Here is a 115,208-nt window from a genome sequence, read left to right as displayed (position 1 = left end):
CATAAGTTTCTCTATATGTCCAGCACCAAGGGCTTTTTTTTTTAATTTTCGGTGATCTGATTTTTTTTTCTTTTTTGTTGTCAATTTGAGTTTTCTAATAGTTGCATTCTGATGTGCTAATTTCTTAGGAATGGGATTGTGATCTTAAAGTGTCACAATAGTTTAAAGAGTCTTTCTTCCCTTTTTTTTAACCCAAAATTACTCCACAGCCCCGGAGTGGATCCTTTTTTTAAAGGAATTTTATTAATTCAGAAAAAATGGCATTTTTAAGAGATACAACCACTAGCACCCAATGAACCGGTCATTGTAGATAAATCTTAGTTAGATGTTTAGCTAGCTTTAGAGTCACCAACATAGAGTCACCTTCGACCTCCAGTTGCCTTAAATTAGGATGTTTAGCTAGCTTTATACCAGAATAACAGAAATTTCAGCTGTAAGGGAGTCTTCTCACCCTATTGGGCCTGCATAGAGAACTAATGAGAGAGAACTGCAATCTTAGTTAGATACTCAGATTCTAGGTGTGACAAAAATTAAAAACATATACACAAATAAATCTACCCATCCAGTTCCCTCTTATAACCCCAGAAAAATCTACCCATTCGGTTCTCTCTTCTAACCCCAGATAAATCTACACTAAATCAAGGAATGAAGTCAACACTTTTAGAAGAACTAATCAGTTCCCTCTTTTTTTTTTATAATAGCTCCATCGTTTTCTTTGATCATGGTTGATGGAGCGCGATCAAGATACTCCTAGCTGGAAGATGATTCGAACTTCAGTTGCACGGCGAGCTGGACCATGCTGCAAAATAATAAATCAGAGAACTTAGGGTGGCTAACCCGGCGAGGTCGCCCCGATGCTTAAGTCAATTCTATATTGTGAATGCGAGCTGAATACTTGAATGCTTGAATGCTAGTGAGTAAATAATCACGCGTACCCTGTGTCATTGCAGTTGGTGCCTTTATATAGTCATTGTTCGGTGTAGGCTTTGCGCACCGCATCCGAGATTTCCGGGAGGTCGTGCCTTACTGGTCCAAAATCCTCGGAGGTAACCGCTATGCACGTTGACCATCCTCCGGAACATTCGGTACGCGGGCCAACTTCAGGGAAGCCTGGGAGTGTCGGTGTATGCATGCCGAATTTGTCGGTGAGCACATCTCGCAGGTCACCGCCTTGTCCTCAGTTAGGTCGGCAAGCCCTCAAGAGAGGTCGCGCCTCGCGTCAAGGTCACTTCAGCCGGTGATGAGGTGCTACAGATCGTCCCTAGACGAGGTGCTGCAAACCAACCTAAGTTGTGGTCGAGGTCGCCAGGTCAGCGATAAAGGCAGGTTGCCAGGTTGGGGCGAAGACGAACTACGATCTGCGACTCCAAATCATCACTTAGGTGGCATCTGGGTGTCATTTAACTGTTTCGGGATGCCATGTGTCATGAGGTTATTGGAGGGCCAAATCCGCCCTCATCAATTTCCCCCCACTCCCGAGCTAAGGGCAACTCGGCGAAGGGAGTAGATTGTTCCTTTGGACCGGAATGACTGTTTGATGAGCTCATAGTCGTTGGCGTCAATCCAATTTGCTCCTCATGTCGGAAGAGTCCAAGTGTTTGCAGACTTACGCAGGACCTCGCAGTCTTGATTATCGAGGTACAAGAGCAAATTCATCCGCTCGAGGAGAGGTGGAACAGGTACCTCGAGGACATCTACCTTATTAGGGATGCGACCATCAAGGGGTTCTGCAATCCGACTAAGTACCTCAAGAGCAAAACTCATCATGCCGTCATCAAGAAGGGGTTCTGTGTGACTGCTTTATCAGGTTGCTCCACCTAGGTAGACTTCGACACAGTGTCCCTCAAGCCGATTTTCGAAAGAGTAGCTAGCGAATTCGATGCAGAGCTTGAAACCGAGGTGGAGGTCTATTGTGAAGAGATCAGCCAAGTTTGCATCTATCATGGTCTAGTCTTTCCTTTGTTTCTCTTTCTTGTACTAAATTAGTCTTCCTTCCTTCGCTTCTTTTTTCTGTCTTTCTTTTTCTCTTTCTTCTTCTGCACACCGATGAGGCTGAGGCGGAACGGTATGTACCGGACCTGTCTGCACACCGATGGGGCTGAACGCAAACAGTTTTTTTATTCCGCCCGTTCTGAAGAGGCAACTGGGTCTTATGTTGCCCATGTCGAAGAGGCGACTAGGTTTTATTCATGTTTAGCGCCGAGGTCACTATTTGTTCGATGTCGTGACCCTTGGGCTCTGGGAGCGACTCATAGTCCACTCCCCATAATATTATTTAGCCGACGTGCGGCCTGACTTCTCCGCCTAAGCAGGTGGTCATTCTGTAGTAACTTCCTGGGTGAGTGCTTGCGAGACCACAATGTACATGTTCTGCCCCCCCCCCCCCCCCCCTTGTGAGGGTTGTTGATACATAAAGTTGTCGGCATGGGTCGACAATTCAGGGCCACGGCTGCACTGCATTAGCCTCATAGTGACGTCGGTCATCTACTCCTACAAGAAGCCACTGGGAGCTCGACCTACGGGGGCAACACTACTGACTTTAGGTCGCCAGCTCGCACAGGAGCTTTGGAAGGCTCGACCTACAAGGGCATCCATGCAGTTCGTTGGTCGTCGGCTCCTACGGGAGCCACAAAGAGCTTGACTTGTAAAGGAGACCTCGCAAAACGGGGCTGATGAGGCCTCATCTTGGCTGATTGCTATTGAGGATGAGTTGAGGTCATTTTGTTGCTATTTACATCGGGCTTCTCCCATGCTCAGATCTAGAAATTCATGCTTCATCTCATAGAATTTTCACGCTTCAATCCCGGCAGGAACTGCTGATAGCTCTACCACGGGGAGAGGGGCGTTCACATGCGGTAGCAGTATATTTATCTGGGGCACTGGGAATGTTGGGTTTGGCCTGAATTTGTCTGATTGTCACAAGGGAGTTCTCAAGGTTCATCACAGATGTTCTTGCCCCCCAATAATTGATATTCATTCTAGATGTTGGTGTTGGTCAAAAATGGTTTTTAGTTCATAAAAAATGAAAATTAGAGAGCGAAAACTTAAATTTTTAAAAGGTGAGATCTTAGCTTTCTGGAAGATGAGGACTTAGCTTTTTAGAAGGTGAGAACTTAGCTTCTTGTAGCGTTTCCCACAGACGGCGCCAATTGATGGAGTGTGATCTAGATACTCCTAACTGGAAGATGATCCAAACTCTAGTTGCACGGCGAGCTGGACCAAGTTGCAAAATAATAGATCAGAGAACCTAGGGTGGCTAACCCAGCGAGGTCACTTCAATGCTTAAGTCAGTTCTATACTATGGATGTGAGCTGAATACTCGAATGCTTGAATGCTAGTGAGTAAATAATCACGCGTACCTTGTGTCATTGTGGTTGGTGCCTTTATATAGGCATTGTTTGGTATAGGCTTCACGCACCGCATCCGAGATTTCCGGGAGGTCGTGCCTTACCAGTTCGAAATCATCGGAGATAACCGCTATGCACGTTAACCATCCTTCGGAACATTCGATACATGGGCCAACTTCAGAGAAACCTGGGAGTGTTGGGGTATGCATGCCGAATTTGTCGGCGAGCACATCTCGTAGGTCACCACCAAGGTGGTGTTCTTTTTATTGGATTTTGAGAGGGGGGAAAGTTGGTCAATGGGATTTTGGTTCCCATAAACCAAGAATCCTATGTTCTTTTTTCAGATTTATGTGGGGACAGTTATTTTCCTGGTTACTTGGGTAAGTGATACCCATCTCCTAGGTGGATAAATAACTTTCTCACCTCAGAGGAAAGTTGTCAACACTTGAATGCGACAAAAATGCCCTTTTTAATAATGGAATTTTATGGTTAAAATGAGCATTAGCTTATTTACATGAAAAATAAAAAAATATGAATAAATGCACTTACCTAGATAAGTGTTTATTAAAAAAATCTTACCCAGATAAATAACTTACCGAAAAGAACAGAACCCAAATATCATTTCAAACTCTATTAAAAAAATGCCTATATAAACCAACTGGTATCATTTCACCATACAAACTCTCCATTTCAAACGGTAAAGGAGACAAACACCATCATAGTGGGTTTCCCTTAACTCTTTATTTCTCTCTTATCTTATGTCGATCAAAAACAACCATACGAAGTCATCTTTCACCCAATAGTTATTTGGTCCCACAACATTTTGTTTTTCTTGGGGGGTATGCACGAGGCAGGTTCGACCTCCGGTCCAAGTATTTGAGCTTGAATAATACGATCTTCAGCATTTCACCTAGCCAATCAGTCTTCTCGTTAGGTCATCAAAGTTAATTGGAGAATAAGGTAGCGTACATATCCCCTTTACTAGGTTCGACATTCTATCCACTTAAAAGCTTGAGATTCTCCATCAGTAAGCATCATTGCTAGTACTTGAAAGGGGCCGTAGGGCATGACAACAACTTAGTGGAACAAGGCTCCTAGACACACATTGTTTTGTTGTTTCTTGTACAAGGGGAAATTCAAATCTGGCATCCGGTTCTACACCTTTCATGCATCTATGAATGAAAAGATCTCTCTGTCTCTCAAATAAAATGAATCATTATATTTACTATCAGATCTAATGTATGCAATGCTAATCTCTTATATTCTTCCTCCACAAAGTGAAGTTGGGTATCTAATACTAAGATCAATTTCCAAAGCAGAGCCTTAAAAGACAGGATTAATGCATTAGTAGAGCTGTCAATGAACTGGATATTTGTCCAATCCAATCTGATCTAGTATGAATCCATTACAGATGGACCAGGTCCAATCAGATCCGATGAATACTTTGGATCATTATAGACTGGTCCAATTCAATGTTCAGATTGCCCAAACTGTTTAAATTGGTTTTAATTTAGATTGGGTCCAACTCTAAATTATGTACTCTTATGTTAATGAACTGGATATTGGTTCAATTTGATCCGGTTCAATATAAATCCATTGCAAATGCACCAGATTCAATACAATCCAATAAGACAATTAAATCAGAATTGGTCCATTTCAGTATGTTTTATTGGTCCGTTCAATCCGTTTAAATTGAGTTTGATAAGGACCGAGTCCACCCCAAACCCCATTGACACCCTACCTACATCAGTTTGGCCAACATCTAGGACAGACTTTATTTTCAAAATCAAACTACAAGACTTAACCAACTGAGTGGTGGCTTAGAATGATAGTCCCAGCGGATATGCTGTGATTCGAGTCCCACTATTTCCACCTGCCTTTGTTAATGTGTTGGGTTAAATACCAAAAAAAATACAAGACTTTGATTTCAATGTGATTCCCATGTCTCAGATGCAAGGGTATTTTTATTTATTCAATTTATTAGTAATAACAAACCCATTAGTATGACAAAAAGCTTTTATTGTTCAATTTAGTACTATTGGAGTAGGATTTCTCTTGAAGAAAATCTAGATCTATAAATATAAAGTAGGGGTTTTTACTGTTCAATCTACCTCAGAAATCTTAGTTTTATTGTACAATTGGGGTAGTGCCAGGCTAGGCGGGTATGGGTGTGTGGAGGTGTTTATAATTTTGAATTGTTGTAGGTTTGCAATTAAATTCAGAGTTCTGGGGTGGAGTGCAGTTAACTTATCCCTATAAAGTATTAGGCTGAACTTGGATTGGGATTCTAAGATCTGTTTGGCATTAATTTTGGATAAAAGAATCTTTTATATATATATTCTTCATTGAAAATTCTAAATGAAGAATTTAATATATATTATATATATGCTATCGGTTTTAGGTTGATGGTTCGACCATCCAATTCGAACGAATGACCCATTCTGACAACAAAAAATACAAGCAAAAAATTATGGAATCATTATGGCCACCGATTTTTGGGTCGATGGTTCAACTATCTAGTTAGAACGGACAGCCCGTTCTGACAACAAAAATTATAGGAAAAAAATTGAGTGTGTGAAGTCCATTAAGCAGTATCATACATGATATATCATTCAAGTACATGACTCATATGGACGGCCCGTTCTAACAACAAAATTTAAAAAAAAAATAAAAAAATGGCCAAAAACCATTGAATGGGTCAATGGGTCGATGATTCGACCACTACGCTCAATGGGTCATTGACCGATTCAATGGTTTTTGGCCAGGGACCAAGATTGGGGTAAAATGGAACCAGTTGCCTAGATGGTTCGCAATTAAAAAAAAAAACGGCGATTCAACCGTCTGGTTCGAATGGACGACCCATTCTGACAACAAAAATTATAGGCAAAAAATTGAGTGTGTGAGGTCCATTAAGCAGTATCGTATGTGTTATATCATTCAAGCGTATGACTCATATGGCTCGAAAATGGAACCGTTCTAGCCACCGGTTTTTGGGTTGATGGTTCAACCGTCTGATTCGAACAAACAACCCGTTCTGACAACAAAAATATTAAAAAAATGACCAAAAACCATTAGGTCAACGGTTTGACCACTTGGGTCAATGGGTCATTAACCGATTCAACGATTTTTGTCAAGGACCGGGATTGGGATAAAACAAAACCGGTTGCATGGACGGTTCCCAATTAAAAAAAATGGTCAAAACTATTGAACGGGTCAATGGGTCAATAGTTCAACCACCCGGGTCAATGGGTCGTTGGTTGATTCAATAGTTTTTAGCTAGGGACCGGGATTAGGGTAAAATAGAACCGGTAGCCTAGACGATTCCTAGGCCAAAATGCCCATCTGTCCGGGTCAACAACAGTTCGAAAACCATGGTTTTTTTATGCTTTTGGATTTTCACTATTCAAATGTTTCTTCTACTATTGGCTTTATTCGAGCATGTGCGATATGTTCCTATTTTTCATTTTCTGCTTTTTTTTTTTGTGTGTGTGTGTTTGGTCTTCTTCTTCAACAAAAATTACACGCAAAAATTTGAGTGTGTGTGGTCCATTAAGCAGTATCATATGTGTTATGTCATTCAAGTGTGTGACTTGTACGACTCAAAAATAGAATCGTTTTGGCCACTGATTTTCGGGTTGATGGTTCGACTGTCCGGTTTGAATGGACGACCCATTCTAACAACAAAAATTAAAAAAAAAAAAAAAGAACGGCCAATAACAATTGAACAGGTCAACAAGTCGACGACTCTACCGCCTGGGTCAATGGGTCATTGACCGATTCAATGGTTTTTTGCCAGGGACAGGGATTGGGATAAAATGGAATCGGTTGCCTAGACGGTTCACAATTAAAAAAAATAAAAAAATTTGATAAAAAACCATTGAACGAGTCAACGGGTTGACAGTTTGACCGTCTGGATCAATGGGTCATTGATCGATTTAGTGGCTTTTAGCCAAGGACCGGGATTGGATAAAACGGAACCAGTTGCCTAGAGGGTTCTTGGGCCGAAATGTCTGTCCATCCGGATCAATGGCAGTTCAAAAACTATGGTTTTTTATGATTTTGGATTTTTACTATTCAAAGGTTTCTTCTACTGTTGGCTTTATTTGAGCGTGTACGGTCTAGGGTTTACCACCATTTTATTTCTGACCTTTTGTTTTTTCTTTGTGTTTTCATGTGCAATTTTTTTTTTTTAACTTTCTTACAAGACAATCTGCTTTTGTCTCTTTCTTTGATTGCATGTATGTTTAGCTCCGTCTCAAAGCAAAACTTTGGACTCAATTTTCTGATTTTTTTCCTTGGCTTTTTCAGTTTAGTGTTAGGGCTATTCACGGGTCGGGTTGGGTTGGTTTACTGTTGTTTTTCCAACTGACCCGACCTGGTCGGGTTGCTTGAAAATGAAACCGAAACCGACCCTGTGTTAGGCAAAACCGACCTAGTCGGTTTGAGTGCTTGAGTTGAGGGGCTAAGGGAGTAAGGGCGGACCAAGTTAGAAGTTACCAAGAAAAGAAAAAGTCAAATTGTGTTAGATAAAGAATACTGGAATTTGGAATTTTTAAGAAGGCTTCTAATCTAAGTAAAAAAGACACCTAATTGTAATTACCTATTTGGTGTAAAGGACCTTAGAGGATAGGGTACTTTCTTTAAATCTTCCAAAAGAATGCAAGAAGCTATTAATAGGATTAATGGCATTTCTTGTCTTGCAATGCTTGCCATTAATGGCATTCCTAAAGAGAATACTAGAAAATAGAAACTATAAGTAACTATAAGTAATTATAAAGTAGAAACTAAGTTAGGTACTAACTACTAAGTACTAACTAGGAACTAAGTCGGTTCGGTTTTGGTTTTCATGTGTGAAAACCGAAACTGAACCGGGTTTATGCTTTTTAGTAACCCGAAACCGACCGACGCTAAAGAAAACTTGGCTGACTCGGGTTGGTAAGTTTGGTCGGGTTGGGTCTTCTTATGAACAACCCTATTTGGTGGATTCACCGCCAATTTTTTTCTGTGTTTAAGGTCACTTTGAATTTATCTTTCAAGGTTCTGGAATCCCTTGCAATGTCCACCCTTCCCATGACTATGACTACAAAGTTATTTTGTCTAATTATTGACATCTAGAAAAAAATGACCTGGAAACGAAACCGTTTTGGCCACCGGTTTCTAGGTTGATGGTTCGACCGTCCAATTCAAACGAATGGCCTATTATGACAATGAAAATTAAAAAATAATTTTAAAAAATGGACAAAAACCATTGAACGGGTCAACGGGTCGATTGTTCGAACACTCGGGTCAATGGGTCATTGACTGATTCAACAATTTTTGGCCAGGGACTGGGTTTGGAGTAAAATGGAACCGGTTGCCTGGACGGTTCTCAAGCCGAACGGTCCTACTGTCCAAGTCAACTAGGAGTTCTCGATGTGAAACAAAAGACAACTATGAAGTAAAACTCAGAACTATCACTGTATGATCGAATTCTTTTATATTAAATGCTTTGCTGAAGCAATATTTAAAAAACGAGCACATGATGATCTCTTTTAAGTCTTTATATGAGTTTCAAGACTTGATTACTTATAATTGCAAATTTATTATTAAGAAACTATTGTATTTTTTTAATATAGTAAATAGCAATGTTGCAATTTCATTTCTGCGAAATAAGGGACCCCTCCCTGGTGAATTCCTTAAATAATTTTTAGGCTGAATTTCGATTGGGTTTTTAAGATTTGTTTGACATTAATTTTGAATAAAAATGAATTTTTTATTATAAAAACCATAAGAATACCTTAAATAATTTTTCAAAGAATATGTTAGTTTTTGCCCATTTGATAAATCATAGGGTACTCCATACGTCAAGTATTGAACCAAAATCGTTGAGCAGGTGCCAGGCTGCACACAAGAAAAGCAGTAACTGAAAAACAGTAAACGGGCCGGCCACCAAGCAAAGAATTCGAACTCAACCGAAGCCAGAGGTTACGAATCAAAAAGAAGTCAGACAGAAACGAAACGCGCCAGAGAGAGCTTTCTTGCTCCTCGCCTTTGTTTTTAGGGTTTCTGCTTCTAGGGTTTTATGATTTATCAATGAAGCTTGCAGGGTTGAAATCGATCGAAAATGCTCATGAAGAATCAGTATGGGCTGTCACCTGGGTTCCTGCAACTGATGCCCGGCCTGCTCTTCTGCTCACTGGCTCCCTCGACGAGACTGTGAAGTTATGGCGACCAGACGAGCTCGTCCTGGAGGGTACTAATACAGGGCACTGCCTCGGCGTGGTCTCGGTTGCTGCCCATCCTTCCGGTGTTATCGCAGCTTCTGCTTCTCTCGATAGCTTTGTTCGGGTTTTCGATGTCGATACGAACGCCACAATTGCCACTCTCGAAGCTCCACCATCAGAAGTCTGGCAAATGAAGTTTGATCCTAAGGTTAATAACCTTCACCTTTCCTATGCTTACTTCGTAATCCCAGCTTCTCACGGGTTTCTGATAGTGTTACGTGAAAAATTAGTATTTAGACATTGTTTTTTTTTTTTATCATTTTTCCCTGTTCTTTGATGCATAGTCGATAGAAGGGTTGACCAATTATTTGCTTGCCTGACTCTGTTTTTCTTAATGTCAACGCCAAATGGTGTTTGTATTGGTGCATGACAACTCCAGTGGGTTAAAATATTCAAAACCCAATTAACTTCTGAGCTCCAACCTAGTTCGGAGTGCTCAATTTGAGATTAGGCTTCTAAGTTTTACGTGGAAACACCTACCTCCTCTAGGTACCACAGAGCTAAATTCTGATGGATGTTCTACAGGTACTGCAATTCTGGTTTCCACTTATCTGCATTGATTAAGTCGTTAGCCCAAACTAGATTGTTCATCATTGTGGTTGGGGCCTTGGAGGATAATTCCAAAGTCATGATTAAATGGATGAAAGAGGGAGGAGAGGGATTTTTGCCTCAAGAGCGAATCTGGAAGGATTTTATGGGAACAGTAACTGTGGGGTAGTCTTGGAGCGTCTATTTTGAGAACTGACCTATGGTTTTTCTTAACTCATTTATGGGACTTCCCTACTTTGACACTTTAATTTTCTTAACCATTAAAAAAGAGTACCTTGGAGAAACAATCCCTATTGCACAAATATTACCATTTTATACTTTCTCTAGCTGAGGGCTGTGCAATGACGATTCTATGTTCAAGGAATACAGAAAAACCTTTATTTCATAATTGATTGCCAGAATCAGACTGCTCATTAGCTGTCTGTAGACAACCGAAATTAGAAATCACAGTCATATGCAAACACAAATATATACACAATTTGAAGGTATTGGCAGGATTTTTGTTCTTTGCCATTGGGTATGAACTCTTTATTCATAAATATTGATCATCAACGCACTTACATGCTAAAAGGGTCACACTGCAGATTTAACAAATGTTTATAGCCATTCCACTTTTCACTTGAAAACTCTTCTGATACATCATGGTAATAGCAGTAGTATTGTTTTGGGTAGTTAAATTCATCAGCCTCCAAAATACACATGAAAGCTAATCTTACATGTTCATGTGTAGAAGATTGTCTCCTGGTTACCCACACTCTAATTTTTGGCAATACTTTGTTGATTGGTGACATGGTTGCTGCTAAAACCAAAGTGATTGCCCTCCTTACAGGTTCCACGATTGTCAAGAAAATGAGACCAAAGATTTTTTGATCAGCAGACCAAGGTTATTTTTAGTCCTTCTTAGAGACTTGGTAAATGCCATCAAGTGCGCAAGGAGAGCCAAGGTGGGTCCATGGAGGTTGATGCATTTCCTAAATGAGATAAGAACCAACCTTTGTTCCGTCCCGTTTACACCATGGCAGGTGGAAATTGAACTTTGATGGCTGCCATGTTGGCAATCTGGGGATGTTGTGTATTAGGGTAAAAATTAGAGGTGACAGGGGACACACAGTGCCAAGTTTTTCATGACCAGCTGGGGTTGGAAATTCTTCAAGAGCAGAAATTTTAGCAATTCTACAGGGGCTGAAGTTGGCAGCAGCTGGTTGGAAGTTCTAGCGCCATAGCTTCATTGGAAATTCTGGAAATTCTTTGCTGTCTTTGCACTTATGGATGCTTTCTCAGGATACAACTGAAGACAGCTGACAAAGACCAAAATCAGACTTTCATCGTTACGGAGTGGGGAACCTTCTGTTAATTGGTCATGCCATTTGGCCTAAAGAATGCTGGAACAACCACGGACACTGCATTTTCTGGTCAGATGTCCTAGAGCTTTGGGGTCTAGTCTGTTGTGGTCATTCAATTGGGTCCCTAGATCAGCAAATAGTGTGGCTCACTCATTAGCTAGGGCTGGTGAGTCTTAGGAGAATTTATGTTGGAGACAGTCAAGACCAAGGGGATCACTATAGAAAACAACTTTATGCTGTTTCTGTGTTTTCTTTCCCTACCAATATTATTAGGTTTTGGCATAGGTCATGTCTTACGTCAAGCTTATCTTAACACAACTTCGTATTTGTTTTTTGCCCATACATCTGCCTAGTGCTTGGTGTAATGGTAAAATCTTTGGATTGACAAGTATGAGAACGTTGGCTCAAGTTTGAGAGAGGTCACTTTACCAAAAATAAAAGCCAAAGGTTAAGTCCATATCCTGTCCACCCCTCCCAAGACCCCAAATAACTAGTCAGATGGGGCCAACATTGGGTAATGGCTTTTCTACACCTGTATAGTACTTTGCTAGAATTTACTTGTTTGAGAAAAAAACCAAGGTTGAAGGCAAGGTTACTGAGCCAAGTCATCCACAATACGATGTCCAAGACTTCTCATTCAATATCATATGCATGTATGAGCCATCCTTTATGTGAATGATCCCCATTTGGCAAACCATATGACCCACACTTTAGCAAAACAAGGGGTTATGAGCGCAAATATGTTTTGAGCTAAGTTGCAATTACATGAATGGGGGAGAGGTTTATGCCTCTCACCACATGCACACTATAATTTGTTTTTTTTTTTTTTTCTGGTCTTTTTGATTTCTAGTTACAACTGTACTTTTATTTTTGCTGAGATTTTCTGCATTGCTTACATGGATTACAGAACTAAGTTCAGTGAACTACCAAACTTTAACCCAGTCCTTATTTTTATGACTAAACTACACAAGCTTTTTTTAATTATATATTTATTTAATTATTCTAATCACAAAGATAACAAATTGATTATGCTCTTTACAGGGCACCATTCTAGCAGTTGCTGGCGGAGGCAGCGCATCAGTTAAGTTATGGGACACTGCAACATGGCAACTAATAGCAACTCTGTCTGTTCCACGTCCAGAAGGATCTAAGCCTTCTGATAAGAGTGGCAGTGGCAAGTTCGTCCTTTCAGTTGCATGGAGTCCAGATGGGAGACGACTGGCTTGTGGTTCCATGGATGGCACAATCTCCGTCTTTGATGTAACACGAGCCAAGTTCCTGCATCACCTGGAGGGTCACTCCATGCCCGTGAGATCACTTGTGTACTCCCCTGTTGACACTCGGGTCCTATTTTCAGCCTCAGATGATGCTCATGTGCACATGTACGATGCAGATGGCAAGAGCCTGGTTGGAGCCATGTCAGGTCATTCAAGCTGGGTTTTGAGCTTGGATGCAAGCCCAGATGGTGCGGCACTTGCAACAGGCTCAAGTGATCGGACTGTGCGGATTTGGGATTTGAACATGAGGGCCTCAGTGCAGACAATGAGTAATCACACGGACCAGGTTTGGGGGGTGGCATTCCGCCCGCCAGGGGGGACTGGTGTCCGGGCAGGTCGGCTTGTGAGTGTGTCCGACGATAAGAGCATATCATTGTACGATTACTCATGAAAGTAGAAACTCATCGGTGGGTGGACATAGAGAATTTGCTCTTAGGCCCAAATCCAAATGCATCTGCTCTAAATTGCTATTATCATTCATCGTGGAGAGCTTTGACGTTGAAACTGCAAAAAATTCTCTTTTGTCCTTCAGTCGTCAAGAAGCTCTCTTTGTATTGTATTAGAAAACACGACTGGTGGCAAAAGGGATTAGAGCTTTCTTTTAATTGATTTGGAACTTGTTGCAGTCAATACTGAAATATAGGATTTGTTAAGGTGATGGTTCCAATGATTTTAGATTGACTTTGTTCTTGTTTCTTAGGATTAACATAGCTTTTGCCATGGCTGCGTGTGTGTGTGTCAACAAGGTATCCGCATTGGTTATGTTTGGTTTCATGGGCGATTATGAGAAAATGCCGAAACTGAAACGCTTTTATTTATTAAAACAGCGTTTTTCAGATAAATGTTTATATAAACACTCTCTTAATAAACGCCCACAGAACAAGACACATACATTATTTTTACCAAAATCCATTCGTTTTTTTTTTCGGTAAAATTACCAAACACCATTCTGGCAGATGCAGAAATGTTGCATTGTTGCCTTGTTGGGGGAGGATTGGGCCCCGGGCCCTCAGGCCTCGGCTCTTCAAATTTCAATGGTTGCTCAACCCAATTACCCATGCCCGTCTAAATTGCACTCATAAGACCTGGCAAATAACTGAGTGACTCTCATTTTAATAAATCCTGGTTTCCCATATCTGGACAACCAAATACTTGCTGCATTTTCTCCCATTTGGCCCTTTACTTGGTCATTTGGTGTATTGGTGGGTTCAAAAACTGATCTGTACCGTATGATACATGTGGATATCTTGCGGTATTTTGAACCTTTGATAGTCAATGCCACGCCATAGCCACCACCTTCCAGCTCCGAAGCATGTAAATGCCAAATTACAATATCTATCTATCGCTTTCCATGTTCATTGTCAATATGGTGAATCCTACAAAACTGCGAACTGAAACCAAATGAAGAAACCAAGAATTAAGAGATGGTGGGCAAGTGGACCTTGCAATGTTAATCTCCAAAAATATCCTTTAGAGATTGAGTAGGTCTTAGCGTTTAAGGCTAGAACTCATTTTTGTTCATTATTTTTAGCATAACAAACAAATAAATGCAGAACTATGAATATATCCTTCAATAGTTTCAGTTCTGATGATACCTCAGCAATGATTTCTCATTGTCTTAATCTGTCTTAAATGACAACAAGCGCTTTCATTCAATTGAATTGGTTTCTGCTGTTAACTTTATTAGTTGATCCATCTTACTTAAACTTGGATCAGATGCTACTGACAATGTGTAACACCATCTCTAGTGGAGAAAGCTAAAGATTTATGAAAGCAATAACTTGAAGCTTAAGAAGTCAAATATAAAAAATGACCATTATCAAATGTGAACTGTACCAAAATGAATACAATAATAAAGGCTTCACATCTGCTACAAACAAGGCACGTACAATGGGACCTTAACTAATCAAGTGTACACGCCAGTTGTATGGATCACTGCCATGTTCACTCTTGATTGGGTTACCTAGCCGGTAGCCCATTATACATGTTTTTAACAGTCTAACAGATCCTACCCCCACAATAAGCCTTTCTCTGTCTTACAGAAGTCAATGGGTGTTGAGTCTTGTTTTGCACCTTTTTTCCTTTTAGTATACTATGAATTTTGATCAATAGCTGCAAATTTTGCACAAAAGCCATGCAATCTACTAGGAATGAAACATTAGCAATGCAATCCTTAGTTTCTCACAGATGGGAATTTGCCACTCTACCAGAAGTGTAACATAACAGAAAAAGGGTAAGGTTTTAGGAAATAAATAATAATATGTTGTAATATTAACATTTGGTGGGGGAGAAAAAAGGAATGATATATTAGGAAACAAATTAAAAATATGAAAGGGGCTAGAAGGGGTAGGGGTAGACCTAAAAGGAGTAATAAAAAATGATTTAAGCACCAACAATTTAACAGTGGATATGACATTAAACAGAAAGGAATGACAAAGCAAGATTATGTAGCCGATCCCATATAATTAGGATGAGGCTTAGATGATGATGGTATGTTGTTATTTTGTATAGATAATGATATTCATGTGGCAAGGGGACCACTCAAAACCCAAATCAGATTACCATCCAATTTCAAGATAACACCCCCTCCCCCACAAATATTCATGTCAGAATGATATTCATGATTATTGCCTCGTCTTCAATTAAACCTTTAATATAAATAATGGTAATCTAATGTTTCTTTCATCACCTAGGGGCCCCATAATCGCCCAGCTTTACCCTGTTGCCCTTCCTGACAACTATGACAGGGAATATTGCAATCTCTGCTTGAATCTTAGCCTCCTCCATGTAATCCTTCTCTACCTTTCCATATAATACTTGTATCACAGTTACATAGTAACTGCTCGTCATTTTGCAGAAGAATGTATAGTAAGTAATAGATGATATTGCCAAACAAAACATTTCCAGCACTAGGATGCAGAAATGGCATTATATAAGGATTTCTATGTGCCAAGTTGCTGGAAATCATTTAAGTTTTACTAGCTGGATCTCTGGTATTTCTCATTATGGCCAAGCAAAAGCAAACTTCATAGCACTGATATATCCTAAGAAACAATAAGCATTACAATGCATGTTTATAAGTAATGCTCAATTTTCCTTTCAGAATTTAAAAGCTGTGTTTGGATTGAGTGTGGATTTGAGGATTACAATTCAGGTGTGGAGACTCATTTTCCCTTTATGATATCTAAGTCAAACTTGAACATCAAGTTATGCAAAGTAGTCCAAGGCAGCAGCAAAAAGAATAAAGGATACCAATAAAAAGAAATCAGCGACCAAACTTGCTTTATCAGTAATTTTCAGATAATATTGTTACTTCGGAAACTTGGCATCCAATGCTACAGATATTGAGGCAAACAAGAAAGAATGCATAAAACTACAACGGCAATAACTAAGAGAAACGAGGAGAATCAAACATTCAAACATTCCAAACTTATAATGAGCACAAGAGGACTAATGTTTTGGAGTCTTGCTCAATAAATACTTCTTTAGAACATCCATAACTGACCCAAAATCTGCTTTTACATGCACTGGTGGGTTAGCATACCTGCAAGCCATGTCTGCAATCTCCTTTGAGTGGTAGTCAATCTTGGACTGTATGAACTTCAGCCCAGCCCATGAGCAGTGCTAACCACTACAGTCCGATCAGTAGGGCCAATAACCCCACTTTTCCTAAGTTTAATCAATGCTGTCAAAGCAACACCAACACCGGTATGAGGACATATAAACATGCCAGTCGAATCTGCTTGGGCCATAGCATCCATCAGTTCTTCTTCAGTTGCTTCTTCCACAATCCCATCCGAATTCTGGAGGGCAAACACAGCTCTATCTATAGAAACTGGATCTCCAATCTGTATGGCAGATGCAAAAGTTGTATTAGCTTTCACCGGCTTGAATTCGGTCCATCCCGACTTGTAATGAAGGTACAGCGGATTGGCATTGGCAGCCTGAGCACAGACAAGTCGTGGGATCCGATCGACAAGCCCCAGTTCTTTGCACATGCTGAACCCTTTATAGAAAGCATAGATATTGCCCAGGTTTCTGCCGGGAACAATAACCCAGTCTGGCACCTCCCAATCAAACTGCTGCAATATTTCAATGGCAGCCGTCTTCTGCCCTTCAAGCCTCAGACTGTTCAAAGAGTTGGCAAGATAGATTGGCAGCTCTGATGTAACCTCACGAATCAACTGCATGCACCCATCAAAATCTGTGTCAAGACTCAAAACAAAAGCCCCATTTGCAATTGGTTGGACCAACTGGGCAATCGAAATTCGATTTGCAGGGAGAAAAATGATGGACGGAATCCCCGCCGAAGCGCAATAAGCAGAGAGGGCAGCAGAAGTATCCCCCAGTGGAAGCACACCCCACACCAACTACCGGCCGGTTCATCTTTCTCAACCGGTTCACCTGACTCACCAATACAGTCATCCCCAAATCTTTAAAACTACCCGTATGACTGATCCCACAATGCTTCACCCATAAATCATTCATACCCAAAAACTCTTTGCCGAAACGCTCGGCCCAGAAAAGGTTGGAATTGCCTCCAAAGGCGCTAAGGATATCGTCACTGTCGATCTCTGGGAGGACCCACTCCTTCTTACTCCAAACGCCGGAGCCGTAAGGCCACGTCGTCTTGCCGACTCGGGAGTCAAAGAGTGATTTCCAGTATTGACCATCGAACTTCTTGAGAGCGTCCATGTCGTGTTGGACGTCGAGGAGGCCTCCGGAGCGGCTGCGGTAGACGATCTCGTCGAGGGAGTAAGATTCAGTCGATGTGGGATCAGCGTTGAATGGAACGTATTTGGCGGAAAAGCCATGTTTGTGGGTGGAGAAGCTGTGACGGCGAGCTTCGTCGCGGATGTTCTCTTGGGCGGGCCGGCGGTGCTTCACGACGACCTTCGATGGAGGAGATGTTAACGAATGGTTGGTGCTTGAGTGATCAGAGGAAGAGGACGCGCAGGTTATGATGGAATGGACGTGGCCTCTAGCATTTCGACGGATGGATTTCGGTTTGTCTGTAACTGTGAGAGAGCATGGAGGAGCCTGAAGCAATGAACGCACGGCCATTCTATTCTGTCTTTTTCCTCCTTACTTTCTCTCAGAATAGGCGAACTGGCAATTGGCGAAGGGACGAGGATGGACATGGCGACTTATGTACTTGTACAGATATCGGCTTCTATCAGTGCATATATGTGCCCACACCGTTCTAACAAAGATATTCTCAATACACGGTGAGACGTACTTGTAAAATCGACGTGAGGCGCCCTTATGTGAGGAGCAGAAGTGTCTTATATGCACATCCCACTGTGTATTGAAAATATCTCCTCGTAAATAATAACATATAAGAATGATGTTTTCAAGAGATGTACCTATAAAGTCGGCGTGAGGCGTTCTTTGTGAGAAATAGAGATAACGGGATCTGCTCCTCACAATTAAACGCCTCACAATCACATCCACCAGGATAGGATGTGCGTGTCAGGCGCCAGATGTGAAGAGCAGATCCGGTCTCCCTTTCGAACGGACTTTAACCTGACTGAAGCCGAAACAGTCGTTTGGTACTTTAAGTGGAGGCTGGACGACGCTGCAGTGCAAGTGCTGCACCCTCACAAAATCCTCCTAACACCCACTTCAGAAATTAACCCACTCTTGTCGTATTTGTTACAAACAACACACTAGGCACAGTGATCAGTGTATTAAAAAATATATTGTTCGTAGCAGATCCGAATTCCAAAGTGTCTTGTCATAACTTATTTGAATTTAAATTCCCTGACCAGTTACGTGATGGAGATCTGTTCAAAACAAGGAGTATGCAACATGAGAGCCCATTCACGTAGCAAAAAAACAAAATACCCCCTATATTATACTTGCATTTGTTCTCTTTAATTTTTTCAATCTTTAAACTATTATTTTCCTATTTATTTGAAGGACTTGTGGTTCTATTAGTTTTCTAAATACAACATTGAATTCTCTCAGTTGTTTTAAGTGATTCTTATGATAGAGGTTGTTGGAAAATAGGGTCACTGAAATTTGAAGGAGGAGCTTTAAGATGCGTAAGGAGATAAAGGGAATTTTGAAATTGTTGTGTGTGAAATGTCTTATTTATCCTTAAATAGCTTCTAAAGATGTATGAAGAAAAGGTAAGTGTTGGTCTAGATAATGCACCTTGAACATTATTTAAAAGGTAGTTAATAGTTAATGACTATTAACTTTGAATTATGCCTTTTGATGATCATACTCGATCTAATGTTCAAGGTGATCAAAGTGCACCTCTACTAAATATAAGTGCGAGCAAAGTGCGCCTCTAAAGCATCTCATTGCGCCGAATACATGCGTGCACATGCGTTGCATAGTATCAAGTCTCCATACTCTCTTCTTCTATTTTTAAGGAGTGTAAATCAGCTTCTATTAAAAAATCCAAAACAAAACTTGTAAATATCCAATGTGGGACAAGTTCAAACTGGTTTAGTAAGAGAAAAGTTGTTTTCTAAAACAAGTGTGCAGGTGCAATTTCTCATATAATTGACCAATCAAACCCATTGGATTTGATCTCTAATGAGATTTCTTTATGATAAATATAAATTTATGATTTCATTTTATTCTTCTTGATTTATTAGAGAAAGGATTGAGTGGTTTTTATATTCTAAGATAAGATGAAGAGAAACATTCATGTCAATGAAATGAATGGGGAATTTAAAAAAAAAAAAAAAAACTTTTTCTATGCCATTGAAAAAAGAAGAAATAAATTTAGGTGCACATTTTAGTAATTTAACCCATTTCATGCAACTAAAATATTAATAATAAAATAATTATTTTAATACTTAAATTTAATATACATATATATATAATTATAAATTAATTAATATTTTAATTTACATTACATTAAATAACAACATATTAAAGATTTACAAGATTAAAAAACGTTCAGAAAAATATTTAAGAGTATAATATCTACTAATCAACATTTATACCAAAAATGATTTTTAGTTTTAGAAACAAAACTATCAATAATGTAATAATTATATTAGTAATTAAAAATTTGCATATATGTATGTATGTATGCATGTATGTATGTATGTATGTATCTTAGAAAATTTAACAAATTTGATATATGTTAAATTGAAAATATATTTTTTATAAATTATTAATTGATATTTTAGTTTACATTTGAGAATTTAATATTTAGTTGGATTTTTTGTTAAAATAAACAAAATATCAATAACTAAATATCTTAAATTCAAATAATGAGTATTTCTAAATATATTATATATTATTTAAATATTTAAATAACTAAGTATTTTAAATAAAGGAATATTTAAAATAACTATATTTTAAATAGTTAAAAGAACGAAATTATGCAATAAAATAAAAAATTATAACATAACATTCAAATTAATAATGATTTAATATTTTTACAAAATTAATAATGAAATTATGTAATAGTAGTATAGACTTTAGAATAATTATTAAAAATACAAAAAATAATTATAATAGATTTAATAATATTCATATTATTAATAGTTTTATATTTTTACAAAATTTATCACGAAATTATGTACTAACAATATAAGTTATGATTTTCTAGATTATTCAAATAAAATGTTATTAAAATAATAGAAATTAAACATTGAAAAAATAAATTATTATTTCAACATTTCAATAACTAAATATCTCAAATAATAAAATAATAAAAGTAGCTAAATAATTACATAGAAAAATGTTTAATTATTTAAATATTTTAATAACTAAATATCTTAAATTCAAATAATGAATATTTTTAAATATTTAAATAACTAAGTATTTTAAATAACAAATATTTAAAATAACAAATTATGCAATAAAATAAAATTAATCACAACATAATATTCAAATTAATAATAATTTAATATTTTTACAAAATTAATAATGAAATTATGTAATAATAGTATAAACTTTAAAATATTTATTAAAAACACAAAAAATAATTAAAATAGATTTTGATGGTGCGCAATCCGGCTGGTCCTAGCTGTCAACGACCTTGCCTCTGAACGGAGCTACAGGGAGCCTGAAACAAAGAAGATGAGGAATCTCCGGGGGGAACCCGGTATGAATGCTCCGAAGCTCAAGTTAGAATTCTTTCTTAGGCAAGATAAACCAGATGGCGCAAAGTTCACATACCTTGTTCTTGGGGGCTAGCGGGCCTTTTATAACCACCTCGTGCACTCACTCCTAAGCTTCTGTCAGGTCGGGTATGATTACCTCTGGGCTCCTGCCAGTTCGGGTGTCATCCCCTCTGTTGGACAGAACCGCCACTGTTCCCTTTTGTCGGAGCCGTCTCTGCGACTGGCGATGACGGTGGCAGGTGGCGGTGGCAGGTGACTGTTGAAGCGTGGCTGTCAAGCGTCAGATCCCAAGTCAGTCAGGTGTGCCGCCCTTGGATACGGACCTCCTCGGTGTCAAGTATGGTACATTTGTTCAATTCGGCATCCTGGAGGCGAAGTGCTGGAGTGCCGAGCGAGGTGAAGTCTTGAGTTCGGATAAAGGAGTGTCCCGAACTGCCATGAGGCAGGCCAGTTTGGGTCATTGTCTTGTGTGGCTCGGGGCCTAAGGGAGAGTTCGGGCTCTTTAGTAGGGAGATCGGGCTCCTCGTAGGGAGTCCAGGCTCCTAGTAGGGAGTTCGGGCTCCTTGTAGGGAGTTTCGGACTGCTGGTTTTCCTCCCTTTGGTGCTCACGCCATGGGCGCGCTGTTGTGCTGAGTTGTTTGCCTTTGCCACGTGTTGAGTGATTACGAGGTCGGGCCAAATCTTCCTTCATCAATTGCCCCCCACTCCTCGTGCTAAGGGTCTTGCCTTGGCGTGGTGAGTTCGCAAGGTGGCAGGTGGATTTGTCCCGTACTTCGAATATCGGTTGACTGATAGCGCGAGGTGTGTTGTCAGGGTTAGTTTCTTTGAGCGCCCAAAAGACGGAAAACGCGCCGACCTGCCTACAAATGCAGCCAGACGTGACAGCGCGCGCTTTATTTCAAAATCAAAAAAGCACGCCGTTGGGAGACGTGACAGCAGGCGTCCTTTCAAATTTTGAAAACGTGCCGCTGCCGCCTTTAATGTGAGGAGACGTGTGCTGGCGTTCTGTCAGTTTCAAAAAGACGTGCGCCGGCGCTCTGTCAGTTTCAAAAAGACGTGCGCCAATCACGTCTCGGTCTCAGAGGACGTGCGGTCGGCACGACTATGGGCCATCGGATTGGTTTTGATCTGTGCTGTTGCTTCTCGGTCACTGTGGGTATAAATAGTGGGGGACCCCAGTCGCTTTGTCACTTCCGTGCTTTGCCTCTTGAGCTCGCGTCCAAGTTTCAGCTCGCGTCCAGGCTTTCAGTTCGCGTTCAAGGTTTTTGCTCGTTCAAGTTCCCGTAGTCTTGTTCAAGCTTTTTTCTGGGTGAGTACCTTCCTGGAATCCACCTTCTCTCCTCGATGTCTAGCTCGGATAGCTCAGACGATTCTTCAAGTGGGTCAGATGCGGGTTCTACGAACCGAGTCACATCCCCTGATAGTCCTAGCAAGCCGGAGGTAGAGCTCGAGGAAGAATTCGAACCTGTAGGTCGAGTCGCCTCGGGTAGCTTGGCGTCCACCTCTCGTCGAGGTCGGACGTTAGACAAGTTTGGCCCCTCGACCATGACGCCTGAGGGGCTCCAATCCCTTATTACCTATTACAATTTGCTTGGGGAGTATGCTTATTTCATACCTTTGGGTAGCTTTCCTTGGGAACACGGTCCTGATGAGATCATGATATTCCGGGAGCAGCTTGCTGCGGGGCTGCGATTGCCTTTCCATCCCCTCCTTGTCGAGGTCTTGAATCACTTCGGCGTTACGGTCCGCCAGCTTCACCCGAACTCCATTCGTAATTTGGTGGGGACAATCTCCCTATTTAGCGAACAGGGCTTTCCTTTAGACTTGAAGATCTTCTCTTCCATCTTAATGCTTAAGAAGCAATCAAGTCTCCTCCCTGGGCGTAGGCGGGCGTATTACCTGTCTCCTCGCTCGGGTTTTAAGCTTTTACATGATCTTCCTAACAAGGTCCCCGCGTGGAAGCGGGACTATTTCGGGGTGCGAAGTGTGCTGGGGTGGCTATTTCAGACCGGGTGGGGGTGGCCGCCCCTGACTCCGGTGTTACGCTTGACAAAGAGACGGTGAAGGACCTCTGGCAATGGGCGCGGCTTGGGCTAAAGTGCCAACAGTATCTAATGGAGGCCAATCTCATTGCGGCCGGCCTGAGTTCGGGTAGGTTCCTTACTTGGAGGTTCTATTTTGCTCTGTCTGGCTTTTTTCTGATGCCAAACTCTTTTTTGCAGGTGTGATGGACTCAGGAAAGACTCGTGGTGGGCACTTGTTTCAAGGCATGAAGAGGAGAAAGCGAGTCGCCAAGCGAACTCGCGTCGAGCTGCCCCGGGATGCGGAGCCCGAGGTACCGGACTACCCATCAGGGGATCCGCCCAAGGAGCTCGAGATGGCTCCTCCAATGCAAGAAGCGGCAGGGGGCCCGTATACTGAGACTACTTACACGGGGGCTCCCACCTACTCTGGTGCTTCTGCTTACTCTGGATCTGCTCATACACGCAAGCTAGGCCCTCGGGTTCGGGGGCCCTAGGGGAATTCAGGAGTGTGTTGTCGCCGACCTACGCTCTTCAGAAGAGTAAGGAGGCCATTTTCCCCGAGGAGGTCGCGGCGTGGACTGATCTTCCTCTGCACCAGGTGGCCTGCCGTGCTGTTACTCATGCCATGGTGGTAAGTCAGACTTTTTGTCGAGCTCTTTTGCTTTTATCCTTCTTGCTGTCGTTCTTTTGATCACTCGGTTCTTTCTTTTTGGTAGGTGAACTCTTCTATCCACACCTTGGCGGCCCAGGTGGAAAGGAGCTCGAGGTAGGCGTAAGCTACTGAAGAGGCTCTTCGTGCTGCCGAGACGACTTCCCGAGCTACTGAGGCGGCTTCCCGAGCTGCTGAGGCGGTTGCTTGTGCTGCAGAGGCCAGGCAGGCGAGGTCTTAGAGAGATGCCAAGGCCATGGGAGTCGTAGTGAAGCACATGGTGGACCTGAGGCTGGATTTGCAGCATCAGGTCGAATACCTTCAGGAGGACATTAGGGTGAGGACGCAGAGATGCCAAGAAAAAGGCTGTCAATGAGTACATCGCCTCGCCGAGCTTTGACGACCTAATGGTGGATTCATACCGAAAGGGTTTCAAGCTAAGCCGGTGGATGATCCGGAATACGTACCCCGAGTTCGATATTAGTGCCATATCCACTTCGCGCATAACTCAGGAGATGGCCAATGCTGATGATGGTGAGCTAAACACCGAGGGCGAGGCAAGGCCTTCGAGTATTGTTGAATTGCCTTCTAATAATGAAGAAGTAGCTCCAGGCCTGTAATTTTTTTTTTTCGAAATGTACTCCCTTACTTTGAAATGGAATGACTTTTCTTTTGGTTAAGTGTTGGTTGTTCTTTCTCCCGAACTGAACGTATTTGCCGAACTAACCATACGTCCAGTCTGTTTCTTGCTCGGGTTACCGCACTCATGTGGCTTGTTTTGGTGGTCTCTGAGATGCCGATGTCCCTATTAGTTCGTTGTCTCCGTTTTACCTTTGACTGACTTTTCTTTGCTTGCCTGTGTCGAGGTTCCACTTCGCTTGGTGGTCTATAGGTAGTATCGTCTTAAGTTGACGATGTTCCATGCTCGGGGAACTTGCTTACCCTCTAAGGTTTCGAGCTCGTATGCCCCCCCCCCCCGAGTGCTTTCTTTACTCTATAGGGTCCTTCCCAAATTGGTTCGAGTTTGCCCACGCCGGGTTCGGGTACCATGATCTTACGAAGAACCAGGTCATCGACGCAAAAGCTCCTCTTCTTTACTCTGGCGTTGTAGTACCGAGCTACTTTTTGCGGGTAGGCCATTGTTCGGTTGTGCGCGAGGTCTCTTACCTCATCCAGTAGGTCGAGGTTGGTACGTAACTCGTCTTCGTTTGCCTGATCATCATATGCTTCTAGTCACAGTGTAGGTATTTCAATTTCCGCCGGGATTACCGCTTCGGTGCCGTAGGTGAGATTAAAGGGGGTCTCTCCCGTGGCGGTTTTTTCCGTAGTTCAGTGAGCCCACAGAACACTTGGTAGCTCGTCCGACCACAACCCTTTAGCTCGGTCTAGTCGTGCTTTCAGTCCGTGGAGGATGGCTCTGTTCATTACTTCTGTCTGACCGTTTGTCTACGGGTGTGCGACCGATGTGAAGTTCTGACGAATTCCCATATCTTGGCACCATTCTTGGAACTTGATTTCCTCAAACTGTTTGCCATTATCGGAGATCAGTACCCGAGGTAGCCCGAAGCGACATATTATGTTCTTCCAAAAGAAGTTCTGTATGTTTCGGGCTGTGACTGTTGCCAGAGGTTCAGCTTCTATCCACTTTGTGAAATAATCTACTGCCACCACTAGGAACTTTCTCCCACCTGTTGCTAGCGGGAATGGCCCCAGGAGGTCGATGCCCCATTGTGCAAAGGGCCATGGACTGGTGAGGTACTTGAGGTCGGCAGCAGGCTGATGGTGGATATTGGCATGCTTTTGACACTTGTCGCATTTTCTGACGAGCTTGACGGCTTCTGCCTTCATCGTTGGCCAGTAGTATCCTTGTCTAAGTGCCTTTTGGGTGAGGGCTCTGCCCCCCTGGTGTTCGCTGCACAGACCTTCATGAGTGTCGCGGAGTACGAGCTTGGCTTCGGCAGGTCGCAAGCAACACAGGTAGGGAAGTGTGTAGGATCGTCGGTACAACTGTTCGTCTATTATGACGTATTTGGCTGCCTGGCGCTGCACCCTCTTGGCTGCATTGCGGTCCATAGGGACGGTTCCATCTAGCAAGAAGCTCGCAAGTGGGTCGATCCAGCTCGGCTCTGCTTCAAGGACGGGAGCGACCTCTTCTGCCCCATCGAGAATGTTGGGCCGAGGTAAGTCCTCCATGTACACGGTTCTCATGGTGTTGTGACTCGTGCTGGCTAACCGGGACAGGGCGTCGGCCTCAGTGTTCTCTAACCTCGGGATTTGCCTGATGAAATGTGACTGGAAGTTGAGCAGAGCCTCCTTTACTTTTGCTAAGTATGCGATCATAGTGAGCTCACGTGCTTCGTATTCGCCCGTAACCTAGTTGACCACGAGCTGGGAATCACTACAGATAACTATGTGCTTTGCTCCTACCTTGCGCGCTAGGTTCAGCACGGCTATCAGTGCCTCGTACTCCGCCTCGTTGTTGGATGCCGCGAATGCGAAGCGTAATGCATATTCCAATTTTGTTCCACTCGGGCCGCGCAACACTATTCCAGCCCCGCTGCCCTGCTGGTTCGAGGAGTCATCTACGTGAAGGATCCAGGGCTCCTCATCCCAGTTCACATTTGGCCTAACCAGGAGAGATGCTACACTGGCTGCTACTTCACGGGGTTCAGACTCTATTGGCTTGGGAGCTTCAGGCTCGCCCGAAGTGGGGATCTCGGGCTCGAACGGCTCAGGGGCTTCGAGGCTAAACGTGCACTCAGCGATAAAATCTGCCAAGTCTTAGGCCTTAATAGCAGTTCTTGGCTTGTATTGGAGGTTGTACTCGCAGAGTTCGATGGCCCATTTCGTCAGTCGACCGGAAACCTCAAGCTTGAGTAAAACTTGCCTCAGAGGTTTGTCAGTCAGGACGATGACGGTGTGAGCTTGGAAGTATGGGCGGAATTTCCGAGCTACTATCACCAGTGCGTATGCTAGCTTTTCTATCTACAGGTACCTTGTCTCTACTCCCTGCAAAATTTTACTAACATAATAGATGGGTCATTGGACCTGATCTACTTCTTTTATTAGTACCAAACTGACCACCTTGTCGCTTGCCGAGAGGTACAATTGTAAGACCTCGCCCTCCTCGGGCCGGGCTAAGGTTGGCACACTAGCGAGGTAGCTTTTTAGCTCGTTGAACGCGAGCTGGCAGTCTTGGGTCCACTCGAACCCTTTGCCTTTGATTGCTTTGAAGAGGGGCAGGCAGCGGTCTGCTGATTTGGACATGAAGCGGCTCAGAGCGGCTTTGCGGCCGTTTAGCCTCTGAACTTCTTTTACTTTCCGGGGAGGTCTCATATCTAGGATGGAATTTATCTTGTCCGGGTTGGCCTCAATGCCGCGCCAGTTGACAATGTATCCTAGGAATTTGCCCGAGGTGACACCGAAGACACATTTGTTAGGGTTCAGTTTCATGCTAAATTGACGCAGGATTTGGAAGACTGAATCTAAGTCTTGTATTAATTCCTGTGAAAACTGCATCTTGACAACCATGTCGTCTACATAACATTCTATTTTCGTGCCAATCAAGGGCCGAAACAGCCTATTTACAAGTCTTTGGAAGGTTGCCCCGGCATTTTTTAATCCGAAGGGCATGACCTTGTATCTGTACAGGCCGAACTCGGTTATGAAGCTGGTTTTTTCCTCATCGGACTGGTCCATCCTGATTTGGTTGTAGCCCGAGTAGGCGTCCAGGAAGCTTAGCAACTCATGTCCTGAGGTCGCGTCCACTTGGGAGTCAATTCTAGGGAGGGGGAAACAATCTTTTGGCTTGCTCGGTTCAAGTCGGTGTAGTCGACGCACATGCGCCACTTGCCATTTGCTTTTTTCACCAGCACTGTGTTGGCTACCCAGCTCGGGTAATGAACTTCCCTTATGAAATCTGTTGTGAGGAGCTTTTTGACCTCCTCGTTGACCGCCCTCCAGCGCTCTAGGCAAAGTTGCGTTTCTTCTGTCTAACGGGTCAGACTACATGGTCAGTATTAAGTTTGTGAGTTATTAGGCTGGGGTTAATACCGGGCATGTCGGTCGTGGACCAGGCAAAAATATCTAAATTGTGAAGAAACTCACCAGTTTGGTTCGTAGTGGTTCATTGACGGAAGCACCGATCTGTAGTGTGCGAGCTGGGTCTGTAGCCGAAGTCGGGACTGCGACCGTTTCCTCTGTGGGCGAAGCTCATTCCTCGCCTTGCTCCATAGGCCGCTCTAGTTCAAGGTCGTCGGCCACCTTGGTTTTTCCCTTCAGGGCGGCAACATAACACTTGCGGGACTCGAGCTGGTCGCCCCGCGCTACCTCCACACCGAAGTTTGTAGGGAACTTCATTGCCAAATAGTATGTGAAGACCACTGCCCACAGGATATGCGTAATTGGCCGCCCTATTATGTTATTGTATGGGGAAGGGGTCGCGACCACTAGGAAATCATGGTTGAGTCTGACCGCACAAGGCCATGTGCCGACTTCCACAGGTACTGTTATTTTTCCGAGGGGCCTGACTTCCTCTCCGCTGAAACCCACCAGGGGAGTGTTCGCGGGCTTCAGCTCGCTCTTCTGTAACTGTAGCTGGTCAAATGCTGACTTGAAGAGGATGTTCGCCGAGCTGCCCGAATCCACGAGTACGCGCCTGACCTCGAAGTCGTAGATCCTTAGTTTTATGACAAGCGCGTCATCGTGGGGGTAGTGGTGCATCGTCTTCCGTGAAGAAGATCGGCTCTTCAGTATTTGGTCTCTTTGGGGGGTTTTGTTCCACTTGGGCTGCTTCGCGAACTGACGTCCAGGCCGCTGCCGAAGTACACCCTGCTACCACCGAACCTCTCACTATTACATGGATGGTTCCCCGAACTGGCCTCTCTTCCGGAGGCTGTCGCTGCAACGGTTCGGCTGGTCTGCTGCTAGATTCGGGGGCATCCTTTCCGTGCTCCCCTTGCCGACCTGCCTTATTATTATTATTATTATTATCATGTTGTACAAAATTCCTTAAGTATCCGCGATGGATGAGTCCCTCTATCTCGTCCCGGAGATTATTACACTGTTCGGTACTATGACCGTGGTCTCTATGGAAACTACAGTACAAATTTTTATTTCTCTCGTTCGGATTTCCCTTTAGGTGAGGTGGCCACTTTACGTATGGGGCATCCTTGATTGTCATTAAGATCTCGGTCTGCCTCGTGTTTAACGGCGTGTAATCCGTCCGAACTGCTAAGGGAGCTCGGAACGACTGGTTCGGCTTCAGCTCCCGGGCCGGGTTTTTTCTATCGACTGAGTTGGAGGGCTCGCCTTCCCTCTTTCTTTTCTCATTCCTGCTTTCGGTCCGTTGGTTGATTTCTTCCCCTGTTCTCATGAAGTTATCCGCGAGCTTGAGGAATTCGGCCACGGTTGCGGGCTGGTTAGCTACCATGTGCCATTTGAACTCTTTGTGCGTTACTCCTCTCTTGGCCGCCACGAGCTGCACCGCGGGGTCTAACCGCGGTATCTGCAAGCACGCTTCATTGAACCGCTTGATGTAGCCCTGGATTGATTCTCCTTCTCTCTGGACTACTCCGAAGATGTTTTCCTCTGTTCTGGGGCACCGCTTGCTGGTGACAAAGTGTGCGGTGAAGACCTGCACGAACTAGGCCCAGCATCTTATCGACCCGGGGGCCAGGTTCCTGTACCAAGTGCGGGCTACCCCCTAAAGGTGGTGGTGAAGGCCATGCACTTGCACGATTCACTGGCCCTGGCGAGGTGCATTTGGTACTGGAAAGCATCAACGTGGTCGTTGGGGTCGAATGACCCATCATATTTGTCCAAAGGTGGGAGCTTGAAATCTCTGGGCATGGGGACCGGCAGGAGTTCTGATGCGAGGGGGGAAGGAACTGAGAGAATCGGGGCAGCTTTTACCTCGTCCGAGCTCGTCTCTTCCTTTCCTCTGAGCTCGGGCAGGACACAGGTGGCAGTTCGGCGACTTCGCCGGCGCCTTCGTTGTTGAGTGGGCCTGGTACTGGCGTTGCTGGCCTCCGTGTTGCCAAGCTCGATGGGCTCAGAATGCTGGTAGTCTGCTGCCAGGGCGCTGAATCGGTTCTCCGTGAGCGGGAACTCAGGCCTGGAGCGCCGAGGTGCTGACCTTGCGGGTGAGGTTCCTGACCCGCCTGCAAGCTGCGAGGCGGGGGTGATTTTTCTCTCTCTTCGGCCTGGGGACGAGGCCTGGCTGTTTGGGGTGTTCTGGGGCCATGAGGCTTTACCCTGGTGGGGGCGTCCATCCTGTGGGGAGGCCTTAACCGGCTTCGGAGCAGGGTGCCGAGGTGGAAGTAGTGGTTGGTTCAGAGGCAGTTGGGGGAACTGCTGCTGATAGTGATACTGGGAGATGTTGTGCAGTACTTGGTGCTGCTGGGCTTGCATTGCATTAGGTCGTCAAACTGGTTCTGGCTGGTTGCCAGGGTGACGGCAGTTGGTTCAGTAAAGGTTGTCTCGATAGGGAGAGGAAAGGGGATGCTCATGGCAGGAAGGTTTATGGGCGCCACTGCTTGTGGCGCATTCAAGCTGGGGATCCCACCCACCGAAAGGGGGATGGTGAATTGTCCGACGCACACCACGGGGACTTGAAGTTGTTCCCTGGTGGTGTTTGTCTCCGTGCCACGTCCGGCGTTGCTGAAGAAGCCATGAGTGTTGGGGTTTTTGGAGAAAATAGGTTATGAGAGTTTAGAGGGAGGCTTTTAGAAGCGAGTTCCCACAGACGACGCCAATTGATGGTGTGCAATCTGGCTGGTCCTAGTTGTCAACGACCTTGCCTCTGAACGGAGCTACAGGGTGCCTGAAACAGAGAAGATGAGGAAGCTCCGGGGGGAACCCGGTATGAATGCTCCGAAGCTCAAGTTAGAATTCTTTCTTAGGCAAGATAAAACCAGATGGCGCAAAGTTCACATACCTTGTTCTTGGGGGGTAGGGGGCCTTTTATAACCACCTCGTGCACTCACTCCTAAGCTTCTGTCAGGTCGGGTATGATTACCTTTGGGATCCTGCCAGTTCGGGTGTCATCCCCTCTGCTGGACAGAACCGCCACTGTTCCCTTTTGTCGGAGCCGTCTCTGCGACTGGCGATGACGGTGGCAAGTGGCGGTGGTAGGTGACCGTTGAAGTGTGGCTGTCAAGCGTCAGATCCCAAGTCAGTCAGGTGCGCCGCGTTTGGATACGGACCTCCTCGGTGTCAGGTATGGTACGTTTGTTCAATTTGGCGTCCCGGAGGCGAAGTGCTGGAGTGGCAAGCGAGGTGAAGTCTTGAGTTCGGATAGAGGAGTGTCCCGAAGTGCCATGAGGTAGGCCAGTTTGGGTCATTGTCTTGTGTGGCTCGGGGCCTAAGGGAGAGTTCGGGCTCTTTAGTAGGGAGATCGGGCTCCTCGTAAGGATTGCTGGTGGGGAGTTCGGACTACTAGTTTTCCTCCCTTTGGTGCTCGCGCCCTGGGCGCGCTATTGTGCCGAGTTGTTTGCCTTTGCCACGTGTTGAGTGATTACGAGGTCGGGCCAAATCTTCCTTCATCAGATTTAATAATATTGATATTATTAATGGTTTTATATTTATACATAATTCGTCATGAGATTATGTACTAACTATATAAATTATGATTTTTCATATTATTCAAATTAAATATTATTAAAATAACAGAAATTTAACATTAAAAATTAAAATATTATTTAAATATTTCAATAACTTAATATCTTAAACTCAAATAATGAGGATTTTTATTTATTTTATATATCACTTAAGTATTAATAACTAAATATTTAACATAACTATATTTTAAATAGTTAGAGTGACGAAATTATGCAATAAATTAAAACTTTAAAAATAAATAAATCATAACATAATATTAAAATTAATAATAATTTAAAATTTTACAAATTTAATAATGAAATTATGTAATAATGGATTAAATTATAATTTTATAGATTATTAAATTCAATTAATAATTAAAATTATAAAATTTAAATAACTAAATAATATTTTAATAACCAATTTCACTTATATCAACTAATAATTCTAGAAAAATAAATTTTAAAAAAATAATATTCATTAATAAGGATTTTAAAATCCTAATCTATATTTATTATATATTTAAAAAGAAATTTTTTTAATAATTATTGGATATTAAACTACTGTTATTTAACATTTTAAATTGAATTTATTATACTTATTGTATTTACTGTATTTTTGTTGTACTTTATTCATTGATATTTATTAGAGATTAAACTATCATTTGAGATTACAATATTTATTAACTGATTGAATATATTTTTTTAGTATTTTTGTGATTATTGTAATTATTTTATTTTTATTATCAATATATTTTCAATTATTGTGCATTTTCGCTATAAATTTTTAATAATTATTGGATATTAAACTACTTTTATTTATTAGATATTAAAATATTAATTTAGATGAAATTAGTAGTGTTGATCACAACCTGATTTAGTTTGGTTGTAAGCTATTTGGCCAACCAAATTGACATGGTCAGGTTAGGCAGTTGGTTACCCTAAATCTACTAATCATTAGTGAAAACCAACTAAATCGGGTTGTATTGGTTTGGGTTGATTTTCGTTTGTTCAATTGGTTTAAAATATTATTTTGAAAACTTAATTTTAAATTTTAAAAATTACATTAATATTATTAAAAATTAAATTTATAATATAAAATATTTGAGACTAAGAAATATGGGAATTTCCCCACTTTCCTGTATTAAAAAATTATATTTAAAATATAAAAATATTAATATATATCTATGATTGGGTCATTCAATTTTGGTCAATTTACAAATGGCGACAATGAAACTAATCCCAATTTCAACCGGAAATATTAGAAACTAAGCAATTCGGGTCGATTTGGTCGGGTTGGTTGGTTTCATCAGTTCGATGAATAAGCTTAAGTGAAATAGATTATTGTTATTTTTGTATTGTAAAAAGTTATTAAAAGTATTATAAAATATAAATAATTAATCATTTTTAAAAAAGTTACAAATATAAAACATTTGTATACTCTTATGTGTTTTATTGTTTATCTTTCTTTAACAAACCACGTGCATTGCACGGGTCCCCGCTAGTATACATTAAAACAAAGTGGTCAAGAAATTTTCTCATTTTTTTGAATTTTTTGTTTTTTTATTCCATTTAATTTTTGAAACATCCAATGACATGCACTTTTCCAATAATCTAAATAATCTCTTATCCTAATATTTATCCTAAACAACTTCCCCCACTTTCTCCAGAATTATCTCTAATTCCTATTTATCTTCTAAATTATCTCTAATTCCTATTTATCTCCACAATTATCTCTAATTTATTAGATACTTTATCTCCTAAATTATCTCTAATTCCTATTTATCCTCTCCCCTACTTTTTATCTATATCTATCTAAAGAAAGTTTGGATTAAAAAATTTAAGAATTATTTAAATATTATAACAAAATTATATAGTAACTGTAAAATATTTATTAAAAACAAAAAAAAATAATTTTATATTTTTACAAAATATATCAGAAAATTATGTAATAACAATTTAAATTATGTTTTTTTCCAGATTATCAGTTTAAATGCTTTTCAAATATTTAATAATATGTAATAGCTTTAAATAAATAAAATTCAAATAACAACAAAAATTTAAATATTTTATAGATTATTTAAATATTTAAATAACTAAATATTTATCATAACTATATTTTAAATAGTTAATATAAATAAATTATCTAATAACTAATTTTATATTTTTACAAAATATATCACAAAATTATGTACTAACAATTTAAATTATGTTTTTCCGGATCATCGATTTAAATGTTTTTCAAACATTTTATAATATGTAATAGCATTAAATAAATAAAATTCAAATAACAAAAAATTTTGAATATTTTATAGATTATATAAATATTTAAATAACTAGATATTTATCAGAACTGGTTTTTAAATAGTTAAAATAACGAAATTATGTAATAAATTTAAAAAAGTTATTTAATGCAGAAAAATAATTATAACACAATATTGAAATTAATAATAATTTAATATATTACAAAATTAATAATTAAATTATGTAATAATAGTATAAATTATGATTTTATGTATAATTAAATTCCATAAATAACTATATTTTAAAATTTAAATATTTTACATATTGATTAAGTATTTAAATAATTGGGTATTTTGAATAACATAATATTTAACATAACTAGATTTTAAGTAGTTAAAATAAAAAAATTATGTAGTAAACTTAAAAAAAATTTGAAAACTATAAAAATAATTATAACATAATATTGAAATTAATAATAATTTAATATTTTAACATGATATTATAAATAACTAATTTTACTTATATCAAGTAATAATTCGAGAAAATAACTTTTAAAAAATTAATATATATTAATAATGATTTCAAACTCTTAATCTGTATTTATTATATAATTATATATACTAAAATCAATATTTATTATATTTCAGTAATTATTTATTGTTTTTGTTATAAACTTATTTTCAATGATTATGTATAAATTTATTTTGTTTCGTTATTTAATAGAAGACTTTCTATAATTATTAGAGATTAAACTACTATTAATGAAATTTTTAAATTTAATTTATTGTACTTATTATATTTTTGTTATAACTTTATTGATTAATATTTATTAGAGATTAAACTATTATTTGAGATTATACTATTTATTGACTAAGTTAATATATTTTTAGTATTTGTTGTATTTTTTATTATCAATATATTTTCCATAATTGTGTATTTTTGCTATACATTTTTAATAATTATTGGAGATTAAACTATTCAAAGATGAGCCTATTAATTTAGCTGAAATTATGAGTGTTCATGAGTTGGTTCGGTTTGGTCGTAGGCTATTTGGCCAACCAAAGTGACCTGGTTAGATTGGGGAGTTGGTCAACTGAAACCAATTAACCTTTTGTGAAAACCGACCCACTCAAGTTGTATCGGTTTGGGTCGATTTTTTTGTTTGGTCAGTCAGTTCAAAAGATTTAAACTTAAAATTTTAATTTAATTTTAAAAATTATAGTGCAATTATTAAAATAAATTTAAAAATTAGATTTATGATATAAAACATTTTAGACTATAAAATATGAGAAATTTCCCACTTTTTCATATTAAATTTTATAATTAAAATATAAAATATTAATATATATCCATGGTTAGGTCATTCGATTTTGGTTGGTTTATAAATTTCCAAAGTGAAATTGATCCAACTTGGTCGAATTAAGAAATTTTTTAACCAAAGCCGACCTAAAATACTAGAAAACCAACCAACTCGGGTCGGGTCGATTGGGTTGGTCGATTTCATTAGTTTGATGAATAAAACTAACTAAATTAATTATTTTTATTTTTGTATTATAAAAATTTATTAAAAGTAGTATATAAAATATGAATAATTATTATTATTTTTTAAGTTGAAAATATAAACAATTGTGTACTCTCATGTGATTCTATTAGGGTCATTTACTAGAACACGTCTTATACTTTTACATATTTACTTAAGCTACCTTATAGTTTTCATTTGATTAAAACATCTCATATATTTTACAACTTATTTACTTAATCAACATTTCACTAAGGAGTGTGTGTTTTGCCATTAGGCCCATGATTTTTTATTCAAAAAACACCCTTAACACTTTTTTTGTATATAAAACAAAATTAACCAAATATAGCCAATAGAGTGGTTACCTATGTCTTATAAAGGGCAAAATTGGTATTTTTATTTTTATTTTCTTTTGATTAAATTTATTTAAATGAACATTAGGGTCAACACTGTTATTTTCCACTGTCATCTAATGGAAGATTGATTAAATCCATTGCAAACTATAAGTGGTGATTTAGTAAAATTTTAACTATAAGGGAAATTTTAGTAAATCCATGAAACTATAAGGGGTATTTTAGTAAATTATCATTTATATTATTTAGCTTTTCGCTTAATAAATCACGTGCATCTCACGGGTCCCCACTAGTTTATATATTATTTGTAACTATTTGATTTTAAATTTAGTGTTATTAATATATTTACGGAATTCATATGTGTTTCCCCAGCGTATCTAAGTGTTTCCATTTTCTTCATCTGTATCCATGCATTTCTGAAATGTATACATATCTGTATTTAAGATACAATACTCGATGCTAATACTTTAATCCTTGGTTTTATAATTTGAGGTTCATGTTCCTTTTTCAAATTGAATATAATAATAAGATTTGATTCCTGCTACCTTTCTTGCATGATTATGGAAGTTTTTAAGGTTTAACCTTATGTGGTTTATCTCTACATTTTTTGAGGGTCTGTTTGGTTGGTAGCCAGAATTGGAATTGGAATTGGAATTGAAATTGGAATCGGAATCGAAACCTAAGTGGTCTATTTCCATAGCCTGTTAGGTTCAAACAGGAATGATAATGAAATTTGGAATCACTAGTAATGGGGTTTCAGTCCCAAGGGAGAGGCAAGGATTGGCCATTCCCTCAAATGGGGGAATGCCATTCCAGCAAGAATGAGAATGAGATTCTGATTCCACTCAACCAAGTAGTTGGAATCGGAATATTCAATTATAGACCCTTATTCCAATGAACCAAATGGGGTCTAAATATTTTACGGGATGTGTTTATTAAATTTGAGCCTGACTTAGCTAAACTTAATTGTTGTATTAAGGGTTGTTTAACCAATAATAACGCCTCACATTAGACATCAAGTATATATGCCCCACATCCACTCCACTCCAATCTCTCACATCATAGTTAGGAATGGCAACGGGGTGGGGCAAGGACAGGGAGCCTCTCCCCATCCCCGTCCCTGCTAACGGGGACAAGGTTATCCCCATCCTCGTCCCCATGGGGATTCCCATTCCCTGTAATTTTTTATAATGTTAATCATTTTGTTTTGTTTTTTATTTTACAATTTATTAAAAAAGTTTCAAACATATTAAACCATATTTTTAAAATATTAATATATAGATGCATGTGTACATATATAACGTATGCATACATATATATTAGTGGGGATCCCACGGGAGCGGGGATCAGGGTCCCCGCGGGGCGGGGAGTGCTCTCCCTGTTAGGGCTGTTCATAAGAATGCCCAACCCGACCAAACCGACCAACCCGGACCGACCCAACCCGAGTCGGCCGGGTTTTCATCAGTACCAGTCGGTTTCGGGTTGGGCAAATATATAAACCGGTATATCGGGTCGGTTTCGGTTCGGGTCGGTTTTCTTGTGTGAAAACCGAAACCAACTCGACCTGAACAGGATTAGTCTTCTACTAGTTCGGTAGTTCGTAGTTTGAGTAGTTTCCTACTTAACTATAACTAGAAGGCCCATTAGGCAATTGCAATTAGAATAAGCAATTTATCATAGTTTCTAACTTTCTATAATCTTTTACACCAAATAGGCAACCCATTAGGCAATTACAATTAGAATTCAATTAGGTGCCCTTTTGTATAGGAGCAAAACCGAAACCGAAACCGACCCAAACCAACCCAACCTGACTCAAACTGACTAGGTCGGTTTCGCCTATCAGTGGGTCGGTTTTGGTTTCCACCTCAAGTAACCCGACTAGGTCGGGTTGGTTGGGAAAACCCCAATAAATCGACCCAGCCCGACCCGTGAACACCCCTACTCCCCATCCCCGCTAACGGGGATGAAAATTTCCCCAACCCCATCACCACGGGGGAAATGGGGAAAATTGCCATTCCTAATCGCATTATCGCTGACATGGGGCATTATTATTAATTAAACAATCCCTAACATGGCTATTAATGCATCTGTCAAGTGCAACTAATCCAGCCATATTATATAGAGTGCACTAATATGAGCCTCGATCTCTTGAAAGCAAAATCTTTGCAAGTAGCATCCAACTGTACAATGGGAATATCATTGGGAGATATTCTTAATGTGCAGCTAGATGCCCTTACTTTTAGAATATGAGCTCAGATATCTTGAAATAAAAAACTTTGTGCAAATAACATCTACCATCACATTGTGAACATCTCCCATACATTGTATATGTATATTAAATATTGGGATATTTTCTTAATGTGTGGCCAGACACCTCTGCTTTTAGAATGTGTGCAGAGTTTTTCCTTGCAAGGGATCCCATGGCCTTGATATGGTTCCCACTAGAGTTCGGCTTCAGTTAGTGCAAGCCCGTGCTCATACCATTCGAACAACCTCTTGCAACCTTGCATTGGGAATATCTCCACATGAAATAAATCACATATATATGTACGGAGATATTCCTAATGCAAGGCTGTAAAGGCTGTTCGAACTAGCGTTGCACTGATTGAACCCGAGCTCTTCCCACTAACCTTTTATGGACCAGCTATTATTTTCCACCTTCTCACTTATAGCAATTAAGGCTGTGTTTGGTTGCACTGCAAATTTATTTGCACTAGCACAAATTCACGGGAGTGCAAATGTAAAAAATGCAAATTCTTGTTTAATTTTGTTTTGGATTTTACTTTATTCTACTTCATGTTTTAATTTACTTCATTTGTACTGCAATCATACAAAGTAAGCTAAAATTTGAAACAAAAAGATGTCAGAAATTACACTGTCATGCTTTTGCATCAGCGCAAATTTATTTGCATTGCAACCAAACATAGCCTAAAGATCAGTTTGGAAGGAGTACAAATACAAATATGTAGAACGGAATACATATTTGTATTTGTATTCCTTCCAAACAGAGCCTAAGGACCGTTGTCTTTAGTTGCATTACTGTTTAGAACCATTTACTGATTTTAACATCTCCAATAGAATCGTTTTTACAGGATAAATAGTATGGGGATTTCTCTACTACAGTTAATTCACAAAGGCTGTGTTCGGTTTGAAACAAAAGATAGGGAAACCTATACAACTACTTTTCCCTTCCCTTCTCTATCTTTTCTTTCAAACCAAAGACAGCCTAAGGCTATGTTTAGTTTCGTAGAAAATAAGAGAGAAATATAAAGTTGAGGGAAAATTCCTAATGTTTGCGGTGGAAAATCGATCTGGATATAAATTTTGGACCTAATTGGATTTTGCGTTTGTTTATTTATCGCCATGATTTGCATTTTTGATGCAAAACTTGCATTCATTGATAATGCAAATTACATCACATAAACTGGTATAAAATTTGCACCACCTTCCTTCTATCTTAACTCTCTGTTATATAAAATAGGGAGCATGCCATGTTTACTTCCTATCTTACTCTCAAAAAATAATTTCATTTTGCCTGCATTCTCTTTCAGGGAAAAAAAAGTGGGGATCACACCACTTCCTATTTTACTTATCACAAATAAATAAGACAAAGTCAAGATTAAAACAAAAAGTAAACCAGAATTTATACTCAACCCATTTACACTATCATGCATTTACACTAATACAAATGATATTTGCACTCAAACATTACCAGCCTAATAGTATCGCATGCTATCCTTTTCTCTCACATTTTATTATGGCTCAGTGGTCAATATCTCACACTGAGAAATAATTGAGTAATATTTGATAGTGACTCAAAAGTCTAAACCATAAGACAACATAACTTTTCTGGTTGATTGAGATGCATTTTCAAAGTTCTTTTATCAGTCAATTGAAGTTCCTTTCTTCCACATATCCAACCTAATATCTTTACCAAATATAAAAAGTACCAAATTATATCCAAGTGATGGAGTATACATTGATGTGATCCCGTGCCAACTAAGAGAAGAATTGATATACTTTTCAATGAAGATAGAAAGCAGCTCCAATTCAAAATCCATGGGAAGCTGGATCAAATAAATGATCAACATCATGAATCAGCAAAAGCTCAACACATGTGTTGTCATTGAAGATTGCTAATTTGTTATATTACAATGATTACACACATATAACATAACAAATCATGAAGACCTTTTGACTGTGATGATTATGTATTTTATCCTATACAAATATGTTGTACTCCTTATAAACTGAGCCTAAATAGAATTTTCATTCAAATGCTACAGAGTACAGGGGTGTAATTGGGGTTGGAATTTTGTCAAAATTTGAATGAACCCAACCCAAAAACCTGGGCCAAAGTTTTAAAATCGGCTACCCAATTTGCACTCCTGGTAGATTAAAATGCCACCAATTAAAACATGGTTTTAAATTTTGGTTTCAGATATTGTAGCTGAAAATGAAATATGAACAAGTTTATCTCTGTTTACTTTGACCAAATTTTTTGGGTTTCATTCACTCATTTCAGCCAAAATTCTGGATATAATATCAAACATTCATATTTGGGTTTGTGAAATGCATGGTTATGTTGATTTCTTGTTATATTTATGATGTTTTTTCCCATATACGGGTCTTCTCAAAATGAGGAAGTTCACAAATTATAATCAAAATAGTTTTATATGTTTTAAATGGCTTTGATAATAGTAACGAATTACAATATAGATCTATGGATCCATCCACAATTTATGTAAAAACATCTTTTATATTTTTTTGGTAATTTATAAAAATAAAAATAAAATAAAATACTTATTTTATTAATTAAAATTTATGGATTGTGTGTGATATGCATCTCAGAACTATGCTTCTTATAACATTCTCATGAATTATATATATATATATATATATATATATATATATATATATATATTAAATTATGATCTTATGTTTTTATAAATCATTAATTAATAATTTGATTTAGGATGCATTTTTTTGAAGCCTTGATTTATGTATTGGACTCTTGGACTTATGGAACTTCTGCATTCTGATAGATCCAATATGATTTTAGATTAATTGTATACTTTTAATATTACTAATTAATAATTTAATTAAAAATAAAATAACATATTAATGGTTAATACATATAATATGTACTAACTACATATGTATCCGCAACATTGTATAATTCCTAAATGGGTCCCTAACGGTCAAGACAGCTGGGTCCCATAAAATATTCTAGATATGTGATGTAAGATGATATGGGTTTTGTTGGTCTGATCACATTATCTAGTACCGGAACATTTCTGGCTGGCAAGAAGGAGATAATTTGGTGGGAACACGTGTAACTTGTGTCAATGACAGTCTGCCCATAGATGTTCATCGCCTGTCAATTAATGGTCACGATACTCGCCTGTTCCTTAACACACATTTAGAATTTGAACTGACGAAAACGCACTCCGCTTGGGAGTTTCTGTTTGGAACCCCAGAGGCGATTTTAGTCTATATCCATGTCCGAAGTCAGATTGTTTTCCTAGTTTAGACAGCCTGCCCGCATGTGCGGAGGGTCTCATACGCCGTAGTCTTGTCCAATTTAAAGTATTTCTCCGGTAGCAAAGGGGGCGGAGGATTATATCCGGTTGTCTTGTCGTGCGAATTAATAGTAATATCCATTTAAAAAAAACTAAAATGCAGTTACTATTCTACCCCTAATCAATTTAATCAAATAATTTATGCATAACAATTTTTTCTTTTCAACAAAAATTGAAGGTGAATTTTGCAACTCTTGGAACTTCGCCCTACATGCAGCCTTCCATGATGTATGTAGGGCGGAGAAAGTCCAAAAGCTTGTGTGAGCTCGTTGTTTAATAGCATTACTCTGATTTATTGGTTGAAAAAGTAAACCGTTAAAATTACTGAGAATAGGGGTGGTGATTTCGTAATTAATGAGAAATGAATGCCCAGAATTCAAACGGAAAGTAAATTTGCTTAATTAGTCAATAATTATTAATTAATTAATTAACTCGTTCCGTCGCTGGCTCGTTCATACTGTCGTTTAGAGCATAGAGGAGAGGCGCTTCGAAGGTGGTGTGGGTACCACGCATGTCCCACTCCCACCAGCCGAACCAGCTGACCTGACCAGAGGAGTTTATAATATAGAGAGAGAAAGTTACAGACGCTTAGAGAGGGAAATTTTGAAGGCTATATTTGATTTCGTATATAAACTCCAATACTCATTCTGCGGGGAGAGAGAGAGAGACAGACAGACGGCTCTGAAGAAAGGGGAAATACCTGCTTCGTTTTTTCATAAATTACCTCCGATCTTCTCGAAATAGCCGCAGAGATTCCGAAGCTCTCTTTCTCTTCTTGCGGATCCGAGTCACTGAATTTGAGTCTACGTCGTCTGTTCCTCAGTTTTCCTTTTGGATGAGTTAGAGGAGATCCAGTCTACAAAATCGTCAATGGTAGTTTAGCAAAAGAGATATCATACTTAATTTGTTTGTTTTCAGTTATTTTTTTGGATGTTTAAGTATTCATTGATTTGCTTTCTGAGAGATATGCTTTAATTTTTTTTTTTTTTTTTTTTTTTTTTTTGTTTCTCTTATTGGATGGTCTATGAATTATTGGTTGAAGAAAGGCAACTAGTTGTTTTGAAGTGCTTCTTGTAATTTGAATTCTGTTATGGAACTGGAGCTCCCTTCTCTGTTATGGCGCTTTATTCCAATATAACAAAAAATGTACAGTTTATTGTATGAAGTACTGGTCAACTGTTGTTTTTGCTTGAACCATGGTGCGAGACTGGGAAGGCCTAGATGCTTCTTCCCCAGCATTGTTGAGTTATGGTTTTGGATTGACAAATGCTTTAAGGTTTAGAGCTGGGCCAAATTGATAGGGAAAAAAAGAAGAATAAGAAGAATGTGGAAGTGTAGCCATGGTAGTTTATGTGGTATATTAAAGATTTTTTTAATGTTTTTATGTTGATTTTATGATTGTATCCAGGTTTCTGTTGTACTTATTTGTAGCCCTTGGCTAATTTAAGCGGAGACTGCAAGTTTTAACTGGAAGAACTACAAGTAATATGGAGCTTGTCCTTGGCAGGAAATATAGAAATGTTGTTTCTTTTGGGGTCTGATTATGATACCAGAAAGGCATGATATCTAAAAAACTTATAACCAATCAACCCATATCATAAAAGTGGTAACCAATCAGTTGGTTTTCATCAAAATTTATGGGGGTATTTTAGTTGGTCAAAGCTCTTCCAATGTCATACCTCTTTGGCGTCATAGATTAACTCCTTTTGTTTTCAATGGTAGTTCGTATATGAGAAGGAAAATGGAATGTTATGAAGGTCGAAGTTGTGTTTTGCTTTGCAAGTCAATGTTCTTACCATGTTTGAGTTCCATAGTTGTGATAAGAATGATTGATGTGAAAGTGAAACTTCACAAGTGCTTTATTAGACACTTTATGCAGGAAATTAAAAGCTAGGTTGATGGGTATAAACATGATGGGATAACAGTCATGGATACTATATTAGTATCAAGTTTCACGGTTCTAATATGCTGCTGGTTTTCAGAGCAACCTATAGTTCACCACAAACATGGTTTTTCTAGTTGCAGCTTTTTTATCACTAGTGGATAATACATGAACATGGTGTTTTACAAGTGAAAAGCACAACTAAAGTGTCAAATGTTCCTAGAACATTGGGTGCAAGGTACAAGGTGGGGTGCATGCTTGGATGATGTGAGATGCCACATAGGTTAAGCTGTTTAAACTCTAAAAATCATAGCCATAACCTACAATATGGGTAAAGTACTCATTCAAACTTCAAATTCAGGTTAATTCATCAAAAATAGCAACTTGGATTGGGTTAGGTTGGACATTGTCAAATTTTGATGGGCCCAAGATCAAACTTGAGCTTGGCATGGTTGAAATTCTTCAAATCGGTCAATCCAACTTAGACCCCTAATAGCAATAAGCCAGGTGAGGTATGCCTTTTACAAGGTATGCCTTTTACAACATTGGGTCATAAAGTGAAGATTTAGAGGTCATTGGCTTGTTCTAAGTAGTCTTGCTGGTATTTGGGGCAAAGTCTAGCTGGTATGAACTATAGAAGAAAAAGACAAAGTACATAGACTTTCCTATGTATATAAGCATGCTTGTCATGTATATGTTTATGGATTCTTATTAGATTTTCTTGTTAAGTTTCTTGGTAGTAAAATCTTTGTTCAAAATTTTTGAAATAGGATATGGAGAGGAAATAGTTGTTTAGTGCTGTTAGTAAACCCTAGCAGATTCTAGGTTGAAGTAGAGAAGAAGAAAGAAAAGAGAAAGAAGAAGAAGAAGAAGAAAGAAAGATTCGGCCAGACTAGAAGAGAGTCAAAATCACTCTCCCCTAGCTGACCCACTTGTATTTATTCAAAAACATAGAGTTACAGGAAAGACCATTTTGCCCCTCATAGAAGATGGGACACATAACTTAAACTCAGATACAATAGACCCTTTCACTCTCAAGCAGATAATCCAGAATGACCAAAATACCCCTGACTCGAGCATTCTAACACTCCCCCTCAAGCTGGAGAGTATATATCATATAGTCCCAGCTTGTTACAAATGTAATCTATTCTTCCCCGAGACAATCCCTTTGTGAGGAGATTTGCCCACTGATTTCCTAAGCTCACATGAGATGTGGTTATCACCCCACTTATCACTTTCTCTCTTACAAAGTGACAATCAACCTCAATATGCTTAGTTCTCTCATGAAAGACGGGATTGGAAGAGATGTGAACAGCAGCTTGGTTATCACAGTATAGTTTCATGGGTTTGTCAATTGAGAATTCCATCTCTTGAAGCAAGTTCTTCAGCCATACTAGCTCACATGTGGTATGGGCCATAGCCTTGTACTCTGCTTCTACACTACTTCTTGCCACCACTGTTTGTTTCTTGCTCTTCCAAGTTACAAGATTGCCACCGAGGAAGGTACAATACCCTGTAGTTGATCTCCTGTCTGATATAGAACCAGCCAAGTCAGCATCTGTGTACCCTACTATCTCAAGAGTTCCTCCACTTTGGTATAACAAACCACGACCTGGAGCACCTTTTAGGTACCTAACAATTCTCAGAACAGCTTCCCAGTGAGGAACCCGAGGATGTTGCATAAACTGGCTCACCACACTCACAGCAAATGATATATCTGGTCGGGTAATGGTCAGGTAGTTCAATTTGCCCACCAACCTTCTGTATCTTCTAGGATCATCAAACTCTTCACCCGCATCAACACTCAGCTTGGCATTGAGTTCCATAGGAGTCTCTGCTGGTTTAGCACCTAACAACCCTGCTTCTTCAAGTAGATCAAGAACATATTTTCTCTGACATAGGTTGATCCCATGTTTTGACCTCGCAACCTCTAATCCCAGGAAATATTTCAGCTTCCCCAGATCTTTCGTATTGAAGTGATCCTGTAAGAATTTCTTCAACCTGTTGATTCCATTGCTATCACTCCCAGTTATGACAATATCATCGACGTACACGACTAGCAAGATTTTCCCATCCTTTGAGTTATAACTGAACACATAATGATCAACCTGACATTGTTTCATCCCAAAGGATTTCATCACTTCACTGAACCTGCCAAATCAAGCACGTGGAGATTGTTTCAGTCCATAAATTGCCTTTTTGAGCCTACACACTTTGCCAGACTCCCCCTGAGCAACAAACCCTGGTGGTTGCTCCATATACACCTCCTCAACTAGATCACCATGCAGGAAGGCATTTTTGATGTCAAGTTGTACAAGAGGCCAATCATACATAGCAGCTAATGAAATCAACACCCGAACTGAACCAATCTTAGCCACAGGAGAAAATGTCTCCATATAGTCTACACCATACATCTGAGAATAACCCTTGGCCACCAATCTCGCTTTCAATCGCTCCACACTACCATCAGGAAGATACTTCACTGTGTAGACCCATTTACACCCAACTGTGTGCTTACCGGAAGGAAGAGCGGTGAGTTCCCATGTGTGATTATGTTGTAGAGCAGAGAGTTCTTCTTCTATGGCTTGCCGCCACCCTGGGGAGGCAAGAGCTTCTTGGACAGTCTTGGGAATGGGAACAGATGAGAGTAATGATATAAATTTGCAATGAGAAGCAGAAAGGTGAGCAGTAGAAACATAGTGTGAAATGGCGTGAGAAGTACAAGTACGTTTACCTTTTCGCAGAGCAATAGGAAGATCAGGATCTGAAGGAGAAGGAGCAGTAGCAGGATCTGTCGACAGGGGCTGAAGTGGAAGAGGGCCCGATGCACTTCTGCGGGTATACACTTGAGTGATTGGCGGCTTCTCAGTAGTAACAGGCATAGGATGTGCATCTGCAGTAGAAACAGGAGCTACTGGAGGGATGTCCACAACAGGTACAGGAAGGGGAACCACAGAGGGAGAGAAAGAGACCCCAGCATCTGAGAAGAACGGAACTGACTCAAAGAAGGTGACATCAGAGCACACAAATGATTTATGGGATTTTGGGTTATAACACTTATACCCTTTCTGAGTCCTTGAGTAGCCAAGAAAGATACACTTAGTAGCTCGAGCATCTAGCTTGTCTAACCCAGGCCCCAAGTGTTGAACAAAACAAACACATCCAAAGATTCTTGGGGTAAGAGGAAATGGAGATAAAGTGGGAAACAACACGGAGAAAGGGGATTGACTTCTGTTATAATTCAGGTTTGCCTTAGAGTTCGGCCTGACTGAGTTCGTTATGTAGAAGAAGAAAAAGTGATAAAGAAAGAGAGAATTCTGGTTCGAACTGAAAGAGTCAACTTGACTTCTCCCAGTCGGCCAGTAAGTATTTATATTATTATTAAAACATAACTAAAAAGACCTATGTGCCCTTACTTAAGTTAAGAGCACATGTTTCAACACAACATTACAGATCAACAACATCAATCAAGGTATAAAGACAGAAATACCCCTACGCTAACACTCCTCCTCAAGCTGGTGAGTATATATCATATACTCCCAGCTTGTTACATATGTAGTCCACTCTTCCCCGACTCAAGCCTTTTGTAAATAAGTCAGCCCACTGATTTCCTGTATTAACATGTGTAGTGTCTAGTTCTCCATTCAGCACCTTCTCCCTCACAAAGTGACAGTCAACCTCAATGTGCTTGGTTCTTTCATGAAACACTGGATTAGAGGAGATATGAACTGCAGCCTGATTATCACAATAGAGCTTCATTGGAGTGTTAATGTTGTACCCTACTTCCTGTAGAAGGTTCCTTAGCCACACTAATTCACAAGCGGTATGCGCCATAGCCCTATATTCTGCTTCTGCACTGCTTCTTGCCACAACCGTTTGTTTCTTACTTTTCCATGTCACCAGGTTACCTCCCAGAAACGTGCAATAGCCTGTAGTAGACCGCCTATCAGACATAGAACCGGCCCAATCAGCATCAGAATACCCTTCTATTTCAGGTTTTCCCCCACTCTTGTATATCAAACCGCGACCCGGGGCCCCTTTTAGATACTTCACAATTCTCAGAACCGCATTCCAATGAGGGATCAGAGGTTTTTACATGAACTGGCTTACCACACTAACTGCAAATGAGATGTCTGGTCTGGTAATGGTTAGGTAGTTCAGTTTGCCCACAAGTCGTCGGTATCTGCCAGGGTCTTCAAACATTTCACCCATATCACTGCTTAGCTTGGTATTTGTGTCTATGGGTGTTTCAGCTGGTTTGGCACCCAACAAGCCTGTTTCTTCCAGCAAATCAAGCACATACTTCCTCTGGTACAGGTTAATCCATACTTGGATCTCGCTACCTCTATCCCCAAGAAGTATTTCAGTTTACCCAGATCCTTTGTCTGAAAGTGATCCTGTAGATAAGTCTTCAGCCTGTCAATACCAATGTTATCATTCCCAGTAATAACAATATCATCTACATACACCACCAACAGTATTTTTCCTCCCGGAGAGTCATGACTAAATACAGAATGGTCAACTTTGCACTGTTTCATGCCAAACTTCTTTACCACCTCACTGAACCTACCAAACCATGCTCGAGGAGACTGTTTAAGCCCATATATAGCCTTCCTTAGTTTGCACACCTTACCATCCTCCCCCTGAGCAACAAACCCTGGAGGTTGCTCCATGTAGACCTCATCGAGTAAGTCACCATGCAAAAAGGCATTCTTGATATCAAGCTGATATAGTGGCCACTCATACATGGCTGCAAGAGAGATCACAACACGAACTGACCCTATCTTAGCAACCGATGAGAAGGTCTCTGTGTAGTCAATGCCATAGGTTTGGGAGTACCCTTTTGCAACTAATCGTGCTTTCAGACGTTCAACACTACCATCAGGCAGATACTTAATCGTATAAACCCACTTACAACCAACAGCTTGCTTCCCAGGAGGAAGAGCAGTGAGGTCCCAAGTATGATTATGATGAAGGGCTGAGAGTTCTTCTTCCATGGCACGGCGCCACCCGGGTCGTGGCATGATTGGCCCAGGTTGAGGGAGGACCATGTAAATCATAACAATAGTTGATGGTATGTCCATCCATACCACAATGAGTGCACTTCCTCGGGCCTGAGCTACGTCCTCTACCACGGGCTCCCCCTGAATCTCTGCTCCCAGTACGACCACCACCACGATTATAAGTAGACCCACCATTGCCACTTCGGCCATATGCAGAACCACTACCAACACCACGGCCAGACTGAGCTCCCCGAGCTCCACCTCTACCACCACGGCCTCTTGATGCAGCAAAGGCAGATCTATCTGAGATATTAGAGTTCTCAGTAGATCCGATAGAAATCCTCCGAAGTCGAGCAAATACCTCTTCTAGGGATGGAAGAGCTAATCCCCCTAATATTTGAGCCCGTACTGGTTCATATTCAGACTTTAGTCCCACCAAAAATCTAGTCACATCAAGCTGCTCTCTCTGTTGTTGCTGAATCTTGACATCAGAAGTGAGAGGATGATAGACATTCAACTCATTACGTATGTTCCTCATGTTGGCATAGTACTCCACAAGACTCTGATTGCCCTGTTGCAGATTAAAGTACTCTTGATAAAGCTGATAAACTCTGGTTGTATTGACCTGCCCCGAATACAATTTCTTCGCATGGTCCCACACATCTTTGGCAGTATCAAGGAACATGAAGTTCACACTAATCCTGGGTTCCATACTGTTCCACAACCATGTGATGATCTGAGCATCCTCTTGCTCCCAGTCTTCATACTCGTGAAGTTCACACTAATCTTTGGTTCCATGTTGTTCCAGAGCCATGTTATTATCTGTGCATCTACTTGTTCCCAGTCACTGAACCCAGGGGAATCAGAGGGAGGTTTCTCCTCTCTTACATGTTTTACCTTCCTCTTGGCCTTCAAGAACACCTCCATAGATTTTGCCCATGGTATATAATTCTCACCATTCAACTTGATGGAAGTAATTTGAACACTTAGATAGTCTGGAGAAAGCATGACACTTGTTTTGTTATCATTCCCATTTTCAAATGAAGCCATCTTAATTATTTCACCTTCAAATATACAACACAACCTCACACTCTTTCACAAGACATATCTCACTTATAACACCACCAATTCCAGCTTCTTTAAATACACATTACACACCACACACTAAGGCTGAAATCACTCAGTCTTCACATCAAACACCTGGGCTGCACACTGCAGAACCATTCACCATCAACACACTAAGACTGAAATCACTCAGTCCTCACATCAAACACTTGGGCTGCACACTGCAGACTGATTACACACAAGGTATAGGAGATCAATTTTAAATATTTTGAAACATAGATACACCAATCACCGCGACACAACCACCACCAATCTACTGCTGTTGTGAACTTCAGCAGTCGACAACTCTTCTTTCAACATACATACGAAGAGAATGTAGAGGAACACGACTGAGATGCATATCAGTCACATTGAGCACCACCACAACCAACTTTTGAAACAAAAAGAAACATTCACAGTCCCTTATTTGGACAAACAACAGTAGTGTTCATACCTGTCCACATTCAGCCCTCTTCGATATTGAATAGAGGGTTTAGTATACCACTCCAACGACCACCATAGTTACGACCAGAGGCATCCTCACCTCCAGGCCCACAAAACGACAGCTCCTTTTCAGCACCTTATCGAACCTCCACTCAGGTCAGTCGAAAAGAAAGAAGATGACTGTGAAAGTTGGCGGCGAACCCAGAAAGAGAACAGCAGCAAGAAAGAAATGAGGATACGACCTTACAGCTCTGATACCATGTTAGTAAACCCTAGCAAATTCTAGGTTGAAGTAGAGAAGAAGAAAGAAAAGAGAAAGAAGAAGAAGAAGAAGAAGAAGAAAGAAAGATTCGGCCAGACTAGAAGAGAGTCAAAATCACTCTCCCCTAGCTGACCCACTTGTATTTATTCAAAAACATAGAGTTATAGGAAAGACCATTTTGTCCCTCATAGAAGATGGGACACATAACTTAAACTCAGAGACAATAGACCTTTCACTCTCAAGCAGATAATCCAGAATGACCAAAATACCCCTGACTCGAGCATTCTAACAAGTGCGTTGTATCTTGAATTTGGAAATCAATGAACTTGACACATTCTTGAATGCTACCTTATAGGAAAGATGATTTACATATACTTGCCGAGGTCCTTATTCCTTTAGTTTGAAAAATATTATTATAGAAAATTTTAGTTCTTTTATGCCTTGAATGTGACTACATGTAATAATTGTCAATGTCCAATTGATGTTGTTAGATGATGAGGTTAGCTAATGGATCATGTGACTGAGGGGAGAGGGTAGGAAGATGAACAGATGGGTGGGGGCTAGGGAAGATAGGGGGAGTAAAAGAAAATTAAGTGAAAATGGGCCTCTAAGTTTGAGGGCTATGAATCAAGGTGGGGCAGGTTTTAGTTGGGTAGGGTGGTTTGGAAAACCTATTTGAGCCGACCAAGGTGGTGTTTGGCACTGAAAATGGGAAAATGGCACCACATCGGTGCCACATCAAAAAAAGTGATGCTTCAGAAAACGGTCTCTTATTTGGCATTGTTTTTCCAGAAAAAACGTTGCTCTAGACCATGCCTTGGAAATTGGGAAAGTGTGGTCTGAAGAAACGCCAAATTCAATGTTTTCTCAGAAAACACCTTGTTGCTGCTAGCGGTGCAATGACGTGGCATCATCTTGGGCGCTGGATAATGTAGACCAATGTTGAAAACGGTTATACAACACTGATACCAAACAAAACCAGTGCTGTTTCCCCAGAAAACAACCTATGTAACGACATCGATGCCAAACACCTACCAAATGAAATCCACATGTAGGTTCAACCCAAAAGAGGCTTTGAGAGGAAGGAATCGAGGCAAAACCTTTTTGTTGAAGATTAATTAGTTTTATGATGTTTTTTTGAGTAGATGTTTTATGTTAGTTGTTAGATTGGAGGTGGGGACCACAGTAGTTATGTGAGTCCAAATTTTATTATGTGTTTTGAGTGTTATATATGCTGTTTTATGTTTTGCTGCCCTATAAGGGCATAGTTGTCTTTGTACTGTTCTATTATTTTAGTATAAATAATAAGTGAAGGGGGCGGCCACTTTTCTTTTCAACTTCTCTTCTCTTTTTCTCCTTCTCTCTTCCTTCTCTCTTCAAGAAACTACTTTCTTTCATATTTTTTTAATTCAGCAGATTCCTATTTGGTATCAAAGCATCGGCTAGGGTTTCTTGAAGCATTCTCATGCAGCCCTAGATCAACCGACTGCATGAAGTAGTAAAGGGCTGATCGATCAGCTATAGATTGCTCAGTTCTTGGAGTTTTTGGTGGGATCTAGACATCAGGAAGGTGATCTACTGTTCGGCATCAAAATCAGGAAGAACTGGAGTACGGGGAAGAGTCCCAGAAAAATTGGACTCTTTGTTTTTGATTTGATCTTGGGCGCTCAGGTATTGTTAGTTTTCTTTTGATTTTCTGAAGAGAGCGGTTTGGTTTCTGAAATTTTCTAGGCCTCCCGGAGTGATCGATTCACTTTTCTCTTTGTTGGAAGGCGTGGGGAGGAGAGAGATTTCCCTCCAGCTAGGGTTTTCTTCTTCCGGAAGGGTTGGTTTCTATCTGTGTGATATTAAATTATTTTTTGAAGGTCTCCAATCTATTTTTTCTTACTGTTGAACTGTTTGAAGTAAAATGGAGAGTTGGAATACCGAGACGAAATCTACCGGTATTGTGGGACTGGTTGTTGGAGGTAGTAGTGATATTTTTGGGTTTGGGATCATTACTACAGTAAAACTTGATGGTACAAATTATTTGGAGTGGGCATAATTAGCTAAGATGGCTATTGGTGCCCGTAGAAAATTAGGGTATCTCACTGGGGAGGAAAAGAAACCTGATATAGACTCTTCCCGATGGGTGCAAGAGAATTACATGGTAATGTCCTGGTTGTGTAATTTTATGTTTCATATTGCAAAAAATTTCCTATAGGCTAATACTGCTAAGGAGATTTGGGATGGAGTGACTGAAACCTACTCTCAGAAGCAAAATGAAGCCAAAGCCTATCAGTTAAGAAATCAGGTGATAAGTATGAAACAGGGAGAAAAACCTCTTGCTGTGTATTTCTCCATGCTGAAAACCCTATGGCAGGAAATAGATAACTTAGAAACTGTGGTATGGGAAAGTGTAAATGATGCAACAACTTATCACAGACTGGTAGAGAGGAATAGGGTTTTTGAGTTCTTGGCAGGGCTGAACCCTGAATTTGACATTGCTAGGCAGCATATTGTTTCTAGGGAGGGTGTGATACTCTCTCAGGCCTATGCTTTTGTCTCTGGAGAGGAGAGTAGGAGGAATGTAATGCTGAGACAGCCTAGGATTGACCAATTGGCTATGGTTGGTACAACAAAACCTAAGCCGAATGGTGATAGGGGGAGTAGTAAGACTAGAAGGGAAGATAAGAAGGACTTGGTGTGTGATTATTGCAAGAAGCCTAAGCATACCAGGGACACTTGTTGGAAGCTTCATCCAAATCTTATGCCTGCTCAGATAAGAAACAAGAAGGGAAATGCAAATGTAGCCACTACAGGAGACTCTTCAGCCCCTCTCTCCCAAACTGATTGGGAATCCATTGCAGTAGTAGCAGTGAGAACAAAATTGGAGAGGTTTGGACAACTTGTGAGTAAGAAAGATTCACCCAGCTTTAGCCTTCTAGATGGACAGCAGAATGCAAGAGCCAACTACACCACTTCCTTTGCACATACAGGTAGTTCATATGCAACTACAAATCTTGCATCCACTTTAGGTAAGGAGGGACCTCCCTGGATTATAGACTCAGGAGCATCTGAGCATACGACTAATGCCCTTACCATTTTCAGTTCCTATTAGTTGTGCTCTGGTAGAGATAGAGTCTTTACAGCAGATGGTTCACATATGCCCATTGCTGGGAAGGGGACAGTTGGAGTGACCAATGATATAACTCTGTTTTCTGTTTTACATGTCCCTAGACTTCATACCAACCTATTGTCTATTAGTTCTTTGACAAAAAATTTAAATTGTTCTATGACCTTTCTTCTTGGTAATTGTGCTTTCTAGGATCTGGAGTCAAAGAAGATGATTGGGAGTGGTCGTAAGGTGAATGGAATCTACCTTCTAAATGAGATTCCGAGACATCAGGGCTATCATGTTAGCAACAGCAGTAGTAGTGGGTCAGAGTCAGTGAACCAAATTATGCTTTGACACAATCGCTTGGGAAATCTTTCTTTTAGTTCTTTGAAATGTCTTTTCCCAAAGTTGTTTGAGTCTGTTCAATTATCTACTTTGGAGTGTGAGAGTTGTCAGTTAGGAAAGCATTGTAGACAGTCTTTTAAACCAAGTAATAAAAGAAGTACTGCTTTTAATATTGTTCACACTGATGTATGGGGGCCATATCAAATCCCTTCCATGGGAGGATTCCGTTACTTTCTCTTGTTTATGGATGATTATACACGATATTCTTGGATATATTTGATGGGATCACGTGATGAGGTTCCTAACTTAGTACAACAATTCCACCAGATGGTTCTCACACAATTTGGAGTGAGAACTAAGACTTTTAGATTAGATAATGCCAGAGAGTACTTTGAGAAGGACCTAACCACGTATCTCTTAGAACATGGTATAGTTCATCAGAGCAGTTGTGCATATACACCGCAACAGAATGGAGTTGCTGAGAGGAAAAAAGACACATTGTGGAGGTGGCAAGGAGTCTTATGGTGTGTGCTTCAGTTCCTATGCAGTTCTTATAGCTGTACATGTGATTAATCGTTTTCCTTCACGGACTTTGGGGTTTAAGGTGCCATTTAGCCTTCTTTTTCCAGATGGAGAGATATTTCATATACCTCTGAGGGTTTTTGGTTGTGTTTCTTTTGTTCACATTCTTGGCCCTCATCGCAATAAATTGGATCATAAGGCCAAGAAATGTGTTTTTTTTGGGTATGCTCAGAACCAAAAGGGGTATTGTTGTTATGACCTAGTGTCGAGGAGCAGATTTGTCACTATGGATGTTACCTTTTTTGAATCCACATTCTTCTCGAGTGGTTCTCCTCAGGGGGAGAGTTTGGGGAGAAGAACTCACAATCTGTTCATCTTCCTGTTTCTGTGGTGCCTTCATCAGTTCAGCCACCACCTGCACCATCAGTTCAACCAACACCTGCACATCCAGTTTCATTACCTGAGCCACTACGAGCAGCCTCACAGTAATATCAGCGCTGACAGATGATGGTTGACTCCACACATCCTCAACCCACACCACTCTCTGTCAGTCCTTTTGAAACTCCAGATTCAGTAGATACAGTTCCAGGTATTCCTCTTGAGCCTGAGCCTGTTATGTTTTCTGATGATAATGTTTTTGTCCCTAACACCATTGTTGTAGCTGATCCCACTGACCTTGATCTTCCCATTGCACTTCGTAAGGGGAAGAGAAAGTGTACAACCCACTGTACTTCACACCATCTTTCCTACAGTGCCTTGTCACCCTCCTATCGTGCTTTTCTTCTTCCCTGGATTCTGTGTCTATACCCAGGAATGTTATTGAGGCTCTCTCCAAACCTGAGTGGAAAACAATCATGCAAGATGAGATGGATGCTTTGGTAAAAAACCAAACTTGGGAAATAGTTGATCTCCCCCCAGACAAGGAGATAGTCAGATGTTGATGGGTATTCACAGTGAAGTATAAGGCTTATGGCAAGATAAAGAGGTACAAGGCAAGGTTGGTAGTAAAAGGGTATACTTAGACCTATGGTGTTGATTATCTAGAAACCTTTGCACCAGTAGCTAAGATGAGTTCAGTTCGTATCCTTTTATCTCTAACAGCCACTTATTCATGACCCTTGTTCCAGCTTGATGTCAAAAATGCTTTCTTCAATGGTGACTTACAGGAGGAGGTATATATAGACATTCCTATAGGCTTTTATGAAAATGTTGGTAAAGGAAAGGTGTGTAGACTCAGAAAATCTCTGTATGGACTGAAACAGTCACGTAGGGCTTGGTTTGACAGGTTCAGAGGGGCACTCATCCGTTTTGGATACACACAGACACAGTCTGATCACACCCTCTTTGTGAAGAGGAGAGATGCTTTGGTGTCAATTCTGATTGTGTATGTGGATGATATTGGTGACAGGAAATGATCTGGAGGAGATTGATGATCTCAAAAAATCATTGCAGCAAGAATTTGAGATCAAAGATCTTGGTGAGCTCAAATACTTCTTAGGGATTGAAGTTGCAAGATCTAAGCATGGGATGTTCATTTCACAGAGAAAGTATGTACTTGACCTACTGTGAGAGATTGGGAAGCTGGGGACCAAACCAACAGACACTCCGATTGATCCAAATCACAGAATTAATGGTGTGGATGGTGAATTGGTAAAGGATGTGGGGAGATATCAAAGAATGGTGGGCCGACTGCTGTACTTGTGTATGACACGACCAAATATTTCTTATGTTGTCAGTGTTGTGAGTCAGTACATGCATGCACCTCGGGTTCAACACTGGGAAACTATTGAGAGAATACTTGCATATTTGAAAAAGCACTCTGGTAGAGGCATTCTTTTCTCAAATCATGAGAATCTGAAGCTAGAATCCTATACAGATGCAGACTGGGCAGGATGCTTAGATGGCAGGAGGTCTACATCAGGAGTGTGTACTTTTGTAGGTGGAAACTTTTTCTCCTGGAAGAGTAAGAAGCAAGCGGTTGTGGCAAGGTCAAGTGTAGAGGCTGAGTATAGATCCATGGCTCATGGTGTCTCAAAACTTCTTTGGGTTAGATCTCTTTTGAGTGAGATTGGGGTGAAAGTAGAGGAACCTATGATGTTATACTGTGACAATCAGGCTGCAATCAATATTGCCCACAATCCAATTCAGCATGATAGGACAAAACACATTGAAGTTGATAGACACTTTATAAGAGAAAGGGTAACTAGAGAAGTTTGTTTGCCTTATGTCTCTTCAGAGTTGCAACTGGCTGATGTTCTCACTAAAGGGTGGCAAGGAACAAGCTTGAACTTGATCCACGCAAGTTGGGAATGTGTGACATTTACTTCCAACTTGAGGGGGAGTGTTGAAGATTAATCAGTTTTATGATGTTTTTCTGAGTAGATGCTTTATGTTAGTTGTTAGATAGGAGGTGGGGACCACGGTAGTTATGTGAGTCCAAATTTTCTTATCTTTTTTGAGTGTTATATATGCTGTTTTATGTTTTGCCGCCCTATAAGGGCATAGTTGTCTTTGTACTGTTCTATTATTTTAGTATAAATAATAAGTGAAGGGGGTGACCGGATTATTGCTCTCTTTTCTTTTCAACTTCTCTTCTTCTCTTCTTCTCTTCTTCTCTTCTTATCCTTCTCTCTTCCTTCTCTCTTCAAGAAACTACTTTCTATCATATATATATATATATATATTTTATTTTGCAGATTCCTACTCTTTTAAATCAATTGAAAGGTCTCATAGGGACAAAGGCTTCATATGGTTTGTTACCAAATACATTTACAGAGATAGGGTTGAAGCAAATGAGAAGAAGGGGAATGATGGCAATGGTGGTGGCACAAAGGGTGCAAACATTGAAGGAGAGAAGGTGGTGAGGAAAAATATTCAAGCTGCGAATCAAGTGGTCTAGCCCTAGAATGAGGAGGTGATGGAGACCTTGGTTAGTTGGAGGCTGTTGTCTCGTTTATGCTCAAGCAAGTCACATTAGACAAAGGAAACATCTTCAGTAGAGATAGTGGAGTTGGGGAGTCAAGAAGAGAAGGTTCTAGAAGATATTGTAGTTGCAACAAAGGTGGAGAAGGATATAACGGAGGTAGGAGGGTAGTTGTGGAGCTATATTGGGGCACCGGAGGTGGGGGAGAAATATGGTATTTGTGGAATGCTAGGGTTGGAAAGTGGCTTGCTAATCATTCAGGATTCTAGAGTTTTTTTTTTTTAGATTTGGATTTTTAAGGGGAAGTTGTCACAATCAATGATTATGGGGTTTATTACTTCCAAGAAGAGGTTGGTGCTATCAAATGTATATGGTGCAAATGAAAATGAAAGTAGGGAGAAATTGTAGGTTGAGTTGGAGTCTTGGAGGGATGTCATGAAGTTGGGGTGAGTCCATGGCTATTGGGGGGAGACTTCAATTTACTAGAAGGTTAAGTTAAAAGAATGGGGTTGGGGACAGAAGGATGTCAGGTGCAATGAGGAGTTTTTGGGAATTTTATAAGAATAAATGATTTATTGGACCCTAGTCTTATGGGTTCAAAATTCACATGGTCAAATGGTCAAGACTCCCCAATTCTCGGAAGACTAGACATATTATTGTTCAACGGGGAGTGGGTGGAATTGTGTCTGGATATGATACAAGAAGCTCTAGCTTCCACAATTTTTGACAAACTTTTTCATTGCTAAGGACCCTAAACCTTTCAAATTTGAAAATATATGGTTAGGCTATCCAGATTTTCTACAGGTTGTTGAAAGCAAATGGAAGAGTTATCAAATTCAGGGAAGAGCAGGGTTTAGGTTGATGAAAAATTACAACTGTTAAGAGATGACTTCAAGGTATGGAACAAAACAATTTTTGGGGATATAAGACATTTAAAGAAGAAATTGTTGGAGAAGAAGGCGAAGTTGGATAGGTTGGAAGAGGAGAATAATTTATCTTAGGAGGCAAGAAGGGAAAGAGAAGATCTTAGAACAAACTTAGCAAGGATAGTTCATTGTGGATAGGTGTCATGGAGACAAAAATCAAGAACTCTTTGGTTAAAAGCAGGGGATAAGAGCACATCTTTTTTTCATACTACTACTAGGGCAAGAAGTAGAGATTGTATTTCTAGATTGGAGGTGGGAGATAGAGTGGTGGATGATCAAAAGGAGATTGAGGAGGAGGTTTGCGGTTTTTGCAAGAAGTTGTTTAAAGCAGCACAAAGGAGAATTTGCTTCCTAGGGGAGATGGAACTTTATAGGATCGACGATTCAATGAAGAGGTGGTTGGAAAGAGATTTTGAGGAAAAGGTGTGGGAGGTGGTTAAGTCTATGAGTGGAGATAAAGTGCATGTCTGAATGGATTTAATTTAGCATTACTCAAATCATGTTACTTTATTTTTAAGGATGATGTATTGGGGATGTTTAGGGAGCTGAATGTAGTCAAAATGATTGAAAAAAGTGCAAATGCTACTTCCATTACTCTTATTCCCAAGATGGGAAGGGGCTTGTAGTGTGGAAGATTTTAGACCAATCCGTTTGGTCTCTAGTCCTTGCAAAATAATAACTAAGGTGTTGTCTTTAAGGCTAAGAATGGTGCTCAAAGTTATTAGAGTTTGACCTGCCTGTTAGACTGATAACAGTTAAGGAAAAGAGAGAAGAGAGAGAGAAAGAGAGAAAGGAGAAGAGTAGAAGAGAAGACAAGGAGGAAAAAGGTCTGGTTCGAATGAGAGAAAAGTCAACCCTCCCATTTGGCCAGATTTGTTTTATATTACTAAAATATTGTGGAAAAGTCACATGTGCCCCTACTTAAGTTAGGGACATAGATCTAACATAAACTTACACATCAACACCTAAACATAAGCACAAAACAGAAATACCCCTACATACTCGACACTAACACTCCCCCTCAAGCTGGAGAGTATATATCATATAATCCCAGCTTATTACATATGTAGTCCACTCTACCCTAACTCAATCCTTTAGTAAACAAATCTGTCCACTGGTTCCCTGTGTTGACATATGCAGTGTCTATCACTCCACTCAACACCTTCTCTCCAACAAAGTGACAGTCAACCTCTATGTGCTTGGTTCTCTCATGAAACACCGGATTAGGGGAAATATGAACTGCAGCCTGATTGTCACAGTAGAGCTTCATCGGAGTATCAACAGTGTATCCCATCTCCTGTAGAAGGTTCCTTAGCCACACTAATTCACAAGTAGTATGTGTCATAGCTCTATATTCTGCCTCTGCACTGCTTCTTGCCACAACTGTTTGCTTCTTGCTTTTCCATGTCACCAGATTACTCCCAAGAAAAGTGCAATAGCTTGTGGTAGATCTCCTATCAGATGCAAAACTTGCCCAATCAGCATCAGTATATCCTTCTATTTCAAGTTTTCCACCACTTTTGTATATCAAACCACGACCAGGAGCCCCCTTTAAATACCTCACAATCCTTAGAACCGCATACCAATGTGGAATCAGAGGTTTCTGTATGAACTGACTTACCACACTAACTGCAAATGAAATGTCTAGCCGAGTGATGGTTAGGTAGTTCAGTTTACCTACTAGCCGCCGGTATCTACCAGGGTCTTCAAACACTTCACCCATATCACTGCTCAGCTTTGTGTTTGTTTTCATGGGTGTTTCAGCTGGTTTAGCACCTAACAAACCTGTTTCTTCAAGCAAATGAAGAACAAATTTCCTCTGACACAAGTTAATACCATGCTTAGACCTTGCTACTTCTATCCCCAAGAAATACTTCAATTTACCAAGGTCCTTTGTCTGAAAATGTTCTTGCAGAAAAGTCTTCAACTTGTCAATGCCCATTTTATCATTTCCGGTAATGACAATATCATCTACATACACCATCAATAGGATCTTCCCTGCTTGAGAGTCATGACTAAAGACTAAATGGTCAACTTGGCACTGTTTCATACCAAATTTCTTTACCACCTCACTAAATCTGCCAAACCATGCTCGAGGAGACTGTTTAAGCCCATAAATGGCCTTTAGTAGTCGGCACACCTTACCATCCTCCCCCTGAGCAACAAACCCCGGTGGTTGCTCCATATAGACCTCATCGAGCATACCACCATGCAAGAAGGCATTCTTGATGGTAAGGTGTGCGTTCAACAGGTGGTGGCATTGGAGGCAAGGACTTGGTCACAGTTGGAACAAGAGGAATAAAATCCACAACTGGAAGAGGAAGGGGAGGAGGTGATGAAGAGGAAGAAACATCACCGGACCCCAAAAAAATGGAGTAGACTCAAAGAATATAACATCAACACAAACAATGGAACGTCGAGAGCTAGGATGATTACACTTATACCCTTTCTGAGTTCGGGAATAGCCAAGGAAGATGCACTTAATAGATCGTGCATCTAACTTGTCTTTTTCCTAGCCCTAGATTATGAACGAAGCAAATACACCCAAAAACTCGAGGAGAAAGAGGAAACAAAGACAATGTGGTGAATGGAGAATGACCATCAAGGATAGACGTGGGCATCTGGTTAATCAAGAAGCAAGAAGTAAGCATTGCATCACTCCAAAAAGATTTGGGAACATTCATGTGATGCATGAGGGATTGAGTTTTTTCCAAAAGATGATGATTCTTTCTCTCAACCACCCCGTTTTGTTGTGGGGTGTAGGTACATGAAGCCTGATGGATAATGCCATGTTGGTCTAGGTATTCTTGAAATGAAGAAGAGAAATATTCACGGCCATTATCGGAACGAAAAATTTTAATGTGAACACCAAATTGGTTGTGAATCTCAGCATAAAATTTTTGGAAAATGGTAAACAATTCACTCATTTCTTTCATTAAATAGAGCCACATCATCCTTGAATAATCATCAATAAAAATGACAAAATATTTATATCTATTGTATGAAATTACTTTATAAGGACCCCAAACATTTGAATGAACCAAAGAAAAAGGACTCGACATACAGCTATCAACTCTAGGACTAAAGGGAACACGATGATGTTTCCCCAACTGACACGACTCACAATCCAAAACAAACAGATGACTCAATGAAGGAACCAAAGACTTCAAAACTTTCAGTGAAGGATGACCAAATTGATAGTGCCACTGGAGAGGAGAAAGAGACGATTGGGGAGATGTTGACGTACTTCCACCACCATCAAGATAATACAATCCACCAGCTTCATGCCCTCTACCAATCTTCATCCCCGTCTTGAGATCCTGAAAAACACACGAAGAGGGGTAAAAGGTAATGGAGCAATTAAGAGATTTGGCCAACTTACTAACTGACATAAGATTAAAAGGAAATTTAGGGACATACAAAACTGAGGATAAGGATACAGGGTCCATGTTAACATTACCAACACCACAAATGGAAGATTGTGGAACCATTAGCAAGGGTAACAGATTGTGATGTTGGGCAATGAGAGAGGGAAGAAAACACACTTGGAGTTTCAGTCATGTGATCGGAGGCTCCAGAATCAATAATCCAGGGATTGGGTGTGGATGCCAGACAAGCCATACCTGAGTGTGCGAGAGTGGCTGTGTTTTGCTGAGATGTGGCCTGAACAAACCTCTCATACTCAACACGGGGAATAATCATCATCTCCTTCCTAGTAACATCTGTGGATGTAGAAGGTATCTGATCAGCTGAATGACTCTCCTGTCTGAAGCTACTGTCACTAGTCACGGCATGATTGGCCCAAGTTGAGGGTGGACCATGCAAGTCATAGCAATAATTAATGGTATGTCCATCCATACCACAGTGTGTACACCTCCTCGGACCCAAACTATGTCCTCTGCCACGGGCTCCCCTTGAATCTCGATCTCTAGTACGACCACCGCCACGGTTATATGTAGGTCCACTACCACCACTCCGGCAATTTGCCGGTCCACTGCCGCCACTATGGCCAGACTGAGCTCCCCGAGCTCCACCTCTAACACCACGGCCTCTGGATACTGCAAAGGCTGATCTATTGGAAACATTAGGGTTCTTGGTAGATCCAATGGAAGTCCTCCTAAGTCGAGCAAACACCTCTTCTATGGAAGGGAGAGCTAACCCTCCTAGTATCTGAGCCCGCACCATTTCATACTCAGATTTCAGCCCCACCAAAAATCGAGTCACATCAAGTTGTTCCCTTTGTTGTTGCTGAATTTTGACATCAGAAGTGAGGGGGTGATAAACATTCAATTCATTACGAATGTTTCTCATACTAGCATAGTACTCCTCAAGACTCTGATTACCCTGTTGTAGATTAAAGTATTCTTGATACAACTGGTATACTCTGGTTGTATTGTCTTGGCCCGATTACAACTTCTTAGCATGGTCCCACACTTCTTTGGCAGTATCAAGAAACATGAAATTTACACTAATCTTGGGTTCCATACTATTCCATAACCATGTGATAATCTGTGCATCTACTTGCTCCCAATCAATCATACTCATGAGAATTGGTGGAGGGTTTTTCGTCCCTTATGTGTTTCACCTTCTTCTTTGCCTTAAAAAAGACTTCTACAGATTTAGCCCAAGGTACATAATTTTCTCCGTTCAGCTTAATGGAGGTCATTTAAACATTCATGTAGTCAGTAGGAACCATCACACTAGTCTTGCTATCACTGTTGTCTCCCATTGCTGAATTCTGGTATTGCTGAATTCGGCACACTAGACCACACTACACACTGATTTCAACACTTGCTATTGCTGTAAACTGCACTCTTTACACCACAAACCCTACTTCACGACTACCTGAAACTTCATCACACTGTTTGAGGAACACTTCCCCTTCGAATCACACCGAAAACTGCACAAACCCTAGCACACTACAATCTGAAATCCCATCATACCGTCTGAAACAGACTTATCATTTAATTCACACCAAGAAAATGCATAGAACCTCTTACCTGATCACCTGAAAATCAGACCACACAAGGCACCCACTGCACCACACGAATCAGCCCTCTTCTCTTCATCGATTAGGGGAGGGATTCTTAGAAACTGCAGCAACCGACCACAAATACCACAATTGGAGGCATAGAAACCTCCAAGGGAAGAGGGCGATCACTCCTTTTCAGCCCTTTCCCTTATCTCCAACTGATGGCGAAGAAACAAGAGAAAACCCTAGACTGGGTGTGCAGAGAACAGAATTCTGGGCAGATCCGATTTGCTTAGTTTAGCTCTGATACCATATTAGAGTTCGGCCTGCCTGTTAGACTGATAACAGTTAAGGAAAAGAGAGGAGAGAAAGGAGAAGAGTAGAAGAGAAGACAAGGAGGAAAAAGGTCTGGTTCGAATGAGAGAAAAGTCAACCCTCCCATTCGGCCAGATTTGTTTTATATTACTAAAATATTGTGGAAAAGTCACATGTGCCCCTACTTAAGTTAGGGACATAAGATCTAACATAAACTTACACATCAGCACCTAAACATAAGCACAAAGACAGAAATACCCCTACATACTCGGCACTAACAAAAGTGTTTGTAGGTCAAACACAAATGGCATTTGTGGAATGCAAACAAATTTTGGACGGTTTCCTGATTATGATTGAATGCGGGGGTGGTTTGTAAAGTTAACATTGGAGAAGGCCTATGACCATGTGGAATGGGGATTTTTGGAAGTGGTACTGGTGAGGATGGGTTTTGGGGAGAAATGGAGAAATTGAATGCTTGTGTCTCTTCAGTGTCTTTTTCAATTTAAATTAATGGAGTATCCATAGAATTTTTTCAAGCTTCTAGGGCTTCAAGGTAGGGGGACCCTTTATCTCCCATGCTATTTGTTTTGGTGGTGGAAGTGTTGAATTGGGATTAATGGAAGGATTTAAGGTTGGCAAGGACCAATCATTGCAACTTTATAGCATGCTGATGATACATCGGAAATGTGTCAGGTCTTGCATTTGAAAAGTGCTCTGAGCTGTTAGCAGGTCTGAAAATAAATTTATCCAAGAGTGTGATGATAGTTGTGGGGGAGATAGATTTAGAACACTACCATCTTTTAGATATGATGATTTAAAACAAGCTTATGATCAATCCCCTTGCTAAGCTTCTTAATTCCCTCATGATCCATGTATACTGCCATCGTTCATTGGAATGGCTATTTAGCCAACCCACTAGTCTTAGAATTTCCTTTGATCACCAGATTTGTGTAATTAGAAGCTTTTGCAATTGGTCCTGCGAAGATGGCTATAATAGCCCCAGATCCATCTCTAAAAAGTAAAACCCCTCCTATGCCTGATGGTTCTGGATTGCCTAGATTGCATCCATCTAACAAAGCAAGTTTTACCATAAATAATGAGAAACATGAGGATGGAGATTAGTAAAAAAGCTTGAGAAGAATTCCTGCTAGAGGGGCTAACATGTCCACCGACAGTGTTCCTAAATGGATGATGTGTCATGTGTCTGTGTTGGACAAATGTCTGAGTCCAATACTCCATGGATACTTGAGGACATTACTGTGTGATGTTTCCTTTCTGTCTCCCAGCTTAGTAGACATAAATGAACAGCTAATGCACAAGATGAATGCCATTTTTCATATCATAAGTTAATAACAAAGACAACATATTTTGCATGTATGCAATTTTTTTTAGGTTCCACAGGTATATAGTATTAGTGTGAAGAAAATATGAAGACCGTGAGTCCATGTTTTCTCATCTTGCCGAGTCAGACTCTTGGACATATGTCGGATTCCGACTCCCATGTCCATGTCCATGCAACATTGCCATCAACCATGTTGTAGGAATTTGATGGTTTGTTCCTTTCTTCAAGACTTATCTGCATATAGTATGGAATGATATCACTCGTTTCTGCCAAAATATTTTTATAATGCATGCATCTCTCATCTGTTTCCCAAATTGTCTTTTGTTTATGCAATCATTGAAGAACTCCTGTAATTGTTTATTGAATTTTTCGAATGCTAATGATTTGATTTCCATGCTTTCTGATTCATAGTTGCTTGTGCAGGTGGAACCAGTTAACATTGTTGTTGGTTCCCATGTATGGGTCGAGGATCCTTTACTGGCTTGGATTGATGGGGAAGTTACACGAATCAATGGTCATGAGATTCATATTAACACAACAAATGGGAAAAAGGTTTTTGGCATCATTTCCTCTCATGTTTTTTGAGTGTTCTTTTATAATTCTTAAAAAGTTATATATTTTGGATACAAACCAGTTGCCTCAAGGAGATGTAATCTCTCAGTCATATTACATGATATAATTTATTACATATGCCATATAATGGAAAACCCACCAAGAGACCAACCACTAGCTTGTTGAGTTTCTGCTCCTATTTATTTATCCTCTATGTCTTCTTCCTTCTATAAAGAATTGTACATGCATTTTGATGGGAGAAAAACGTAGCCATGTCAGTATCAATTTGCTAGCTTTGAGCATGCTCTTTGACTCTGAACATAAAATTATGCCGCAGATGCAGCATCCCTTGTGATGGTTATCAATACATTTTTTAAAGAAAAAAAAAATCTCTAGGTCATGTATAGTTACTTTTTTAGCAGAATCCAGGTTTACCTTAATGCTATTGTCTCTAATGTTCTCTGTATTATAAGATTAATTACTTTTCCATGTCCACATTTGCTTCCATTTCCATCTGATCATTTGATGGGTATTTTGCCTTTTAAATGTATTGTTGTTGTTGCTATTATTGTTCTTCTTATTCTTATCATTATTATTTAAATGTATTATTATTATTATTATTATTTAAATATAGTCCAGTGTGCCTGATAAACTGGCTGCATTTGTACAGGTTGTCTCCAATATATCAAAAGTATTTCCAAAGGATACTGAAGCTCCACCTGGAGGGGTTGATGATATGACAAAGCTCTCATATTTGCATGAACCTGGTGTTCTGCAGAATTTGGCTACCAGATATGAACTTAATGAAATCTATGTAACTCCTTCCTCTAGTTGTTTATTTTATGCTTGGCATACTAGAATGTATGAAAGAAAAAAAAATGAGCAAGTTGTAGAGTTGTAGATAGTTTATGATGCTAAAATTTTCCTTTGACCTTACAGACATACACTGGCAATATCTTGATTGCAATAAATCCATTTCAAAGATTACCTCATTTATATGATACTCATATGATGGAACAATATAAAGGAGCAACATTTGGAGAGCTAAGCCCCCATGTTTTTGCTGTTGCAGATGTTGCATACAGGTGATTCTTAGTCCTTACAAATGTCACAATCTTTTTGTTGGTACTTGTATTGATATGTGCTTTGCTGTAAGAATATAGGGAAATGATCAACGAAGGGAAGAGCAACTCTATTTTGGTTAGTGGAGAAAGTGGTGCTGGTAAAACTGAGACCACAAAGATGCTCATGCGATATCTTGCATATTTGGGTGGGCGATCTGGAACAGAAGGGAGAACTGTTGAACAACAAGTTCTTGAAGTAAGATGAAGTTATCTTGTTTGTCTTATACCTTTGTAATTGTGAATCTTCTTCTCTTAGTTCATTTATCTTTCTGACCTTTCTCTGAGAATTTTAACAGTTTCATACTGATGACCAACTGTTTTTTGTTGTTGATGAGTTCCAGTCAAATCCAGTTTTGGAAGCATTTGGCAATGCTAAAACTGTTCGAAATAACAACTCAAGGTGACATTTTTTCCCTGTAGAGCATGACCTAGTAAGAATTATGCACTCTTGTTTTTTATTGACAACTTTGTACAAGTTACATAAATGATAAGATGTACAGAAGGAAAGAACCACTGAACCAGTGTAAAAAAGGAACCAATATTGCCCATCTCCACCATCTAAACTACCCCATGTTAGGATAACCAATAACAAAAGGAAAAAAACATGGTCCAAGAAACACAAATCTAGAAAGTTCATTCAATTGCCTAATAATATCAACAGTCCCCATTACTTCAATTATGCATATCCAACTCCATCCAAGAGGTACAAGCACCACAGCAGAGGAAGGCAGATCATGACAGCTCTAACCACCACATGATCAATACCAATCAACAAGACAAATAGCAAAGGAACAACAAATAAAAATTGTAATTATTTTGCATGCACTTCCCAATCACCTTAAAGAAATCCCTCACAGAACAATCACAAGTTCACAAATAAACCGGCATTATAGCTTCCATTCTGTTCACAGATGTATTACCTAATGACATCTTTCTTTGCTCCTACCCCTTGATTTCGAACCAAGGGATCCTCCATTGATTCTTCATCAGTACTTAGTACTAGAGCTATATATGCTAGAGCAAGATCACTTATTCCATCCTCATCCTCAAGTATGATTCACCACCACCCCAGTCTCAGCACTCTCTGTTGCGACCACTTCAGCCTACCCAGGCCCAGGCCCAAGAGCCCACGACAATCCAGGTGTGAAGCCACCCATAGCACAGTGGTTTGTTAGAAGATAGAGTGGACCAGCAGCCATGGCAGCAGATCCGATCCCAGAGTTAGTTACATCTGCACATGGGAATATCTGATTCTCATGATGAGCCACCTGAGCCAGTCTAAAAGGCTCCCGATTTTGTAATAAAGACATGAATAGAAACCTTTCTTCTTCCTCTATCTTCTCTGTTCTCAGGGGGTGAGTCTCCCTCGAATAGGCTACCCTGGTAGGCGGTTCCTACCACTCTCACCCAGAGATGCATAAGTTCTCATCTTTTCCAGATTCCTCTTAAGGCAATTGTGCTCCTATAGTCTTGAAAAGTAATGAGCTAAATGAATTTTCTCACCCTAGCTTCTTCCTTTTTTTTTTTTGATAAGTAAACCATTTTCATTAACTAGAGAGGTAGATATAAAGCTGCAAAGAGTAGGGGGAACATAGACAAACTGTGCTACTTCCCAAAGCTCAGAACCCCAATCAGAACAGCAGAAAAACTCAGCAACAACTCCCACATTAAAACAAAAAACTGCCTTAAACAAAAAAGGAACCACAAAGCAAGACAGGTAGACCATCCTTGAACCTAAGAATTCTCAATGAAAGGCTTAACTCTTACTAATCTTCACTTTATGGGCAACTACCTTTCTCAAATCTAAACTGTCAGCGACTTTAGTAACTTCAATAAATTTTTTACTGCTAATTGCCTGGGACGTGGTAGCTCATGACTCTGAATCTCTGATCCATTCCCCTTGAAACTGCCAGTCACAAGCATGTCGGGCGGGGGGGGGGGGGCAAGGAATTAATTTCAGCTTCTGCTGCTGAAGTTTGGTAATGGTAGTCATGCTACCTTTTGACTATCCAATTGGAAAATGCCTTGAAATCCCAAACTTACAAATGTAATCTTAAAATGCAAGTCTACAAATCACTTCAAGGTTTATTGCAGGCATTGCTTCTATGTGTGTGTTTACATGCATGCATGTTTGCTTGAGTGGTTTGAAGTATTTATAGGGATTGTATGTATCTCTCTGTCTCTCTCTCATGAACTTGAATGCCAATGACCTTTCCAAGTTCTTTGTCTCGCAAGCTCCTCCATTATTTCTCCCTTGTATGCCACCCAAAAGGGAGGTTGGAGTTTTTCTTTGTTACTTTGCAATTAACAAGGCTATCTAGCTGCAGGGAAATGAAGTGCCGTTTAGTTTACTCAAAGAAGGGTTTAATTTTCTTCTTTCTTGCAAACATTTCATTTATCTTGCTCTTGGAGGAAAATTACAGAAACCTAAAATTGCCTCTCAGGTTTTCTGCATCATATTTACCTATAAAAGGAAAAAATGGGTAAAGGGAAGAAAAGAAGGGGAAAAACAGAAAACCCAAATGTAAAGTGAGAAGTCCTGCCCTAGGCCTAGTAATGACTTAATCACTTAGGTAAGACTGGATTGGAGTAAAGGTGTTGCAAGTTGGGAACCTTCAGGCTGATCTCCAATATGTAGCCACAGGTCCTCAAGCTTGTAACTTTGGTAAGCCTTAGAGTGACTTTATAATTATATTCAAACTTCAAAATTGCATTACTATAAGAATTCTTGTTGTATTCCTGCTGAGACTAGTTTATATGTTATTGATATGTTATTTTGCAGGCATTTATTTTTTCAATTTTAGTTTCTTGTTTTTGAACTTTATCTTGTTCAAGGACTTATCACTCTGCCTCTTTGTATTCATGGTATAAAGTCGTTTTGGTAAATTTGTTGAGATCCAATTTGACAAGAATGGGAGAATATCTGGGGCAGCTATTAGAACCTACCTACTTGAAAGGTCTCGTGTTTGCCAAATATCAGATCCTGAGAGAAATTACCATTGCTTTTACATGCTATGTGCAGCACCATCTGAGGTACATACTTCTTTTAGAGTTCATACTATGGTCCATTTTTCTTCGGTTACTGCTTATGTAGTTGCAATGGTTATTTGTCAAAAAGCTGAAGGTTTTAATTCAATGTGCAGGATATTGAGAAATATAAGTTGGGAAATCCTAAATCATTCCATTACCTGAATCAATCCAATTGCTATGTGCTGGATGGAGTAAATGATGCCCATGAATATTTAGCAACCAGGAGGGCCATGGACATTGTTGGAATCAGTGAACAAGAACAGGTCTGCCTTCCTTGTGCTTCCAATTTTCAAAGCATTATAGTTTGCACTTCTTTTGATGGCCCAATCAGATTCCCAATCCTAAATATTTCCTGCAGGAGGCAATTTTCAGGGTTGTAGCTGCAATTCTTCACCTTGGTAATATTAATTTTGCAAAGGGAGAGGAGGTAGATTCTTCTGTCATAAAGGATGAAAAGTCTAGATTCCATCTTAAAATGACATCTGAACTTCTCAAGTATGTTGAATTCATTTCTTATATGTCTCTGGAATATTTTTCTGTTTTGTTTCTTTGATTGTTCAATCATTCTCTACTAATCCATGTTGTTTGATAGGTGTGATGCCCAGAGTTTGGAGGATGCACTGATAAAGCGTGTCATGGTGACACCTGAAGAAGTTATCACAAGAACTCTTGATCCTGTTTCTGCAGTGGGTAGCAGAGATGCTTTAGCCAAAACAATATACTCCCGCCTATTTGATTGGTAAGAGCTCATGTGATAACCCCCTCCCTTCCCCCATATAGGTGTATTTAGTGTTGCAATGCGGTTTCTTATTGCATGTTTTAGGTTATAACAAGTTTTTCTATATTTTCTGCAGGATTGTGGATAAAATTAACATTTCAATTGGACAGGATCCAAACTCAAAGTCATTAATTGGAGTTCTTGATATTTATGGATTTGAAAGTTTTAAGTGTAATAGGTAAGATATTAGTTGCAAAATCACACTTCAAAATATCTTTAAAACAAAACAGTTGTAAATAGGGGTATTCACAGTCTGGTTTGGAGAAGATCTCAGACCAAATCGGTAATTTACAGTTTGAGAAATTTCTAAACTGAACCAAACCGTTTTGGTATGGAAACAAAATCAAACCAAACCGTTTTATTACAGTTTGGTGCGGTTTCTAATTGGACCATTCTATGATTCCTTTGGGCTTAACCCAATTAGAAAGCCCAAATAGCTCCCCTAAAAATTAAAACTTAAAACTTTTATTTATTATTTTATTATAAAATAAAGAGTTCATTATATATTTATGATTTTACGCATTCCATCTAGATATATTATATATAATATTTATATATCATATATTCATATTATATATATATGTATATAAAATTTCGGCTTACGGTTTGGTTTGGCTTACAAAATTCAATAAACCAAACCGAAACCACAAACCACAATTTAGAAAATTCTCAAACCGAACCAAACAGTTTATAGGTATAAAGTGAACCAAACCACAACTTTGGTTTGGTTTGGTTCGGTTCGGTTTTGCGGTTTGAACCGTATAATGAACACCCCTAGTTGTAAATGTCTCTTGAATGAAATCTTTCTGTTATCAATCCAAAAAAAAAAAAAAAAAAGATAGAAAACAGTGGTAATTGTCATGATACAAAACAATAATTCGAATAAGAAAACCTGATACAATTGTTGATTTTCTTGTAATTTCATGTAAAACAGTTTTGAGCAGTTCTGTATCAACTTTACAAATGAGAAGCTGCAACAACATTTCAACCAGGTTAGTTTGCTCAGTCAATTCACTTTCTTGGAAATTGCTTCTTGCATTTTTCTTAAATTTAATGACTGGGATTGTCTGTTTGCAGCATGTCTTCAAAATGGAACAAGAAGAGTACACCAAGGAGGAAATTAATTGGAGCTACATAGAGTTTGTTGACAATCAAGATGTCTTGGATCTTATTGAGAAAGTATTAACTGTTATCTAATGCAATGTTGTTAATTGTAGCAAATGATATCTGTCTTTTATATATTAAAATGCAGAAGCACACACATGTGAGACATGGATTGATATTCTCCACATGAGATTATTTAAAGTTATTCACATTTTGAGATTTATGTTGATGCATTCAAAGAATGACAACTGAGGAGCTTAATCTTTGTACAGAAACCTGGAGGAATTATAGCACTTCTAGATGAAGCCTGGTATGCAGTTGATGTTCCACTAATCCGTTTTGCTTACTTTGTCAGTAAATCTATCTTAATAACATGTAGAAGGATTTGTTGACATTCTATCTTTCCATATATGATCTTTTTTTGATCAGTAACTGATATAGATTTTATTGATAGTTTGAGAAAACATACAATTATTTTGCAGTATGGTAGTGGTTTATACACTTTCTATCATTCCATATATGATAATCTGCATCTTTTCATGGATAGGAGGGTTCCTTTTTACACTCCACCTTGATGTCTGTTTGATTGCTTTGTGCAGCATGTTTCCTAAGTCTACGCATGAAACATTTGCCCAAAAGCTGTACCAGACATTTAAAAACAATAAGCGCTTTATTAAACCAAAGCTCTCTCGCACCAGTTTCACCATATCTCACTATGCAGGGGAGGTAAACATGTAATTGCTTCTTTGTTTATGTTCCTTTTCTGATTATGGAATAACTATTTTCCTGAAACATTTTAAAATTTTACAGGTAACATATCAAGCTGATCTGTTTCTGGACAAGAACAAAGATTATGTGGTAGCAGAGCATCAAGATTTATTGACTGCTTCAAAGTGCCCATTTGTAGCAGCTCTATTTCCTCCACTTCCAGCAGAGTCATCAAAGTCATCTAAATTTTCTTCCATTGGATCACGATTCAAGGTACTTTTGAGTCCAGTTCCTCATTGATTTTTCTTATTTTCGAAGAACTCATCATTTTTGGGCACAACTGTAATTGATTTCTTGTACTTTTCTGTTTCTGGGGAGAGATAAGAGAGGTTATCTTTCCCTATTTCATTTGATGTAATCCTTTTAATTTCAACGAAAGTTCCAATTATTGATAAAAAAAATTAAGTTTCACATCGTCCATTTAACCACAACCTTTGAATCCCCTTCAATTATCAACTTCTTAATATTTAGAGAAGCTGCTTTTTGGATTCTTTCCACTGCGGCCAATACCTCAACCCAAAGAGAATCTCCATTCCCAGCTGGCCCCAAATATAGAGCCACAACTCTACCACCCTCATCTCTTAAAACTCCTATTCCAGAAACACCTGGATTACCCAGACAAGTCCCATCAAAGTTTAATTTGATGAAACCTCTCTCCAGAGGGGTCCAACAAGCTGTAGTAGGTGGTTTTACAGGTGCAGATTCAGCCACCTCTTTCCAACTGGCTGATGTGAAGTTTAGTTATTGATAGTCAGTTCTATTTTGACCTGTTAACCACAAAAAAGATACGCTCTAAGTTCAAGATAATGATGTAATCTGATACTTAAGTTAATAAAGACTGCATATGCAATAAAAGATATGATATAGAACATTTTGTATACAGTATTTGTTTTCCAAACAAAAAGGGGAAGTCTGCATTAGACTAAGTTGGGTAGCTGCAGGGTTTTTCTTTTTTTTTTGGTGGTTTTGGTGTGTGTCTTTTGGAGAGTATTTAACCTTGACTAGTAATGTGGTTCCCTTGTTTATGGCAACTCCATATCCGCAATAACACTAATTGAAAGAAGATCTAAAATAACTCCTCTACTATTTCTCTTTTGTTGTAGGCTTTCTTTCTATTTCATATACCCTCACCCAATCATGTGCAATCAAACTTGCTTAAAGCAATCAGGTATTTAGGTACATATAATTATAACAATGTAAATGCATATATAATATTATTTCGTGTTAGAATGTTAGAGTGATGTTCGGCTGATAAGAGTTCTTATTAGCCCATTCTTATATTTAACTTATCTTGTAACTGGGCTGGGCTTGTGTTAATGGGCCTAATCCTGTTTAATGATTTAAGTCATCTGGGTGTCCCATCACTAATCAGGGGCATCCCAGTAATTTCTTGTACCTTGTACTATATTCATCTATAAATAAAGAACTGGTCGACTGGCTAGTACAGTTCGACATTCTCTTCTTTTCTGTCATTCTCTTTTCTTCCTTGCTACTTCGAGTATAGCTCTTCAGATTACATGGTATCAGAGCATTAGCTCCTTCCTGGTTTCAGCAGGCGCACTTTCTTCTCTTGCTGTCTTTTCATCTTCTCTCTTCCTTTTCTGGGTTGCTGCAGTGAAGACCTAGGAGTGTAAGAGAGTAAAGCAAGTTCGAACCTAGGGTTTCTCTTGGTTGTAGGACTCAAGGGAAGTAAGACCCAGAAGTAGATGTCCTACTAGATTATCTCCAGCAAATAGTAGCTATTGGGCTACTAAGAGAGGTCTGTATAGGACAGACCTAGTTGAGGACTGATTTCAGCAGTCCTAGCACTAGCCGAAAGAGGGAGAGCTTCCTCTACAGTTGCAGCTTCGTGCTCCAGCAAGACTTGCGCAGAACAAGTGGTAAAGACTTAGCCTACTCTACAGTTGCAGCTTCGTGCCCCAGCAAGACTTGGGCAGAACTGTGGTAACTTCAGTTACAGATTCTCTTCAGGTCGGTTATCAGTCCTACTTTGTGAACTTCAGTTACTGGACTGCACAGTTGCTTCAGGTTGCTCAACAAGCCCTAACTGAAGTAACTTCAGTTACTAGCACTGTGAACTGGTTCAGTTACAGCCCTGTACTTGCTACTTCGGCCAGTCCTAAACAGCACTGCACAGTACCCGAACTGTGAACACTTCTACCAGCACGGTGAACACTGTGACCACTTCGGCCAGTCCTAAACAGAATCACCTACAGCACTGTGAACAACTCTTGGACTGAAGTCAAGATGTCCTCACTATCCGGTGAAGTTTCCTCTAGAGATAACAGACCTGTTACAAGGTCCTCAAACCTGGAAAACCCTAATCTGCACAGCTTGCAGATTACAAGTGTGCTGCTAGATGAGTATAACTTCAGAGAATGGTCTGTCTCAGCAATGCTGTTCATTACCTCTCGTGACCTCACAGGCTATTTGGATGGAGACAAGAAACAACCAGAAATTGGCAGTCCTGAATACACCGTGTGGCGTAAGGAAAATGCCACAGTCATGTCTTGGTTGCTGGCCTCTATGACTCCTAGGGTGGCCAGAACTGTTCATCACTTCCCCACAGCTGCTAAAATTTGGGAGAAAGTATCTAAGACATATGGCCATAAAAAGAACAATGCTAGAATTTACAGGCTGAACCAAGACATTGCAGCCCTAAGGCAAGGAGATATGTCCGTGGCAACCTACTTTGCAACACTGGAAGGCCTCTGGGAAGAGCTTGACCACCATTTGATTTTGGATTGGGAAAATGCTAATGATAAGGAGAGGCATGATAAACAGATTGAGGAGGGCAGAGCCTTCAAATTTCTGGCGGGTCTTGACCCTATATATGAAGGTATAAGGTCACAGATTCTAGGGAGGGATGAATTACCTGAGCTTCACCATGTCTACTACCTGGTGAGGAATGAAGAAGTAAGGAGAAAGGAGATGCAAGTTGACTCCCAGACACAGTCAACAGAACAACCTGGAGAACATTCAGCCTTAGTCTGCACTAAGGGGAATAGATTTTCAGACAAGAAGTCCCTCAAGTTTTCACATTGTGGTGGTGAGAAACACACAAAGGAGAAATGTTGGGTCCTGTACCCTCATCTGAAGCCAGCTGCTCTGAGAAAGGACAAAAGGCAACAGAAGGGCCACACAGCAAGTGGGAATCTTGCCACCAACAACAGTAGTGACAACTCACAGAGTATTCAGACAGTGTCATCTTCCACCGCAAGGCAGGCTGCCGACTCCTCTGGACCAAGTACTTTGGGCTTCAGAGCTAGTGAGGTAGAGGTTCTCAGTCGGGCATTAGCCCGTCTGAAGAACAATTCTTTAGCTTCCACCTCTCTTGCCAAATCAGGTACAGCCTCTGCATTTAGTGCATCTAGTTCCATTAATTCTACCTCTTGGGTGATTGATTCCGGAGCCACTGACCATATGACACATATGTCCTCCTTATTCTCCACATATCATTTGTTGTCTGGCCAGGATAAGATGAGAGTAGCTGATGGGTCCCTCTCCACCATCTCTGGAAAGGGGGTGGTTGACCTAAGCAAGGATCTCTCTCTTAAATCAGTCCTACATGTTCCTAGTCTTACCTCAAATCTGTTGTCTGTTTCAAAGCTTACAAAAAACTTGAACTGCAGTATAACTTTCTTTCCTTCTCAATTGTGTCTTCCAGGACAGATTGACGAGGAGAACGATTGGGAGTGGTCATGAGTATGGGGGCCTCTACTACTTTGATGAAAATGTTAGCTCAGCCATGCAAGCTTCTACTACTAGTCCGGAGAGTGTGGAGTCAATAGCTAGGCTGCACTTGTGGCATGCTAGGCTAGGTCATTTGTCCTTTTCTTCCTTAGCAATGTTGTTTCCCGAATTATGTAAGGGCATTTCGAGTCGGAGTTTAATTTGTGATGTGTGTCAAATGTCAAAACAATGTAGGTCAATGTATCCAATTTCTAGTAATGAAATTCAAGCCCCTTTTGACTTGGTTCATTCTGATGTTTGGGGTCCTTCACCCATTGTTTCCATTGATGGCTTCCGTTACTTCATCAGTTTTATTGACCATTATTCTCGGTGCACTTGGATTTATCTGTTGAAAGGACGTGAAGAAGTTCCCCGGATAACTATGATGTTTTGCAAGATGGTTGAAACACAGTTTGATAAAAAGATCAAGCAATTCCGTTCAGACAATGCAGCTGAATACTTTGAAAGATCCCTGAACTCATTCATGGAAGATGCAGGCATGTTACATCAATCATCGTGTGCTTACACCCCTCAGCAAAATGGGGTCGCTGAGCGCAAAAACAGACATCTATTGGAGACAGCTCGAGCCCTTCTTTTCCAGCACAATGTGCCCAAGCAATATTGGTCTCAAGCTGTTCTCACTGCATCATACCTGATAAATCGGATGCCATCTAAGGTACTGGGTATGAAGACCCCTTTCTCTGTTTTGTGTCCCACTCTTCCAGAATTCCCTCTTCCCCCGCGGGTTTTTGGTTGTACATGCTTCATACATGTGAAAGATCCAAAGAAGACCAAGCTGGATCCTAAGGCTACAAAGGGAATATTTTTGGGGTACTCTCCTACGCAGAAGGGGTATAAGTGTTATGATCCTGTCTCCAAGAAAAAATATGTCACCAGGGATGTAGTCTTTTTTGAGTTTCAACCCTATTTCGAGTCTTCTCAGAATCCTCTTCAGGGGGAGAGTAGTGGGTTGGAAGAGGATTCTCATTCTCCCTTCTTTTTTGTTCCCATTTCAGCCCTTCCACTACTACTAGCTATAACATTCCGGGTCAACCTAGTGAGACTTCCACTGTGCCAGTTGCTTCTCCAGATTCGGCTGATACTTCTGAAGGTTCCAGTAAACAAGAGAAAGAGATACTTACATACAGTAGAAGGAAGAAGGCCCCTCAACCTCATGATTGCAACCAGTTGAACTCAGATCAATCTGTCTCTGCAATCCAAGGTAATTCTGATTCACTCAATTCAGATTTGGATCTTCCTATTGCTCTCCGTAAGCCTGTTCGTTCTTGTACCACTCGGCATCCCATAGCCGATTATGTTTTTTACTCACACTTATCCCCTGCCTATCATTCCTTTGTGTCTGCTCTTTCCTCTGTATGTGTCCCTTCCAGGTATTCAGAGGTGGCATCTGATCCAAGGTGGAAAGAAGCCATGAATGAGGAGATGAAAGCCCTAATGAAAGCAAGGACATGGGAATTGGTGGACCTGCCAGAAGGGAAAGGCACTGTTGGGTGCAAGTGGGTATTCACAGTAAAGCATAGGGAAGATGGGTCAGTTGAGAGGTACAAGGCCAGACTCGTGGCAAAGGGGTTTACACAAAAGGAAGGAATTGACTACAAGGAAACCTTTGCCCCAGTAGCAAAGCTCAACACAATCAGGGTTCTACTGTCACTAGCAGCAAAATTCTCTTGGGAACTTCATCAGCTGGATGTGAAGAATGCCTTCCTAAATGGTGATCTTCATGAAGAGGTATTCATGGAACCCCCACCTGGATATGATGTTGGAAAGAAGGTATGTAAACTAAGGAAAGCATTATATGGTTTGAAGCAATCTCCCCGGGCATGGTTTGAGAGACTTTGTTTGGCCATGAAGAAAGTAGGGTACACTCAGAGCAGTGCATATCATACATTGTTTACAAGGAGACAGGATGAAAAACTTACAGCACTCATTGTGTATGTGGATGATATGGTGATTACTGGAAATGATGTGAGAGAGATGAAGAGGCTGAAGGAGTTCTTAGCTTCAGAATTTGAGATCAAAGACCTGGGAAATCTGAGATACTTTCTTGGAATTGAAGTTGCTAGATCAAGAGAAGGAATCTACATATGTCAAAGAAAGTATGTGCTAGATCTCCTAGAGGAAACAGGCATGATGGGGTGCAGGCCAGTAGACACTCCAATAGAACCAAGCCATGGATTACAAGAATCAATGGGTGAGGAATACTGTGATAAGGAAAGGTACCAAAAGTTGGTAGGAAAACTGATATACTTATCCCTTACTCGGCCAGACATTGCCTATGCAGTGCATGTTGTCAGTCAATTCATGCACTCACCAAAGACCCCTCATATGAGAGCAGTGGAAAGAATCCTCAGATACTTGAAGACTTGCCCAGGGAAAGGAATTTTATTCAGAAAAAACAGCAGACTTGAAATTGAAGCATACACTGATGCTGATTGGGCTGGGTCTGTTGGAGACAGAAAATCAACCTCAGGTTACTGTACATTCTTGGGAGGAAACCTAGTCACATGGCGTAGTAAGAAGCAGAATGTTGTGGCTAGATCAAGTGCAGAAGCAGAATACCGAGCTATGGCACACGGGGTTGCTGAACTCTTATGGCTCAGGACTCTCCTTAATGAGCTTGGTATCAAGACAGAGGGTCCTCTCAAGCTGTATTGTGATAATAAAGCTGCTATCAACATTGCCAACAATCCTGTGCAGCATGACAGGACAAAACATATTGAAATTGATCGACACTTTGTCAGAGAGAGAATCATTTCAGGAGAACTCTGTGTGCCTTATACTCCATCAGAGATGCAGATTGCAGATGTATTAACTAAAGGGCTGGCATCAACGAAGTTCAGGGACATACTTGGCAAGCTAAACATGATTGATATCTATGCTTAGCTTGAGGGGGAGTGTTAGAATGTTAGAGTGATGTTCGGCTGATAAGAGTTCTTATTAGCCCATTCTTATGTTTAACTTATCTTGTAACTGGGCTGGGCTTGTGTTAATGGGCCTAATCCTGTTTAATGATTTAAGTCATCTGGGTGTCCCATCACTAATCAGGGGCATCCCAGTAATTTCTTGTACCTTGTACTATATTCATCTATAAATAAAGAACTGGTCGACTGGCTAGTACAGTTCGACATTCTCTTCTTTTCTGTCATTCTCTTTTCTTCCTTGCTACTTCGAGTATAGCTCTTCAGATTACATTTCGAATGTTAGAGATAAACACAAAGTTCTATTGTGCTCAACTAGGCAGGTTAGTTGGTGGTTGACCTAGTCAATGTTTAATTGTCTCATGAGACTATATCATGGCTATCAACCAACTAGTCTATGTTATGATTGGTATGAATCTCAATTGTCTAGTTGTTTACTAGTCAACACTCTGATAACACTAATTACAATCTCATAGTTCCACCCCATTTTTTTTCCTTCACACACCAAAAAAAAACCTCAACACCGCCTATACCCATTGAAAAGACATGCCAGAACCAAAATGCCTTTCTCAGCCTCGCATCTCTGCATTTTCATGGCACTATTGCCATGTACAGTTAACTATCATAACTTTTTTACTGAACTGAATAAAAAGCTATTAGGTTTCTTGAGCTTCATTGACATGTGATGAGCACAGCCACAAACAAAAAACAGTTGTAGGCATAAAGTTTTTTTGTGCCTTGTGCTCTTCATATTCCAGTAGTCCATACTAACTTCATGTTGTATATACATGATTTCATGTTTTCTCAGTGAATTGAGCTTCAAGTGTTAATGTACATTAAATTGTATCTGTGAAATTTCTTTCAAGAAAATATTGACAAAAACGGCAATTTGAAATTTCAGTTGCAACTTCAATCCTTGATGGACACCTTGAGTTCAACGGAACCTCACTACATCAGATGTGTAAAGCCTAACAATGTTCTCAAACCTGCTATTTTTGAGAACTTCAACGTCATCCACCAATTACGATGTGGTGTAAGTTCACCTTGAAAGAAAATTTTCTTTATTTGCTTCTAAATCATCTGCTATGTAACATGAAACATTAAATTGTTTGAGTTTTTTTTTTTTTTTTTTTTGTCATTACTATTATACTTGTAGGGTGTTCTTGAGGCAATTAGGATAAGCTGTGCTGGATATCCTACCAGAAGAACATTTTATGAATTTCTTCATCGTTTTGGTGTTCTTGCTCCAGAATTTTTGGAAGGAAAGTAAGTTTTACTGTTCTTTCTTCACTTTATCTATTCAATATGGTAGATAGAAATGCTTCTGGAAGCCTTTTTCTTGTGTTGATCTATATATATTAAATGTTGGTTCTTCCCTTCACAGTTCTGATGACAAGGTTGCATGTCAAATGATTCTAGACAAAAAGGGATTGGAAGGTTACCAGGTGATCCCAACGTACCTTCTAAACTTATAATCTTGTTCATGACTCAAAGTGTTACCCTGGATCTCTGAGTGATTGCTGGGAAGATATTTTTTTTTTCTTAGTTTATATCGCATGTTTAATAAAATTTTTTATTGATATTATTCTATAAATTAGGGGCCATTGCTTAGTGTAATTAAGGTTCAAAATTTGGATACACCCCAATATGACAGAAGCAATGTATCAGGATTTTCAACATATATATATATATATATATATATTTGTTTCAAACTTTCAGGGTCCATCCCAAATAAGGGTATTTAACATATAAAACCAATGTTTTACACATATCCCTTAAAATAAACATATCGGTGACCCACCATGTTGCGTTTTTGACCAATATGCCAAAAGCCTTAAGACTGATGGAACAAATCAAGCCAAGCATTTAACATTTAGGATCGTAACATGCCACCACGCTTCTGTAGCCAATGTCTTGGCGGCTTTACTCTGGGCAGCTCTCATTCAAGTGACAAGTAGCCTTCTCTATGACGGCTCACACTTTGGTGGCAGGTAGCCCTTTTTCTTTGGCGACTTTCACTTTGCTCTAGGTAGCCCTTTCTGTGGTAGCTTTCACTCTGCTCTAGGTAATCCTTCTCCCAAGTAGCCCTCTCTGTTATTCAAACTTGAGACGTGGTGGTAGGCTCTATTACCAAATGTTTCGTGCTTGACCAATATGCCAAAGCCTTTAAGACTGATGGATGCATCAAGCCAAGCATTTTAACATTTAAGGTCATAACACACTGATACAATATGTATTGACTGATATGTAAAATCTCGGGCAGACAAGCGTGAGAAAATGAGTTTGAGGTCGAGGGAAACCACTTTGTGCTAAATCCAAAGACTAGGACTTGGGACCATACCATGTTTATCCCTCCCAAAACCCCAGATAGCTCGGACCAAATTGGATAATGGCCTTTATAGAAAAGATCCATCATCCTATGTTGATCCTAGCTTTCTAGGGTCTTGGGAAGGGTGGACTGGATACAGACCTAACCTTTGGCATTTTTTACACAAATTGGCTGCTCTCAGACTCAAGTCCATGTTCTCATGCTTGTCAGCTCGTGACTCTACCATTGCACCAAGTAATGGCTTTTATATTATCCCAAATATTCCTTTTCTATTAGTTAAATGAACGCTTTCTCAAATGACAGATCCTGTACATGATGTATCAAGTTAATGGGTATTTTCTTTCTAAGACAGTTAGGCAAGACAAAAGTCTTCCTCAGAGCTGGTCAGATGGCTGAGTTGGATGCTCGAAGAGCAGAGGTGCTTGGCAATGCAGCTAGAATCATTCAAAGACAAATCCGTACATATATTGCTCGTAAAGAGTTTATCTCCTTACGGAAGTCAGCTATTCATTTGCAATCTCGGTGGCGAGGTATATTCTTTTAGTTTGTCATAGCACATATGGTCTCAGTAATAGTTGCTTTTGCATATCTCATTGAACATTTCACTATTGGTACCATCTGGATAATGCATGGAGCTTGAAACTTGCATTTGATATGATTAAACTGACATATTGGTCTTAGATATTAGTATGAAGTGTGACAATTGCCCACGAAGGCTCAACTCAACTAAACTAAGCTGTCTCCCAACTATATTGGGTTGGCTAAGTCACAAAAGAATCCAGTTGTTATACCCATGCAGATATTGTTATTTGGTTGGCTAGAGTCATCCGAAAGGACTCCTTGTTACATCCATGCAGGTATTGTAATTCCAAAGGTTATTCTGTTCAGATATTGTAAGCTTCATTCTTAAAACAGTGACCTGATCAACCTTCAGATTACAATATCTGCATGGATAAGGGCAAGGTTTGAGAAAAGTGTCTTGATGTTTACACCTGAAAGTATAAAGCACATCGATGCTTATGCCCCATGCATCTAAAGGCCCTGGTGCCTTGTCCCACACCTCCACATTATTAAATATTATTTCAGTTCATTTATAAAATAAGATGTAAAACATATAAAATACATTAAATGTGACAGCTAAATTATCTACTAGCACACAAGATTAAGCATTTGAGAGTTTTTTATTTATTTATTTATTTTTTTTATGGCAAATCTCTGAGGACTGAGGAGGCAATTTTTTTCCTGGAGAATTGAATGTTTTTGCTACGTGGTTTGCTGTCCTACGTTACTATAGCTTTATAAAGTACTTCAGTTGGTTTAGATCAATTGTTAATTAGTATGCTCTTTTTTTGTAGGGAAAATGGCTTGCAAACTGTATGAGCAGTTAAGACGTGAAGCAGGTGCTGTGAAGATACAGAAGAACTTCCGTCGATATACTGCCAGGAAATCCTACATAAGACTACGGTTATCAGCAATTACATTGCAGACTGGCCTAAGGGCAATGACTTCAAGGGATGAATTCAGATTCCGGAAGCAAACCAAGGCCACAATCATTATCCAGGTAGCATTTTTCTTAATTTCTTGAAATAGTTTTACAAACATCATATGGTATTTTTAAAATTAAAAACTTTACATTCCAAACGTTTTGAAAGTTGGTTTTAGAATTTTGAAAACTGAGTTGTTGATCACAGTTCTTCATGACTTCCAGGCTCGGTGGCGTTGCCACAGGGATTATTCATACTATAAGAGTCTTCAGAAGGCTGCCCTCATTTCTCAGTGTGGTTGGAGACGAAGAGTTGCTAGGAGAGAGCTCAGAAAACTCAGAATGGTTTGATCTAAATCCCTTGTGCTTTTTCACATGGTCCATAGCTCCATATTTGTAATGTATCATTTGGTCATAAATATAATAATAACTGGTAAGAATTCGTGGAAATATGCTCAGGCTGCTAGAGAAACAGGGGCACTCAAAGAAGCAAAAGACAAACTAGAAAAACATGTAGAGGAACTTACATGGCGTTTGCAGTTTGAGAAGCGATTAAGGGTAGAGATGCTTTACTTTATGTGCTGAAGTTCAGGTTATTCTGGTTTTGGAACTAGAAAGTTCTCTTACAGTATGTCTTAAAACATAGCTTTGCTTTGTTCAATTTGAAACAGACTGATTTGGAGGAGGCCAAGGCCCTAGAAATTTCCAAGTTACAAGATTCTTTGAATGCTATGCAAATACAAGTAGAAGTAGCAAATGCCAAGGTTATTAAAGAACGAGAGGCAGCCAGAAAAGCTATTGAAGAAGCACCACCAGTCATTAAGGAGACCTCAGTTATAATTCAAGATACAGAAAAAGTTGATGTATTAACTGCTGAAGTTGAAAAGCTAAAGGTAGACCCACTGAGTTTGAATCAGTTATACTCTATATATCTTATTGTTGCATCGTTTCCTATGAGTTTTGCTACAAAGAATTGTTATTAACTAAGGCTGCAGGAATGATTGTACCCTCCATACAATTTGCTGAGTGCTATATACATAGGTTGTGGATATGGGGATCAGTGGAGATATATTATTTGCTTTTAATCTAATAGTAAATACAAAAGTCCATTCCAGTTAATGCATGTAATCAATCTCAATGGTTCTTGCAAGTTGCAAATTCTTGAGAAAAAGGACTGGATTTGCTATTAAATAGGCATATAGAAAAAAAATCTGAATCTGTAGAAGCATGATAGAATTGCAGAATGAAATCATGTGGCTTGGACTTACTATTTTTTTGTTATTCCTTAAGGCTTTACTGCTATCAGAAAGGCAAACAACACATGAGGCCAAGCAATCTTATGCCGATGCTCAGGCTAAAAATGAGGAGCTGATAAAGAAGCTTGAAGATGCTGAGCGAAAAGTCGATCAACTTCAGGATTCTGTTCATAGGTGTGTAGCATAATATGAGAAATGGAACCATCAAGAAATTTTATACTTATTTCCGTTTGTTATGTTAACATCTGAAGTAGTGCTTCAGTTCCTTGAAGCTCACATAAATTGGTTACCTTTCCCTGGAACCCCCCCCCCCCCAACCTTATCTGTATCCTACTTGTATGCACAGGTCCTAACCATGCTACCATGTCATATTTTAGAAACTTTGTGTTGATAGTTTTCTTAATTTTGCTAGATTTGTCATTTTCCATCTTGCACCAAGAGTGGAGATGTGATCAAATTTCTGTGTCATCTTCATGTTATTATATGTTTGTTTCAACTCCTCTAGTTTTTCTGAACTATTGGCAAGCTTCATTATATGGTAGAAATTGACACCTCCTACCCCATGTGCATAAGCGCACATGTGTGTGGGCACACAAGAAAATCTGTTCAGAACAAAAGATTAACCAATACTTGGGATGATGGATGAGTTTGGAGCGCTCTCTCTCATTCTCATTCTCTTTCTCTCTCTGCTTGAGAAATTGAATTTTTTTTCCTGGTTTACTTCTTCCCTTATTCAGGCTTGAAGAGAAACTTTCAAATATAGAGTCAGAGAATCAAGTACTTCGTCAACAAGCACTGGCTATTTCACCAACTGGAAAAGCATTATCTGCTGCACGTCAAAAGATGACCATCATTCAGGTATTTATGGTATAACAAGTTATACATTTTCTAGAGCCACAATTATGTGGTCATTGAACTGTATATTGAGATTTCTATTGTTAATTGACAGAGGACCCCAGAGAATGGAAATGTTCCAAATGGAGAAACAAGGGTGGCATCGGTAAGTTGAAAAACAATTTCATTCTTGGCATACTTACGAGTGGAAATATAACCAATATATTTTCTTTCCCTTCTGTTAATTGTCCCAGGACTTGAGTCTTGCTGTATCAAATCCACGGGAGCCTGAAACTGAGGAAAAACCACAAAAGTCACTTAATGAGAAGCAGCAAGTAAGAGATTTTGAAATTTACCCCACCTCCAAAAAATGAAAAAGAAAGAAAATGCCGAACTATTAAATTCACGCTGCATAGACATTTCACATTCTTTTTAAGGTCTCATTTTCCTTGTAAAAATTTTCTCTTCTCATTTGATTTCCTGGCACAGGAGAACCAAGACCTACTGATAAACTGTATTTCACAAGACCTGGGGTTCTCTGGGGGAAGACCTGTTGCTGCTTGTATTATATACAGATGCCTTCTTCATTGGAGATCATTTGAAGTTGAAAGAACAAGTGTTTTTGACCGTATTATTCAGACAATAGGTTCAGCTATAGAGGTAGTACCTCAAATTCTCAGCGTGAAAGTGTTTCAGAATCTGTAGTTTGGTGGGTAAATTAGGCTGCATTTTGCATGCTTTCAGAGAATTAAATTTGATGAATTTTATGTTTCTAAGAATCACTTTAAGTTTGATTTTATGAAAAATGTTGGAACTAATTCTAAGAATTGTTTCTTTGAAGTTAAAAAATTAGCTTAAAAAAAGAATAATTGTTGCCCCAGAACTCATTCTTCAAATAGTGATTCTTTGGAGCAATATTTTAACCAAACATAGCCTGAGCATTATCATCATTTAACCCTCTATACCCCAGACTCTGATTTGGGGTTGGAGGAAATTTTGGTCAAGCACATCACAGTAATCCTATTATACCACACCACAAGTAATTAGGTTACTGATTTTCTAGTATTCCAATGTTTTTTGATGAATAGTAGTATTCCAATGTTCTTACGCCATTTCTGTTGATACTGGGTTTTCATTGTCACTGAAGGCTCAGGATAACAATGATCTTTTATCCTATTGGTTATCCAATTCATCGACATTGTTGTTGCTTCTCCAACGCACACTTAAAGCAAGTGGTGCAGCTAGCTGGACCCCACAAAGGCGGAGGTCAACATCAACTTTATTTGGGAGGATGTCTCAAGTAAGAACTAATCATTTGTTTCATTTTTGTATATGTATATTTGTCTTTGAATTCTTACACCTTGCTGTTCTAGGGCCTTCGAGGATCTCCACAAAGTGGATTCTCATTTCTTAATGGTCGAATGCTTGGACTGGAGGACTTATGTCAAGTAGAAGCCAAATATCCAGCATTGTTGTTTAAGCAACAACTCACAGCCTTCCTTGAGAAGCTATACGGGATGATAAGAGATAATCTGAAGAAAGAGATCTCTCCCTTGCTTGGATTATGTATTCAGGTATTGCTGTAAACTTGTCACACGGGCACATGTTTTTTTCTTTTTCAAGAAGTATGATCCTTTTATGTAAGTGAATTTGTTTCCTGGAATTAGTATTGAGTTAATTATAAATACTGGCTTCAAAATAACTCAATGATGGGCATAGAGTCTATATCTTATGGGCTTGTCGCTTGCTATATTTTCTGGAAACAATGGAGTATCACTAGGGGCTTGTGACAATAACTGATTGTATGATGTATCTTCAGATAATCAGCTTTAACATGCATTGGATGGAGCTTGAACCGTTCAATGTGAACTCTTTTTTTTTTGTTTTTTTTGCACTTTGCACAAGAACCAGAACTATCTAATAATAAGAATAACTAGAAAGGCAAAAAGGTAAACTGATAAGCATTGTGTGTAACTGTGTATGACATGAAGTTGATGCTTAGATTCCATGTACAGACAAATGGGCTTTAACACATGTTTTTCCTAATATGGTTCTTATTTTTCTTGCTGATGTTATTTATGATTGTCTTGCATCCTTTTGGTTGTGCTGCTGTACCTTCCTGGGTTAACTCGTTGAAATTTATTTCTTTGAAATGATACAGGCACCTAGGACTTCAAGGGCAAGTTTAGTGAAAGGACGGTCACAGGCAAATGCTATTGCTCAACAAGCTTTAATTGCTCATTGGCAATGCATTGTGAAAAGCCTAAACAATTACTTGAAGACTCTGAGAGCCAACTATGTGAGTTCTGAGAGTTCAGGATATGGCTATGCAATTAACTTTACCTTGGAACAACTTTGTCACTCTCATGCACCTTCTGGCCTTGCAGGTTCCCCCATTCTTAGCTCGAAAAGTGTTCACTCAGATATTTTCTTTCATAAATGTTCAACTATTCAACAGGTATATGTGTTCAGATCTTGTCATGGGTTCCTAAATCATTTGGGTGGATGACATTTCCATCAGAGTTTTCATTATTATTGTTCAGTATTGTTGTCTTAATTACATTCATATCTGCAGCCTTCTTTTGCGTCGTGAATGTTGCTCATTTAGCAATGGGGAGTATGTGAAAGCAGGATTGGCTGAGTTGGAACAATGGTGTAATGAAGCTTCTGAAGAAGTGAGTATCAATGAAGCCCCTATGATTTTTGTATTTTTTTTCTCCCGCAATCCTTTTAATGAATGTTTATGACATTTGGGTTACACTCAGTATGCAGGCTCAGCTTGGGAAGAACTGAAGCATATCAGACAGGCAGTTGGCTTCCTGGTGTGACTTCATTTCTTATTTCATATTCTTTTTCTTGATGCTCTTGTATACGTTGCTAAACGCTCTTTTTACATTTTTTGAAACCCAGGTCATACACCAAAAGCCCAAAAAGACCTTGAATGAAATAACAAAGGACCTTTGCCCGGTGGGTGATTCCTTTCTCCAGAACTTTCCAACTTTTACTAGATTTCTGTCATATTTCAAATTTTCCAGATTGAACATGCTTTTTATTTTTATTGTTGCTTCTTTTCAGGTGCTCAGCATACAACAATTATACAGGATTAGTACAATGTACTGGGATGATAAATATGGTACACACAGTGTATCTTCAGATGTGAGTTTTTTTTTTCCCAATTGGTTTTGAATTTTACTGAAATTTGAGACACTATTGATGACACTTTCAGTTGCTGCTTTGATGGGTAAATCTTGTGTGTGTGTGTGGCTTCCATGATGGGTAAATCAATTGAATATCTTCTCTCATCATAGGTTATTTCAAGCATTAGAGTCCTGATGACTGAGGATTCAAACAATGCTATCAGTAGTTCTTTCTTATTGGATGATGATTCAAGGTAAGTTTTCCAAAACATGCTACAGCAGTTTTTGATCTCTATTATTCTCCAGTCTTCAATAGACCAATCACAACTCATTTGCTCTTTTTTTTTATTTTTTTTTATCTTTCTCAAACAATGCAGCATACCATTCTCCGTGGATGACATATCCAAGTCAATGCAACAAATAGACATAACTGATATTGACCCTCCACCTCTGATGCGTGAAAACTCGGGTTTCGTGTTCCTGTTACAGCGTTCAGAGTGATGGTGATCATGTTGTCCAATCCCAGCTCCCCGTGCATTTTGCACTTCCATGAGCGAGTTACTACAACCTGTGCATATAATCTTAATTCTCCCACATATCATGTATTTATATATTTTGTTCATTCCCGGGGGCCGTCCTTCACGTCCTATCGAGAAATGAGGCATTCATTTAGAGCCCATAATGCTCCAAGCCTGATACAGTCAACTACAGAAAACATACGCCAGGGTTTAGCAAGTTGTCAAACCAGATTGGGCTTGTTCAGATGAATCAGATTGTTGCTTGTTGGGTTCTGTTCAGTGCATTTCAAATGTTATAGTAACCACATTTCCAGGCGAATTTCTGTTACATGTGAAAGCTTTTTGTAATATTCATATTTATTCATTTTAGACGGTCAGGTTTCAGGTATTTTGTAAATCATCCGCACAGTGCGGATAGCAGGTTATCCTAGGCATGTTACCTTAGCTTCTTGTGAGTTGTGACCGTCTTTGTTATTAGTTGAAACTTGAAAGTTGAAACATCCACTATTTTGTGGTACTATGTTTGTTGAACGAAAAAACAAGATTATTAGCTGGGTTTGTACTTTGTAGGGCAGAAGCTAAAGCCTAAGCTATTTGAATTTCAAATAATAAAAATAGAGGTAAAAAAGGAAAACAAAAAAAAAAAAACACAGTTTTCAAATGGATCTATAATTCTATACCACTTACTAATGTACGGAAAGGTTGGCGAACAGCAATAAACTCAGGGTTCTTTATCTTTTGTAATTCCTCGAGTCAAGGCTGGTTTATGTTTCTCTAGTCCATAGTTTGAGGATTGCGAATTGAGAGCTAAAAAGATTGCTGTGCACCTCTGCTCTGCAATCTGAAGCAGCTGTTTTCAAAGAAAGGATTATTCATGCTTTGGATCTTGAATTGGATTACATCTATGCCGAGAGTGATTCTCAACAAATGATCATTTTTTTGTTGGAGGAAAATCCTCAGCCTCCGTAGCTAATCCTTCATCCTTTTGCCACATGCAGAAGACTCCTCACTCCTCAGAATTCACTCATATAGTCATCACTTTTGTACTATTTGTAACACTGTTGCCCACAAGATAGCAATTTATGCTTTTGCTTCATCTCTCATGTCCATACGTGGTGGTCACTCTCTCCTATGTTTCTATCTGATACCATTGTAAGGAGAAGCAATGCGTTTCTCATAGTTGATTGTGGTTAACGAATTTTCAACCCATTGGACTTTAAAATAAGATCTTAAAATCTGTATTCTTAAGTTAACACCTTCCAAAGCAGAAAGAACAGCTTTTAACAAAACAGGACACAGGATAAGATTATGGCCAAAACAAAAGCTTATCCAACCAAACACCCCCTCAATATTACTCCGAGTTGTCTCGGAGGATAGCACGACCAGTGCAGAGATACTGGTCAACGGTGTAGACGAGTAGGTGGTACTCGGAGCCGCCTGGTCCAGGTGGTAGCCCTATCATCTACGACAGGACTAGCAAGGAAGTCTGTCAGGGGGAAGAGTTGTTAGTAGAAATCAGCTGCTCAATTTGGAGTGGCGTTGGAGCCACTACGATTCAAGGTGGAGCCACTTTTCATCCGATTACTGTGGTCCCATTTTACATCACTTCATCCGATTCAAGGTGGTGCCACATCAATTTATCAACGGCCATGATTCACGGTTTTTTCCCAGCGCTACTCCAAATGGAGTAGTTGATTTTGAGCGTGGAGAAACCAAAAAAATCACCGGAAGCAAGAGCAAATAAGCGAGAGATAAGAGAAGAGGGTTTGGCATTTCTTCTCGTCATTGAATTCAGGTCACTGTTGACCTGAAAAAAATGATGTAATGTATGGGGATTAAGAAAGAGAAGAGAAGTTCTTCCTCAACATCGCCCTGTGCTAAACTCAGAGCTGCATACCACGATTGCTTCAACAGGTAGGTTGCCCTCTTTTTCTTTTTCTCTTCCTCTCTCTGATCTGTTTATGGTCGGTCAGTCGTAATAATGATGATAAGTAGGTGGTACTCGGAGAAATTCTTGAAGGGTCAGTGGGACAAAGAGGAATGCGTCTCTGAGTGGCAGAAATACAGAGCTTGCCTCTCTGTATGTTTCTTTCGTTCTTTTCTCTTTTCCATCTAAAACTCAATATTTGAATGTTTAGGTCGTTTTTTGTTTCAAGAAATTGCTAAAAATGATCCCTTTTTTCATGACTCAAATTGCATTTGGCAGCAACATTTGGAAGATAAGCACCTGAGCCGCTTCTTGGTAGCCGAATCTATTTTCTTCCCTTGTGTTCAAGATGATTCGGGCCGTCCAACTGATGATACTACTCCAGGCTTTTCCTAGCAAAGGATGCTCCAGCTGAAAAGGAAAAAGAGGGGGAAAGGGCAAACAAAAGGTGCTTGCGATCAAGTCCGTTATGTGCCTCAGTTTATGGCTTTTGATGAGTAGTAAGAAGTGTATGCTGAAGTCTAGAGATCCATGTTCTCTCCAATTGTTATTGTTATTTTCGTTTATTTGGATTCTATGTTGCATTTCGACAAGTATTTGGATCGAATTTTTGTCTGGGTCAGAAAGTCTTCAAGCTTCTTAATGTAAATCTTCTTTTATATGTACAAGCTAGGGAAATATTAGATCTACAGATTAAAATGCATAAGCAATTCTTGATTGCTATGGTAAAATTGTACTTCATGTTAAATATGCTCTTTTGATAGGTCCCAGTCAAAGTTAGAGAGAGATAGAGTATTCTGCTTAGGGCGAGAATAGGCCACAAGAGGTTTATTAACTTTCAAATGCCCCATCCATGTGGTGGGGTGGTGTTTAAATACATAAACTTCTTAACTTCCTACCACTGAAATAGCCTTAAAGTAAGGGATTAGCCTTCTAACTATATGGCTTATCCCTATGCCTTCTCATGCTAACAACTTAACAGAAATAACAAATAACTTATTTGACTCAATCTTGCTTAAGACCAGCTAACAACATGCTTAAGACTAGCTAACAATCAACAACTAACTGCTTGACTGATTCTTGTGGCTTGATCAAATCCTTTACTGGGTACTGCTCTACTGGGCCGTTGCATGGGCCATGCATGATGGGCTGGCTTTGCATGGGCCATGCATGCGCATTATCAGTTCACGTACCTTGGGTTATGCGTGGGTACCCTGTTCGATCTTCTCGGCCCATCATTGCCCCCATCCTGAAGATGGACCTTGTCCTCAAGGTCCAAATTGAGATACTTCTTGCACAACTCTTGGGAATTCTCCCAAGTGGCATCTTCGCTAGGAAGGTTCTTCCATTGGACGAGACTTTCCTCCACGAAAGTGGATCCTTTCTTCACCCAACGGTTATCCAGAATGGCTGCTAGTTCGGTGATGAGTTCTCCCTCCTCGTTTATGGGTGGTAAGTCGGTGTTAGTGGCAGTGGTGTCGCCCACTTGTTTTTTGAGTAGGGAGACATGGAAAACTGGATGGATGCGCGAGCCCTCGGGAAGTTGCAGTTTATAGGCTACCTTGCCTATTCGTTCCTCTACTAGGTATGGCCCATAATAGCGACTGGCCAGTTTGTGATAGGCCCGCCTATGAACTGTCTGTTGTCGGTATGGGTGGAGCTTGAGAAAGACCATATCGCCCACTTGGAACTTGACATTTCTTCTTTTAGCGTTAGCCCTTTGGGTCATGCGGTTAATGGCCGCATGTAAGTTTACTTTGAGTTGCTGCAAAATGGCATCGCGAGAGAGCATGGCTTGATCTACTTCTTCTACTAGGGATGTTCCACCTTGGTAATTTGGAATACGAGGTGGAGGTCTTCCATATAGTGCTTGAAAGGGGGTCATTCCGATAGAGGAATGATAGGTAGGTGGTGTTATACCAAAATTTGGCCCATGGCAGGAAGGAGCTCCACTTCCGAGGTTGCTGAAAAATAAAGCAACGAAGATACTGCTCTAGACAACGGTTGACCACTTTTGACTGTCCATCAGTCTGGGGGTGATAAGCGGAGCTCATCTGCAATTTGGTACCAGACATCTTAAAGAACTCCCTCCACAAGTGGCTGATGAAGATAGGGTCTCTGTCACTAACTATCGTCTTGGGCATACCATGCAGCTTCACAATGCCTTCTACAAACCTTTCAGCTACTATCTTCGCCGTATAGGGGTGAGGCAGGGTGAGGAAATGAGCTGATTTAGTGAGACGGTCTACTACCACAAAAATAGTGGTTTTGCCTTTGGAGGGTGGTAGTCCTTCTATGAAGTCCATGGTAATGTTGTCCCATACTTGGTAGGGGACAGGTAATGGCTGTAAAAGTCCTGCCGGGGATAGAGTGTCCGCCTTGTTTTTTTGGCAAATGGCGCAAGAAGCTACATATTGTTGAATATCTTTGTACATGTTGGGCCAATAGAACTGTTGTGCCATACGCTTGTATGTGCGTAGTACCCCAGAATGTCCACCATAGGGGGAGTCATGGAACTCCTGTAAGAGTATAGGAACGAGGTGGGACTGAGGAGGGATCACGACGCGGTTTTTGTAACATACCAGTCCATTTTTCCGTGTGTAGGGAGCTCCAAGATTCTCCGTTGTCAGCTTGCTGATGCGTATCATGTAGGGGTGGGTGTTGGCTTCTTTCTTGATGGTGTCCCACAGAGATGTTTGAGGCATATAGAGAGTATTAAGGCTGGGACTGCCCAAGACTCTCGAAAGTGCATCTACAGTAGAGTTTTCTCGTCCAGGCTTGTAGATGATTTCATAGTCGTACCCGAGCAGTTTGGATACCCATTTCTGTTGTTCTAGTGTTCCAATGCGCTGCTCTAATAGATACTTGAGGCTGCTCTGATCGGTCTGGACGTAAAACTTGCGGCCCAACAGGTAAGGTCGCCATGTCCGTATTGCCTGAACAATGGCGAGCATTTCTTTGGCATATGTGGACCAGCTTTGCTTGTTGACGCCTAGAGCCCGGCTCATGAATGCAATGGGTCATCCCTGTTGCGTCAATACTGCTCCAATACCTGCGCCGGAAGCATCTGACTCAATGGTGAAGGGCTCCTCAAAATTAGGCATTGCCAGTGTGGGAGTCGTGGTCATTGCCTTTTTTAAGGTTGTAAATGCTTCTTGGGCTTCGGTGGTCCATCTGAATTCACCCTTCTTGAGAAGATTGGTAAGGGGTCGAGCTATAATCCCATAGTTGCGGACAAACTTCCTGTAATACCCTGTAAGGCCTAAGAAGCCACGTAATGAGTGGGTTGAGGCCACTTAAGCATAGCCTCAATTTTCCCTTGGTCTACCTTGACCTCGTGGGAAGTGACAATGTGTCCCAGATACTCTACCTCTGGCTGGCCGAATATGCATTTACTAAATTTGATAAAAAATTGGTGATGCCTTAAAACCTCAAAAGCCGTTTGAACATGTTCAAGATGCATGTTCCAGTTGGGACTATAGATAAGAATATCATCAAAGAAAACTAGCACAAATTTACGGAGATAGGGTCGGAAGACAGAATTCATAATAGCTTGAAATGTGGAAGGTGCATTACACAGGCCAAAAGGCATAACCAAATACTCATAGTGACCATTGTGTGTGCGAAATGTTGTTTTATGAATGTCCGGTGGGTGGATCCGTACCTGGTGATATCCGGATCGTAAATCAAGTTTGGTAAAAAAGGAGGCTCCATATAGTTCATCTAGCATATCGTCAACAGTTGGGATAGGAAATCTATCCTTAATGGTTACGGCGTTGAGTGCCCGATAATTGGTACAAAAACGCCAAGTCCCATCCTTTTTCTTAACTAGCAAGACAGGGGAAGAAAATGGACTTGTGCTAGATCGGATGAGCCCCAACCGTAACATATCTTGTACTTGTTTTTCAATCTCAGCTTTTTGGAAATAGGCATACCTGTACGGCCGAACGTTGACGGGTTCCGTTCCTCCTTTGAGAGTGATGCGGTGGTCTATCTCTCTTCGTGGTGGCAGTTTTGTCGGTTCTTGGTAGAGATCACTGAATTTCGCCAACAGTTGCTGCATATCCGGGTGTAGTTGTGGAGACACCTTTTCTGCGACTGTTTGGAGACAGACGACAAATAGCGAATGTTCCTGTTTGATCCCCTTCGTAATTTGTTTGAAGGAGGCAGGCTGAATTGTTTGGTGGTCGATCCCCTTCAACAGCCGGTGTTGGTTGGCCCAAGAAAACTCCATCGTCATACGCTTCCAATCACATGCAACAGTTCCCAACTGCTCTTGCCAATGGATTCCTAGCACCATATCCAACCCAATTAGTGGTAAAGAATAAAGTGTCAAGGTGAATGGAATACCTTGTAGTAGAACATGCACGTTCTCAAATCTTCCTCGACACTTAAGGGGTTCGCCATTGGCTACTTTGACGTTGAACGGCTCGGTAGGTACTACCGGCAGGTGCAGTAGTTCGGCTATCTTATTGTTGATGAAGTTATGGGTGGATCCATTGTCGATGAGAACAATCAGTTCGTGTGATCCTACCTTGACCATGACGCGCATGGTTCTAGCTGCCGACCAACCCGTGAGAGCATGTAGAGATATTTCAGGCTCCCTGCGCAATTCGGTGAAGCTTGGTTCGGCATCCTCTGGTTCGTCGTCGCTGCAATTCCCGACGAGCAGTAACAGTTGCGGTCCCTTGCATTTATGTCCGGGCCCAAACCTCTCGTCACAGTTGAAACATAGACCTTGAGCACGCCTTCGCTGCATCTCTGTCCAAGAAAGACGTTTCAATAATGGGGTTGACTTTGTCTTTGTCGGGAAAGAGTCGCCGGCAGTCCTGGTGGTTGTACGCAGAGTCCTCTCCTGACGACGCAGCTGTTCATCCTTCATTCTAGCCAGGCTGATAGCCTCCTTCAAGGATTTCGGTTTAAACATTCGAATCCCGTCGGCTATGTCAGTTTTGAGCCCTCCCATGAACGTACCGACCAACGCCTTCTGGGTCCATCCGTGCACCCTATTGCCCAGTTGTTCGAACTCTTTCTGATAGTCACGTAGAGACCCGGTTTGCCGTATTTTGGATAACGACTCATCGAAGTCTTCGCAGTCGGTTGGGCCGAAACGGGCCCAGAGTTCTACAAAAATCTTCCACGTTACCTCCTTTCCGTCTTCGAGATAGGTCTGGCGAAGCCATTGCCACCATTGGTTTGCTTCTCCTTCCAGATGGAAGGAAGCTAGTGACACCTTCTGTGGATCCTCGGTGTGTTGGTATTCGAAGAACTGGTCAACACGGGCGAACCATTCGGTTGGGTCATCACCTGCATACTTGGGAAACTCGAGCTTGGCTAACTTTGAGGAAAACATGGGTCGTCCTCCTTCTGTATTGTCATGGGATTGTCCGTAGGAGGACTGTCCACTGTGTTCATTAGCGTGGCTCGCAGATGGTTCCTGCCACGTCAACAAGACTTCAGACATCTTACTAATAGCTGCCTCAAGCTGTTGTAACTTGTCATTGACACCTAACTCGAGCCTGCTCAAACTTGCTTGGAGTCCTCCAAACCCAACTTCCAAACTCTCAATTCTTTCTTTGTTGGTTGCCATGGAGCCTAGCTCTGATACCAATGATAGGTCCCAGTCAAAGCTAGAGAGAGATAGAGTATTCTGCTTAGGGCGAGAATAGGCCACAAGAGGTTTATTAACTTTCAACTGCCCCATCCATGTGGTGGGGTGGTGTTTAAATACATAAACTTCTTAACTTCCTACCACTGAAATAGCCTTAAAGTAAGGGATTAGCCTTCTAACTATCTGGCCTATCCCTATGCCTTCTCATGCTAACAACTTAACAGAAATAACAAATAACTTATTTGACTCAATCTTGCTTAAGACCAGCTAACAACATGCTTAAGACTAGCTAACAATCAACAACTAACTGCTTGACCGATTCTTGTGGCTTGACCGAATCCTTTACTGGGTACTGCTCTACTGGGCCGTTGCATGGGCCATGCATGATGGGCTGGCTTTGCATGGGCCATGCATGCGCATTATCAGTCCACGTACCTTGGGTTACGCGTGGGTACCCTGTTCGATCTTCTCGGCCCATCATCCTTTTATAGCTGTTGTCATTAATTCAAGGTTTTATTTAGCATGTTAATTAATTTTGTTCATTTCGCTTTGAAAGCCTGGAAGGAACGTCACCAGAGAATTCTTACACCTCTCTCCTATTGTTGGTTCCAATACAAGATGTTAGATTACTGATCTACCTGCAGTTATTCATCTGATTCTTTGGTCCCATTTTATTTTTCTGTTATGCATGGTTGTCTTTTACTAGCATGTAAGTATGCCGTCTTTACTGGGAGCTGGCATGGTTTTTCAGGACATCTGTTCCTTGGATTTAAGCTTGCTTTGAGCTTGTGGAATGGTAATATGCAAGCAAAGAGCAGTTTAGAAATTTGATTGTTGAAGGGGACTCAAAATGTTGTGGTTAAAGGGATAACCAGGAGGTTCCAACTTCCATGGAAGTATAGAACTATAGATAGATATGAGGTAAGAGAGTTAAGATTCATGTCGGAAGTGGGAGCAGTTTTATCCTGGATTCCAAGATTTGCTAACAGGTTGACACTAACAACCCTATTGGTGTATCTTTAATCCTGTACTTTTAATTATCAATAAAATTCTTTCAGTCATTCATAAAAAAAAATGCAAGCAAAGAGCACATTCAGGAAGTTTTTATTAGACAAGGGTACAGGATCTCCTTTTTTTTTATCAATAACAGAATGTTTTATTAGATTATAAAAATTGTGAAACTTTGAGTACAAGAGAGGGAGGTAAAATATCTTAACTCCCCCACAACAGAGAACAAGAAAGAAAGCTAAAAAGTGGCCCAAAACAAAGAATCCTTAAGCACCCCTTGCTTGGCTAACCCATCAGCCATGGAATTAGCACTTCTCTTCACCCAACTGTACTTCACCTCAATATCCCTACTCAGCCATTTAAATTTTTTCTTTTCATTTCTGTAGCTCCACAAACCATTGTTGTCTTCCTTCAACCACCTAATTACCACCTCCGAGCCCCCTTCAATGATCAAGCACTGAATGTTTAATTCTCTTGCTCTTTTGATTCCTTCCAAAGCTGCTAAAATCTCTGCCCTAAGAGAGTCACCCTCACCAATAGGGCCAGAGAACATAGCAAAGATAATCCCAGCCTCATTTCTGAAAACTCCCCTAATCGCAGAAGGCTCAGGATTCTTTAAACTACAACCATCAAAATTCAGTTTCATGAATCCTGAAGGAGGGGAGAACCAAGAAGGTCTAGAGGTCCTTTTGCACTGAGCCGAGGTAGCAACTTCTTTCCACTTTCTCAAAAGATCAGCCATGGAGAACTTTGAAAAAAGCTCCAAAGATTTCAGCCAATGACTAACCCTTAAATGTATCAATTCAGTTAAATTCTCCATAGATCTTTCCTTGTCTAAAAAAAGTCTAGAATTCCTCTCTTCCCATACGGACCAGCACACAGCTGCTATAATGCTTCTCCACATTATCTTCCCTCTTTTCTTAGGCCATCTAGAGAATGAGGGAGAGAACAAGCTTTGCAAACTTACAGGGGGATTCCAAGTGCATCCAAACAAGGATGAAGCCCATTCCCAAATAGTCTTAGTAACCGGACAAGTAACCATAAGGTGGTAAGCCATTTCCCCATTAGCTTTACAAAGAACACACCTATTGGGAAGTAAGCAAGAATTAGGTCTCTTTCTTTGAAGCAAGTCGGTTGTGTTTATTCTTTCTAGGAAAGTTTCCCAGCAATAACTACCAATCCGAGGAGGAATGGGTTTACTCCAGATCTCATTAACAGGAAAGGAAAAGTGTTGAGACCCAAACACCCCCTCCAGAACCCACTAGGGGAGTGGAGCAGGCCGCCACCTATCAGCCATTCACAAGAAGACAGAGGAGCCAGGCGGCAGAGCCCCAGAATTAGTTACACTCAGAGTTGGTTACTCTGCCACCTGAAGATTTTCCACCCATGTTATTTGCCAGAGTTAGTTATTCAGAAATCAGAGAATATTCCCTATGATATTACACATGTAGGCCAGCTATATAAGGCCATCATCACATAATGAAAGCAATGAATGATTCTCCCTTAATTTTCCTCTCCCTGATTCCAGTTTCTTCCTTCCCTCCCTTCTCTCTTTTCTCTCCATCTTCTGTTTCAGGAGGTCAAGCCTCCCTCGAAGAGGTTTCCGAGGTGAGCGAAAACTCGCCAAGTTGGTATCAGAGCAAGGTTGCATTACCAGCTATGCCGCAGACAAGATCCTCTACCATGGAAGACAGAGTCGACCAACTTGAGATTGGGTTCCATTAGGTACTGAACGAACTCAGGGATCTCAAGGTGGTCATCTCTAACCTCGCTTCCCAACAACAATCCGGCGAGACCAATCATCCAACAGGGGCCGATGCCTCTGTTTCCGGTAGCCAGGGAACTGGGGGTTACCCCGCCGGAAAGGTTACTAAAATCAATTTTCCCAACTATTCCGGTGGAGATCCCATTCCTTGGATTTTCAGAGCAGAGAGATTCTTCGAGTATCATGAAACCCCTGCACACCAGCGCGTCGCCATCGCTTCCATTCACCTAGAAGGAGATGCTATTCTCTGGCTTCAGTGGTATCGACAAACCCATCCTCAGGTAACTTGGGCGGAGTTCACAGAAGCCTTGTGCATCCGTTTTGGGCTGACGACATTCGTGGATTACGACGAACTCCTCACTCGACTAAAACAGATCGGGACAGTAGAAGACTACCAGCTCGGGTTTGAAAGAATGGTGACCAGGGTACATGGATGGCCGGAGAAGGCTTTGGTAGGGTGTTTCGTGGGAGGTCTCAGAGAAGACATCCGCCTGGAAGTGAGAGCTCTTCGACCAGCGACAGTCATGGCGGTGGTGGGAATGGCTCGCCTGCAAGAAGAGAAGATGGATAGCATGCGCAGAACCAGCAAGCCTTCCTACCCAAATGTGAGGGCTCCCCAGCGGACCGAACAGCAACCCATGAAACAAATTGGGGATTCTCAGAAGCCCATTCTGTCCAGGCCCACTGTGCCCTTCAAGCGCCTCTCATGGGCTGAGATGCAGGCCCGACGCGAGAAGGGCCTCTGCTACAATTGTGAAGACAAGTTTGGACCGGGTCATAAGTGCCGAGTCCAGCGAGTGTTTCTCTTTCAGACAGAGGAAGAACCGGAAGAAAACGTAGAAGACTGTGAACTGATCTCAGTTGAACCAGAACCGGGGGGGAGCCGAGATCTCCTTACACGCCCTCATGGGCCTCAACCCTCTTCAGTCCATGCGAGTAGAAGGAAGGTTGGTGGGCCGATCTATGATGATCTTGATTGACAGTGGCTCAACCCTGAATTTCATCACTTGCCGATTAGCAAGGCAACTAGGTATGTCTATACAACCCACTCCACTCTTTTCAATCTATGTGGCTAATGGAAGTCAGTTGACATGTGATGGTGTGTGCAAGAAGGAAAGGATCCTTATACAAGGCCACTATTTCGTGGTGGATCTCCACCCATTGGATTTCTTAGGGGCTGATATTATTCTGGGAATTCATTGGTTACGTGGCCTAGGGCCGGCACTGTGTGATTGGGCCAAAATGACAATGGACTTTTATCAAGATGGTCAAACTTGCCATCTCCAAGGGGTGCGACCTCCGAGTCCCCAAGGTGATACTGTAACTTCCATATTACGGGCCTCCAAGGATAATGGACAGCCCTTATTTATGCACTTAGGCATGCAGCCCACAGCTCCAACTTTAAACAATCAAGGCTGTGACCAACCCACGGAAGCCCAACACGAGGCACTACAATCGATACTCGATCAGCTTGTTGATGTGTTCAAGGAACCAAGCCAATTACCTCCACCCTGGGCCCATGACCATCAGATACCCCTCTTACCAAATTCTAAACCGGCCAATGTGAGGCCATATAGATACCCCTATTTCTAGAAGCTAGAAATTGAGAAGGCGGTAAGAGAGCTAATGAACAAAGGGCATATACAAACCAGCACCAGCTCATTTTCATCCCCTGTACTCCTAGTAAAAAAGAAGGATGGCAGTTGGCGGTTTTGTGTAGATTACCGGGCCCTGAATCAGATTACAGTGAAGGACAAGTTCCCGATACCCCTCATTGATGAACTACTGGATGAGTTAGGAGAAGCACAGGTGTTCTCCAAACTGGATCTGCGATCCGGGTACCATCAGATCCGGGTTCACCAGGCCGACATCCACAAGACCGCTTTCCAAACCCATGATGGCCATTATGAGTTCCTGGTTATGCCGTTTGGGCTCACCAACGCCCCCTCCACCTTCCAGGCCCTTATGAATGACATTTTCAGGCCTTTCTTAAGGCAATTTGTTTTAGTATTCTTCGATGACATTCTGGTTTACAGCAGGGACTAGAGCACCCATATGGAACATTTGAGACTTACTCTCACCACTCTAAAGGAACATCAATTACATGCCAAAATGACCAAGTGTTCTTTTGGACAAAAACAGATACAATACTTAGGCCATGTGGTTGCAGCAGGGCGGGTCATGGCAGACCCAGAAAAGATAGAGGCCATCCAAAAATGGCCCAAGCCCACTACTGTTAAGGCTCTCAGGGGTTTCCTTGGGCTTACAGGGTATTATAGGCGTTTCATTAAGGGGTATGGGCTCATGGCCACCCCTCTAACGCGCCTGTTGAAGAAGGATTCTTTCAGATGGGCTGATGAAGCCCAACGGGCCTTTGAAGACTTGAAGACAGGAGTTTCGAGCCCTCCAGTCCTTATTCTTCCAGATTTCACTCAGCCCTTTGAGATTGAGTGTGATGCCTCAGGTGCAGGGGTGGGGGCCATCCTGATGCAGAAGGGACAGCCCATTGCTTACTTCAGCAAGGCCTTATCAGCCGCCCACCAGAACCAGTCCACTTATGTCAAGGAGATGATGGCAGTGGTAATGGCGTACCTATCTATTGGAACACCAATTTATCATAAAGTCAGACCAACGAAGTCTGAAATATATAGCAGAACAAAGAGTGCACACTCCAGAGCAGCAAAAGTGGCTGAGTAAACTGATGGGCTTTGACTACTGAATAGAGTATAAACCTGGGCCTGCTAACAGGGTAGCAGATGCCTTATCACGGGTAGAAGAGCTGGCCCAACTAACCTACTCTCAGCCCAGTTTTCCCTTGTTTGAAACCATAAGGCAAGAAGCAAGGACTGATCCGCAGCTGCAGGACATTAGGGAAAAATTAAGGCAGAACCCTTCCCAGGTTGCAGGGTACCAAATTGTGGGACCAGAGCTCTTCTTCAAGGGACGGTTCGTGATTGCTCCAAATTCCAGCCACAAAACTGAACTATTGAAGTTGTTTCATGATTCCTCCTTGGGAGGACATTCAGGAGTGCTAAGGACTCTAAAGAGGCTCAGCAGCCACTACCATTGGGTACGTATGTGCAAGGATGTGTTACACTATGTATCTGAATGCCAGACCTGTCAACGGCAGAAATACTCCTCACAGTCTCCCGCGGGCCTCCTACAGCCCCTCAAGATTCCAGAGCAAGTATGGGAAGACCTCTCCATGAACTTCATCACCGGACTTCCCCGTTCTTTAGGGAAGGAAGTTATCATGGTAGTAGTTGACTGTCTCACCAAGTATAGCCATTTCTCTGCCCTGCCTCACCCTTACACCGCAGCAACGGTGGCTGACATCTTCATACGGGACGTCGCCAAATTGCATGGGACACCAAGATCCATTGTATCGGACCGTGACCCTGCCTTCCTAAGTTCATTCTGGAAGGGATACTTCCGATTGCAAGGAACCCAACTGCACCCATCCACAAGTTACCACCCCCAAACGGATGGACAGACTGAAGTTCTTATTCGGTGCTTAGAAGCCTACCTGAGGTGCTTCATAGGGGAGAAGCCCAAATAGTGGGCTCACTGGCTTCCGTGGGCAGAATACTGGTACAACACAACTTATCAGTCAGCAGCAGGAATGACACCCTTCAAGGCTCTATATGGCAGAGAACCTCCTCCCATATTACCTTATGAATTTGGGTCGGCTAAGATGACAGAAGTAGAGACTCGCCTACTGGCTAGAGATGAGATCCTTAGACTGCTCAAGGCCAACTTGACTAAAGCCCAGCAAAAGATGAAGGCCTACTATGACTCTCACCACCGCCCACTAGAGTTTCAGGTAGGTGATTTTGTCTACCTTAAGCTCCAACCTTACCGCCAGGTCTCAGTGATGAGACAGGCTTGGCACAAGCTAGCTCCTAGATATTATGGGCCCTATAAGGTGCTGGAGAGAGTGGCCCTTGTTGCTTACAGATTGGACCTCCCTGCTACCTCGAAGCTACACCCGGTGTTTCACATTTCACTTCTCAGGAAAGCTGTGGGGAATCATACCCCTATCTCACCGAACTTACCCCAATTTACAGATGAGGGGGACGTTTACACGGAGCCTGTCAAGATTGTGGATTTCCGATGGGTTCGGCGAGGAGGGCAGGTGGTGCCAGAAGCCAAGGTTGAATGGGCCGGTCTGCCTCCAGAAGAGGCCACATGGGAACCTTATCTAAGGCTGAATGAGAGGTTTCCCAACCTAGACCTTGAGGGCAAGGTCAGTGCTAAGGGGGGAGGAACTGTTGAGACCCAAACACCCCCTCCAGAACCCACTAGGGGAGTGGAGCAGGCCGCCACCTATCAGCCATTCACAAGAAGACAGAGGAGCCAGGTGGCAGAGCCCCAGAATTAGTTACACTCAGAATTGGTTACTCTGCCACCTGAAGATTTTCCACCCATGTTATCTGCCAGAGTTAGTTATTCAGAAATCAGAGAATATTCCCTATGATATTACACCTGTAGGCCAGCTATATAAGGCCATCATCACATAATGAAAGCAATGAATGATTCTCCCTTAATTTTCCTCTCCCTGATTCCAGTTTCTTCCTTCCCTCCCTTCTCTCTTTTCTCTCCATCTTCTGTTTCAGGAGGTCAAGTCTCCCTTGAAGAGGTTTCCGAGGTGAGCAGAAACTCACCAAAAGGCTAGAGGGAGCAGGGGGATGGACCAAGGTCTCAAAAAACGATGCACAGGAGAAGGAACCATTGGAGGATGGGGTCCAAATTCTGGAGTCATCTCCTTGTGCTCTAGTTGGGGCATGAACCATTGCCTTTCTTGTAGCTTTATTTCTTGCATAAAAATTTTCTTGTGTTGGAATGTGTTCAGTTTTCCTGCTTTCATTGTCATTTTTATCATTTTCCTGTATATAGACTTCATTTAGAGTATACAGTATTGGTCTTTATTTCTGTGAATTTTCCATAACCTCAAAATTCTGCTTTTCATATGGTTGTCACACATGAGCTTTTTGCCCTATGTGCATATGGTATTATGCTTGCCATTCAATCAACACTTGCCTCTATTTGTGCTGAAAGTTGAGGCTTCTGCCAGATGAATTTAAATCTGTCATCTTGAAAAATAAAGGATGTCAAGCATGCCTAGATGATACAAACACTGATTTCTTTCCATTATTTGTTAGAAAAATCTCTTATAGGAGCCTGCATTCTCAAAGGATTTTGACAGTCATGTTCTGCTTGGTTCCAACATGTTTCCATGTCTGACTAATCTCTATTTTCAAAATTGCGGTATAATTTGCAGGTCAAGATTCATGATTCTGGAATGGAAGTTGCTGCTAGAAGCATCATTAAGTGTCTTCACTGCCCTCAACAACTGCTGCTTCATGTTATGATTCATGAATCATGAATTTTCAGCTCTGGCTTATTTTGATTAAGCTGTGGTTCTTTTGTGGAGTTTCATCCATAGATGAAAGATGATCTGGCATACTCATCCTGACCGTTTCCAGGAAGTTCATTGGGGAGAAAGAAGAAAAGAAAAAAGTGCAAGGATACTCACCAATTTTTGGTAGGTTTATCTAAGCTATGGTTGGGTTTTACTATCATTATTTATCATTCACATGGACTGTATGTGCACTACTTCTGCCCTATCAAGAGCTTGTTTAGTTTTCACTTCAAAGCCACACATTTGAACTTTTGTTATTGTTGTTGTTGTTGCCTTGCTAGAATAATAGATGATTTGAGAAACTATTAAGTGGTCCTCATTGAATGGAAGTTCTAATTTTTAACTTGATTATTTACGTTTGCTGGTTTCACTTCTTTTAACACGTTTTCTCATTCCAAAATTTCCTTTCTCATCCCAGACACCTATGAGAGAGTTTCTATTCTGTAATATATCAAAACCAAATAAGCAAAAAAAGCCAACGAATTTCTTTAGGAGATGATGCAATACTGATATTTTGAACCTTTGATTTTGAGTAAATAAGCAATAACTTGCTCTCTTTAGGAGATGATGGATTTAAAAGCATATGCTTGCAAAAATAAATGTTGGATCACTTTTAACCAAAGTAGCCAAACAGGCCCTTCATTTTTCTAAAACCAATCTAACCAAAATAAATAAATAAATGGGGAATTCTGAGGATCTCCGTTACATTGGGCACTTCTCTCAATCAAAAAAAGCCAATGAATTTCTAGTGATCATTGTAGAAATGCAAATGTTGAGTGAAAAAACTGAAGATGATAAGATCAAATGAACCTATTTCATAGAAGTTCTACTTTACTGATTTTTTAACCTCACGATACTCTAATTTTAGAAGGGTCGAGGTGTTTGATTGATAATACAAGTCCTACCTACCTTACCTGAAAAAGCCTTTTAGGTCCTATTAAATTGCAGGTACAATCTCTTTTTACGAGGCTACGCCTCATTTGGATAAGGTGGCATTAGCATCCACCTAAAGAAGTGATTGAGGATCAAAGTTATCTTACCTAACCCCGACTCCCTGAGGTGGCATTAGCCTTTTAGGTCCTATTAAACGCATCCATCATACGTTTAGAACGCACGAAACACAAATTTTGTCTCTCAAATCTCAATCGATATCTCATGCTCACTAATACGCATTAATACGCTAAATAAATAATAGGAGCTGAGATATATGAATCTTTTTGAAGTTTGAACGTTAGTGCAAATGATTTGAGTGTAAATTCTCATATATTTTTGTTTTAAATTTTAGCCCATTTTGTTTGATTGGAGTACAAATGAAGTAAATTAAGACATGAAACAGAATAAAGTAAAACCCAAAAACAAAATTAAACGAGAATTTGCATTCTTTTCATTTGCACTCATGTATTTGTATTAGTGCAAATAAAATTGCACTGCAATCAAACATAACCTTAGGCTCAGTTTAAAAGGAGTATATGTAGACTGCAAAACCATATATTTTGTAAGCCTTGTATGCTGCATTGGGAGTGGGGGAGTGGGGAAGAAATAAATCATCTAATCCTTTACCCTAAGCATTTTTACTACTTTTTTTCCCTTGAAACTTCATGATATACGAACTTCTGTCAACTACCTTTGCCATACTCTGAATTGCAACGGTGGGCTGGATTTGCTGTTTCAGAAAAATGGGCTTAAGAGCCTTTTCAAGATTTTACAGGTATGAATGGGGCCACACAGCATGTATTTGCTCCTCACAGAGCACGCACCTCACAACACATCCCATCCTGCATTGTAGGGGTATTCATGGGTCGGGTTGGGTCGGTTTGAGTCATTTTTTTCAATCGACTCGACCTAGTCGGTTTACTTATTGACTAAACTGAAACCAATCGACTCTGAAGCAAAACCGACCCAAACATGAAGGGTCGGTTTATCGGTTTAGCCAACTTTTATATATATTTTGAACTAAAATATCTGTTTATATTTAAGTTTATTTCTTTTTTAGTTTTTATGCAAAACCAAAATATATATTTAAATCGATTATTTTTCTATGCAAAACTGATTTTTTTGTCAATATATATTTAAATTTATACAAAACTGAATTAAATATTGTACCAATGTATTACATTTGTATTGGTTTTACGTTTTTAGTTTTTATCATAAATAACCATTTTTTTTTTCGAAGTTCAAACAAAACACAAATAAAATATATCAACATTTAACATATAGGGTAAGGACTACTTAATAATTACTTAAAAATAAAAGATCGATTCGGTTCAAAACCAAACCAAATTGTTGGTTTATTTTTTTATACAAACCAAAATGGACCAACTCGGATTGGGTCAGGCCAATTTGGTCGGTTTGACATTTAATATGAACACCCCTACTGCATTGGAAGCGTACTACCACGGAAAATGCAAGGCATGTGAAGGGAGATGGCGTGTTTAGGCATTAACATGTTGGTTTCCCCATCAGATATGTTGGTTGGATATGTAAACATCACATGGAGTGTCCATGTTACAAACAACCCCTCTTCTTTCAAAGGTTGCGGTCTGCGGACTTGCGGTGGTGAAAAACATTTACTCTCAAGGCTGTGTTGGTTGCAATGCAAATAAATTTGCACTGGTGCAAAACTTTGATTGTGCAAATGATTTGAGTGTAAATTATGATCTATCTTAGTTTCAAATTTTAGCTTATTTTGTTTGATTGCATTACAAATGAAGTAGATATGAAACAGAATAAAGTAAGACCCACAACAAAATTAAATGAGAATTTGCATTTTATTCATTTGCACTCCCATGCTTTTGTACTAATGCAAATAAAATTACACTTCAACCAAACACAGCCTAATGAAAAGAGACTTTCAAAATGAAAACCAACACAAAATATAGAGAGAGAGAGAGATGACCGGGATTCAACAAAATCCATGACTGACGGGTTGACGACAATTGGGAGGGTTGAACCATCCTAAACAAAAATTCATAAAAACAATATTTCTTCACTAATAATTTTAGAAGCATCAAACAAATTATGACGGCTTCGACGTGCACCTAGGAAAAAGCAAACCATACAATCTGCTTTCCTGAAAACATGCCATAATTGTTTAAAAGTACAAACTGCACAGAACTAAAGGTGCAATTAACAAAGTTTGCTTTTGTAACAAAACAGAATTTTACAGGTATTATTTGTACATAGATTTTAGAAATGGTCGATCTTGACAGGTTCTTTAGCATCTTCTGAAGGTTCTACTGTGGCAACAGTCTGGTTTGGCTGAATTGGTAAAGGCTGCATCTCCAACTTCCTTTTCTCTTTGAGAATAACCTGCCTTGGCATTACTTCGAGAAGAAAGCTTGCTCCATTCCATATGGTTGCTGAGACCTTCAGTGTTTGAAAAATCACATGCATTTCATATGATAAAAAGATTGGGACGGTGAGTGCCATGGTTGCAACAGTGAATACAGCTTGGAGTAGGATATACATCAGCATGCGGTTCTGATCCCCTAGTAAACCACTTAAACGCCACCATATGTTGTTTGCTTTTTGTGCTTTCTTGGAGAGTTCCCTGTTAAAATAAAGGGAGTATTGGCATAGAGAAAAAAAAAAAAAAAGGCTAGCAAACTATGTTTTGGTGAGTTAGCATGTGTGCACACGTGTGTGTGTGTGAGAGAGAGAGAGAGAGAACCTGTAAGAAGTCATGACTTCAGGATCCCTTAGTAGCCTCTGTCGGCGAAGGACATTAACAATGAGAAAATAAAGAACCTGCCACAAGGTGTAAGCAGCCAGGGGAACCACAAACAGCCATGTCCAGAGGTAAGATTTATTTTCAACGTAAGGCCATGAAGCCCTACGACCAGCATTTCCATCTGAGTGCATGGCTTCAAATGTTGCTGGATCCCACCATCGAATGGTAAAGAAAACAATCCCTGCAAAGAACATAGATCAATGAAACAAATTTGATGGATTTAGAGATCAAGTCCAGGAGGAAATACTGTCCATTAGGCCATTATAGAAAAATGGTATAACTATTCCTTGTAAAGCCTGTTTTCATTTGCTTTACATCTTGGAACCATAGTATCAGACTATCAGTAGACCTGTTCACAAGCTGGGCTTTGGGCACAGCCCATGAACATTTTACACTGCATCAGGCTCAGGTTTCAGGCTGGGTCCATTTAAATTTTGGAAAAACCTAAGCCTGAGCCCAGCCCATGAACATGTCTAAGTACCAGCAACTAATCAGTATATAAGTGAAGCAGTCATAGCCATTGGTACATCAAAATTAGCCAATGTTTTGGATAGGATTTTGAAGCCTTCATATGACAAATTATTAGCCAAAAGAGAGAGGAGGGATCCAAAAGGACAAATTACAAGACAAGATTGTAGCCAAAAGAGAGAGGAGGGATCCAAAACTCCATGGTGGAATTTTTAAGAAGGCAATGTAGTCAATATTGTTCATGTATTCTTTTTTTTTTTTCCTTCATTCTTCTCCGCCAGCTCTTTGCTCCTTCATGGTAGAAAGGTGATATAAATCTCACCTCCCAATTTATGTCTACATGAAGATTATATATTATGGAGTCGCATCATATAGTTTGGTGTGTCATTGTAATGGCGCACATGTAAGTGCTGGTAATATGGAGATGCTTTATAAGCACGCTTCCCATCAATCTAGAGCATTTCAATAAAAATGCACCATATCCCTAGATATTGGATTTCTTCATAAAATAACCTGAAACATAATATATGTACTCATTTCTCATTAAGGTCAATTCAGTAAGTAGCCCCATTTGAGGCATAGGTTTGTCATATAGAGTTGATGCAAATACAAGGTAGGGCATCAGTTCCTAGCTCCTACATGTTAAAAGCATCTTCTCATGTGAGGCACTGCTTATTGAATCAAAATCCTTCTAATAATTCACAAAACCTTTGGTCTTTTTTTTTTTCAAAATTGACTGCTAAGTTTAAGCCCCAATCTTTGCCCATTCAAAAAATTGCCTCAAAAAATGAAGGTTCTAGGTATATGACCTACACTATAAACTAAGGTTCTAAATATTGATACGGGTCGATACGCTGGTGCTCTTTTTGTTGTGTTTTATTTTTTTTTCAAAACCAGTTCAGAGGGGTCAGTTTAAGTCCCGGCTACCCTCTGAACCATGGCCTGACCCGATACACCCCCTGTAGGGGCGTAACGGGAAGGCCCTGATACGATATGTATCGGCCAATACAGGCTGATATGTAACGATATTTTGAACCTTAGTATAAGCAACCTAAGAAAGATTCAACAAAAGCAGCCAATGATCCCATAATTGAATTGGCCACTGAACATCCCTTGCTTTGAAGAGGCAGGGATCCAACCTGCACAATGGTAGTGGCGTATTGGGCAGTATCGATAGCGTTTTTTTTTATTTTAGTTTTTTTTCGAATCTAGTTCAGAAAGGCCGGTTTAAGGTCCACCCTCGGAACCGGTCGAGACCCTGAAACACCCCCTGTAGGGGCATATCGGGAAGCCCCCGATACGATACATACTGGCTGATACGGCCCGATATGTATCGATACTTTGAACCTTGGGTCTAGCATATATAGTACACTGCCCCTATAGGGGTGATAGCTGCATTTCCATAACAAAAAAAAAAACAAGATCATCTTTTACGAAAATAAAAGAGGAAACTTTGAAGTCATCAGCATACAAGAAAAGATGGGAACCAGGAGGAAAGAAAGGCCGTTTTGGCCTTCAAGTTATGACCACATTGAGGTGGAGTCTGGTACACAGGTTGTCATTAGATGAATGCTTTAGAGTTCTAGGGGCCCTTGGTCTCTATTACAGTATTAGATCTTTGGCATCCAAAGTGGACATCTTGTTAAGACTTGAGAGTTGCCCCAAATCAGTTATTTCTCTACACATGCCATGGAAAAGGCACGAGTAATTGGGAGGAAATATCTATATCGGGGATTTTCCAGGATATGGGGTTTGTGTTTTCCATAGTTTAGGTCCTACCTTATTTGTTTTAGTTCTTCATTTCAGGGCTTGACAACTATAAAATTTTCATTTATTCATTGAACAAAGATTGTTATCTGCATACAAGAGAAACATAGGGGATAAAAAATCGCCATTACATCAATCCTTGAAGGAGGCAATACCTATAACAAGACAATAAGAATTTAAGCTGGCAAAGGCCATATGACTATAACATGTAATGAGTAGTATGAGCAGGGCATCACTCCAAAGCAAAACAAATACATGGTAAGGACAAACTGAATGATTTAGAGGGAATAGAACCTACAACACTACTTCTAGCTTGCAAAGGAACTGCAACGGATGGAATAAGATAAAATAAACATCAATGAGGATTTATTCAATAATCAGAAACACAAAGATACACTGTAATTAAGATGATCTAGAATTTGGGATATAAATGGGGAAAGAACAGCAGAAATAAAAATCATGCTATTGCAATGTGCAGATAACACTCTCAACAAAATACAAATGGTTGTCAGTATTTTGATTTAATTAAAAGTTGATGTTTAAAAGGAAGAATGAGGGAATGAATTCAATTTTTTGTTTAAAAAAGGATACCTTTCATTTAAAGGGAGATGCACAAAAAAAAAAAAAAAAAAAAGAATCGGCCATGAAATTCAAATCCCTCAGAAGCCATCTATAGTTGCAAGAAAGACCTGCAGAAATTTCCTGTATCTCATTCAAAAAGTAAGTCTACAAGGCCCACAGCCACTGCTAGAAGCTCACCCAAATTAAATTCCTACAATTGCCTTCAACAAGCAATGGCCACGCATGGATGGAATTGACCAGCCTCAGACCAGTTAAAAGCGCTCCAGTTTCTGCTTCAGAGGCATCCAATTCACCAATAGGCCACTAAACACCCAATAACAGGTCAGTGATGGAGCCTCCAATCCCTGCAGGACCCCAATGGCCATCTTTACTTCTACGACTTCCATCAAACATGAAATGGTAATTACAAACAGGTCTTGAATCCAGATTGTTCAGAGAGAAGGTTCCAATCCTGAAGTATGTAGAACATGAATTCGATGTTGCTAGTCTCAACTTAATCCAGCTTACTCATCTCTCTTATCTTCCTTTCTTTTTGGCCTCATCTTTCATTTATCTTTTTTATCCTCAGTGATTTGGTGAAAAGGACAGATATTGAGGGAAAATGCTCAAAGAAATTGTAATAATCAAGCCACAATAACCATGTAGGCAAAGAAAAGAAATCCTGGAAGCTATGACTCATCCAAGTGAATGACTGAAAAATGATGGATATTTCTATAAGCCACTATGTTCACCATATGAAAGGTACAACGCCAAGTAAAGCCTTGTAGGAACTAAATTGCATGGACTAGATCAGAAAGATAGCTTCATGGAACCAAGGTTCAAAATTTCGTCACATATCAGCCCATATCAGCCGATACGTATCATACCAGTGGTTCACTGATACGCCAAATACATAAGCTTTAGTGTTTTGACCTGTTTCAGGGGGTAGAAAACACTTAAACCGACCCCCTCTGAACCGGTTTTGAAAAAAACAAAAAAAGGAGGTGTGGGGTCAAAAAATCCCAATACGCCCCATATGGTGTATCGGTGTGTATCGATACTTGGAACCTTGGGTGAAACCAACAGTTGTAGGGTTGAATATAAGTAGAAGTAAGCAAAAGAACTCTTTTGCAGTACTGATAGTATCACATCGTAATAAATTTTGTTGGAAAGAATGATTCCAAAACTCACCAGGTAAAAGATGTATCAACACACTGACAATTTTATCAGGAGAACTGAAAACCAGGCTACAGCGCCAAACAATCAATGCCCATGCTAATGGTCCCTGCAGCACCAGTCAGGTGGTTAAGAGAGCCCGAACAAAGAAAAAAGTACGCCACAATGTCAGCCATCAAAGCAGAGTAAAATAACCATGACCATGCACCTACCTCTGCAAATGAGAAGCAAACCATGAAAAATTTTTCGTTTCTTGGATACAGAATAAGCATAACCAAGAAAAGTGTATTGGCATAGTAGCAGAAGTCCTGCAGGAGACAAGAAATAATGAGATTGCACGTGAAACCTAAAAAAATAATGTTGTATTCTTCTACATATACATTTGGTTTACTTTTGCCTCTAATTAACTAAAAGTTGTGCCCCAAGGTTGACTCCAAAATATGTTCTTTAGTGCTTTGTATGTATCATAAGAAACCAGCCAAGTCAATAATAAAGGTTATACTTCTTTCCAAGTAAATAGCCAACCCCGTATAGTTGGGACAAGGTTTAGATGATGACAGTGATACTTCCTGCCAAGTAAAGACCAATTTCTTGTGGTCGTCACCTATTTATCTACTGATCTAACTCAGTAGACAGAAGAGATTTAGAATCTAACCTGAAAGATCCAGAAATATCTTTTAGAGGAAGTGTTGGAAAAGCATGTCTCTAGCACTGGGGCCTGAACCTCTACAAATTTACACAATAGGAGAATGCTTCCCTATACTTGGGTAGGCAAGATTTTATTAAAGAATCAAACATCCAGTTCTCCCCAAACATCTGAGTCTTATCTTACCTTTTTATTCCACTCAACATACAGAACACCAATCTTTCATAAAGCCAACAAATGTGCTCCTAATCAGGAGACTCTTATAACTACAATTTGTTTTGCATTATTTCTTTGAAATCAATAACAAAAAGAATTTTCATTGCAGGAGAAAAATGAAGGAGGTAAAACCAGAAGGCTAGGCACAGAAAAACAAGAAGAGGGGGCAACAAGCCTGAATGGAAGAAAAGACCACCCTATAACTCAAACCCAGCAGCACCAATTTTCGACTAATAGGCTAGAAGGATAAAAGATGTGCATAATCCATTAGCGAGCCTGAGCATCCATTCTACTAACACCACAGAACCGCATGGATAATTGTTAGAAATGCCTAGTCATATCTACTTGTACTATTCATGTGGCTTAAATCTCAACATAGTTAATTCTCAATATCCTAAATGTCCCACTGAACCCATCATGTTCTAAAATTTACAAATAAAACTTGCTTCGCAAAACTAAAGCTAAGGAAACATAGTTAATTGCCCTCTGCTTTAGTATTAAGGAAACATCTTTGCTCCTACCCAAAAGCAGAATGTATCTTCAAGATCTGGAATAACGTAATGAGGAGAAACCATATAGCGCAAAAGAAAGGGGGTCATCTGTGTCATACAGAAGATGAATCTATTTCTTATTTCCCATAATTGTTGCGTGATTGTCCAAACAGAAGATCCATAAACCACCTCTAGAAACCTAAAACAAGTTGTGTGATTGTACCTATCATGTTGTCATTTCTAGAATCTAGACGACTCTACAAGCACCAAAAAATGGTTCTAGTTGCATCCATTGGTGACAAAGGATGTCAAACTCATGAGTCATGACCTATTGTCTGCGGGAGTCGGCTCGCTGGATTCAACCGAGCCTATGACTCAATATTGAAACTTGTTTACCAAAGCATACGGCCGGCCATATGCAGATTATTCACCCTTTTTTGTAAGTAGAATTCACCATTGGAATGCGAATAAATGCAAAAACTATTTAGGATGAAATGAGTTAAAAAAGAAAAAGAAAAAGTGAGATGCCGGGGCTCACCAGAAGATAGTAATGCCATTTCTTGAAACGATAGTATATCCATCGCAGAGGAACGAATATGACATAGAAGAAACAGTATACATATGGAACATCTTGCGGTCCTGAATTTGAGCAATAAAATAGAAACTCGGTAACAAATTTCTTCTCATTAACTGTATGTTGAGGGGGGGGAAAGAACATGTACATCTAAACGAAATTCAATTATTTTACTCACTTGATCCTAGCAGAAAACAGAATGCGCCGAACCCAAGAACCCCTATTAAATGGGTCACCTAAATATGCAAGAACAAATCAAATAAATACAATCGTCAAACATGAAATAAACAATAAAAGAAACAGAATTTTGAACAAAACCAATCCAAACAACAAATAACCATCCTATAAAATTACAAGAGAGAGAGAGAGAGAGAGAAATGAAACACATAGGCTGACGTAAACGGTGAAAGCATACCTTGTTGATAAATCTCTCATGCTCTTCGGCTTGCCTAGCGATTTTTACCGCTTGTTTCGATATGATTTCCTTAGTCTGAACGGCTTGCTTGGATATAATCTCCTTTGTAACTTTCTATCAACAACAACCCAAACACCAAATCGTTTTTTTTTAATGGAGGGAGAGAGAGAAAGATAAAGAGTTGCTTATGGAAATTAAAAAAAAAAAGATGCAATTCTAACCTTAGTGCGATCGCTGAACCTCTGCTTCACCGTTGGAAATGGATCACCTCCATCTTCAGCATCTTCTTTATTGGACATTTTTCCTCTCCTTCCGTGGGTCGATATTTTCTTGCGAAATATATGCGGACGCAGGGGACTCCTCGAATGAAATTAAAAAGCAACTAGGCCTAATCCATTCTCTCGCCAACGCCTCTGGCAAACTGTCGACTGTCGGGCTACCGTCCCCTGGTTTTTCGAATTTCGAGTTTGGATTTGGATTTATATGAAGATCTGAATAACCGAATCAAGCAATGTTTTAAACCCGTGGTTGATTCAGACGGTCGGATCGTTCAACCCGTCACCAGTCACCCTATAAGAATTCCGACTCCATTTTACACCAACCGACCTCAGTACTAAGGGTACGGTATAACCGTGAGCTCTTTTTTGAAATCGAACCAGTCATCGGCTTTTGGAAAACTGTTAACATCGATTAACCGCTTGTTTGGTTCGATTCTTTGGTTTTTCATTTTTTATTTTTAGGGGTTCTATTAGTAGATAAGGGCAACTTTTTGCCTTAAATATCAATAAAAAATAATGTTTTTATAAAATAATTAAAATAGAATAATTTTTTGAAAAAAAATATTAAAAAAGGATAGTAATACTGTTTATTTTCTTTCCCTGCCTCTGTATTCATGCAAACAATATAGAAAATGTGCACGATGGTTGCACTCTACTTTTCCATGTTGGTGGCGTATAGTTCAGTGAAGTGGTGGAAGATATTTACGACGGAGCAGTGCTCCAGCATCAATCGGTTCGTTGCTGTGTTTGTTGTTCCGGTGCTGTCATATCTCAGAACAGCCCATACGACCATACCAGATGGACACCAAATTCATACTGGCTGATACTGTTTCTAAGATCTTGGTGCTTGTTTTGCTCTCCCTCTGGGCCATGATCTTCCATGGAGGACTAGATTGGTTAATCACTCTCTTCTCTGTTGCAACACTGCCAAACACAGTAGCCATGGGCATTCCACTGCTCAAGTTCATGTAATGAGACTTCACTCAGAGCCTCATGGTGCAACTGGTCGTTTTACAATGTATAATCTGGTACTGATATTATCTACTCCATAACCCAATTCTGTGCTACGCCATTTCTTTATTTGATTTGGTTTTCTTTCTTCAGTCACACTGCAACTCTCTCTCTCTCTCTCTGTCTGTGCTGTGAAAAGATGGTAAAACGTAGTGAAGGAAGACAAAGATTAGACAAGAATAATGAATGTTTTGTCATTGGGTCTATGTAAAAGCTTTAATCTGGATATGGGTTATGATGCAGGTATACGCTTTTACTGTTCTTGTTTGACTACTAATCCAGGACCAGTTCCCGGGCTCCGCATCTGCCTCCATAGCAAAATTCGAGATCGACGGTGATGTAATTTCCCTCGACGGCTGGGACTCACTACGTATCGAGTCAGAAGTTGACGGCAACGGCTGCATTCGAGTTCGTATTCGACGGTGACAACATCAAATACACACCGACGTGGATCAAATCTCTGGCAGGTGGGAGGGTTTTCCGGCAGACGTCACCAGCATTCTCCGGCGTGAAAATGGTGTGGGAGTCACCGGGGAAAGGTCAAACTGGGGGGACAAACAAGGGTGCAAAGATATTG

At 40.3% G+C, this 115,208-nt stretch overlaps 5 protein-coding genes and 1 pseudogene across 8 annotated transcripts; 3 read left to right on the top strand and 3 right to left on the bottom strand.

Annotated features, from left to right (window-relative positions):
* The first annotated feature begins 9,196 nt into the window (after positions 1-9,196).
* Positions 9,197-13,457, top strand: VIP3 (Transducin/WD40 repeat-like superfamily protein). The gene is made up of 2 exons (XM_088889880.1): positions 9,197-9,758; positions 12,544-13,457. Exons 1-2 carry the CDS (start codon positions 9,420-9,422, stop codon positions 13,168-13,170), a joined length of 966 nt encoding a protein of 321 aa, XP_088746006.1. The 5' UTR covers positions 9,197-9,419; the 3' UTR covers positions 13,171-13,457.
* A 2,710-nt stretch (positions 13,458-16,167) lies between these two features.
* LOC104591034 (threonine synthase, chloroplastic-like) lies at positions 16,168-18,172 on the bottom strand (annotated as a pseudogene).
* A 23,323-nt stretch (positions 18,173-41,495) lies between these two features.
* Positions 41,496-88,230, top strand: LOC104609374 (myosin-17-like). 2 transcript variants are annotated; one of them, XM_088889714.1, is made up of 39 exons: positions 41,496-41,717; positions 64,405-64,533; positions 65,204-65,347; positions 65,473-65,618; positions 65,697-65,853; positions 65,999-66,057; positions 68,531-68,690; positions 68,801-68,950; positions 69,046-69,182; positions 69,280-69,426; positions 69,542-69,643; positions 70,400-70,457; positions 70,543-70,644; positions 70,842-70,879; positions 71,169-71,295; positions 71,380-71,550; positions 78,910-79,041; positions 79,165-79,274; positions 79,393-79,453; positions 80,690-80,867; positions 81,693-81,898; positions 82,046-82,165; positions 82,280-82,378; positions 82,492-82,713; positions 83,111-83,250; positions 83,814-83,934; positions 84,026-84,076; positions 84,165-84,245; positions 84,400-84,570; positions 85,058-85,210; positions 85,284-85,484; positions 86,072-86,209; positions 86,298-86,368; positions 86,486-86,585; positions 86,676-86,732; positions 86,821-86,877; positions 86,986-87,066; positions 87,219-87,301; positions 87,425-88,230. In XM_088889714.1, the coding sequence occupies exons 1-39, from the start codon at positions 41,715-41,717 to the stop codon at positions 87,546-87,548; spliced, it is 4,587 nt and encodes a 1,528-aa protein (XP_088745840.1). In that variant the 5' UTR covers positions 41,496-41,714; the 3' UTR covers positions 87,549-88,230. The 2 variants fall into 2 exon arrangements, with proteins under 2 accessions (XP_088745840.1, XP_088745841.1); XM_088889715.1 differs by lacking the exons at positions 41,496-41,717; positions 64,405-64,533; positions 65,204-65,347; ... (2 more) ...; positions 65,999-66,057; positions 68,531-68,690 and having other exon boundaries at positions 68,825-68,950; positions 69,060-69,182.
* Positions 88,231-89,266: 1,036 nt separating this feature from the next.
* Positions 89,267-103,653, top strand: LOC104609372 (protein phosphatase). Of its 3 annotated transcripts, none has more exons than XM_010275672.3 (4): positions 89,267-89,479; positions 89,561-89,645; positions 89,772-89,992; positions 103,158-103,377. In XM_010275672.3, exons 1-3 carry the CDS (start codon positions 89,394-89,396, stop codon positions 89,886-89,888), a joined length of 288 nt encoding a protein of 95 aa, XP_010273974.1. In that variant the 5' UTR covers positions 89,267-89,393; the 3' UTR covers positions 89,889-89,992; positions 103,158-103,377. The 3 variants fall into 3 exon arrangements, with proteins under 3 accessions (XP_010273974.1, XP_088745842.1, XP_010273973.1); XM_088889716.1 differs by having other exon boundaries at positions 89,772-90,001; XM_010275671.3 differs by having other exon boundaries at positions 89,269-89,479; positions 89,772-89,940; positions 103,158-103,653.
* On the bottom strand, positions 90,673-91,377 carry LOC148790556 (uncharacterized). Its single transcript, XM_088889611.1, has one exon. It carries the CDS (start codon positions 91,375-91,377, stop codon positions 90,673-90,675), a length of 705 nt encoding a protein of 234 aa, XP_088745737.1.
* A 2,611-nt stretch (positions 103,654-106,264) lies between the features above and the next one.
* Positions 106,265-113,914, bottom strand: LOC104609371 (glycerophosphocholine acyltransferase 1). Its single transcript, XM_010275670.3, has 8 exons — positions 113,564-113,914; positions 113,343-113,456; positions 113,106-113,163; positions 112,892-112,992; positions 111,213-111,308; positions 111,016-111,109; positions 106,969-107,209; positions 106,265-106,848 (listed from the first exon to the last, which is right to left on the bottom strand). The coding sequence occupies exons 1-8, from the start codon at positions 113,639-113,641 to the stop codon at positions 106,485-106,487; spliced, it is 1,146 nt and encodes a 381-aa protein (XP_010273972.1). The 5' UTR covers positions 113,642-113,914; the 3' UTR covers positions 106,265-106,484.
* Between the last annotated feature and the right edge of the window lie 1,294 nt (positions 113,915-115,208).

Source organism: Nelumbo nucifera, chromosome 6, assembly GCF_055504915.1.
Source record: "Nelumbo nucifera cultivar China Antique chromosome 6, China Antique-T2T, whole genome shotgun sequence".
Classification (NCBI taxonomy): Eukaryota; Viridiplantae; Streptophyta; class Magnoliopsida; order Proteales; family Nelumbonaceae; genus Nelumbo; species Nelumbo nucifera.
The sequence above is the reverse complement of the archived record's forward strand: the minus strand, read 5'-3'. Positions and strand labels throughout refer to the sequence as shown.

Coding starts and splice junctions, on each gene's coding strand:
- LOC104609372 (XM_010275671.3), top strand. CDS start 89,394: ATGGGGATTAAGAAAGAGAAGAGAAGTTCTTCCTCAACATCGCCCTGT. Junction 89,480..89,560: donor TACCACGATTGCTTCAACAG/GTAGGTTGCCCT, acceptor GATGATAAGTAG/GTGGTACTCGGAGAAATTCT. Junction 89,646..89,771: donor AATACAGAGCTTGCCTCTCT/GTATGTTTCTTT, acceptor TGCATTTGGCAG/CAACATTTGGAAGATAAGCA.
- VIP3 (XM_088889880.1), top strand. CDS start 9,420: ATGAAGCTTGCAGGGTTGAAATCGATCGAAAATGCTCATGAAGAATCA. Junction 9,759..12,543: donor AAATGAAGTTTGATCCTAAG/GTTAATAACCTT, acceptor TGCTCTTTACAG/GGCACCATTCTAGCAGTTGC.
- LOC148790556 (XM_088889611.1), bottom strand. CDS start 91,377: ATGACCCCCTTTCAAGCACTATATGGAAGACCTCCACCTCGTATTCCA.
- LOC104609374 (XM_088889714.1), top strand. Junction 65,854..65,998: donor TTGAACAACAAGTTCTTGAA/GTAAGATGAAGT, acceptor GATGAGTTCCAG/TCAAATCCAGTTTTGGAAGC. Junction 82,379..82,491: donor AGTTTGAGAAGCGATTAAGG/GTAGAGATGCTT, acceptor AATTTGAAACAG/ACTGATTTGGAGGAGGCCAA.
- LOC104609371 (XM_010275670.3), bottom strand. CDS start 113,641: ATGTCCAATAAAGAAGATGCTGAAGATGGAGGTGATCCATTTCCAACG. Junction 112,993..113,105: donor CTGTTTTCTGCTAGGATCAA/GTGAGTAAAATA, acceptor GCTCAAATTCAG/GACCGCAAGATGTTCCATAT. Junction 106,849..106,968: donor GAAGTCATGACTTCTTACAG/GTTCTCTCTCTC, acceptor TTATTTTAACAG/GGAACTCTCCAAGAAAGCAC.